The sequence below is a fragment of the Lithobates pipiens genome, unplaced genomic scaffold, assembly GCF_037356315.1.
Source record: "Lithobates pipiens isolate NorthernLeopardFrog02 unplaced genomic scaffold, aLitPip1_a1.2 Scaffold_16, whole genome shotgun sequence".
NCBI classification, from domain to species: Eukaryota; Metazoa; Chordata; class Amphibia; order Anura; family Ranidae; genus Lithobates; species Lithobates pipiens.
In genome coordinates this window covers 240879263-241001158 of record NW_027507748.1, presented here as the reverse complement: position 1 = coordinate 241001158, position 121896 = coordinate 240879263, and the positions used below count along the sequence as shown (strand labels likewise).

General features: G+C 44.5%; 1 protein-coding gene across 2 annotated transcripts; it reads right to left on the bottom strand.

Moving 5' to 3' along the window:
* Positions 1 to 2123: 2123 nt before the first annotated feature.
* On the bottom strand, positions 2124 to 104069 carry ELK4 (ETS transcription factor ELK4). 2 transcript variants are annotated; one of them, XM_077481216.1, is made up of 6 exons: positions 103945 to 104069; positions 68203 to 68281; positions 54552 to 54767; positions 46486 to 47376; positions 4591 to 4707; positions 2124 to 2518 (listed from the first exon to the last, which is right to left on the bottom strand). In XM_077481216.1, the coding sequence occupies exons 3-6, from the start codon at positions 54756 to 54758 to the stop codon at positions 2420 to 2422; spliced, it is 1314 nt and encodes a 437-aa protein (XP_077337342.1). In that variant the 5' UTR covers positions 54759 to 54767; positions 68203 to 68281; positions 103945 to 104069; the 3' UTR covers positions 2124 to 2419. The 2 variants fall into 2 exon arrangements, with proteins under 2 accessions (XP_077337342.1, XP_077337343.1); XM_077481217.1 differs by lacking the exon at positions 68203 to 68281.
* Positions 104070 to 121896: the final 17827 nt, after the last annotated feature.

Below are 121896 nucleotides of genomic sequence, written 5' to 3'. Positions count from 1 at the left end.
CACATCGACTCTCGGATGATGCTGCCGCCATTGCCTGTAAGGGAAATCGGCAGTGAGGCCCTTGCGGTTTCACAACCTCACAGCCAGTTCCATACTGTGTATGTGAAAAATATGCTGCACTTTCTGAATGGCCTGGCGGGAGGGGAAGGATGAGGGGTTCAAACTTCCAGGGGACCACACCAGGTCTCCCAGAAGTGGGGACAGGTACCTGTCAAAACCAAGTACCTGTTCCCCCCCCCCTCCCCCGGAAAGGTGCCAAATGTGGCACCGGAGGGTGGGGAGGGGAGAGAAGCAGATAAGCGGAGCTTCACCTTTTGGGTGGAGCTTCGCTTGCAGCTCAGAATATCTCTACTATGACTTTATCAGGTTTATTTAGACTGCAAGGTTCATCATACATAGGACATAAAATACCCAGATATTATTTGACCTGGGGGAACAAAAAAAGGAACCGAACGATGGGCAACTTGTGCACATCTTAAAAAGCAGCTCGTATATAAAGTCCACTTTGTAGGAACAGCCAACCAAAATTAGACAGATCTTATGGTCAAGACAGCCATTTTTGTAAAAACTGAAAAGCAATGCATGAGGGTGGGGTAAATAAAAAAAATAAAAAAATTATTTTCTGCTGGGCACAAAAAATATTTTCTTAAGAAATTTTAATTTGTTTTTACTCATGTAAAAATATAAGTGCTGATTGATATGTAAACAGTTCTTACATTAGCATAAAAATTATAGATATTTTCTTTTATGAGTGGTCGACTAATGCATTGTAAACCACCACACAATTAGGTTCTAGTGCATATAAAAATGATCCTGAGAATAAATTATCTGTAATCTGAGGGACAATCGATTCGTATTTCAATCATGACTGTTTTCACCTTTTATGGTAGATGGCTGGGGTTTATAGGTATAAATTGGTTTCATCGTTTTAAACAGAGCCTTCAAAAGAGCTCGCCAGCATGTGCCAGTCAAGTTCCCTTAAACATGTCCACAGATTAATCACTAAGGAGGTGCAGAGCACAAAGCCAGAAGTAATACATTTTCTGATCATGAGGCAGTGTCAGTCAACAATGGCCAATATAAAGTTAGACACACTCAAACCCATTTACTTGTTGATAAATATACAAGAAATTGCACAGTCCTATAGTTTACTGTAATTTACTTTCATTGGAAATAAATCGAACAGATTGTTTAGCATAGCTGTTCTACAATCTCCTTTAGATTCATCAAAAGATGGTAGCATGTGTCACCTTGTCACCTGCTTAAAATTGTAAAAAAAATTAAAATAAATACAAAACAAAACAAACCTCTTAGGGACACAGTATGTTTTGTCTCTGTAAAACAAAAGATTGCACATTCATGCTGAAGCAGAGATAAACAGCCTACACATATGATTCTTAAAATCTATAAAAGAAAAAAAAAAAAGAAAGAAAATTACGAGCAAAAAAAAAAAAAAAAAAAAAAAATGCATCTCAAAACACTAATAATTTTGCATAGATCTTACAGTAGAAAACAACGAGGGTAAAATCTTGCAGCAGACTATAAAAAACAGGCACACTTTCTTGCAGTTATGACATATCAGGGTCCATGTTGACAAAATAAAAACATTTTTTCTGATGTCAATGCATCATATAATAAAGTTCATTCCATTTACATATTTAACCAAATATGCATGAGAAGTTTCTTGAAAGTTGACGGTGATTATGTCTGAAAGTGTATATTTTGGAATAAATGAATTTCACTCAGTTTCACACTGATTATTTCCTAAAAACTTAGAAGATACTCTTTTTTTTCCCATTTGTTCAGTGCTAAACTGTGAATGTCATTCTCAGAGGTCTGCTTCTTCCCTTTGGGTTCCATTCAACTTAAGTGCATTGAGTTTCTGAACTGTCACTTATTTCAAATTTAAAAAAGGTGCCATTTCTGTACAATGCACAACTTAATTTTGCCACACACGTGGAACTGGTTTTAAAAACGTCATATAAAAATGCATCCAATACCTCCTCTTTCATAAAAGCAATTTATAAAACTAAGGCATTTGCTAGTTGGAATTATACTAAAAAAAATTAAAAAAAAAAAAAAAAATCCCACTTGTAATCATTAAAGCAAATTTCTCGAAAAAAAAAAAAAAACACAAAAAAAAAAAAAAAAAAAAAAAAAAAAAAAAAGTGCTCTTCCTGGGGTTTGTTCATTGCTCCATTATATTCACCGTAACAAACCAAGTGCAAGGAGAATGGGGTAAATGGATCCGGGCAAATTAGAATGTTGTGAATCTGCAATAACATTGGTTAATTGATAAAATATTTGCATGCTTAATTCCCAGGTTAAAAAGGTATTCCAAAATAACAGATAAAATAAAAACTTGGACAGAAAAATATAAAGCAATGCAGATTTTTCCCTTTTTGTCCTGGGCATTATGCTAGGACTTCTGCAAATCCGGAGTAAAGGGTCCTGGTGTAGATGGACTGTCGAAGCTTGACAATGTGAGTGGAACATGACTATTGTAGGCAGAAGGAAACTAAAAATAACCAAGAAAAAGAATTCAGATAAATGCAATAGGAAAATGTTGGTTATAAACGTTCACATATATACATATAATAAAGGGGTTGTAAAGTCAGAAGTTTTTTTTTATCTTGATGCCTTCTATTCATCAAGATAAAAAGCCTTGTGCTTGCAGAAGCCCACCTTGCCCCCCCCCCCCCCCCAATATTTACCTAAGCTTTATCTCTGTCCAACAATGTCCACAACTGTCTCGGACATCCAAGACTCTCCCTCCTGATTGACTGAGACACACAGCAGCAGCGCCATTGGCTCCTGATGCTGTCAAAGTTAGCCAGCCAATCAGTAGAGTAAGGGGGCAGGGGTAGGCCGCGGCCTTGTGTCTGAATGGATACAGGGAGCTGTGACTCAACTCAAGTGCTCCCATAGCAAGCTACTTGTTGTGGGGGAACTCGACAGGAGGGAAAGGCCAGGAGTGCCAAAGAGGAGTGCCAAGAAGAGAAGGATCTGGGCTTCTCTGCGCAAATCCACTGCACAGGGCAGGTACGTTTTTATATATATATTTTAACAAACAAGACTTTAATTATGGTACACACTGCTGAAAGAGCCTAATGCCAGAACACTGGTCATCTGATCTCTGTGATTCTTTTGCCTGGAAGGATCAAATCTGGACATAGTTTAGAGCAGGGGGTTGAAGGCAAGGTTTATAATCCTTGCCTTCAACCCCTGCTCTAAATTATGTCCAGCAATTCGCCCAGTGTACTGGTGATCCAGGTTACAAATTTGAAGCATAGTGTCAAAGTATTTTCTTATTAAATGCATTAATCAAGTCAGCTATTCGTGGCTATCTCGCTTTATCAGAATTCATTCCACAGAGTCTACTCATCCTTGGTTATGTATGCCTTGTGTGGATCACAAGACAGTAAATTGTAAGTACAGAAGTTTCCCTATTTCCTTTATTTTTTTTCTTGTTTCTGTGGAATTTTCCTTTAACCACTTAAGCCCCATTTTCCAGCAAAAGGACCAGGCCCCTTTTTGCGATTCGGCACTGCGTCGCTTTAACTGGCAATTGCGACGTGGCTCCCAAACAAAATTGGCATCTTTTTTTCCCACAAATAGAGCTTTCTTTTGGTTGTATTTGATCACCTTTGCGGTTTTTATTTTTTGTGCTATAAACAAAAATAGAGCAACAATTTTAATTGTTGACTAAAAATGCACTGATTACTGTAAAAATGTCACTGGCAGTGAAGGGGGTTAACCACTAGGGGGCAGTGTAGGGGTTAAGTGTGAGAGTGTGTTTTGTTTGACGGTAGGGGGGCGTGGCTTGGCGTGTGACGTCACTGATCGTCTTTCCCTATGACAGGGAACAGACAATCAGTGACAGGCTCACTAGGAAGCACGGGGAGAGGTTTGTTTACACTTGCCTCTCCCCGTTCTTCAGCTCTGTGCCCCAATCGCGGGACACTGGCGGCGATCGGGTCCGCGGCCACGGAGCTCATGACCGGGTCGCAAGTGCGCCGGCGGCGGTGTCCCTGCGACCCATGGCTGGGGTCTTAAAGGGCAACGTACCAGTATGTGCCTGTGCCCAGCCGTGCCATTCTGCCGACGTATATCGGCGTGAGGTGGTCCTTAAGTGGTTAAGATTATATAAAGGACATAGAATGCCCCATTATTCCGGTTACCCATAAGGATGTTTAAAAAAAAAAATAAAAAATGCAGAGCTGTTCATCCTGTAAATGAGTAAAAGTATTTATTTCCCATGATCATAAGCTCCATCTAGTGGCCATGAGGTGGTATTTTCCCAAATCACATTATTCGTATGAATAAAGAACATCTAACCTGGAGAGAAAACAGCTCCGTAACATTCAATTTTGCCAGCAACTGCACAGAATTAATTTCGTTTTGGAGGATGAACAGCTCTAAGATTTTTCTTTTATAAATGCACCCCATAAAGTAACGTTTTGACATGAAGCAAAAGAAAGCAGCCAACTAGTGTGAAATGAGTAAATATTTTGTAATGAAACACAAGACTTGAAGCACATTTTAGCAGAACACAGAAAATTATGGGCACTGCAAAACTGTCTCACTCACCTGGAACAAGGTATTAGCACCGTGTAATCTTGCTGGGCTGAGAGGAGCAACAGGACTTAATGTGCTCCAGAAGTGTATGCTGGAAAGCATGGCATTTGGAGTTAGCAATATGGGGGTCTATATGAAAAGAAAAAAGGAAGAAGAAGAAAATAACAATATTTTAAAACTTGTTTTTTTGATATATACATACAGTATATTGGTGCACTAGACAGAAAATTTGCTTAAACACAGAATTTGTTTTCCAATTATAATAAATTGACCTTGTGGATGCGAGAGAGAGAGCTATGTAGGCTGCCACCGTGACCTTTACAAATGTAAATTTAAACCAGAATACCTGATTGCCACTATTGGGTAGCAAGTAGCAACATTACAGAACCCTTTGGATCATTAGGAAGGACAAGCAACTAGAATTTTCCAAAACAGAGCACAAAGATTGCATCCTTTGTTTCTTTAACCACCTTTTAACTTGAGGTCAGTTGAGGCAACCTATTTTAGGTTGAATTTCCAATGGAAACACTGACAAACATGTAACGGGAGGATAAGTTATCTTAGGTTAAATTTACACTGGAAACACTGGCAAGCATGCAACGCGTTTCTAGCACAATGTATAAAGTATTGTGTATAATTTTATTGTAGATGTTTGGAGTCATACGCTGACAATGCAGCAGAGGTCTTACAGCTATAAATGTGATGGGAGCAAAAAAATTTTAAGGTAGGAAAAATAGTAAAATTACTTTATACATTTGCATCCATGATTTAAAAAAAAAAAAAAAAACACTTTAGTGCGTGCACAGCCAGAAGAAAAGGACTTACATTTTCCCCTTTTTAAGCTTAACATATTCTGTAATTAGTAGGACTAAACAGTCCTGCGCAAAATACTAATGAGAAATGTGTACTGATACCATAAGATAGATCAGTGGTGATGTGAAAATATCGATAGTGATAAAGAAAAAACAGAAATATCACACTGGCGTATATTCAGACCCTTTGTAACAACTCTAAGGCTGGCCATACATTATACAATTTTCTTCTATAGATTTCCTTTAGATTTACCAAAACCATATAATATGAGGTCAAATCTAAACACTTTCAATTTGTGTGCAATCAGGCAGGCCCTTCTACTACGCAGTTGAAGATAAATGTAAATGAAATTGAATAAGAAAGTTGTATGGTATATGGCCAGCTTTAATTGTTGCCAAGATGTTTCTACACCTTGAACGTCATTCACCTGAGGTAAATTAAATTGATTGGACATGATTTGGAAAGGAAAAAAAAAAAAAAACACCTTTCAATAAAGGCTGACACAATGCATACACACATTTTTTACAGTTGCTCCAGCACTAAATACCATCTGGCGTGGACTTTGTAGCCTGATTCAATCAAGGCAACATTAAGGATACCTTTATGAATATGCGTACTGCATTTACGCCAGTCCTCCACCTCAGGGGCTATGGACAGATCCCTTTCCCACACCACCTGGTAAGATAATCAAGCAGTAGAGTTGGCAAACAGTTTGTATAGCATGAAGACGCCCCCTCACAGGAGCAGCATCATGCATGCACCAGTTTTTTCGAACACGGTTCAGACCGCTTTGCAGAGCTTTCCTTCTTGAAAGATTTAAGAAAGTGATACATTTGTTGCAAATGGAAGCTCTCGGAGGGGCATCTCCAGACTTCACATGAAATATGAGAAGGGGCATATGCCCCTGTGGTCGAGATAGTCACCTATACAGTCCAATCCCTTATTCATTCACCAGCCAAACAGGAGCTACCGGTATATGTGTAGAATGCAGAGGCCATCTCCTACAGCACGTGTCCCACACATGTAAGGAGTGGGAGAGTATTGCTTTACGATGAATCCAGGAGGACAAGCTATTGTGAGTGGAGAGCACGTCTGGGCCTCTATTGAAACCCAAACTGGTCGATAGTGTCGGATATGAAGTTGGCATAATTGGGCGAGCTGCGCTGTCACATATTTCCTAAAATCAGACACGTTCAATCCGCCTGAAACCTTAGTAGCAAACATTGTGGCCCAAGCTGTTCTGGGACCTTTGGTTTCTTAAATATAATGGAAGATTTTTGATTATAACTGTCACGTGGCATTAACATGGACCTGGATAGGCAAAGTTCAAATTAAATTTAGTAGCCTAGGTAGGACGGTAAACTTCACTATAATTAAACTTAAAAAGATGGTGGGGGTCAGTCGGATTCTTAAATGGGAAAGGGATGTCTGCTGCCACTGAAAAGTTTATGGAGTCTGGATACTCTGTAAAGTCGGGGGTGACAAATTTATATTCAGCACCTCTGATTTATCTTGGTTGATCAAGAGCCCTGAAAGTTTCCCAAAACGGTTCAGAAGAGGCAATAGGTTTTGGCAGAGTGGTGCGAGGAGAGGTGATGAACACCGTCAGGTCATCTGTGAATAAAGTGTACTTATGGCTCCCTCCCCAATCCCTAAAATGTCTGGGTTTTGATCTTCCGACACAGCCAATCACAGATTGGGATATGGGCGCTGTGATTGGCCTTACTGTCCAATCACAGCCTTCACAGTGTAAACAGAAACACGCGTCTCTGCGACAGTTCTCCGCGCTGAGCTCAGTGTGGGGGATCGGGGAATGCTGCAGCCTGTGCCCTCTCTGTAAGGGGTCATTTTACACAGAGAGCCGTCACAGATCACACAGACCCCACACATAGTACACCAAGCACCACTGTCCCTGTCCCATGAACAACTTTTCAAGTGTCCCCATGAACATCTGTACCAGTGCTCAAAATATCTGCAATAGTGTTCCATTGTGACATCAACATCTGTCAGTGTCCGCCAGTGGATGATCAACATCTGTCACAGTGTACAAAAACATGTTAGTCCATTATGCATGCGTAAATGGCCATCACACCACACAAGTGAGGCAACGCTGTGAACGTCAGAGCGAGAGCAATCATTTTAGTACCATCTTCTGTACAACATTAAGCTGGTAACCAATAAAGGCTTATAAAACGGAGATGTTTAAATACCAAATTTTGGCACCATTTCAGAAGCGTGCGCAATTTTAAAGCGTGACATATTTGGTATCTATTTACCCAACGCAACATCATAGCTAATATTTTACCAAAAATGTGTGCATTATTGTCTCTGTGTGCACTGAAATTCATTAAAATGTATTTATGCTTTAGTATGTAAAATTGCATTAGAAAAGCTGCTCCACAAATATCGTGTGACAAAAAAATAACCAGTTTCCAAAATTTTCCAGTCTTTATATGTTTATTTAGCAAAAAATTTAAAACCCAAAAGTGATTAAATACATAAAAAATACAAATTTCGTTTGGGTACAGTGCTGCATGACTGCACAACTGTCATTCAAAGTGCGACAGCGCTGAAATCTTAAAATTGGCCTGGTCAGGAAGAGAGGTAAAAGTGCCCAGTAGGCAAGTGGTTAAAGAAGCCTGCTTTTAACTGTGTTTTTTTACTTTCTCCATTGGCTCATCCCCTACAGTTTTTACCTTTTGTAACACTTTGCCCCGCTCTCTTAGATTGTAAGCTCTAACAAGCAGGGCTTTCAGATTCCTCTTGTACCAAATTGTATTGTAACTAGAATGTCTGACTTTATTTTGTAAAGCACTGCGCAAACTGCTGGCGTTATATATAAATCCTGAATAATAATGATAATTTTATGTCCATGAGTCAGTGGACTGACAAAGCAATGCACTTCCTGTATGATCAATATCTCAAAATTGTGAAAGAAAACTCTAACCGCTAACCTTAACCTAACGCATAAACCCAGCATTCAATGACAAGCTGGGCTGCGTTGTGCTCAAATACTTATTTTTTTTAAACTTTGCAAAGCTTGACCGTTTTGCCCCTTGTGTTTATGCGAGTTACAGTGCACATGCATTTAGCTGAGCTGAAAAAAAAAAAAAAAAAAAAAAAAAAAAAGTAGGGACTGTTGTATTTTTCATTCAGTGCACAGCAGTACACATCAGCGCAATGCATTGGTGTATACTGTTTTGTTAAAAAAAAGTGTATATGTTCTGGCACGCATTGATCAACACATGGATAAATGTGAAAATGGATGAGAAGCCAACACTCCACTAGAAACAAAGTGAAACACAAATAGAAAACAATAGTGTAGCGCTCAAAATGACAGTGGAGAAAAAAAAAAAAAAAAAAAGTAAAGAAAAATTGATATATGAAACATAATTGAAAAAAGGTAAAAAACTGAAAAAGGTAGTATAACATGCTAGTCCATCATGATTGGTTGAACCATAATGGTGTGATAAAAATAGTGAATAAATGCAGTAATAAACCTTGAAAAGTGCTTGGTCGTGAAGTGCAGTCAGAAGAAATAATGTTAGCACGCACCAGATAAGGTGGACACATATAAACACATGCAAACTAGGCAATGGGGGTGTAGGGTCTAGTAGATCTAGTCAGCACGGAACATATTCTACAGGGGAGTATTAGTGGTAGGTTGACTAATGAACCTAAACCCGAGGTAAGTAGAGCAATTCCTATTTGCAACCTCAGAACACCCAATAAGGAGACAGTATGCGACCGGTTTAAACTACGTGGTATGTTCACCAATGTCAGGAGTCTGGCGGACAAGATGGGAGAACTAGAGCTACTGTTATTTGAGGAAGATTTAGATTTTTGTAGACATTTCAGAGACTTGGTTCAACAGCTCTCATGAATGGCTGGCAACCATTCAAAGGTATCCCCTATATCGTAGGGCAAGAGAGGGTAAAAAAGGGGGAGGGGTATGCCTATATATCAAGAATAATGTACAAGTGAATGTGAGAGATGACATCACTAAGGGAGCAGGGGAGGAGGTAGAATCCTTATGGGTAGAGCTGAAAAGGGATTAAACTAGGGCTGCAACGAACGATTATTTTCATAATAATCGATTCGTTGGCCGATTATTGTTTCGATTAATCGGTTAATAACCTTTAAAAAAAAATAAAAAAAAGTGGGTCAAATTGACGTTCATTTTCAACCATAGTGACGGGAAAATTTGGAAATAGAAAACTTCTTAGTCAAAGGAATATTCAGACAATGTATGTGGTTTTCGGTCAGAAATTACATTCATTTTAAAAACAATGTTAAAAACAAGTGAAAATTTCAAACAAAATACTTTAATTCAGCGAATGTACAACGATTTTTCGTCTGAATATTCTCATCTGAAAATTGATCTGTGTGGCCAGCATAAGGCTCGGTACACACCTATGCAGTTTGCTTTTGATCTGTTTCTGCAGTGCTTTTTGCTGTACGTTTTTATTTTTGCGCACGTGATTTTACTGCCATTTGCATTTTTTTTTTTTTTTTTTTTGGGCAGATTAAAAAACACAAATTGCTGCAAAAACACATTACATGCTTTTCTGCAGCTTCTCCATTGAAGTATATTGAACCAATAAAGCACCATTTTGCATTAAAAGTCCCTGACCCTTTCAGATGTGAACGTGTCCCATAGGAAACCATGTAAATGAACTGTAACTGCAGGTCTAAGCCCTTGTACACACGGTCGGAGATTCCGACGGAATGTGTCCGATCGGACCATTTTGTTGGATATTCCGACTGTGTGTGGTCTACATCGGACTGTTTCCGACAGACCAAGTTTTCCATTGTTGGTAAAATTTTCCGACAAAATGCTCCGATCGGACATACTCCGATCATGTGTAGAGAATTCCGATCGTACAAAGTGCCACGCATGCTCAGATCAAATTCCTACACCAAAGCTATTGGCTACTAGCGTGAACGTAGTCCCGTCGTAACGAAATAAGTCATCACGTCGGATTTTCTAACAACTTTGTCCGACCGTGTGTATGCAACAGTTTCAGACAAAATCCGTCGGACAAAATCCGAGGGACAAAATCCGACGGATTTGGTTCTTTCGGAATCTCCGACCATGTGTACAAGGGCTAAGACGTTTAGTAACATAATGGGGTTAAAAAAAAAACTAAAATTAGCCCATTATAGAAGAGAAAAAAGAAGATAATCACTACTGTAAGGGGTTCATTTTTACACTGTAGAACAGTGAAATATTTACAGTAGCGATTATTTGCTCTTTTTGTACTATAAAGGGCTAATTTTAGTTTTTTTTAAACCCCAATATGTTACTGGCGATTAATCGATTATGAGAATAGTAACCGATTAATTTCATAATCGATTAGTTGTTTCAGCCCTAGGTTAAACTAAGAGTAAAGTAATACTGGGAGCATGCTATAGGGCCCCTAACCAAGGGGAGGATGTGGTTCTCCTATCACAATTTGGATTAGCGGCAAGTATGTGAAGTGTCATCATAATGGGGGATTTTAATTATCCAGACAGACTGGGTGGAAGTAACCAGGCATTCATCTAAGGTTCGCCAGTTCCAAAATGTCTTATAGGTCAATTTCAGTCAGAGTCAGATGGTAAAATGCACAAACTAGAAACAAAGCGTTAATAGAGCTACTGATTACCAATACAGACTTGAACACTGATGCGGAAATACAGGGCAATTTAGGCGATCACATGTCAATTAGTTTCAGTATAAGATCACACTAATAGGAAACATAAGGTGAATACAAAGACACTGAATTTCAAAAGAGCCAACTTCCCTAAACTACAAGCCTTGCTAATAAAATACAAATTGGGAAAATCTTCGTAACAAAAAACATGGAGGAGAAATGGGTATGCTTTAAAGCAGAGGTTCACACAAAAATTGAGCATCCGCTTTTTGGAACCCTCACCCCCTCTGGTGTCACATTTGGCACCTTTCAGGGGGGAGGGGGGGTGCAGATACCTGTTTAAGATAGGTATTTGCACCCACTTCCGGGCATAGACTCCCACGGGATTCTAAGCCTCTTCCTGTCTTGCCGCACTGTCTGCTGGGACACGCATGGATCCCAGAGACAGCACGGACCATTTAGATTGAGCTGTGCGGCTCTCGCATGCGCAGTAGGGAACAGGGAAGTGAAGTCGCTAGGCTTCATTTCCTGATTTCCATAGCGAAGATGGCAGCGGCAGCATCTGAGGACCGAGAGATGGTTCGGTCTCAGATGCCGACATCGCTGGACCCTGTGAAAGGTGATTGTCCTCCTTTTAAAAGTCAGCAGCTGCAGTTGCTGACTTAAAAAAAAAAAAAAAAAAAAAAAAAAAAAAATGTAAAAATTGTGGGTCTCCCGCCTTAAGAACATATTAAATAAGGGCATTAGCCAGTGCATCCCAATGGGAAATAAATTTAAAAGAGCAAAAAGTCCTGGGTGGCTTAACTCCAATGTAAAAATGCATATAAAAGCAAAAGAATGCCTTCAAAAAATACAAGGCTGAGGGATCATCATCAGCATTCCAACTTTACAAAGAAATGTAAGGGTGCAATCTGGGCGGCTAAGATAGAACACGAAAGGCACATAGTGGAGGAGGATAAGAAAAATCTAAAAATTCTTTAACCACTTAAGGACCGAGCCTCTTCCTGAGATTTGTTGTTTACAAGTTAAAAAAAAGTTTTTTTTTTGCTAGAAAATTACTTAATTTAAAAAAAAAAGTAAAAATCCTAAAGAATAAAATGGCAATCACTGCAATACTTTGTCACACCATATTTGCGCACTTTATTTGGAAAAATACACAAAGACAACAGTAAAGTTAGCCCATTTTCTTTTTATATTGTGAAAGATAATGTTACGCCGAGTAAATTGATACCCAACATGTCACGCTTCAAAATTGTGCCTGCTCGTGGAATGGCGACAAACTTTTTTTCCTTCTTTATTTTACCTTTTATTTTTAAACGGTTTAAACAAAAAAATAAAAAAAATCATCACTTTTATTCCTATTACAAGGAATGTAACCATCCCTTGTAACAGAAAAAAGCATGACAGAACCTCTTAATTATGAGATCTGGGATCAAAAAGACCTTAGATCTCATATTTACACTAAAATGCAATAAAAAAAAAAAAAATAAAAAAAAAAATGGCCATTTAAATAATTAAAAAAAAATGGCCCTTTAAGAGCTGTGGGCGGAAGGGACGTTTTGACGTTGCTTCCGCCCAGCAATTGTATACAGACGGGTGGGGGCCATCTTCCCCTCACTCGTCTCCATTCCAAGCAGGAGACAAGATGCGATGGCCTCCGCCGACGGCTCCGGTAAACGTCAGAGGATGATGGGCAGAAGCAAGAACGACTTTGCCCCGCTCCCAGTTTCCACCATGTGGGAGGCGGACAGCATGGCGCAGCAGCGCGCCACACACTGACCTCCTCTTCTTCACCCAGAGGCTCAGGGAGTGCACTGGACGGCTGCAGAGGCTCCCATGGATGTCTCACTAAGCGGAATGTCCACCCGCTACTCTGATCTCAGCTCCGCCGGCACTGTGCGGCCCTCCTCCACCACATCGAGAGATGCCGCCGCCATCTTGCGGCCTACACTCCGGGACTTTACCAATGGCTCCACGGGTGAGTCCCTCCCTGATCCCCTTCTCCCTCTAATGGCGGTCCTGGACTCACTCTACCTGTGGGAACCACACCGGTCTTCCAGCACTGGGGGACTTTCCCCTGACTCCCAACTGGGCCGCTCACAATCCCTACCGCAGCTGCAGTATGCCTCTCAAGCCACACTGACCCCATCTTCTGTCCAAGGTTCACCAAAGGCAGAGACCCCCTCCGCTCCAATGAACCCAGCACCACTGGTTTAACTGGGGCTCACACGGAGATCCTGCCTTCCCCACGCACCTCATCTGGCCCTTAACAGGTCAATGACCAGAGAGATTGGTATGAACCGTGGGCCCCCCCTCGCAACCTCTGGCCCATCACCAACCCCTGCCCAGGATACCTTCCATCCTCACAGCAGATTAACTGATCTCCAGGTGGGAACAATTATATTTACTGCCCACAAAAGGCTGACTTTAAGCTGCTGATATCTGAGGTCAAAGAAGCCTGTTGTAGTGAAATTAAGAACCTGTAAGTGGACTTTCACCAACTGGCCACACAGGTGTTAGACCTAGACGAAGACCTGCAAACCACTAAACTCACAGTCCACCAAATCCAATCCCACCAGACAGAAGACCGATATATGCTCCGTGACAAGCAACGCACCTGGAAAATTTGGACAATCGCTGCAATATCAGGATGCGGGGGCTCCCAGAGTCTTCCAGTCCAGAGGACTTACGATCGATTCTCCAAACAACCTTTAACAACTTGCTCCACGCACATTGAAATGGACAGAGCCCACAGAGCCTTGAAGCCTAAAGATGAAGCGTCCAAACCTAGGGACGTAATTTCTAGAGTACACTCATTCCCGTTAAAGGAGGACATCATGCGCAAAGCCCGGGTGATTAAACCTATCCTTGTGGATAACACTCAGATCCAACTCTTCCATGATCTATCCTGGATTACTCTACAGAAGCGTAGACTGCTCCACCCATCACCTACCATTGGGGATTTCCTTTTAGCCTGACAGCTACACATCCCGGGACGGCAACGCTTCGAGTACCTGAGGACATTTGTTTCTTCTGTGAGACTCTTAATGTCCCCATACCAGACCTTCCAAGTTGGGATATCACCCCCCCCCCCCCCCCAATCGACCGGCTGGCAAAAGGTCTCTGCGAAAGGGAGGAGACAGCCCCCAGACATCCCCCATATGAGCCCTAAACATAAGCCTACCTGAACACTACCAAGGCCATTTTTCGCCCTTTTTGATACTTTTTTTTTTTTTTACACAGGTGACGGGCCCGATCCTGGAGGGACAATTTGTCTATGCACAGTTTGCCAAAGTTGGAGTTCGTATTTGTGATGACTGCATTAATTATGTTTCCCTCCCTAGGTGGTCGATCCCCATAAGCGGGAGACGACCGCTGTCCTTACTGGACGTCCCCCGGCGTCTTGACCGCCTAGTCGGGATCTTGGCCTTCCTGACATCTAGCCCTGGCGTGGATGACCCTATGATTGTGGCTCATATTCTGCTTGTTTCTGCCCACAGGTTTAAACTATTCCTTAAAATGACTAGCATTGTCCCCCAGCATTTGTTTAGTATTTAACCGCTTTGTTTTTTTAGCAGGTCGTAGATAATGGGCACTGATTGGACTTTGGTTTCGGGCACTAGCCCCTCACTTGTTTAGGGATTCAAAAGTTCCTTTATGATCATTACTAACCCCCCCCCCCCCGCCCACCCCTGTAGGATGATGGGGGTAACATGGAACTCTTGGTCTAATGATAGACCTTTAATTCTGTCTCCTCCCTCTCGTGGCTCTTCTCTCCTGGGCTCCTGCATCATCCAACATGTGGGGGAATGCCATCTCTGATCTCAAGGCTAGTCTCCCTGGATTTCTAGGCTGGATAAGTATGCCACACCTCAACACTTTTTAACCATCTCCCGCTCACATACCAATCACAGAGGTTTATTCACATAATGTCAATGGTCTTCACTCAAATTTCAGACAGCAATTGGCACCGAGGAGCTTCAGGGACTCTCAGGAGGTCATATTTATACAAGAAATAAACAAAACAGGCACTCTGGCATTTGCGTCGTAACCATGGGGTACCTAGCCTCCAGCACTAAAAAGAGAGCAGGGGTGGCCATCCCGATTAAAAAAGGGATATCCATTCACTCCAACTTCCTCCTATTCCAATTCCCATGACCGATTTCTGATTCATTTTGCAAATGGCAATACTCCGACATAACTTTCTGCAACATTTATGCACCAAATGTAAACCAGATGCCCTTTGTGACTAAGGTGTATAACCGTCTTTTCAGAACCAAAACATTCCTTTTTAGGGAGGCCGATTTCAACCTTCCGTTCTCCTCCACCAAAATAATTTCCTCTCCGCTCCTCTCCAGACAATCCCAACAATTCCGTCAGTTCACTCGCAAATTTGCTCTGTTTGATGAATGGCGCATAGAACACCCAACGGAACGTCAGTACTCCCATCCCTGTCGTGCGCACACGCGCGACTAGACTACTTTTTTTGTTAATGCCCCCTCCCTGCGAGCAATCACTGGCGTGGATATCCTGCCTATATCATGGTCAGACCATGCGCCAATCCTCTGGAAACTTAAACGGAACCCTTCTAAGGTCAAACACTGCCACTGGCGGCTGAATGACTTACTCCTGAAGGGTCTTGTCCATAGGTCTGAATTGGAGAACACCTTAAAACTGTACTTTGTAGAAAACAATACCCCGGAGATCTCTGTGGGAACCCTCTGGGAAGCGCACAAAACGGTCATATGGGGACAATGCATATCGATCTACAAGACCTGGAAGAAAAGTACCAGGCTACTGAGACAGACAGCACAGCGATTACGGGACTAAGAATCCAGACTCCCGACCTCGTCCTCAATTCGTCTTCTGAGAGAAAATTATATGCCTATGGGCAGTTCTTAAAAGTATAGACATAGGCAAGGTAGAAAAAGCCCTTCAGAGGCTGCGTCAGTTACACTATGATAAAGGCAACAAAGCCCACACCTTACTAGCACGTAAACTCCAGGAAAACACTCATACATCAGCCCAGGTTCTACGAGACCCAACTGATACCCTTCACTCCCACCCCGACCACATTGCCCAATTACTCCAAGACTACTACTTGGACCTCTACAACAACTTCTCCATACTGAACTTACCAATCTAAGAAATTTTCAAGGACCGTGAACGAGCCTACCTTGCAACCAGCGGGGTGGCCACTTTACCAGCAGAGGCCTTACACTCCATTAATTCTCCGATCACCAGCAAGGAAATTTCCGATAATTTTAAACACCTTCCAAATAATAAGGCCCTGGGACCTGACGGCCTCCCGTATGAATATTACAAATCTTTTCTACCCATCCTGCTCCCACATACGGTTCGTTTATTTAACAGATTCATGAGGAAAGAAGAAATCTCAAGAGATATGCAGGCACCACATCTCACACTCATACCTAAACCTGATAAAGATCACACACTGTGCAGAAATTATAGGCCCATAGCCTTATTAAATTCAGACCTGGGCGCCTGGGGGGCGTGACCGGATGTCAGGGTGAGAGGTCGCGGCGGGCTCAGACCTACCGCTCGCTCCAGAGACTAATGCTGCCGAGGTAGTGTGGAGAAGGAGGAGGGAAGGAGAAGCCGAGCGTTGAGGTGCCGAAACGAGGGGACGCTGTGAAGCTGTGACACCACCAAAGCGAGAGTAACGGTACATTCGGTTGACCGAACGGCGCAACAGTGGAGATATGTGGAGGTCGCCACAGGAAGCTCTCCCATAGAGGAACACCGATCCCCACGTAAGAAACCCTGTGAGAGAGGGAATAAAGCGAAGGGAGGGATTGAGCGATACCCCCCCCCCCCCCCGGTGGAAGAGACGCAAGACCTGAAGGTATGACTAGGAAAAGGGGGGTGGAGGAGGCGACCACACATAATGGATCACAAACATTACGTAGTTCCAAAGATAAGGCTGGTCACTCGACCGGGCTGACAGGCGTTGCTGCTGCTGCCGCCGCTTCTAAACTGGAGCGATATGCCCATACGCCTAATCAGACTCCAAACCAAACACCCAAAAAGAACGTGCAAGTCGGAGAGGGGCGGCCGCAGAGTACTGCAGCCGTGCAAACGGTCGGAAGGAAAAGCCAGGGCTTGACGACCGAAATAGAGCCGACAAGTTTAAATAAAGCAATATGTGTGGCAGTCCGGTCGGATACTACGGGTGTAATGGGTGGAATATCGGAAGCACAAGCGTCCGTGAGTAATCTCTCCTTGGAGAGGGGGACTGGACGGGACACTGAGATAAGTACAGAAGGAGAAATTTGGGTAAAAGGTAAAGAACCATCACTAAAAGAAATTCTTTCTGCGGTGAATACATGTAAATTATCATTGGATGATGTATCAGATCAATTAAAGCAGATAAGAGAAGATGGGATAAATCTTAAAAATGAAGTACAGAAAACTGCGGCCCGTATATCAGATATGGAGGAGAGAGTCAGCCAGGTGGAGGATGATGTACTCCCGCTGAAACAGGAGATGCAAATGATGAAGGGCCAGTTAAATTTGTGTATGGCTAAAATGGACAATATGGAAAATATTATACGCAGGAAAAATATCAGAGTTTTAGGTGTTCCGGAGAAAAGTGAAGGCAATAATCTTGCTGAATTTATGGAAATATGGATAAAGGATAAAGTAGGGAGTGAGAAGCTATCAAAATTTTTTGCAATTGAAAGGGCGTATAGAATTCCGTTTAGGATGGTGGAAGGAAGAAGTCATCCTAGACCCATAATCATTCAATTGCTGTCCTATAGAGATAAAGTTGTTATCCTTCAAAGAGCAAGAGAACTGCGTAACCTTGAATATAATGGGATAAAGATTTCATTGTATCCGGATTTTTCCCCAGAGCTGCAAGGACAGAGAGCCAAGTTTATAGAGTGCAAAAAGAAATTGCAGAGTCTTAAAGTGAACTATGCATTGCTTTATCCGGCAAAGTTGAGGGTATCTGCATTTGGGGAAAACACATTTTTTAATAGTCCAGAAGAAGTTAAGTCGTGGTTGGAGGAAAATAAATGTCTGCTGCAACAGAGGGGAATGCTGTAATATGAAAACAGAAAGAAAATGGACATTTTTTTCCTTTTTTTTCCTGGACTAAGAGGGAATGCCCCCATATTGCTCTGTCTCCCTCCCTCTCTTCTTCCCCCCTTCCCCTCTTTTTTTTTTTTTTCCTCGGCAGTAATGTGGACTATTTTTTGTTATAGAAATAAGAGTAATGGGAGTGGGTGGGTAGGGCGAGTAGGTGGGGAGGATATATCACCCTGGGAGGTAAAAACGGTCATGTTGGAAGCCCCTTAGAAGGGCCCCAAGCGGGGCATGGGAGGGTTGGGGAGGGGAAAGAAAAAAGGGATGGGGAGTATGAATGGATGAATGATAGCGAGAGAAAGGAGGTTGAAAGGATAGGAAAGGATATAGGCAGGCATGGTAAAGGATTATTAATTGCACAAAAAAAATATTTAAGTATAAAGTTGATGGGTGAAATTGCATTGAATACGGTGGTCAGGGAAAAAGGGTACGAGAAAATGAAATTAAGGGAGGCACAAGGAAATAATATTGTTCAATTTATATAAAATGTGTGTAAAATGTGCATAAGAAATATGGTAAATTTGAGATACAAAATATGTGTGGGACTAAAATTTTGGAGCACAGGGAAAAAAGAAAAAAGTAAGGGGGAGATCACGTGTGAAAACACAGAGAAAGCACGTAGAATGGAGAATAAAAGTATGATATTGTGTTTTAGGCTTTAAATATGGGAGTAAGCAGTAAGGTAGGGAACTTCACTAAAAAGGTTAAAATTTGTTCTTGGAATATACGGGGGGTGAAGGAACAGCTGAAGAGACGTGCGTTATTTTCCATGGGGAATATGGGTAATTATGGGATGCTCTGTTTGCAGGAGACCCACCTGGACCGTGATACAATCAGTGTGCTAAGACACAGAAAATATAGGATACAATATCATTCTACATACACCTCCTACTCAAGGGGAGTGAGTGTCTTAATAGATCCTGGGTCGGGCCTAACCTGCAGGCAGAGCATCATAGATGTTAAAGGGAGATATGTGTTCCTTTTTTGTGGTATAGAAGATAGAGTATGTGTGATTGCAACTGTGTATATCCCACCACCATTTAATGCAGAAATATTATATGAACTGCTGAAGTTTATAAAGGATAAGCCTGGAATCCCAGTCATAATAGCAGGGGACTTTAATATGATAATGGATCAAAAAATAGATAGGTTCCCACAGAAGGTTGGTAGTAGGGAGGGACCTAATGGGTTGTTATTTCAATTCTGTGAAGAAACAGGTTTTGTGGATATATGGAGAAGGTGGAACCCCTTAAAAAAACAGTATTCTTGTCACTCTAAGACGTACTCCACCTTGTCCAGGATCGATATGGTGCTGTGTAATGAAGAGGCGCTGGGGATGGTGGAGAAAGTGGAGTACGAGCCAAGGGGAATTTCGGACCATTCACCGGTAATGTTTTTGATGACAATAGGGAGAGGATGTAGTAGAAGGGAATGGAAGATAAACCCATTTTGGTTAGAACTAATGGATAACATGGAGGGGGTAAAAGAAAATCTAAAAGAATTTTTGAGCATAAATGCGGGATCTACGTCCCTGGGAATAATGTGGGATACCTTGAAAGCCTTCTTAAGGGGGGAACTAATAAAAAAGATATCGCAGATTAAGAAGAATGGGTTAGCAAAGGAAATAGAAGCAAAAGAAAGGGTAAGGAGGTCAGAAGAGAGGTATATAAGGGCCCCCTCAGAAGAAAGTTCCAAGGAATGGGAGAAAAATCAGGTAGAATATAAAAGACTTATATGGGAGAAAGAAGAGAAGAAAAGGCAGTTCCAGAGGCAGTCCTTCTTTGGCGAAGGGGAACAAGTGGGGAGGGTATTGTCATTGATTGCTAAATCAAATAGTTCGTCCCCAATAATACCGGCGATATTGGACAGGGAGGGAGGTATGAGGAAGTCAACACCTGAAATAGTGGAAGAGTTTAGAAAATATTATGAGGAACTATATAAAGTTTCAAACTCTGAAGTAGAGGGGGAGATGCAGGAATTTTTTGGGAAAACAACATTACCCAGGCTGTCGGAGGAAGATAGGGAGGGCTTGGAAGCACCATTGACCCTGGAGGAGCTGCAAAAAGTAACAGCAGAAATGACAAATCAGAAAGCACCAGGTCCGGATGGACTGCCGATAGAGATTTATAAAAAATTTGGGGAACTACTTTTACCACCTCTCCTACAGGTGTTCAATGGCGCTTTTGAAGCGGGACAGTTGCCGCAATCAATGATGGAGGCCACGGTGGTGGTCCTAGCAAAAGAAGGGAAAAACCAATTGGAGACCGCATCATATAGACCTATATCGTTACTGTGTTCAGATGTTAAAATCTTGGCAAAAGTACTTGCAACAAGGGTAAAAAATATAATATCAAAACTAATACATCAGGACCAAACTGGGTTTATCCCAGGGCGGTCCACAAATATGAATGTGAGACGCACCTATTTAAACATTCAGATTCCTTCAGAAAACAAAGGGAATAGAGCAGTTATGTCCTTAGATGCAAAAAAAGCCTTCGATAGTGTGGAGTGGCATTATTTGAGGAGGGTGTTGGCGGAATTTCAATTTGGTCCGAGATTTATGCAATGGATAAGAGTACTGTATACAGGTCCTAGGGCGAAAGTGAGAATAAATGGGGAATGTTCAGAGGGGTTCCATTTGGAGAGGGGGACAAGACAGGGGTGCCCTTTGTCGCCCCTGCTTTTCGCCCTCTCGATGGAGCCTCTGGCTATAGCCTTGAGAGAGGCGCAGGATATCCGGGGGTTTAAAAGAGGGAACGAAGAGGAAAAGGTTGCTTTGTATGCAGACGATGTATTGTTGTTATTAGGGGACACGGGGCCCTCATTGGTGGCGGCAATGACCCTGATAAAAGAATTCGGGTATTTCTCTGGACTTGAAATTAACTGGGAAAAATCTGCCCTCCTACCAGTGGATCCCCTCGATACCCCACTGCCAGTACAGGTATCCCAAATAGAAATAGTTAAACAAATGAAGTACTTGGGAGTGAATATGACGGCAGACCCAAGGCAGTATATAGCAGGGAATTTAGTTCCACTTATGTCAAAATTAAAGCGTAAAATTAGAATATGGAAGAACCTCCCCCTTGTCAGTAGCCGGTAGGTGCAACTTAATTAAGATGGTGTGGATGCCTCAAATATTATATGTTATACAAAACTCACCGGTTTGGATTCCAAAATATTGGTTTAAAAAAATGGAAAGTTTGTTTAGAGAGGTGATATGGAAGAACAGTGTGGCAAGAATTAGCTTACAAGTACTACAGAGACCAAGGGAAATGGGTGGGATGGCACTACCTAATATGAGATACTACTTTCTGGCTGCCCAATTACAGTATATGAGGGGAGGTAACCTGGTAGCAGTGACAGGAAGGGGGGGTGGTCCCCTGTGGAGGGATACTCCACATAATACGGTCGCGGAAGCCGTGGAAGCCGACTCATTTAGGACCAGCTGCCCCACAGTCCAACTGATGGTAAAGTGTTGGGAGGAGGTAAAAGTAATATTGGGGTATAGAGCAGGGCTCGACAAACCCCAGGCGCCAGGTCGCCAATGCGACCAGAAATCGCAACCTGGCGCCTAAGCTGCCCCCAGCCCACTCACTATCGATGCCCCAGACATGCAGCGCATGAACACTGACTGCCGTCCTCCTCCCTCCTCCACACTCTGCGGCGCCGCGCTAAGTCTGTGAAACTGACAAGCAATGGAGAGAGGAGGATCTGTCAGATTTCAGCCTGATGTCGGGGTGGGCGGGACCCGGCCGGGGTGGGCGGGACCCAGCAGCTATCAAACACCAACCAGTGGGATCTGGGTGGGCCGCTACGTGTATGTGGTCCGCCCCTTTTCTTAAGCAGCCCAATCGTTGGCTGGTGTTTGATAGCTGCTGAGTCCCGCCCACTCGGCCAGGCCCCACCCACCCAGACCGGGTCCCGCCCACCCCGACATCAGGCTGAAATCTGACATATCCGCCTCTCTACTTGTCAGTTTCACACCCCGGCTGGGTCCCGCCCATTCCGACATTAAGCTCAACTCTGACAGCTCCTCTGTTACATTTCAGTAACAGAGTGCTCCGTGTGAAACCTGCCAGTGCCACCTGCCACTGCCAATCAGTGCCACCTGCCAGTGTCAGTGCCACATGCCACCACCAATCAGTGCCACCTCCAATCAATACCACCTGCAACCACCAACCAGTGCCATCTGCCACCACCAATCAGTGCCACTGCCAACCAGTGCCACCGCCAATCAGTGCCACCTGCCACCACCAATCAGTGCCACCTGCTAGTGCCAACCGGTGCCACTGCCAATCAATACCACCTGCAACCAACCAGTGCCACCTGCCACCACCAACCAGTGCCACCGCCAATCAGTGCCACCTACCAGTGCCACCTACCAGTGCCACCTGTCAGTGACAATCAGTGCCACCTGCCACTACTAATCAGTGCCACCTATCAGTGCCACCTGCCAGTGCCATCTGCCACCGCCAATCAGTGCCACCACCAATCAGTACCATCTGCCAGTGCCAACCATTGCCACCTGCCAATGCCAACCAGTGCCACCACCTACCAGTGCCACCTGCCACCACCAATCAGTGCCACCTGCCACCACCAATCAGTGCCACCTGCCACCACCAATCAGTGCCATCTGCCAGTGCCAACCATTGCCACCGCCAATCAGTGCCACTGCCAATCAGTGCCACCTGCCACCACAAATCAGTGCCACCTGCTAGTGCCAACCAGTGCCACCGCCAATCAATACCACCTTCAACCACCAACCAGTGCGACCTGCCACCACCCAGTGCCACCGCCAATCAGTGGCACCTACCAGTGCCACCTGCCAGTGCCAATCAGTGCCACCTGCCAATGCCACCATCAGTCAGTGCCACCTGCCAGTGCTGAGTGTCGCCGTCAATCAATGCCACCTGCCACTGACATCTGCCACCACCAATCAGTGCCACCTGCCAGTGCCATCTGCCACCGCCAATCAGTGCCACCTGCCACCGCCAATCAGTGCCACCTGCCACCACCTACCAGTGCCACCACCAACCAGTGCCACCTGCCAGTGCCAACCAGTGCCACTGCCAATCAGTGCCACCTGCCACTTGCCAGTGCCACCGCCAATCAGTGCCAACTAGTGCCACCGCTAACCAGTGCCACCTGCCAACACCAACCAGTGCCACTGCCAATCAGTGCCATCTGCCAGTGACAACTAGTGCCACCGCCAACCAGGGCTACCTGCCATCACCAACCAGGGCCACCTGCCACTTCCAAACCAGTGCCACCGCCAGTGTCACCTGCCAGTTCCAACCAGTGTCACCTGCCAATGCTATCCAGTGTCACCTGCCGGTGCCATCTGGCAGTTCCACGTGCCTGCCAGTGGCAACCAGTGCCGACTGCCAGTGCCAGCCAGTTCCATCTGTTGCCAGCCTTACTCTTTCTGGTCAGCCCATAACCCTGATCTAACAGCGTTTCAATGGAGTTATTGACTGAGTGCTCCATTGTGAGTTCGGGATGGGGGTGAAAATGAGTGGCCTTACCCCGGGAGCTGAAAAAAAAACTGGCTCCTAACTTTTTTAACTGGCTCCTAAATTCAAAGCAAATTTGTCAACCCCTGGTATAGAGGATATACAGAATTCTCACCAATATGGGAAAATAAAAAAACTTAGAGGAAATTAAGAAAATGGGGAGATTAGTAGAATGGGATCGGAGGGGCGTACACTTCTTAGTACAACTATATAAGGACGGGAGACTGAAAACATTTCAGGAACTAAGGGATGAATATGGGTTACCGGCTTATTACCTCCTTAAATTATATACAAATTAAACATGCGTTAGAGGCACAATTTAGAGACAGGAAGTTGGAATGGAGTAAGATGCCTGCACTCAGGAGAATCATAAGCTATAATATATCGAAAGGAGGTATTTCTGAGATCTATAGGTATCTAAAGGGAACAGAACAAGAAGGGGTAATAGAGGAGAAAAAAAAGGCAAAATGGGAAAGAGGTGGGCCCAATATCGGTAGAACAGTGGGAAAAGGTTCTGGCATTAGGGGCGAAAGTTTCCTTATCTCCATCACATAGTATATCTCAAATGTATTTAATCCATAGGGTATATTACACTCCTCTTAAATTGTTTAGATTTGGGAGTAGACAGGATGCAGAATGCCAAAGGTGTGGGGACCGAAGAGGAGATTTAATACATATGATTTGGCGATGCCCAAGATTATATAGATATTGGGTAGGAATAATAGGGAAAATTAATAAAGTGTTTGGGTTATCATTGGAAGTAGAAGCTAAAATCTGTATAATGGGATTGATAGAAGAAGAGGAGGTACGAGGGGATATTCACACAGCGGTTACTAGATGCCTTTTTCAGGGGAGGAAATTAATTGCGTTTAAATGGCAGAGGAGGGAAGCGCCTACAGTAAAGGAATGGATGGAAAGGGTGAAAGATTACATAAAAAAGGAGGAATACATATATAGGAAAAGAGGTAATTATGGGAAGTTTGTTAAAATATGGGGAAAGTGGGGTGAGCAATGAGAAAGGGTGAGTAAGTTGTAAGAGTGATGGATGAAGGAGGGAATGAATGAGAGGTGGGGAGGGGGATGGGAGAAGGGAATGAGTAATTTGTTTAAGTTTGATGTTATTTAAAATTTTTCTTTTGTATAAATTGGGAATTGAATATTATCGGTGGAGGGAATGGGAGGGGGAGAGGGTTGATAGGGGGAGGGAGGATGGGAGGGGGGGGATAAGGGAAATTTGTTTGTAAGGGGAATTATTGTATGTGATTATTTTGTGGCAATATTTGTAAATTTGAATATAAAGCAAATAAAATAAAAAAATTTAAAGATTAAAAAAAAAAAAAATAATTCAGACCTGAACTTTTTTACAAAATTATTGTCCCTTCGAGTAAATGAGGTCCTCCCCTCCCTGATCCATAAAGACCAGGTGGGCTTTGTTCCAGGATGTCAAGCAGGGGACAACACCAGAAGAGACAAAAAAAAACAAAAACGAAGAGCTGCTGCTCAGCTTAGACGCTGAGAAAGCCTCCGATAGGCTTAGCTGACCTTTTATGTTTTCCACCCTTGAACATCTGGGTTTTCGGGGTCCGTTTCAAAGGGCGATTATGCACCTATACGCAACTCCATCCGCCTCCATCAAAACACCTTTTGCGGCATCCAGTTCCTTTCCTATTTCGAACGTAACAAGGTAAGGATACCCACTCGCCCCGCTGCTCTTCACCCTGTGCTTCGAACCCCTGGCAGCCTAGATCCCAAACATCAGAAGCGTAATGGTTAGGGGCCGCAAATTAAAAATTTCATTGTTTGCGGATGATGTCCTCCTGACCCTGATACGACCGCATATTACTCTCCCTAACCTCTATAAACTCTTGGAGTATGGATCCCTGTCAGGTTACAAGGTTAAACCCAGCTAAATCAGAAGTGCGCACGCTCAACAACCTCCCTCGGAAGTACACTGCCTGTCGGAAAACTTTTCATATGCGTGGAAATCCCATGGCATTAAATATTTGGGGGGCACACCTTACTTCTCAATATGAATCCCTATACAATGCAAAACTTTGGACCTCTATTTGCGTCCATCCGACCCCTCTTGACCAAATGGAGATATTACCCGATGTCTTGGTTTAGATGCATCATCTCGGTTAAGATGAACATACTAGCTAAACTTTTATTCTGCTTTATGGCCCTCCCAGTGCCCATCCCGCCGGCCCAGCTCACAAAACTCCAGAATGATCTCCTAAATTTTACACGGAACTACAAACAGCATCGAATAGCACGCTTGCTCCATAATGTTTGACTACAAAAATGATTGGAGGTTTGGAAAGGCCAAACCCCCAACGCCATTACTATACCGCACAACAAAGCTATAGCTTTCTGGGTCACCCTTCTGGCATATAACCACTGGATTCAAATAGATAAAATATGGCTGGCTCCCATCCATCTGAACAATCTACTGTGGAACACCAACACCGATATCCCCTCCGCTTCCTACGCTTCTGGAGACAGCTAAACCACAGCATACTCCTGCAGTCCGAGGCTTCTCTGGTAACAGCCTTCCTTTAAAACCCTACACTACCCGACAGCTTGGCCTCCCAGATGATCTCCCCATGGCTGCAGAGGAAACTTTTTCATTATGGACAACTGGTGGATCCAATGTCTAGGATTTTGCTATCCTTTGACAAAAAATATATAAACTTATAAACTCATACGATATGATCACTAGGGGGAAACATAGATACATGCGTAGATGGGAGGAACACCTTGGAAAGGAACTACCGGGGCACGCTATACCACATCTACTGGAGCTGTCCATCCCTCCAGCCCTAATGGTGAATGGTCCGGGACCTCCTTCTCCGGCTATTTGAGGTAGACATCCCCCCCCACCCCCAAGTTCTTTTTAGTGGGCCTTCCTCTCCAGACTAGCCAAAAAGCTGGCCACATACTTTTTAACGGCATACAGCAACATGGAAGCCGTGGCACCAGCGAATGGACCCCCCCCATGATTCCATGAGGCCCCCCTCCACCCTGCACAACGCTAACACCCGGAGCATAGGAGAGACGCGCCCTAATGACTCTGCTACACCTCTCTCTTCCCCCCTTCTTTCTCTTCCCAAGCAATTCTAATTCATGATATCTGCTGTTGGTCTGGTTGACAGAAGGGCTAGTATTGTGACCGCCCCAGTGCTCGGCCTTCTCGTTTTATAGAATGGTACTTTAATTGCCCCTGTGGACTTTAAGTTAATCCAGTTATATCTAGACCACTATGCCCTTTACAAAGCCGTTTGTTACTATTACTGCATTTTCATTACTTTTTTCTCCCACAATGTTGTTTTAAACAATTGTATTGTTCATACTGAAATTTTATAAAAATTGTCAATTATAAAAAAAAAAAGTGATCTTACGGCAAGTCCACCACAGAGACCACTTTCAACTTGTAGTGGACCACCCGCTGAAGAAGAGGATTCTGGGGTTATGGCAGGTAGCTGCTGCCATAACAACGATATCATCCTTCAAACAGCTGACGTAAAACTGTAGCGGGTGGTCCGTAAGTGGTTAAGTACATAAATAGTAAGAAAGAGGTCAGATTATATTGGTCCCATAAAGAATGAGGAAGCAACTCTGGTTACAAATGTTGGTGAGATGGCAACGGTTTTGAATGTATTCGTCTCTTCAGTCTTCACAAGGGAATCAGGGGGCTTCTGTAACCAAAATTGCAATGTTTATCCTAATGACAGGTCACAGGAAGCACCCTCATGGCTAAGAGAGGACAGAATTATATATAGATTTGGAAAACGTAACATTAATAAATCATCGGGACCAGATGGCTTGCACCGGAGGGTCCTTACCGAACTCAGTCAAGTAATTGCCAGGTGACTGTTCCTAATTTTTTATGAACAGTCTGACTGGAATGGTACCAGCTGATTGGAGAAAATCCAAATGTAGCACCAATATTTAAAAAAGGACCAAGATACATCCCTGGGAATTACAGACCAGTTAGCCTAACATCAATTGTATGCAAGCTCTTGGAGGGGAGGATAAGGGACTATATACAAGATTTTAGCAATGACAACTGCATCATTAGCAGTAACCAGCATGGATTCATGGAGAATCGTTCTTGCCAAACCAATTTATTAACCTTCGATGAGGAGGTGAGTTAGCATCTAGATAAAGGGAAGGCCTGTAGGTGTGGTGTATCTGGATTTTGCAAAAGCATTCAATACAGTTCCCCGTTTACTGTACAAAGTAAGGTTAATTGGCATGGACCATAGGGCGAGTACATGGATTAAAAATTGGCTACAGGGGTGCGTTCAGAGGGTAGTGATAAATGAGGAGTACTTGGAATGGGCAGGGGAGGAAAGCGGGGTCTCCCAGCGTTCTGTCCTGGGATCAATCCTATTTAATTTATTCATAAGCGACCAGGAGGATGGGATAAACATTTTAATCTCTGTATTTGCAGACAATACTAAGCTAAGCAGGGCAAGAACTTCTCCACAGAATGTGAAAACCTTGCAAGAAGATCTGAACAAATTAATGGGGTGGGCAACTACATGGCAAACGAGGTTCAATGTGGAAAAATGATTCCAAACATGTCCTGAAACTATGAAACATCACTGTAAGTCAATATGTATTCTGCTACTCTTTTTTTTTTTTTTTTTAATCCCAATAAGCATATGATTAGTTTTCGCAAAAGTTAGTGTCTACAAACTAGGGAGGGGATATGCAATTAGCGGACCTCCAGCGGTTGCAAAACTACAAGTCCCATGAGGCATAGCAAGACTCTTGACAGCCACAGGCATGACACCCAGAGGCAGAGGCATGATGGGACTTGTAGTTTTGCAACAGCTGGAGGTCCGCTAATTACACATCTCTGAACTAGGTGTTTTTTTATGGATTTATTCATAAATTACTAGTAATGGCTGCGATCAGCAATTTTTAGAGCCCTTTCAGACTGGGGCTGCCCGTGCGTTAGCGTTAAAACGCAGTTTGATTTAGCAGTGCTTTTCAGCTGTTTAAGCGGCTCTTTACGGCCGCTAGCAGAGTGTTTTTAACCGCAAAGAAGGGGTTAACGCTCATGTTGCTTCGGAAGCGCTGCCCATTCATTTCAATGGGCAAGGCGAGATACAGCTCTCTCAAACCACCCCAGAGTTGCTGCTTGCAGGACTTTTTCTAACTTCCCCAGCACTTGAGCTTTCACACTAGGGCAGCATAGGAGGCAGTTTTCAGGCGCCATTTCTAGCGCTAAAATGCATGAAAACTGCCCAAGTGTGAAAGGGGTTTTAGCGGGACTGTCACATCGCAGCAGAAAAATCAGACACCTGACACATTTTGGGGACCAGTGACACGAATACAGTGCTCAGTGCTAAATAATATGTACTGCAACTGTACTAATGACACTGGCAGGGAAGGGCTTAACATCAGGGACAATCAAAGGTTTAAGTATGCTCTTAGGGAGTGTGCTCTAACCTTGGGGGTGGGGGGGGGGGAGGGGTGCTGTGAATGGAAGAAGACACAGATCAGAGTTTCAGCCTAGCAGAAACAAAAGATCTCCATCTTCCTCCCTCACAGAATGGCGGTCTGCCTTGGTTACATAGGCAAACCGCCGTTCTGCCTCTCCTGTAAAGGTCAAGCGGGTCCTGGCGGCCATCGCAGCCGCAAAATCCTGCTGCTTGGCTCCGCTGCATGCACCCAAGACCACTGCATGAAATCACGTAGCTGTATGCAACTTCATGCAGGAGGGCGGCCCTGGCACAGTATATCTGCATGCGGAAGTCCTTGTGGTTAAATTGATCAGTTTTAACAATAATCCTAAACCCCAACTAAAGTTCCACTTATTATTTTTCTTTACAGTCTTGTAAAATTTTAAGATTGTATGTTTTTAGCCAATTGTTGCTTGAAAATGCCTTAAAGCTGAAATTTAGCTATAACATTTTTTTTTTCTCTTTACAGCTTTAATTGCATTACTTATATGCAATAAAGCAACCCTCAAAATTACCACTCGCTTGTTCACATTTGGCGAGTGGAAATTAGTTGAGGGCCGAGTGAGGAGCTGAATCAGAGGGGGCGGGCGCTACCGGCAGGCAGGGTTAAATGGGAGCAGATTCTGCGATCAGCCAGGAAACTGGGGGGAAGGGAGGGGAGAGGAGGAGAGGTGCTGCTCGCTGTCAAGTAAGGTCCCGTCTCCTGGACCAGCTCCTGTGATAGACATCACACTGGTGCCAATGCTGGGAAATTGAAGTAGTCTATCATAGGAGCCCATCCAGGATGCAGGACTTTGACAGCTGTGTGATCTGGCAGCACTCCTCATTCCAAACCTGGAGTTTTGCCCAAGCCAGAATCACAGCTGCAAAACTTCTGGTTCCTACCTGATGGTTGATGTAAGCCACAGCAGAAGGGATAACTTTTTCAAATTCCAAAAAATCAAATTAAGACAGTGGTCTCCAAACTGCATCCTGGGGGCTGGACGCAGCCCTTTGCTTTCATCTGTCCTTGGGACATAATTCCCCTCACCATCAGGCACAGTTCCTGCCACTGACACCCACAGTGGTACTATTCTTCGAACGGATACCAACAATGGGGCAGTATTACTCCCCCGAATACCAATGATAGGGCATTGTTTACTCCCAATGACACCAGGACATTTTGTTCTCTGTCACTTGGGAATGTCTGACAGCGAAGAGAGAATGGGGGGGGGGGGGGGGGGCTTTGTGAAAACCCAAATAGACTAAACACAATTATAGGTAATCTTATACATCGAGATCAAGTTGGTTCCATCCCTATTCGACAAACTAGCTATAACATTAGACGTGCAATCCTTTTGTCACATGCTGCTAAATTACATTGTATTCCCACTTGCTTTCTCTCTTGACATTAATAAAGCATTTGATACTATATCATGATCCTATATGCACTTTAACTCACGTTTTTTTTACAATAGATCTCTGCATTATACCATGAACCTAGAGCTTACATTAAATATGCAGGTTATAAAAATGGAGGAGTTTGGTACAGAGAAGGGTATGAGACAGGGATGCCCACTCTTCACCACACGTTTGCATTGCTTATTGAACCTGTGCCACAAAGAATATAGGTTATAGGTTATATTACATGAATATTCACTCATTTCGGGTCTCAAAGTCAATGTTCAAAAATCATTGGACATCTCATTAATTGAAAAGGAGAAACTAGCTAGCTATACAGGATTCGTTACCCTTTAAAAGGGTTGAATGCAGCCTTCCGTATTTGGGTATCCAGCTCACTGTCAGTTTCTCGACTCTATTTGCTGCCAACTATCCAGCCTTATTTAAAATAACCACTAGTTTGCTAACAAAATGGTCATCCTTACCAATCTCCTGGTTCGGAAAAATTGATATAATAAAAATGGCCATAATCCCTGAATTTTTATATCCCAATACATGTCCCTGCCTACTTTTTAAGAATTATACAACAAAAAGTAATACAATTCACTTGGTGGAAAAGCAAACCATGGTTGCCTTAAAAAAAAAAAAAAAAAAAAAAAAATTTGTACCGCCCTAAGATGCTGGGTGGCTTGGGATTTCCAGACTTCCCACTATATTACAGGGATGCTCAATTGGCACAATTAACAAAATATCACTCTACTATAGAGATCCCATCTGTGGGTAAGAATTGAGGCAATGGATTGTGATACTCTTTCCATAAATAATATCCTATGGTTACGGCCTATAGATTGTAAGGCTTTATATAAAAAAAAAAAAACACAACAATTACTAAACATTCTCTATCTGGGATAGACAAAAAAAATCTCAGTCTACAATCGCCATATAACCCGCTCCTTTCTTTTCACAAAAATCCAGCCTTTTCATAGATATCTCACAGAACATTTCCAGCCTGGTCTAAGGTTGGCATTTCATGTTTATATGATATAATTTCAGCAATATTAATCTGTCCTTTCCCGGAATTAGTGAATCCTTTGGGCTCCCCAATCCAAAATATTTCATTACCGGCCAAAATCAAAAAAAAGGTTATGCTCCTCTCCTCAACACTAAACTAAATGGCAGGGGAAGTTAAACTGGTATGACCAAAACAATCCTGGTGTCATGTTCCCTAGTGAGTTGCAGAGTTGCCCAGGAAAACCTCCCAGAAGCCAGCAGTGATGGAGCAGAAAGTTTCCCAGGTCAGCTATGGAGTTGTCCAAGTAGGAAAATGTTCCCCTTTAAAGAGAGGGTATTGTAAGGTGCAGCTGTGGTGGGTAATAGACAGAGACAGCCCACAAAAGGAGCAGTTATGTCCACATGTAAGGAGAATGCTGCTGGTCATGCCGTCGAAAGTGTTACTGTTGGTAAATGTGATGTTGTTGAGGGCAATGACATTGAAAAATGTATTGCTTGTAATGTCATGTCTGAGAATGATGTTGGTAATGTGTTCACTACCACTGATAAGAGTAGGATATCTCCCGTGACAACCAGAGGCACAGGATTGTCCATGGAATTCTCATGGGGTCTCCATGTCTTGGGCAGCTCCCCATCCCTAATGCCGCATACACGACCAGTTTTCCCATCGGAATAAACTCTGAAGGTTTTTCCGACGGAGTCTTGCATACACAGGATCGCACCAAAGTCCAATAATCAAGAACGCAGTGACGTACAACACGTACGACAGGACTAGAAAAAGCAAGTTCACTAGCCAGTAGCCAATAGCCTCCGTCTCATACTTGCTTCAGAGCATGTGTCGTTTTTGGTCCATCGGAACAGCATACAGACGAGCGGTTTTCCCAATAGGAATTGGTTCCATTGGAAATATTTAAACATGTTCTATTTCTAGGTCCATCAGAATTTTCAGGAAAAAAAAAAAAAAAAAAGTCAGATGAGGCATACACACGATCGGAATATACAAAGAAAAGCTTCTGTCTGAGTTTTTCTGGACATTCCGCTCGTGTGGATGCGGCATAAGTGTATCCTAGTTGGCAATGGGTTAATTCAGCCTGCAAAAGCTGAGTGTGCAAAGCTGCATGTGTCAGTAGCACCACCAGAGCAAGGTGGTCAAAATAGTGTATTGCACCCTGCCTGGGGTGATGAAGCGTCATCCCAATGTGATACGAATAAAAACCATGTTGTCACATTGTGACGTATATAGAAGTGACAATGTGTCGTTTTGGCTAAAGAATCCCAGGTTCCTGTGAGGTCTTCTAGAGCATGTGATGCAGCACTGTGGAGCAACCATGAGGGATCTACAGTGGTCTGGGATAGTTGGTGTGAGAATGCACCATGTGTTAAAAGGCTATTGTGTGTAATGATGTGGCGGACATAACACCTGCTATGCCCATTGGAGGGATCACAGAACAGCCGTACTCAAGGGCGTGTTAGCCCCTGCGAGGGTTGATCCCCTTCAGTCTGAAGGAACAGTTCAGGGCGCTGGCATGGCAGATGTGTTGTCCACAGCTCAACAGCTAAATTATGTCGTCAAGTCTAAAGGTGACAATGTGACCAAGGCTGACTTGCAGAGGCTCATTGTCGAGTTAGAGGGGAAGAGTAGGAGACAGGTGTCTGGCAGCTCTCCAGTGGAGCACCAGGCTGTGATGATGGGTACCTTTAAGAAGGTGGAGGTCTCTTAAAATGTTCCAACCTTTCAAATGGCAGGGTATTAGACCCCTCATGTCTCGGACAAGGGAAAGGTCCCTAAAATCTTACTTGAAATGCTGGAGTTGGTAAAAACACAATCACTGTACACTTGTGTGTCTCCACCACAGTCAGACCAGGTGGTACAAGCCATGCTGGGTAACATTGATCAAGAATGTAATTGGTGGGACCAATGCTTACTAACAGTTCAGAACAGGATCTCCCAATTCCCTGTGAGAGTGCTTCCAGTCACTGATTGGTGTGGAAGGCGCTCAAGAGAAATGTTGGCGACATCAGGGATCTCTCTGCCTGATGCAGTAACTAGGAACATTTCTGCTGGTTCAGCTAAGCAGTGGTCAGTAGAGGGTGCAGATACCGTTCACCTGCAAGGCCTAATAAAAAGGAAGGGCCGAGAATAGATGCAGCAGATGCGAAGATGCTTTTTGCAAAGTGGGACAAGTTACGGTACCCAGAGACACTGTGGAAAAAGTGCTAAAGGTATTGGTTGCTGTAACGATGTAATGTGTGTACATCAGTCTGCACAACAGTAGCAAGAAATGGTTTGTGCTTGGATCAGTGCCATTTGTTAGAACAGCCCCGCTAATGGAGTGTTGACAACGGGTGAGGCGAGGCTGTGCGATGGTCCCTTTTGGCTATAGTTGCTCACCTGTGTGTGGTCCCTCCTAACAAACACTGGAAAAGAAAGCACTGATGGCATCAGAAGTTGTGACCTCAGAATTTGTGATCGGTTAATGATTGGTGCTGTTAACAATGATTTGGTTGCTGGGTGTAACAGGAAAAAGGTTGTTAAACCAAAAAAGACCTATGTTGAAGGTTAAAACAGATCAGTGAGTTGAAAGGAAGGATCAAGGAAAGCAGGAGTTCCAAGAAAAGAGAATAAGCACAGGCACCCCAAGAGAAAAGAGGGAGAAGGCCGAGTATAAGGAACAGTAGAACCCTGTTCGGGTTTAGGGTGGGATGTACCTGGAAGCACACCTGGAAATAGGGTTGGGCCTATGTGACTGACAGCCAGCATAGGTGTCCCAACTGCAATGGCAGGTGCAGATGTTCCTCCCTCCGCATCGAAACAAGGGGGCAGTGGGACGTGGCAAGGCTCTGTAACTATGGAAATGACCAGGAAATCGACAGAGTTTGTCTGCTGACTGCAAGGCTACAGGTGTATGTATTTTAAATGGAGATAACTGCTCTGGCAGCTTTCTCCCGATTTTGCCATCTCTGCATGGGGCTCCATAGTTTGGAGATTTCTAAGAGTCTTGGGTGGGATGGGATCTCCAACCCTGTGTCTGAGTTTTGTGAACAGCCAGCAGGGTCTGTGTCCAGGTTCACACAGCCTATATAATGAGGGGCTGGTGAGAGCAGTAGGAGGTGGAAGGTGGAGTGTGAGCAGCTTGCTGCCGTTTGAAGACAGACCCCTGCCAAGAAAACTGTTTGCCCTGCGGGAGACTGCAGCCCATGTAAGGGTGATTTTATGCACAGGGACGGGCAAAGGCTGGCCAGCTTTGAGAGTCTGGGAGACTAAGGAAGCCAGTGAGTTCAGGGGGCTGGAAGGAATTGAGAAGTCTGTTGGGAGCAAGCAGAGGTACTGCTGAAAAGTAAGCCGGGTGCCTCAGTGTTTTTCATTTATGTGCTAAATGAAGTTCAAACCCCTGTGTGGGAATCCTGGATGGACTTTGACTTCTGTTTCAATTTTTCTTTTTATAAAAGTGGGCTAGCAGGCCCTTAACAATAATGCCTGTGTGACATGGACTCACTGCACAGAAAATAGCATCTACCACAGAACACCCCTCAATATCACAAGCAGTAAGGAATTGTGGATGGGGGCAGAGGGAGAGAAGGAGGGGGGAGGGGGTGGTCGTGGAGCGAGGAGAGAGCACAGCCTACATTTGTGCTAGGAGGGGGGATTTAAGCGAATTGTGCTGGGAGCATGTGGTTGTGTGCCTGGGGGGGTATGTGTTTGAAGGAATTGGGGGTGGGGGGAGAATAGAAGGGGAGGGTTGTGCTAGGGGTGTGGGAATTGGGAGCATGGGGGTTTGTGCTAGAAGGAACTTGGAGGGGGAAGAGTTACCATATAAGATCACTGAGCTGTGCCACACAGACTACATTTTAGGGCTTCTTCACACCAGGTGCAGTGGAGGTAGCATGTGCATAAATTGAAAGTTTTGCAGTTGCACGTGGGTGCCATTATTACCTAATGACACCTCCATGTATCTAGCAAATGTGTGTACATTTGTGCTCGTTAAAAAAATGCGACATACGTGAACACACAAGAAAGCGCGTTCTCAGACACACCTCCTGGCGTAAATGAGCCCTCAGACTGGTGTGCCACCAGACTGTGCACAGTTCTTAAAGGGTGCCTGGAGTGAAAAAAAAAGGTTCAAACACAGCCTTAACCTTGACAACTTGGCACTTAAACCCCCTAACCAGACCAATTTTCAATGCTCTCACACTTTGAACGACAATTACTCCTTCATAAAACATATGAAATTGTCCTTTTTTCACACAAATTGAGCTTTCTTTTGGTGGCATTTATAAACCGCAGTTTTTTGCGCTATAAAAAAAAATAAAAAAATAAAAAAATCCTGTTTTATAAAATTTTATACTGCTACATATCTTTGGTGAAAAAAATCCAAATCAGTGTATATTTGGTCTATTTGTATTTGGTATATTTGGTATATTTGTGAAAATTAGAGTCCACAAGCTATAGTGCTAATCTCGGAAAATCGATCACACCTGAAGTACTGACAGCCTAGCTCATTTCTCGAGACCCTAACAAGCCAGGGGGGCTGGAAAATCAACGGCCAGGGTTGACGGGAAGAGGCCGACATGGGGACAAGGTGCTTGGGGGGGGGGGGGGGGGGGCGCTTGTTCGTCCCCACCCCCTTTCCTGACCGGCCAGGCTACATGCTCAGATAAGCGTTTGATATGGACTTTGGGGGGACCCCACACCGTTTTTTTGGCTTAGGGCTTCCCTTTTAAGTCCATACCAGGTGACAGGGCTAGAGATGTGTCAATCTCGCCGATGAAGGCGGTGACATTGACTTCTTTTGCTAGTCCCGGCTACCTGGAGTCACGTTCAAAATGAACTGACTTTTCTCAGTGTGAGGGCAAGTCCGTTCATTTCAAAAGTCCGGCAGACTCCCGTCATAGTCCGGCAGATTGTGCGTTGAAAAAGTCTGGTCGTTTGTGGGCAGGTCCGCTCGTTCTGAAAATCCGGCGGACCTCCGCTACAAAGTCCGGCGGTTTGTCTGCCAGATTACCCCAAGTTTTTGTAAAATGTTGAAAGGAAATGAAAAACGCATATTTTTTTTTTACACTTACACACACACACACACACACACATCAAAAATACACCCCAAAATAGATTCTCCTACTACTGAGTATGGAAATACCACACGTGTGAGAAAATACAGACATACAGAGGCCGAACACGCAGGGAGCACCATCAGGTGTTCTAGGGGCATACACGTCAAATCTAATTTGACTACCTATTACACTTTGAAGCACTGTAGTGACATGGATAAGCTGTGGATGGGGATGGCCAAGCATGGTTGAGCCATGAATGCGGATGACTTGGTATGGCTGAGTATGGATGGGTAGAGATCTCTCTATCACCAAATAACATGCCCAAGCTCATTTCTTCACAACACACAGCCACAAAGGCAAGAGAATTCTTGTTGGGCAGTTTATTAGTGCTTGGACGAACAAACTTAGACCAAATTGTAACGGTTCAAAGAATGTCAGGCAAAATGGTAGGCCCTTGCGCATGTTCACTTCATCAAATCTGGTCCTCTTTGAAAAAAGTTTGGACCCCCCTGCTGTAAGAGGTGGCAAGCCATTTATTGGAAAATTCACTATATACACATGAAAAGACTGAAATGGCAAGAGGTTCTTGTCATGTTCACAACTCTAAACTATAAGAAGCTAGAGGAGGGCTAACCTTAACAGGCTCCACTTGTAATAATAGGATTTTTAAAACAGTTTACCTGTAAAATCCTTTTCTTTGAAGTACATCACTGGACACAGAGCCATAGTAGTTACTATGTGTGTTATTAGCACTCACCTAGCAGTAAAAAAAGGGTCGGTGGTTTGAAACCCAACCATGACACTACCTGGAGTTTGCATGTTCTCCCTGTGCCTGTGTGGGTTAACTCCGGGTACTCCGGTTTCCTCCCACACTCCAAAGACATGCTGAAAGATTAATTGGCTTCTGTCCAAAATTGACCCTAGTATATGAATGGGGACCTTGGATTGAGGGTAGGGACTGATGTGAGTGTGCGATGTACAGGGTTAGGGACAATTGTAGACACACACCCACACTCTGGACCTGGATGGACTAGTGTCCATCAACCTTACTAACTATGTAACTATGACACTGGCATGCCCTCAGATAAAAAGTGCACTCCCTATATAACCCCTCCCACTACTGGGAGTATCTCAGTTTTGTAGCAAAGCAATACACGTGTATACCAAAGAAGGGAGGGACCTCTGTGTCCCGTGATGTACTTCAAAGAAAAGGATTTTACAGGTAAGCAGTTTTAAAAATCCTATTTTCTTATCATACATCACAGGACACAGAGCCATAGTAGTTACTATGTGGGATGTCCCATAGCAATGCCAACTGAAGGGAGACGCAACAAAAAGTACGGCAATAAAAGACTAGAGGAAAAAGCCTGTAGTACACTGGGCCCAAAGGCAATATCCTCATGACCTTTTACATCTAGTTGATAGAATCTGGTAAACGTATAGACTGAAGACCAAGCTGCGGCCTTACAGATTTGAGCCATGGAGGCTTGGTGATGCACTTCCCAGGAAGCACTAACAGCCCTAGATGAGAGCGTTTTGATTTCAGAGAGTGGAATCCACCTCTTTAAAAATGAGCTTGAACGATTAATCTATTTAGAATAGTAGATTTCGATGCTGCATGTCCTCCTTTAGGACTTTCAGGGAACACGAATAAAAACATAAATTTTCTGAATCAGAGCAATCACCTTTAAGAAGACAGTGACTGCCCTCACCACATCAAAAAAAAAAAAAGTAGTGATTTTTCTTTCAAAGAACAGGGTAGATAAAAACCCGATACTACCTTTGGTAAAAAGTTAGGATGAGGATGCAATACTACCTCATCCTTGTGAACAACAAAAATACAAGAAAGAGCAGCCAATACTGACATCCATCTTGCAGCAGATATGGTTACCAGAAAAAACTGTGAATGGGAAAAATTCCCCCGCAGTGGGGTTTTCAGGCAGCAATAAATAAATAAATGTAAAGGAGTATTGTATAAACAATTCAATGTTTATTGATGTAAGAAGATATAGCACACTAGTTAAGACATGTGCTCCACTGGGCAAGTAATATACAATAAAACAAAAATGGAAAAATGGGTGTACATATGCAGACAACAATTTCATACAGACACCATACAGAATTGACAGTGGAGATATGACCCTGAAGCGTTTCAACCCAACATAGAGGTCTTCTTCAGAGGGGTGGTCTGCTAGAGGAAAAGGATATTGTGAATACATGTATCAATTGATAATAATTCTATACAGTGTAGATACCCAATACCGTAGTATAGTTACTCAGTAAATGTACATCCAAAGAAATAGAGAAAAAACATTCCCAGTGGAGATCCCTCTTAAAAACAGACCACTTGTCTCTCCCCACATGGGGTTCCAAAGCCCTCAGTCGCCGCCGTATACCAGGGGAAAAAGTAAAACGGGGTCCAATGGTGTGGCTTAAGAGAGGTCACACTTATAGCTCCCCTCCCATAAACAATAAGGGAGGGAATGCAAACATCAGCAGCCAGACGGTGGACGAGTCCTACCTGCAGAAAAATTCCATGCAAATATGCAATCAGCAGCATAGCGTGCTCAAAATTAAGTGGGCAGGCAACTACAGTGCGAATCTATAGAGAGAGATATATAGATATATATATTCTCTATCTCATCTCTCATTGGGCACGCTGTGAATGGCCGTTTACAGCGATCTGTGACTGGCTGTGTCCGGGGGACACGGCCAGCACAGAATTTCCCCGATGCATGCCCGCGGCGGCGCGCAGAGTCCAGGGACGCCCTCCCGGCAGTTAGCGTCCGCGCTTCAGCCGTCTTTTGGCTATAGCGTGGGCGCGAAGTGGTTAAAAGAAAAATAAATAAAACAAAAACAAAAAAACAACTAAATTCAAGTCCCAAGGGTCCAGGGGTTACTTAACCAAAGATTAAGCCGAGTTACCCCCTGAACAAAGTTATGGACTGCAAAGCAAGTGTTCATTGAAATAATACCGGTAAGGCCAAGACCTGTCCTTAGAAAGCACTCAAGGCCAGCTTTATTTCTCACCCCATCTGCAGAAAAAAAAAAAAAAAAATCAAGAACTCTACCTAGATTTATTGTCTGGGGTGCAACTCCAGGTTTCACACCAGGAGACGTATGTTTCTCAGACTCCATAATATATAACCATGGAGGCTGGCTCTGCGTAAACCAAGGTAGAAAACTACCAAACCTGACAGTGCACGCTTCTTCAGAGTGTGGGTCTCAATAGCCAAACTGTTAAATTTATCGTTTGTAAAGTAGGATGGAACTTCGGACATTGCGAGAGAAGATCTGGCCATGAAGGTAGGGTCCATGGGTTCCCTACTGCCATCTCTACGATCTCTGCATACCAAAACTTCCTGGATCTCGCCGGGGGTGACCAGTATCAATGACTCCCCCCCCCCCCCCCCCCACTTGATCCTGTCAAGAAGAAGTTGTGGCTGCAGGCAGAATAAGAGGGAATGCACAAATCAGTGAGAACCGATTCCGCAGGAATAGCAAGGCATCCGTTATGCATGCTAGCGGATCCTTTGTTTTGACACAAATTTGTCAATCTTTTTTGTTGAGCCTGGACACAAACAGATCTATGTCTGGGATCCCCCATCCTTGACATATTGACAGGAAGATTTCGGGGTGAAGGAACCATTCTCCTGGGAAAAACTGCTGGTGACTCAAGTAATCCACCTGCCAATTTTCTATTCCTAGAATGAAAACTGCCGATAGGCAATGTACATTGCCTTCTTCCCAAGATAGGATTAGACTCACCTTTCTCTGGGCTGCACAACTTCTTGTGCCCCCTTGGTGATTAATATAGGCCATTGCTGTGGCATAAACGGATTGACTCCTAGCAGGACAATACCTTAAACTGAACGTTCAGGCCCTCAGAACCAAGTGTTCTGCCTGAATTTGTAAAATGTTAAGGTGCAAGGCCATTTCTGATCTAAGCCACTTCTCCTGGACAGCTGCCTCTTTCAGGACTGTCCCCCAACCTAAACAAAAAAAGGTTGGCATATGTTGATACCATTTCCCAGGTAACTGAAATAAGGATTTTCCCCTTCGCAGATTTTTGGATGTTAACCATAAACTGAGGCTCCAGCGCACTCCGCCTACATCACCTGGTATTTCTAAGTGGTCTTTCCTCCGGGTACTAACCAGGCCCGTCCCCGCTTAGCCTCCAAGATCGGACGAAATCAAGTGCCATCAGGGTGATGTGGCCTACAGTATCTTGTAGGCGTCCTCCCTCAAGACCTCTTTTGTCCCTGGGGTTAACCCTGAGGATTACCCTTTGAACCTGGCAGCAGAGGCCGTCGTGACTGCCTGGAGACTGATGCCCCTGGCACAGAAGTAACCTTGAAATAAAAAAAACACAATTAGTCCTTCACTTAAAAGGCGAAAGGGGATCTTTCTTTTGCTAGAAATTTTTTGGATATATCCAAAACATCCCCAGATAGCGGTCTTACCGCAAAAGGGAAGATTAGCCAGGAGCTTCTTGCTTGGCGCTTAACCACTTGCCGACTGCCGCATGCCCCTACTTTGGGGACAGATATCTTTATGGCAGCAGCTAGCTGCCATAACCCCGATATCCCCACGTTCAGCCGGCTACAAGATAAAAGTGGTCTCTGCAGCGGATTCGGCACAAGATCACTTTTAAATCGGTGGCGGGAGAGGGCCCCCCTCCAGCCACGATCTGGTGCCCTCGGCCGCTTACCGGAGCCATCAGCAGCAGCAGAGGCGATCGCGTCTGTTTCCTTTGTAAGTTCTGTATATAATTGTATTCTTTTTTTATATGTATTGCACAATGCCCTCACTGTGCACACGGCACTAATAATGTTTTCAGTACATGTTTTGCATTCTTTCGAGTCCCGATTAGAATTGGCCTGCCTATGTAACGCCCCTTGTTACCATAAACAGACAACTGTAATATTAATGGGATACATACGTAACCATGTGTATAAAAACCTTCAAATGCATCATAATAAAAAGGAGAACAGTTATTTGGAAAGATGCTGAGCGTATCTTTTGTCTGTTCCCTACTGCAGTAGTTATTCATTTGGAACCACTAATCAATATGAGAATAGGAATTGCCCATCTATAAAATATCCATTTCAGGTGGCTAGCTTTGCCGAGGAGGGGTTCTCAGGTGACCCTGAGTATCCGAAACGAGGAGCTTGAGATGATCCGGGAATTTCTGATAATCAGCCGGCTGAGGTAAGCCTTTTGCTTACATTTGAGTTATCAGACTTCCTTGATCGGTAAGGCATTTTCAGGACAAAGGGTACCTTTTTTACTCCCCTTAATCGAACTGTATTGATTGATGGTTATATGTTATGTTGTCACTGTCTACTGTGTTAGAGATATGAAAGGGAAGACTAGTGCAGGTATATGTAGTACATCTGCTAGATAAAGTAGTTTAGAGGCAAGAGGGTATTAGGCACACGTAGAGAAGACTGGCCAGTCATTATGGGAATTAAATTAAGTAAGGGAATGAAGGCTAAGAGACCCTCAAAAATGCCCAGTGCAAGAGGAGCGCTATATATGAATCGAAGGTGCGGTTCCGCCTATACTGAGCCCCTATATTAACGGTTAAAGTGGACAGGGATCCACAATGGGAAACTGGGTTATCAAAAGTCCACAGGGACTAAGAATCATGCATAGTAAACGGCTATCTATGTGATTAGGATGGATCAAGGGTGACAATTAACACAAGACAGAAAGGGACATGTTGATGTTAAGTTGTGGGATGAATTTGGGGTCAGGCACTACAACTAGTAAAGTCAAGAAACAGTGATGAGAGTTAAAACAGAATACATTATATGTTGTCAGAGAGGGAAGATGGGATGAGCACTCTGGCTACCCATCTGATCATAGAAGGTATAGTATGTGAAGTATGATAACAATACGTTGGATGCAAAGGATATCAAAACACAATAAGGAAAGCAAAAGTTTAAGCAAGGAAGTACTAAAAAAGCGTTAAAAGAAAGTGAGAATGATATGCATGTGTTGTGTACAAATGGGAAAAATTTTAGCGATTTTAGAGAGATATTCGTGTATGTTTGTGAATGCTGGAACCTTTAGTTCTATCGCTTGTATGTGTCATGTACGCAGATGTGACCCCCTTCTTTGTGCTCTCCTGAAAGAATGTAGCTGGGATGAGAGGTTGGTGATAAGCTGGAAGGACACCATGCCAATTTCAGTTTTTTAGACAAAACATTTATAACAAAAATGTGCTGGGTTAACGAATCTAATGTTAAACAATGTGAACACAATTATTTTTGAATCTGTTTTCCAAACATGGTAAAATGAAGGTTACATTTAACTGGGTCTTACACAAATTGAGTATCCTTTGACCTTTGATAGTGAAAACCGTGCATTTAAAAAAAATGAAGTATAATGTCCCCCTTTAAGGACATTTACCTGTGCATATATATTAGCGTGTGATATTGAAGTTATCATATGAGTATTAATTGCTAATATGAGTTTAACAATTGTATTAATAAATATAGATATATTGAAACTAGTTTAGACAACCTTTGGTTGGAAATGAAATCCAGGTTAATGGGGAAATTGGTAAAAATGGGATTTGTTTAGATTAAGATAATAAATGTAAAATGACAAAATTGTTGAGTGGAAAGAAAAAAAAAAAAAAAAAAAAAAAAAGGATTAAAATGAGGTTGTTAATGAATACAGCTGCAATAATATTTAACAAAGCCAAGATGGGTGGGAGACAAAACGTTTTTCTACAGAGATGAAATCTTAAAGTCTAATAACCTGATGTGCGGTCTATGATGTGAGAGTAATAATAAATAACATTTAAATATAACAGACCTATCACATCAATTCCACACACCCAGTTAGGATAGATGCCACCTGCAGCCAGTTGTTTTATAGTTTTTGATGGCCGAGTGCTTTCTGGTCCATCATATAGATTGTTGGTCCTTTTGTTTTTATGTATTTTTATTTTTGAAATCCAAAGCAGAATATGTGGATTGTGAAATGATGTGCCCCTTTTCCTTGTAAGTGCAGTGGGTATAAGTAGAAGAATATTTTGGATTTATGGACATCTCTGCATGACTGCAGGGTATTCTTATCATTTATTACAATATTGCCAGGAAAAAGTTGTCTGTTTGAAACATGAAACTGGAGTTCTTACACAAACAGCATGATAGAAAACAAGCCATTGTTATATTTATGGAAGCTGGACCCAGTAATGAAGGGTTCATCGTGATATATCAGAGCTATAGCTTTTATGTAAAAGGTGCTATTAGACAAAGTTACAGACATTATTTTAGTCAAATATTTAATTTTTAAGGGTCCGACATTCTGCACAGCAAATATATAGCTAACTAAAGGTTTGTCTAATGAAGGGTTCAAAATATGAATTTGTTTGGTTTATGTACAAATCTAACAATTTATGTTTTGTTTATGTACAAATTTACATTTGAAACAAGCCACCTTATTGCCTCTATTGGAGGAGGCTGGAGACAAAGAAAAACCACATGTTCAATTGATGACGCAGGAATCAGCTGCTGTGAGCCTAGCGCAGGACACACTCCCAGAACACCCGAGTATTTACTTTTTTGTAGGGTTATTCCCGGTTTTATACTGGAGGATGCCGTTTACTGAGGATGCAGTTTATCACCCAGAAGGATACTTTGTATTCAGAGTCATTGGATCCTTTTCCCCCAGCTCAAGAAGCAGAGCTCCATGTTTTAGCAAAGCCTGTGAGCTAAAAAAACGAGTATATATATTTATATAGATAGTTGGGATATAGAGAGCTTTTGGTTCCATTTGGAGGGCCAGAAGTTTGCTTTTATTTCGGCAGGTAAACCAATCAAGCATGCCAAGTTAATTTGATCGGCTGTTTTCAGCCTTCCAGGTTTTGGCTGAGGTAGTCATACTAAAAGTAAAACTCACACATAGAAGCAGACCAGGCGACTCTAAGGATGCTGCATTTACAGACCCGGACACTTTCTGGGCTGTGCAATTCACAGATTCCACCCTAGTTCTGGCCCAGTATAGCTGGGATTAATAATTCAACTTTAAGGACCACAGAACAAGAAGAACAAGTGGTCCACAGAGGGCAACCTCTTACGAAACAAGACTTTGGAAAAGGTGATCATTTATGTCTGCCAGCAACTCTTTTCCCTTCAGCTTGACACATGGACCGTGTTATCAGTCACAAGTAGTTATGGCTGCCTTAGTAAATCAGTGTGGGATGGAGCCAGAGTTCTTCACAGTTGTTTTTATAACATACCATTTCTTGTTTTACCTGTTACCAAAAGGTGTTACCAAAAGCTGAACATACCTTACAGAGATAACAAAAAGATATATCCAGATGCCCAAGTCAGGATCTTATGAGTATGCATTTTGTCCGCATGGACATGTTTTCTGGATGTCCAGTGGCAAATACTACTGCAAAGGCCACAGTAAAAAGTGTTATCAGAAGTAGTTTGTAAGTACAGAGTGCAGAATCTACAGATGCTGAGCCTATCTTGTGTCTGTTCCCTACTGCAGTAGTTATTAATTTGGAACCACTAATCAATATGAGGATAGGAGTTGCCCATCTATAAAATATCCATTTCACCTTGCTAGGTACGGAGGGGAAGATGGGGAAGCCTTCTTAAAAAAGGCACATTTTTTTTTATGACATTTTTTTCAAAATGCCAACATTTTTTATTGTATTTTATTAATTTTTTTTGCATTTAAACCCAAATATGAGATCTGAGGTCTTTATGACCTCAGATGTCATATTTAAGAGGTCTTGTCATTCTTTTTTTCTATTACAAGGGATGTTTACATTCCTTGTAATAGGAATAAAAATGACACAATTTTTTTTAAACAGTGTAAAAATAAAATGGTGTTTAAACCACTCTGTGGGGAGATTTTTGACCTGTGAGGCCCAAATATGAGAGGGTGCAGTTGTCACCCGGAAGGGAAGGAGGAGTAATAAAAACCATGCATGAAAAGCCTGTTCTAGCTAATGAACATAACCTAAAAATGATGATATACTGTACACAGAAAACTGACAAGTTACACCCCATTCACACTTGTGCAACTTGTCATGCAACTTTGAACATCAAAGTCATATGACAAGTCGTACCCCATGTTTTCCAATGATGATCGGTCATATGTGAGACTTAAAGTCACAGCATCTTTAAAGTAGTTCATGAACTACTTTGGTCAGACTTTCATGCAACTTCATAGACTTCAATGTCAACCCTCAAAAGTTGCATGAAAGTCGTACCTGATTGTTTTACTTGAAGTAGTAAAGTCACATCCAAGTCGCACCCATCCAAAGTTGCATAAAATTTGCATCAAAGTTGCGCTAAAGTTGCACTTAAAAGACACGCGACTTTGGAGTCGAGTCATACCAGTGTGAATAGAGTATTAAACTAGATTTTTAGTTTGGGTGCGGACAAAACAGATTGTGGAGGACAGACATCTCCTAAGCTGCCCATATATGGATTCAAAATTTCAATTCATCCACGGCTCTTCTCGACTTCTGTCAAACAGGACTGCTGACATTTTTATTTTATTTTATTTTTTTTAATCAATGGCTTGCAACCAATGAGCTGCTGATCAGTGTATTCTGATAGCAGAGTCGTCCCACTGTCATAATACAATGGTGCAGTGGGGGAAGAATCCTCCATCCACATTGACTGTGTTGATGGGGAAAGCCATTCAAGTTTTTCGGATCTGCCCGTTAGCCGATTGTGTGTGTGAAAAAACAAAACGCACACGCGCACCTATGGCCAACCTTAAGAGCCAATGGAAAAACCTAAAAAAACAAAACAAATGTAAAACAAAAACAGACTACTCTTTTCAAAAAGTTATGGAATGCAATGCAACACAGTGTAACAAGGACTAGCCAGAGTTTTAGTTCAACTCAAAGCCTAGACAGATTAAGATAATCATTACCTGGGAGAAGAATGCTGGTGTAAGAGATGCTGTGGGTAGTGAAGGGCTGAGAATACCCAAGGGGTTAGAATCACTTGTGGTGATTACCAATGTGGGAGTCAACTCTAGCTCCTTAGGCTTTTTAGATTTTCCAGTCTTCATATCCAGCACATAGCGTTCAGGTTCATGCTCAGTTTCGAGGTCAGGATCAAGTTCTGGTTCGGGATCATATTCAGACTCTGGACCAGGCTCAGGTTCTCCCTCCTGCACCTGCAATTTTGGTTCCTGAACATTCGTATTTACTTCGCTTGGAAAATCAAGGGACTGCGAAGTTACCGATTCCAAATCTGTGTCAATGGTCATATCTTGATTAGACGTTAAAGCAGGTGATAATGTTCCAGAAGGCACCAGAATGGGCGAGATACAAGTGGTTGGAGGAAGACAAGAGTTAATGGTTATATCTGTAGAAGGCTCTGCAAGTTTGTTTCGAGGTTCCGGGGGTTGGGGAGAGTCTGATGGAACAGATGCAGGATCTGGATTTCTGGCTGGTGTTGTCACAAACTTAATGACTGACGGGGGTGGCTCTAAGGCCACTTTCTTCTCTGTTGGATTTTCTACAACAGCAGGTCTGAACAGCTTTACACCAGCTGTATTCAGCGAGTTAAGAGTAAACGATGTGTACAGACCAGAGTGAATGTAATCATTACGTCCTGACGACTTAGCAGAAGGACATGGCAGTCGCTCCTTGTTACAGTTTTCTTTGTCTCGCAAAATACAGGTGTTCACAGCATCAACTGAGTTCCCATCCATTTCTTCTCCTCTACCCAAAGCCAGTGGATCCATAGTAAGGATGTCCGGGTATGAGACAAACTTGTAAACAAACTTTTGCCCATTTACTTTTTTGATAATATTCTGAAGAAAAGAAATATGGTTAACACATTCCTTCAATAATTTAAATAACACAAACAAAAATTGTAAGTTTCAGCAATTGACAGTGAAGTAACCAAATACGTCAAAAGGGCGTTAAACCTTGGAAAAGTTAAAGTTGATATTCACCCATAACTAAAGGGGTATGTCTAGTTTTCAATGGGGTTTTATTTGTTTCTTTTTCTTTTTTCCCCAGTAATGGTAGTTACTAAGAATGAAAACAAAAAGGGAAGTTTCTTCAAAAAAGAACACGACAGCAATATTTTTAGTAGTATGGGGAAGAGTTAAGACAGGAGGAGTAGTCAGAGAGGGAATTTGTTTGCAAAAGCATAAAAACAGCTAAACCCATCTTTTATCTGCTTCTCTCTCTCTCTATCTTCACTGCTCCTTCACAGGTAAATGCTGCTTGAAAATCCCTTTAGACTTGTCCTTGGTGATGGACTCTCATCTCCTTTTGCGATCAATTACCTTTTATGACTTTGGCCTGTGTCTATCTACCCTTCTCATGTGCCCTCTGGAATGCCCTCTCTAACAACTCACTTCTGTGCCAATCCCTCCTACATCTCTCTCTCTCTATCCCTCTCATTTGAGACTCACTGTATTTGTCCGTTTTTCACAAATATTCAGAAGATGGCAGCGTTTTATTGGCCTCCTGCCCCAGTATCACGCTTCCTTGTGGCCTTCTCTGCTTGATTGCCCTACTTTCTCTCCTCTGAAATACCCACCATCGCATACACACTATTAGATTCTCTGCAGATTTTTATCTTCAGATTTACCAAAATAACATAATACGAAGGAGGTCAAACCTCAAGAGTTTAAATTTGTATGTAATCAGGCAGGCCCTTGAACTACAAGGTTTTGGTAAATCTGAAGACAAAAATCTGCAGAAAATCTAATAGTGTGTGTGGGCTCTAACAGCCCAGCAACATCTCAACTTCACCTCATCTTTCTACCCAACACGATGGACACACTCTTCTGCCGCGTACACACGTAGCCGACTATCCGGCGGACTTAGTCTGGCGGACTTCCCGCCAGACTGTCCGTCCGGCTTTCCGAACGGGCTACTTGCCCACACACGGCACTTTTTCAGCGAACTAATACGGCGTACTAAGGCCGCTGTACTATCCGCCGTACTTTTGAAATGAACGGACTCGCCCACACGCGGAGGAAAGTCCGCTCATTTCGAGCGCGTCTCCAGGTAGGCGGGGCCCGCGAAGGAGACGTCGCTGGCCCCGTCACCTGGTATGGATTTAAAGGGGAACCCCAACGCAAAAAAAAAAAATTGGCGTGGGGGTCCCCCCAGGTCCACATCAGACCCTTGTCCGAGCGCGCTACCCGGCCGGCCAGGAAAGGGGGGGGGGGATGAGCGAGCGTCCCCCCCTCCTGAGCCTTACCAGGCCGCGTGCCCTCAACATGGGGTTGTCTTGGTGAAGGGGGGGCCGCGCGGCCCCACCACCCCAAAGCACCTTGTCCCCATGTTGATGAGGACAAGGGCCTCTTCCCGACAACCCTGGCCGTTGGTTGTCGGGGTCTGCGGGCGGGGGGCTTATCGGAATCCGGGAGCTCCCTTTAATAAGGGGGCCTCCGGATACCGGCCCCCCACCCTATGTGAATGAGTATGGGGTACAATGTACCCCTACCCATTCACCTGTGAAAAAAAAAAAAAAAAAAAAAGTAAAAAAAAACACAACACAGGGTAAAAAGTTTATTGCACAGCTCCGGGGATCTTCTCGCTGGACTCCTCCGCTATCTTCTGCTAGCTCTTTTGCTAGCGGAGGAGCCCGGCTTTCTTCCTCGCCGCCGCCCTCTTCTTCTGACTTCGGGGGTCTTGTCCCCCTCTTCGGTTCTTCTGCCGCCGATGTCGTCGCCGCCGCCTTCTGTTCTTCTCTTCAGATGTTGACTCGTCGCTCCCTCCGCTCACAATGACGGGGACCGGACGCGCGGCGACATATATAGGGACATCCCTGGATGATGTCCCCGCCTATTATGATGTTACAGTCCCAGCATCCTCTGGGACTGTGACACCATAATGGGCGGGGACATCATCCGGTGATGTCCCTATATAAGTCGCCGCGCGTCCGGTCCCCGTCATTGTGAGCGGAGGGAGCGACGAGGCAACATCTGAAGAGAAGAACAGAAGACGGCGACGACAACGACGACAACGACAGCGGTGACAGAAGACCGGGCCACCGCCTGTAAAAGAGCTATAAGAAGGCGCGGTGGCCCGGCAGAGGAACCGAAGAGGGGGGACAAGACCCCCGAAGTCGGAAGAAGAGGGCAGCGGTGAGAAAGAAAGCCGGGTTCCTCCGCTAGCAAAAGAGCTAGCAGAAAATAGCAGAGGAGTCCAGCGAGAAGATCCCCGGAGCTGTGCAACAAACTATTTTTACCCTGTGTTGTGTTTTTTTGTACTTTTTTTCACAGGTGAATGGGTAGGGGTACATTGTACCCCATACTCATTCACATAGGGTGGGGGGCCGGTATCCGGGGGCCCCCTTATTAAAGGGGGCTCCCAGATTCCGATAAGCCCCCTGCCCGCAGACCCCGACAACCAACGGCCAGGGTTGTCGGGAAGAGGCCCTTGTCCTCATCAACATGGGGACAAGGTGCCTTGGGGTGGGGGGGGCCGTGCGACCCCCCGTCCCCAAGGCACCCCCATGTTGAGGGCACGCGGCCTGGTACGGCTCAGGAGGGGGGGGGGGCGCTCGCTCGTCCCCCCTTTCCTGGCTGGCCGGTTAGCGTGCTCGGACAAGGGTCTGATGTGGACCTGGGGGGACCCCCACGCTGATTTTTTCGGCGTTGGGGTTCCCCTTTAAGTCCATACCAGGTGGCGGGGCCAGCGACGCATCCTTCGCGGGCCCCGCCTACCTGGAGACGTGCTCAAAATGAGCAGACTTTTCTCCGGGTGGGAAAAGTCCGTTCATTTCAAAAGTCCGGCGGACTGGCATACGCACGGCTGGATTGTCCGCCGAAATGCAAGTCCGGCGGGAAGATTGGAGTGCAAAACTACTTTCTAAGTCCGCCGTACTTTCGGGTAAAAAAAAGTATGCCGGAGGCTACACACGGGGGGATTGTACGGCGGACTTGAGTTTGCCGGACTTTTCCACCTGATTGTTTGATCGTGTGTACGCGGCATTCCTCTTTCCGCAATGGAAACACCCTTGACCATGTATTCTCCCATCTCTGCACTCCTGGCAACCTCAACACCCCCTTTCCTCTCTCCGATTACAACTTCATAAGTTTCACAGCTTCAACAACCTGTCTCTGCAAGCAGCAAACGTTTACCCATAGAAATGTTCATCACTTTAACCCTTTGCATCTCTATTCTGCTCGACAAAATCTCACCCCTGTCCTCCACACTTCTGTCTACAAAAGTTCACTCTCATCCTCCCTGGATGCATTTTTCTCCTCTAACTACACTAAATCAGGCCCCGACTGTTACAACCTTGGCAAAATCAAGGACACCACAAATCTCAAGAGACGTAGCCGGGCTCTTAAGCGACTGTGGCGTAAAGAAAAAAAATCCTTGCAGCACTGCACTCTATACAAAATGTGCCCTCCTAAAATACAAGTCTTGCCTTCATGATGCCAAGTAAACATACTTATAAATACTCTCATCGTGTCCTCGTTGGCTCTTCTCTACCTTTCACCATCTTCATTCTCTCCCCTGCCACCTCCACCTACTAACTCACTCATTGCCCAAGAGATGGCCAATCACTTCATAAAACAAGAGATTAATGCAATTTGTGAAGACATCTCCACTGTACAGATATAGTTCCAGAATTAACATACCCTTTTACTGAACATTAGATACTTTCCTTTTTGACATATCTATTACTGAAGAGGTTACAAAACTTCTCTCAGGTGCCCTCATAAGCACCTATCTGCTGGACCCTGTTCACACAACTACTACTATTTTATTCTATGTCACTCACTCACATCTTCAATCTCTACCCCTTTACTGGCACCTTTCTCTCCCCTGTAAAGCATACACGGATCATCTCCATACTCAAAAACCCTCACTGGTCCCCCAACAGTGTGAACAACGTTAAGACCTATCATCTTGCTCCCTTTTACCTCTAAACTTTTATAATTCTTAGTCTACAGCCGTTTGAGCGCCTACTTCACTGACAACAACTTTCTTGACCATTTACAATCTAGCTTTTGCTTGCAGCACTCCACAGAAACTGCCCTACTAAAGCGCATGAACAATTTACCGATTGCTAAAACAAATGACTACTACTCCATACTCTTACTACTAAACCTTTATGCAGCCTTTGATATGGTTGACCACCTGCTCCCCTACAAAAATAAAAAACGACACTGCCTTGGCCTTCAAAGCTCTGTTTTTCCTGGTTCTCCTATCACAGTGTTCCTTCAGTACTACTTCCAACTCTGTGTTCTCCTCTGTTTCTTCTTTATGTAGGGGTCCCCCAAGGCTTTGGCCTTGGACCCCTTCTCTTTTCGAACTACACCTTCTCTTAGTCACCTAATAACCTCCTATGGCTTTCAATACCCTGTCAGAACAAGGATCTGTCTTTTTTACAAAAGGCAGATCCCCGTTCTGCCTCTTTCCCATGATCGCGAGTGCAAGTGGACAGAGTCCACTGGGCCTGCGGGCCGGCTCCCGTGGCACGCAAAAGGCTAGTGCACAGACCGACCTACTGGTATGTCGATTCGCGCAGGGGAGCCAACCTGCCGCAGTCTATCTGCAGCAGCTGGTAGGGAACTGGTTAAACTGACCTCATTTACAGAGCAAAGTTCATTCCTTTGATCTAAGGATGAAATGTTACTTCGTTTATAGTCCTCTCCGAAGTCGAGATAAACTTGGCAGGCTGCCTGGATTTTTTTTTTTTCTTAGCTGTCAGAAGCGAGCAGAGAACTGTGCACTTGTTACATAGAATTCGGGAAATGCTGTTTTAAGATCGGGAGGGAGTAGCATCGATTCTTTTCGATTAATCGTGTAGCTCTATATGGATGTCACACCAATTCCTCAAAATCAAACTTTATTCAACCGACCTCATATTACCCCTCCCCACTGATTTTTCCATCAAGATTACTACTACAACTATAATTTTCTTCCCTCATCAGGGTGCTTTGTGTAATCCTAGACTCTGACCTGTCCTTTCAACCCCAAATCCAATCACTGTCAAAAGCTTGTAGATTTCACCTCCGTAACGTCTCTAAAATACGCCTATTTTTAACCAATGAAACCACAAAGCTACTCATTCACTCTCCTGTTATTGCCTCCAGGACTTCTCCAGAGCATCTTCCATCCTCTACCTCATTCTGTCTGGCTGTCTCCTACCCTGTCCACCTTTAGGCAATCCCCAAATTTCTTCAGGGAAGCCTATTGCCACCATACCCAACAATTGAACTTTTAATTCTTCCATCAGCTCATTCCTCCCAGTTAGTTAATAACTTTTGCATCACGTGCTTCAAGCTATAAGATTCTAAGCTCTTATCAGCAGGGCCCTCCAGACTTTCTTGTATGGTTATTTAACTGTTCTACTTTATATTGTAAAGTGCTGCACAAACTGTTGGCATCATAAATACTGTATATTAACCAATTCCCATCCCTTTGCATAGTAATATGACAGTCGCAAGGTGGCTCTGCCATCCCGGGCGGCCTTAATATGACATCCTTGGCTTTCGGGACGTCTAGGGGGCACACGCCGCGTCACTTGGGAGCCAATGCACGTGGCTGGCGGCCACGATGTCCGCCGGGAACCGGCGATATCTTGTCACAGAGAAGGGATGTGTCAGGGGAGAGGAGACAGATGCGTTCCTGTATATAGGAACACGATCGGTCAACTCTCCCCCACAGTTAGAATGACTCCTTAGGTAACATATTTAACCCCTTGATCTCCCCCTAGTGTTAACCCCTTCCCTGCCAGTGACATTTATACAGTAATCAGTGCACATTTATAGCACCGATCGCTGTATAATTGTCAATGGTCCCACAATAGTGTCAAGTGTGATCTGTCCACTGCAATATCACACTCTTGACAAAAATCACAGATCGCCATTACTAGTAAAAAATAAATTAATAAAAATGCCATAATGCCATCTCCTGTTTTGTAGGCGCTATGACTTTTGTACAAACCAATCAATATATGCTTATTGCGATTTTTTTTACCAAAAATATGTAGAAGAATATTTATTGGCCTAAATTTTGTTTTTGTTTTTTTAAAACTGGGATACTTGTTATAGCAAAAAGTAAAAAAAAATTGTGTTTTTTCATTTAGTCTTTGTTTATAGCGCAAAAAATACCACCAAAAGAGAGCTCTATTTGTGGGGAAAAAAAGATCAAAATTCCATATGGGTACAGTGTTGCATGATAACGCAATTGTCATTCAAAACATTACAGCGCTGAAAGCTGAAAATTGGCCTGGGCAGGAAGGGAGGTAAAAATGCCTTGTATTGAAGTGGTTAATAACCAAGTGTTTTGTTTTGTTCTCATTTCTGTATCTCTGTTGAAGAATGGATTTGGGTGTCACTTTTTTGCCTCTCAGTGATCACATGACAAAAGGTTTGAGAAATTTTACCCAAAAAACTCAAAACATCAAGAAGGTTGAATTTGCAGTGAAAAAGTCAATATTATCTAACTGTTTGGGGTAGGCTTGTGCAAATGCATGGATCAAAGAATGCAAAAAGGTCAACGTCAAGCATGCATTGCATTAACTAATTCTACATAGCATAGGTAACACAAGAGTTAACTTAGATACTTTGAAAAGTTAAAGGCTAAGATCCTAATGTATTAGACAATTGATCTGGTAGGATGTGGGAAGATTTCTCATGTCTTGGTAAATATATGCAATGCTAAGAACATTTTTTTACCCTGGGTTTTTCTTGATGGCCATTTTTTAGCAATTAGCTTACTCATAGAGACCATATCTGCTTAGATTTATTTTCAACATATTCAATGAACAGGGGGGCCCACACAGAGACAGATACCATAGTCTTTGCAGGACACAAGCAGCTACACCACTGACCAATGTCCACTATAGAGACAAATGCCCATGGTTTAAAGACCTGCACCTAACAGTTTTCTAAATATAAACTAAAGTTTGACAGGCAGCACAACCTATAAGGTCTGGCAGATATAGTAGTCATAAAATTTTAAAGCTTAACCCATTAGGATTACAAGACATGCTTTTTACCTTTACATAGTAGTAGCGGAGTGCCCTGCTCAGTTTGTCATAATTCATACTTGGCTTGTTCTTGCGCACACCCCACAGCCGGGCCACTTCCTCGGCTTGCAGAAGTTTAAACTCCCCATCATTTGACGTCCAACAAATAAGCTTGTTGTGGTGAGGTTCCTGAAGAAGCTGAAGTAGAAACTGCCAGAGAGTAATCGCGCTATCCATTATTAAGCTCTAGAGGGGGGAGAAAAAATTTAATTGAATGTTTGCATCTACACAAAGCAGACATAATTCAATAACTGAACCAGTTTTTGTCACCTACCTACTAAAAGCTATTTCAAAATGGTAAAAATGATAATTATAAAACATGTAAATTAAGCAGTACAATCGTTTTGTTTTTTTTATCATGCAAATCATTCATTTTCAAAAAATAAATAAATAAAAAAAAGGATCAAAATGCAGTAATTTAACCAACCACAAAACATTCTTCTCTTAATGGATTCTGTAAGCTTCTGAAATCCGACCAACTATGAGTAACTGCTTCTTTCACATTGCGGCTCTTTTCAATTACTTTCTGAATAAATTTGCCACATATAATTAAAATATAATGGTAAAAGATGAAGAGCTTCTATCTTGCCATTTTTAGAAAATAATATGCTAGTTGCCCAACTATCTTTCTGAACAAATAGCTTAATTTTGAGTCGCAAAAAAAAAAAAAAAAAAAAAAAAAAAAAAAAACGCAAGTATATTAGAAGTTCTAGCTTTTTCTGCATGCTTGGTCAGAGTCAAAGTTGCTTATTCAGAGATAGCCAAGCAACTAGCATTTCAATAAGAGATCAGCAATGGCAGTTTCCATGTTTTTCTGCAGAGGTTTCCTTTAAATAAACCACCATATCTGGCAAACCAGCTGAAACAGCAAATTCTGATGACAATAAAGCTGGCCATACACCTATAGATTATCTGCAGATTTTCTATGGTTAGATGGAAAAGTGCAACAGATTTCTCCATGTTAGCTAAACTGTGTGGATGGAGGAATCTCCCACTTTTTCCATCTAACCATAGAAAATCTGCAGATAATCAGCTTTGGTGTGTCTGGACCTTCTACTGAAATAGAAGACAGCAGACAGTACAAGGATGATTGAGACATCAAATCTGCAGTCTCCCATAGCAGTTCACATGATCTCACATTAAAGCTGAATACCAGGTTAACAAAGTAATAACACAATTTAATCTCTCCCAGTGCTGTCAAGTTTTTTTTTACTGGCTATGTGCCTCCTTCCTTGTACCATCATATCCCTCTCCGAGGGATGTCAAATTACTTTGCTGACCCAGCTCCTCTAGCCTTCTCTTGCTCTCCTTACATAACTTATTTAGCTGCTGGGGGATGAGTGAAAAGGAATACTATAAAAATGTCACTTGACTGGCCATTCCAAATCTGCTGAGGCTTCTGACATCATATCCAAGATGGGGGCCCCAGCAGTGGTCATGGGTCTTTTGGATATCTACACAAAGTAAGCATTTAAAATAGTACATAACCTGCAGAAAATGCACATTTAATCTTATAGGAAGATATGTGTCAAAATAAAAAGCGAGCAGCTTAAATAGTAAGAATCATTTAACAAGATGGAAGGTTGCATATTAATATAATGAGGAAGCTATAATGCAGAACGCAAAAGCGTATATTGATTGATTGGTTTGCGCAAAAGTTATACAGTCTACAAAATAGGGGATAGATTTATCGCATTTATCTCTGTGTTAATACCTATAAATGTTAGAATGTATTTATATTTTGTGCCTTAAGAAATGCATTCAGCTTTTTTTTTTTTTTTTTTTTCCTTGTATTCTTTTTTTTGGGATATTTGAACACAGGCACAATTTTAGTATTTGTTTCTGGTATTTACCAAAACATGTTGAATCTATAGTTATATAAAATGGATATGATCAGCAAGTGCACACTCTCAGGTTTAATGTGAGGATATGTACATCCAAAATGGAGAAAGGATTTAGGAATTACAGCTCTTAAGAATAGCCTTCCAGCCTTTCAAGGGACCAAAAGCAAATTGGACAATTGAATTTCATGGCCAGGTGTGGGCTATTACCTTACAATTAAGCAGCTAAAAAGGTCTGGAGTTGACTCTTAAAGTGGTTCTGCACCTAAAAGAAAAATATTAAAAGCCAGCAGCTACTATTATTTCAGCTGCTGACTTTTAATAAAATCACACTTACCTGTCCCAGGGTCCAGCGATGTCGGCGGCAGATGACGAGCAATCGCTCGTCTCACTGCTGCCACCACCGCCATCCTCTGTCAGGGAATCGGGAAGTGAAGCATGACGGCTTCACTGCCCGGTTCCCTACTGCGCGAGTCGCGCTGCGCGTCTCTTCAGATCCCCCGCTGTGTCCTGGGAACTGTGTGCTTCCCAGAACACAACGGGGGGGGGGGGGCGTCTGCGGGGGTCTGCCCGGAAGTGGGTGCAGATACCTGGATTATCCAGGTAACTGCACCCCCCACCCCCCTCCCCCCTGAAAGGTGCCGATTGTGGCACCGGAGGGGGGGGGGGGATCAGATTAGCGGAACTTCCCCTTTAGGGTGAAGAACCGCTTTAAGCTTTGTACACACGTTCTGATTGTTGGCAGGGGATTGTCTGTTGACAAACTGTTGTCAAAAGGAGCGTACTAACAGTAAGATTTTAGGACAATTGTTGTCAAACTTTCGGCCAACAAATGTTGGACAACAGGCTAGTAAATTTTCAACGGACAACGGTTTGACATCAGATTTTCGTATGGTCAGTACACAAATCTGTCACACAAAAGTCAAAAGTACAAACACGCATTCTCGGAATCAATGCTCACTAAACACAAAATTAGCAGAAAGTGCGGCGCTCAAGAGCTGAAATTCCTCGTAGTAAGTCACTACGTTCGCGTTTGTGGCACGACAATTGTGCAACGTATGCAAAACAAGATCCTGGCACACACCCTTTTGCAAAAATCAGACGCTCGGTTGGCCAACAATCGTACGGTGTGTACGAGGCTTTAGACCCCATACACACTATAGATTTTCTGCAGATTTTTGTCTGCAGATTTACCAAAACCATGTAGTGCAAGGGCCTGTCTAATTGCATACAAATTAAAACTCTTAAGGTTTAACCTCACATTATATGGTTTTGGTAAATCTGAAGACAAAAATCTGCAAGAAAATGTAATAGTGTGTATGGGGCTTAAGTGAGGTATTTGCATTTGGAATCTACTGTGAACCTATATATCATGCGCTCAAAGGAGCTGTCCATGAAAGTGAAACAGGTCACTGTAAGGCTTCAGAAACAAAAACCATCAGAGAGATAGCAGCAACATTAGGAGTGGCCAAATCAACAGTTTGGTACATTCTGAGGAAAGAATGCACTGGTGAGCTCAGCAACATAAAAAAGCCTGGATGTCCATGGAAGAGAACAGTGGTGGATGATCAAAGGATCCTCTCTATGGTAAAGAAAAACAGTCACAACATCCAGACAAATAAACGTATCATTGTCACTTGTTATAGGTATTCCGTTTATAATTGTTGGTTTATATTTGCCACCTTCAGCTGACTTGGCCTTGCTTTTCTCTGTTATGCATATGATCACCTCATATGGTCTCTCTAATGTGTTGCTTGCAGGTAACTTTAATTTGGTTCCATCCCCGGACCTGGTTAGGCTTCACTCCCCCTCTGTGGGGACTTCTGGCCTCTCAATGGATGAGCAAGTTTGCACTGTCGGATGTATGGCAACATTGTCACCCTTCTGTCAGAGAATATACATGTCACAAGCCACCTACAAAAAGTTCTCGTGCATTGATTTGGCATATGCATCATCGGAGGTCCTGACGTAGGTGGTGTCCACAGATAACCTCTCCAGGGGAATCTCAGATCATGCTCTGCTCCTTATTACTCTCCAACTGTCTGCGCCTGTTGGTGCAGGGATGTGGAAGCTGTCCAGGTCTTGGATTATGGACCCCAAGATACATTAAGAACTTCCAGAGGTGCTGTGCAACTACTGGCTTTTTAATGATTCAGCTAATACCTTGGTGGTCTGGGATGCTTTCATAGCATGGCTTAAGGGGAGAATAGATCACACGTATTGCTGCTATTAAAAAAATATTCTGTACATTCTCTGGAGCAAACTTAAAAAAGGGAGGCTGCCTATACAGCGGACCCTAGTGGTGCCACTTATGGGGCCTGGCAGCATGCCTTTATAGAATTCTCAATTTTTCAAACTGAGCAGACCCAGAAATCATTGCTTTGCACAGCCCAATGGGTATTTGAATATGGTGACAAAAATGGGAGGTTGTTGGCATGGTTAGCGAGGGGGCAGTCTGCAGCTACTCACATAGGAAGGATTAGGAACGTTGAGGGAGAGTTAATAATGACACCTGACTAATCTTAGTTTTCTCCAATCTTAGAAGACCGTTTATTCCTCTAAAGTGGCCTACGAGATCCCTGCCATGGATGACTTTTTAAACCACATTGACTTTCCTGTTCTGGAGGATAAAGATAGGGACAGGTTGGACAAAGATATTATGCAGGAGGAAGTTCAGACTGCTCTTAGCCACATCCAATCAGGTAAGGCCCCCCAAGCCGGATGGTATCCCCATCAAATTTTATTCCTGTCACCAAGAACTCTTAGCGCCCAGACTAACGCCTCTACTCAAATTCTCCTCCTTTAGATACCCTACCAGAATCCATATCAGAAGCCCATATTGTGTTGGTGCCCAAGCATGGTAAGGATCCTGAAGATAGGCCTGTAAGAGGCACAATCTCTCTGATCAATGCGGATGCTAAGTTGCTAGCGAAGATTTTGGCCCTCCGCCTCACTATGGTGATTGAGAAACTTATACAGGTAGATCAGACTGGTTTCATGCCAGGGAAGGGCACTAACAAATATCTCTCGCCTTTTTCTCAATCTCTCTGCTACTCATGACAATGCTGGTACAAGGGTGGTGGCTTCGTAAGAGGCGGAAAAGGCCTTCGATTTAGTTGAGCGACCCTTTCTCTGGAGCGTACTCCTTAGGTTACGGCTTTGGTCCTAGGTGTCTCCAGTGGTTTGGATCGTTGCATAAAACCCCTAGGGCCCAAGTCCGCACTAGTGACTGGATTGCAGCGCTATCACTCCTGACCAGAGGCACTCGGCAGGGATAACCTCTGTCACGAGCTTATTTGCTCTGGCACTGGAGCCATTGACCATTCTTTTGTGGAGCTCCCAGCTTGTTGAGGTTGGCAGATCAGGCCTTTGGAGGAGAAGATTTTGCTTTATGCGGATGATACCCTGCTCTACCTCAGAGATGCAAACTCCTTCTTGCAGGTCACTCTGGCTATCTTTGATGAGTTTGGGCGTTTTTCCGGCGTCAAAATCAAATTGGAGTAAATCAGTTTTATTTCCATTGGATTTAGCTACCAGGCTCAGCTTCGCCTACTCCTCTGGTATGGGCTGAGGAATTTAAGTATCTGAGCATAATGGTGCCCATGGATTTGAATAGGTTTTACGACCTGAATATTTGTTAGTACTATTACAACTGAAAGACAGATGTACCTCCTGGAGTAATTTATCCCTAAATGTCTTATATCGCATTATTATACTAAAAATTATTTTCCTCCCTAAATTACTATATGTTTGATAATAGGTACATATGGTTTAAAAAATAAATAAATAAATAAATAAATAATCCTTCTTTAGGGAAGGTGGAGTTGTGAGAGTTCCTCCTTATGGGCATGGCTGCTCCACGCCAGGTGAGGTCCACCAGTTAATTTTTGTGGGTTGGCCCTTCCCGATTATCAAGTTTACTTCTGGTCAGCTGTACTCATTACAGTCAGCTGGTGGTTTGTGGGTTCTAAATGAATGCAGAGTTCTGCCTTGAGGAGGCCTTACTGGGATCACTTACAGAATTAGGTAATCTGGTGTACAGAGGGTCAAAGGCCTACTGTCCCTTCCACTTCCTAGTAGAGTGACACAATCTCAGTGTGCAGTCACCCAAGGCTATGGATAGACTTTGGCAGCAATATTATGCAGATATTCAGTCACTAGATAGGGAAATCTGGGAGGAATGCTTAGAGGATAGCTCAAGGCCGATGATAGCCTCTAGGGACAAACAAATTCAAACTAAATTTCTCCATAGAGTGTACTTCACGCCAGAGACTGCACAGAAGCTATCCGCAGAGTTCCTCTGCCTGTACTAGATGCCATACAGATCAGGGCAATTATGTTCATATGTGTCTGACATGCCCACGGGTAGCACAGTTTTGGACAGCGGTTCTTGATTCTATCAACTCCCATCTACAGCCATCTCTCCCCTGTACACCTGAATTAGCACTGCTGGGTATTCACAATGAGCAGCAAAGACCTAGATATACTAAGCTGTTGATTTCCTATTTACTATATTATGCAAAAAAGGAAATGCTCTTTAAGTGGGCACCCCCCTCCCTTCCTACGCTATCCTCCTGGGAAACAGTAGTCAATGGGGTTTTACCAATGTACAAATTGACTTATATCAGTATGAACTGTCCCCAGAAATATGATCAAAATATGGTAGCCATGGGTGAATAGTATGTGACCTTGTCCCCAAGGGTCAATTTTACTCTTAATTCCGGTTTGGGATGGTGATGGCTAATTAGGAGTTCCTTTTAGTTTTTGGGAAATGAACTGACATGTTTTGATTGTTGGGATGACGCCTTTACCTTGATAACTGTAATCTTGTATAACTGCGGTTTATGTTTTTATTCACCTTTTTAAATTTAGAGCAATTCTGTTTGTAAAAAAGAAAAAAAGAAAAAAAAAGAAAAATAAGGGGGGGGGAGAAGAGCTGAAATTACACTCTGCAGTGCTCAGTGAGGAAAGCTCATGCCGATAGAGGAATCAACCAGCAGACAGAAATGACACTTAGCAACCTTAATTGAGAGAAGTAGACACTATAGAGGGATATGCTTTATTAACCGCATAAGCCCCGGACCATTTTCCTGGCTTAAGACCAGAGCACTTTTTGCGATTCGGTACGCTTTAACTGACAATTGTGCGGTCGTGCGACATGGCTCCCAAACAAAATTGACGTCCTTTTTTCCCACAAATAGAGCTTTCTTTTGGTGGCATTTGATCACCTCTGCGGTTTTTAATTTTATGCGCTATAAACAAAAAAATGGCGACAATTTTTTTTTTTTAAAAATGCATTATTTTTTTACTTTTTGCTATAATATATATCCCCCAAAAATATATATAAATTTTTTTTTCCCCTCAGTTTAGGCCGCTACGTATTCTTCTACATATTTTTGTTATTAAAAAAAAATATATAATCACAATTATCGATTGATTGGTTTGCACAAAAGTTATAGCGTTTACAAAATAGGGGATAGTTTTTTGGCATTTTTATTAATATATTTTTTTTTAATAGTAATGGCGGTGATCAGCGATTTTTATTGTGACTGCGACATTATGCTGGACGCATCAGACATTTTTGACACATTTTTGGGACCAGTCATTTATACAGCAATCAGTGCTATACAAATGCACAGATTCCTGTGTAAATGACACTGGCAGTGAAGGGGTTGTGTCCTAGGGGCGTGTTGCTAACTGTGGCGGTGTCTTACAGATCACTGATCTCTGCTCCAATCACAGGGAGCAGAGATCAGTGTCACTTGCTGCCAAGCAGAATGGGTAGATGCTGTTTACATCGGCATCTCCCCCCGTGAGACGATCACGGGTATCGCCGCTGCGATCCAGTCCGCGGGACCCGCAATCGGACTAACGGAGGTCCCGAGCGGTGCGCACGTGATGGCACGGCGGCAAATTCAAAGGGACGTACCTGTATGCCCATTTGCCTCTCCGTGCCATTCTGGCGACGTACATCATCGTGCGCCAGTTGGGAAGCGGTTAATATTTAATGTCTGAGGTTTACAACCACTAAGTGGTCAGTTACCCTGATTGGCAAGTCACGCCCAAAAAGGAGGCCATGCCTTTGAAGTGCGCCATTATGGCAACGGTTTAAGGTCACATCTTCTCCCCCATCTCCCGTTTGTGTGGGTTCTTGCATGACTGAGCGTAGCGGTGGCTGGAGCAGATGCATGCGCACTAGACACTGACCGCCGGGTCAGGGCTACGGCTTCGGATTTGCTGTCAGGATCCATGCTGCCAACCAGAGTGCATGGTCTTCTGTCCCCGTCAAGGCTTTACAGTGGCGATTCAGGAGAGTGGCTACAGAACATCTTTGTGTCTATCTGAACAGGTGAAATATGTGAGTGCAACAGTTGGGAGTGCTTTTTTTTTTTTTTTATTATTTTTACAATAAAAGCCATATTACACTAAGGCGAACTTGTACTCGCTTTTTGTTTAGAAATTTTTCTGCCACCCAGTGGAATAGTAGAGAGCTGCATCACCCTGCTGGCTTTTGATATACTTGTCCTGTAGAACTACTACTACCAGCCAGTGGATGTCATCTCTTGATCAGCACGCCTGCTAGTTTGTTTTTGATTAGTTTGTTTTTGATTAGTCATGTCGACTGACGGTGCACCTGTTCATATACTCTCGGATTTCTGCCACCAAACACTATTGGAGGCGCCTAATGGTCCATGTCACCTATGTGACATGGACCTCTCCTACAAAGGGTAACACTACTTTTCACCTATGTGACATGGGCCACTCCTAATCCATAGGGTTAACACGACTTTTCGCCTGAATTCTCCCTCTCAACCGATCTATCGCAGGTCCTACAATGCAATGACCATCTTGCCTTAGAGATGGCTTGGAGTTCTAGACGATCAACTCCCAGCACCCCATCAGCCACCTAGGTCCCAACATCAGAGATGGTCCTGTTCCAGAGCATCATGCCAAAAAGATTCCTCTTCAACTCCAGTAGCCAATGAACAGTGACGCAGTGAGCGCTACTTCACCAGGCTCTTATTTGCTCTGTTCTTGCTGTTTCTTCTACATTCAGTGACTACCTGCTAGCTGGAACAAAATGCAGGAACTCATGACTTGACCATAGATGAGAGGCAAGTAATTTCTTTTTTCCTAACAGCAGATGAGCCACGCGTATCCTAGGCTCTCTTCCTAGGGCCCTATCTAATGACTTGCCTTTGTTTTCTAATGATATTGCCCATCTGTAACATGATTGGCAATACTGTCTCCGGGCCAGTGAAAAAATATAGTAGAAAGGACAGCTAGTTAAGATCAGTTCCATATTCCCAACACATAAAAGTGACAGCATCTTACAGAATGGCTTCAATGCTTGATACTTGGCCAAGACCCTAGAACGACAGTTATTCCATGCTCTTGACTCCCAGTCTGATGCCCAACTACTGCTTGCTCCTTAAGTCAAGTTACCTCAGAGTACGACTTACCCAGTGTTCAGCTGGCTCTACGCAAATTTATGGTCACCAAGTTTAAACGTTTGGGTTAGTTAGGTTAATCATTATGTTGGCACATGTCCACCCCCTCCAGCAGGCAGAGGCCTTGCCAGTCCCTAGCAAAGTTGAGGTTGGGCACTGCTATTGTCATTATAATGTTTCTGAACTACTTGGCAAATATTGCCAAATGAAGATGTGCCATTCTGACTCAACCACCAAATCTGAGATTGCGAGGGCATCTCTTGTGCACAGCCCTCTTCCGATCACCCCACAGATTTTCAATCGGATTCAGGTCTGGGCCATTCCAAAACGTTAATCTTCTTCTGGTGAAGCCATTCCTTTGCTGATTTGATTTGTTCATGTTCAGCTTTCTAGCAGAAGCCTGAAGTTTTTGTGCCAATATTGACTAGTATTTGGAACGGTTCATAATTCCCTCTACCTTGTCTAAGGCCCCTGTTCCAGCTGAAGAAAAAACATCCCCAAAAGCATGACTATCACCCCCATGATTCACGGTGGGCATGGTGTTCTTTTGGTGATATGCAGCGTTTTTGCACCAAACATATCTTCTGAAATTATGGCCAAAAAGTTCAACCTTGGTTTCATCAGACCAGAACAAAATCTTCCCACATGCTTTTGGGAGACTTCAAAAGGTGTTTTTGCAAAAATTTAGCCGGGCTTAGATGTTCTCCTTCATAAGAAAAGCTTCCTTCTTGCCACCCTACCCCATAGCCCAGACAGATGAAGAATATGGGAGATTGTTGTCACATGTACCACACAGTCAGAACTTGCCAGATATTCCTGAAGCTCCTTTAATGTTGCTGTAGGCCTCTTGGCAGCCTACCTGACCAGTTTTCTTCTTGTCTTTTCATCAATTTTGGAGGGACGTCCCGCTCTTGGCAATGTCACTGCTGTGTCATATTTTCTCCACTTGATGATGACTTTCACCACTGTGTTCCATGGTCTATCTAATGCCTTGGAAATTCTTTTGTACCCTTCTCTTGACTGATACCTTTTAAAAACTAGATCCCTCTGATGCTTTGGAAGCTTTCTGCAGACCATGGCTTTTGCTATAGGATGAGACTAAGAAAATGTCAGGAAAGACCTACTAGAACAGCTGAACGTTATTTAGAGGCACTTTAAATGATGGCAGGTGTGTACTGATTCCATTTACCATGAGTTTGAATGTGATCGCTTAATTCTGAACACAGCTACATGCTCAGTTATAAGATGGTGTGCACACCTACGCAAACACATTATTTTAGTTTTAACCCCCCCCAAAAGATTTGTTTATTTTTCAATTGAGATGGACAGTTTATAGGTCACATTAGAAAGGTGGAAAAAGTTCTGAAATGTTTACAACACAGAAATCTGACATTTTAACAGGGGTGTGCAGACTTTTTCTAGCCACTGATATATACAGTATCTCCCAAAGCGAGTATACCTCTCACATTATGGTGTAAATATTTTATTACAACTTTTAATGTGACTATACTGAAGAAATTACACATTTCTACAATGTAATGTAGTGAGTGTACAGCTTGTATAACAGTGTAAATTTGCTGTCCCCCCAAAAACAACAACACACAGCCAATAATGTCTAAACCACTGGAAACAACAGTGAGTACAACCCTAAGTGAAAATGTCCAAATTGGGCCCATTAGCCATTTTCCCTCCCAGGTGTCATGTAACTTATTAGTGTCCTCAGTTGTAAATGGGGAGCAGGTGTGTTAAATTTGGTGTTATCACTCTCTCATACTGGTCACTGGAAGTTCAACATGACACCTCCTGGCAAAGAACTCTGAGGATCTGAAAAAAAAAGAATTGTTGCTCCACATAAAGATGGCCTGGGCTATAAGAAGGCAGCTAAAACCCTGAAACTGAGCTGCAGCATGGTTGCCAAGACCATACAGCTGCTAAACAGGACAGGTTCCACTCAGAACAGGCCTCGCCGTGGTCGACCAAAGAAATTTAGTGCATGTGCTCAGCGTCATATCCAGAGGTAGCCTTTGGGAAATAGACGTATGAGTGCTGCCAGCATTTATGCAAAGGTCAGTACTCAGACCATACGCTGCACACTGCATCAAATTGGTCTGCATGGCTGTCGTCCCAGAAGAAAGTCTCTAAAGCTGATGCACAAAAAAGCCTGCAAACAGTTTGCTGAAGACAAAGACTAAGGACATGGATTACTGGAACCATGTCCTGTGGTCTGATGAGACCAAGATAAACTTATTTGGTTCAGATGGTGTCAGGCGTGTGTGATGACAACTAAGTAAGGAGTACAAAGAAAAGGGAGTCTTGCCTACTGTAAAGCATGGTGGTGGGAGTCTAATGGTCTGGGGCTGCACGAGTGCTGCCAGCACTGGGGAGCTATAGTTCATTGAGGGAACCATGAATGCCAACATGTACTGTGACATACTGAAGCAGAGCATGATCCCCTCCCTTCGAAGAGTCAGCCGCAAAGGAAGTATTCCAACATGATAATGACCCCAAACACACCTCCTAGACAACCACTGCCTTGCTAAAGAAGCCGAGGGTAAAGGTAATCAACTGGCCAAGCATGTCCCAAGACTTAAATCCTATTGAGCATCTGTGGGGCATCCTCAAACGGAAGGTGGAGGAGCGCAAGGTCTCCAACATCCACCAGCTCTGTGATGTCACCATGGAGGAGTGAAAGAGGACTCCAGTGGCAGACTGTGAAGCTCTGGTGAACTCCATGCCCAAGAGGGTTAAGGCAGTGCTGGAAAATAATGGTGGTCACACAAAATATTGACACTTTGGGCCTAATTTAGACGTTTTCACTTAGGGGTGTACTCACTTTTGTTGCCAGTGGTTTAGACGTTAAATGGCTGTGTTTAGTCATTTTGAGGGGACAGCAAATTGACACCATTATACAAGCTGTACACTCACTACTTTACATTGTAGCAAAGTGTAATTTTTTCAGTGTTGTCACATGAAAAGATATAATTAAATATCTACAAAAATGTGAGGGGTTAGTAAGGTTGAATAAAGACACCAGTCCATCCAGTTCAACTGGAGTGAGTGTCTACTCCCACATATACACTAGGGCTAATTTTGGACAGAAGCCAATTAACCTACCTGCATGTCTTTGGAGTGTGGGAGGAAACCGGAGTACCCGGAGGAAACCCACGCAGGCACAGGGAGAACATGCAAACTCCAGGAAGGTAGTGTCGTGGTTGGGATCCGAACCAGCGACCCTTCTTGCTGCTAGGTGAGAGTGCTACCCACTACACCACTGTGCCGCCCAGATATACATATACATACATACATACATACATACACACACTTGTTCCTTTAAAGAATATTAAACAGCACAGTGCTTGTGCTGTTATTTGTCCCTCTCGATCAACTAAAATACTTGGCTGGTGCTGTCCTCCCCTCCCCTCTGTAAATGACGTTTATCCGGGCTGCTGAACCTTGACCCTGTGGTCGATTTACGTGCTTCTGTCATCACGCTGTCTGCTCCCTGGTCTGTCTCTCCATCTTCTGTCTCCTAAAATACATTCTAATAGTAACTTGCATTCCTTCTGTTTTATCAAGATCTAGGGTGTCTGTTCTTTTAAGACTCTAATCCTAAATACCTTCTCTCACAGCGGTCACAGGACACTCCTCAGCCCTCTGACATCAGCCAGCAATCTCAGCCCCTCCCTCTGTATTCCTTACATCGGGGAAGACAGCCGAGGAATGTTATGTGCCCGCAAGTTATTTCTGTGAGATAAAGTATTCATGATTAGACTTTGAGTGGCTTTCCCCCACCAGCTCTGTAGTGAGAACTGAACAAGACACCACTGATCGCTCAATTCCCCTCGCCCCTCTCTGAACAGAGAGCCATGACTGTCAGTCAGCAGCTCCCTGCTCTCCTTTCCAGTGCTCAGTGGAGCACTGGGCTGTGGAGGGGCGGGAGGGACTGTCTCAGGCTCTCGGTGGATCACAAAGGAGGCTGAGCCAATTGCTGAACTAGGCTTTTGGGTGGATCACGGCCATAGGGTCGAGATCTTTCCAGAGCCTAGAACGGCTCTGTGACTTCAGCCTGCTGTTTGTTGAAAACAGGCCACAGGCGTGTAGAACTAACTGCATTACTGTGATGCAATCTTAACTAAAACAAACTGTCCCTGGTATAGATCAAGCCCTGATCTAGCCATTTTATCTTTAATTTCATAATCATCACCATCAGCTTCCTTGGTTAAGCTTTGAAAATGAAAAGCTAGAAGCAGACTGGTTTTGCCCCTGCGCACATACACGTCACAACAGACCCCCACCTATGTTCATGAAATGTGTTTTTTTTCTCCTCACCTTCTTGCTAGAACACTTCTGTTCTTCTCACTTCTCTGCACATCATGGCCTTTCACCACAAACTGTATAACATTCTCTTCTGCAATGGACAAGAGAAGTACCAATATTAAAAACCTGCTTCCCCCCCCCCCCCCCCCCGAGATGTTCATGCACAGTAAAATAGCCACAATGTGATAAGGAGCAATAGATTGAACCATTAAAAAAACCAAAAACAAAGGGGGGGGGGGGGGGGGTTGGGAGCAATCACCAGAAGGAACTAAAGCTGTTTAAAAACATCCCAGGGGATCCTGTGCACACGGCACTTGTCCCCTTCCCAATCCTTGCAGGGCTACGAAGTTGTGCTGACGGATAACTAGTCCCACCCGTTTAGCTACACAGAACCTGCACACCCCTTCCAGGCCTTACCCCTTGGGCTGCCAGAAAGTGTGCAGTGCTTTCTCCTAATCACTCCTGTTTACGTACGGAGTCTTGAGCTGAAGCCTGCTTTTCAGGGGAAATGAACAGCGGAAATTGTCAGCTGAAGAAGAGTGCTTATATGCATAAGTACACAAGCTAACAACAGCACAAGCCAAGTACTACACTAGGATGTCTCAGTCTAGTGTGTGCTTTTGTCAGCTTGTGTTTTTGTGAATGAAAATTAAAGTTAGACTTACCGGTAACTTGTTTTCCAGTAGACTTTCAGGACAGCCACCCGAGAGATCATGGCTCCACCTCCCAAAGGAAATACCTCCTCCATCAGAGCTTTTAGGGAAGTCTCCACGCAGCCTTCCTCAGTTGTTTGTAGAGACTCCCCAACCCCAGCTGCAACACATAGTCAACAGTTAATTCATAGTATTACAGCAAATCACATACACCACAGGGTGGGTTATTGCTGTCCTGAAAGTCTACTGGAAAACAAGTTACCGGTAAGTCTAACTTGAATTTTCCAAAACGACTTTCAGGACAGCCACCCGAGAGGATTACCCAGACTTACTCCATTCAGGACGGGACAACAGCCTGTAAGACTTTCCTTCCAAAAGCCTGATCCCCAGCCGATAACAGATCTAGTCTATAATGGCGGGCAAATGTCGTTAGACTTGACCAGGTAGCAGCCTTACATATCTGTTTGGGGGTGGCACCAGCTTTCTCTGCCCAACTCACCGCTGTAACCTTTGTGGAATGAGCCCGGACGTTCACTAGACTCCTCTGACCAGCACAGGAATATGCTTCCGAAATGGTAATTTTCAGCCATCTGGCCATGGTTCCTTTGGATGCCTGCTTTGCCTTTTTAGTGCCAAAAAAATGAAACAAAAAGAGCAGAGTGTCTAAAGTCTCTAGCGGCTTCTAAATAACTTAGAACTGCCCTCTTAACATCCAAGGTGTGGAAATCTTCATCTTTCCTACCTGATGGATTAGAGCAGAATGTAGGGAGAACTATCTTCTGGGAGCAATTTTGAAGTGATGCCACTTCGGGAAAAAAATTTGGGTCTGTTTTAAGGACTAAACTGTCCGGAAAAACTAAAAAGAACGGCTCCCTGATCGATAATGCCTGCAGCCCATGGACTCTGCGAGCTGAAGTAATGGCTACTAAAAAAAAAAAAAAAAAAAAAAAAAAAAAAAAACCCCCACACGGTCTTCAAAGTAATCCAGTTCAGGGAGACCGAACCAATAGGTTCAAATGGGCCCTTAGTCAGGGCCTGCAAGACAGATAGGTCCCAGCCCGGGTAGCTTCTAGATACTACAGGTCTAGAGCGAGAGAGAGAGAGAGAGAGAGAGCTCTAAAAAACCTGATTACTAAGGGGTCTGATGCCAACGGCTTCTCCAAAAAGACCCCCAACGCGGCCACCTGCACCTTTAGGGTGCTGATTGCTAACTTACTATCAGCACCTTCCTGTAGGAATTTCAGAACTGAGGCAATTCAAATTGGTGACCTAGCTGAAGTCTTGCACCAGGAGTTAAACACCTTCCAGTATTTAAAATATATTGCCCTAGTAACTTTTTTCCTACTGGACAATAAGGTAGCAACCAGCCTGTCCGAGAAACCCTTCTTCAAGAGCTGTTCTTCAGAAACCAGGCCGTGAGCCTTAGTTTCTCTAAGTCTTGATGGACTAGAGGGCCCTGCTGTAGAAGATCTTGTCTCAGGGGGGGGGGGTGCCAGAACGGTCTTTGTTGCATCTGAAGAAGGGCCAAGAACCATGGTCGTTTGGGCCAAAAGGGGGTGATCAGAATAAACCCTGCATCTTCTTCCCTAACACCCGGGGAATCAATTGAAACGGGGGAAAGGCATAGACTAGACGAAAATTCCAGCTGTGTGCTAAGGCATCTACTCCCAAAGACCTCTTGTGCCTGTTCAGAGAGAAAAACAGAGGGACCTGGGCATTTTCCTGAGTGGCAAAGAGATCTACCTCTGGCTGACTCCATCTCTCTCCAGTCAGTCTGAAGACTTCTGGATTCAAACGCCACTCTGCCTCTAGAACGTGGTTCCTGCTGAGAAAGTCTGCCTTTTTGTTCAGGGACCCTTTTAGGTGGACTGCTGATAAGGACTGAGTAAACCTCTCTGCCCAGCCCAGGATACCTTTTGCTAAAACCTGCAGAGCCCTGCTTCTGGTTCCTCCCTGTCTGTTCACATATGCCACCACCATGGCATTGTCCGACAGGATCTGGACGTGTTGCTTTCGAACCACGTCTGCGAAGGCCCATAATCGCCTACTCCACTGCCTTCAGTTCCCTCCAATTTGAGGACCTCTGTGCTTCTTCTATGGACCATGAGCCCTGGACCCACTGGGTATCCACATGGGCCCCCCAACCCCAGGCGCTGGTGTCTGTTGTCAGCCGCATCTGGACCGGGAAGGAACATAACAGGCCTTCTGAAAGTAACTCTTGGTTTCTCCACCACCACAGACCCCTTCTTACTGAGGTGGGGATCCTCACCAGATCGTCCAGAGAACTCCGACGATGATCCCAAGCCTCCAGCAGGAAAGCCTGAAGAGGCCTGAGTTAATGTCCCAAGAACCGACATCACCTTCCTGATTGGTTGGGGCTGGTTGCACTGTAACTGCGCTACCCCCTGAACCAGTTTCTCCCTTTTTTCTTCTGGCAGGAAGATATTTTGGTCTATGGAGCCGATTCGAAACCCCAGGAATGTCACTTCCTGAGCGGGCACCAGGTTTGACTTTTGAAAATTTATGACCCAACCTAGCTTCCTTAAGTGTCCGCAGGCTCTGTCAAGGTCTTTTTGCAACCCCTCTCTGGTCTGGGCAAAAAACAATAAGTTGTCCAGATACGGGATCACTGAGATTCCCTCCAGGCGAAGGGGAGCTAATGCTTCCGCCATAATTTTGGTGAATACCCTCGGGGATGACGACAGACCAAAAGGGAGGGCCCTGAATTGTAGATGAACAACCCTGCTCCCTTCTTTTAAATGCCCACCTCAGAAATTTCTGAGACCCGCTCCAAATCGGGACATGAAGGTACGCCCGAAGTCTCCCCCCTACTCTGACTAAGAGTCATTGTGGCTTGGAGGTGGACGCAGGAGGATTGAGAAGGACTCCCCCTTTAGCCTTGTGCTTCTGTGCCCAAGATTTCCTCCTGTTTTGCGTCCCAACCTCTGCTTGACCCCTAGGTCCCTGGAAAAAACGCTTACACGCCTGCACCGGCTTTTTCTTTACGGGAAAGGACTTCTTCCTGTGCGCCGTTCGGTCCAAAATAGAATCTAACTCTGCACCCAACAAAAAATCCCCCGAAAAAGGTAAGGCACATAGCCTATTTTTCAAGGCCGCGTCCCCTGGCCAGGTCTTCAGCCACAAAGCCCGTCTAACCGAATTGGTCAGGACGGCTGACCTGGCTGACATACAGACAGATTCTGCCGAGGCATCAGCAATATAGGCAATAGCCACGGACAGAGTAGCAATGGAATCCAGGATCTCTTGCTTAGGGGAATCAGCCATAATGTGAAATTTTAATTGGTTAACCCAATGGTCCAGATTCCTTGCCACACAGGTCGTTGCCATGGCTGGTTTCAAATTTATCATCACTGACTGCCAGGTCCTTTTCTGAAGCAGATCCATCTTCTTATCCATAGGTTCCTTTAAAGTGCCCGTATCTTCAAAGGATAGATCCGTTAAATTTGATACTTGGGAAAATGCTGAATCCAGCTTCAGAACCTTGTTCCACACGAAGTCTGGGCTATCTTCAAAGGGAAATCTCTTCCTGTGAGATCTGGAAAAAACGTTTTTTTTCCTCTGGCTCCAACCATTCCCTTTTAATCATGTCAGACACCAGGGAGTGCACCGGGAAGGTGCGAGATCTGGAATCTCCTAGGCCCGCATACATTCGATCATGCAAGGATAGCTCCTTCTTTTCCTCTTCAATATCCAAAGTGGCATAAATCACTTTAAAGCGGGAGTTCCGCCGTTTTTTTTTTGTTTTGTTTTTTAAAAGCCAGCAGCTACAAATACTGCAGCTGCTGACTTTTAAAATAAGGACACTTACCCGCCCAGTGCGCCCGCGATGTCGGCACCCGAAGCCGATCTCTTGATCGTCTCTCAGGTGCTGCCGCCGCCATCTTGGGGCTTCATTTCCCGGTTCCCTACTGCACATGCACGAGTCGCGCTGCGCAATAAGGATGGCAGACAGCGGGGGACCCCCGGGAAGTGGCGTAAATATCCGCAGATTCTGCGGATATCTGTGCCGGAAATGGGTGCAGATACCTGTACCATACAGGTATCTGCACCCCCCTGAAAGCTGCCAATTGTGGCGCCGGAGGGGGGGGGGGGTCCAATGAGCGGAAGCTCCACTTTAGGGTGGAGCTCCGCTTTAAGGAGGCCCCCCACTTCTTCCAATGACAACCAGTACTTGGAAGCTGTGTCCTCATCCTCTTCTTCCTCAGAGTCTGATTCCTCTAGGGCCAATGAAAAGGAATCCTGTGAGGTGTCCTGGGACAAACCTCCCCCCAACAGCAACTGCGAACCTCCCGGTTCTAAAAAGGAAACTGCTGAACTTTAGACTCCCGACGTTCCAGGTTCTTGTAACAGCTTAGACCTGAAAGCCTGAAAGGTTGCTTTAAGCTCATGCTTAATGGACGATACCAAGTCACCACATAATGACGGGGGCTCCTCCATGACTAGGCTTGCGCTACAAGTCGCACAGAGCATCTTGGCCCAGGTTTCGCTGAGTTTTTCCTTGCAAACAGGACATCTCCTTTTGACAGGTTGGGCAGAGCTCTTCGCGTAACAAAACAGAAAGAGACAAGAAAAAACCCCAAGCTGTTTTTGTTTTGCAAACAAAATGCAAAAAAACACCCAGGTGCAACTAAGGGAGCAAACCACCATTCCCCAGTGCCCTTGCAAGCCGACAACCCCAGAACCTTCCACCATTACACACCTTGCAAGGGAGGGAAAGGGAGGAGGAGGGAGGGTACGGGGAGTGAGGGGGAAAGAAAGGGTGAACACCTCCCCCCCCCTCACACAGGAGCATAGGATCCAGTACATCAGAGCCCCACTCCTACCTTCACCTTGCTGGCGTCTTGGCTTGCCCCCTTGTCCGTATCGCTATCCATCGCTTGGACATACACTGCCGCTGGTCCCGGATTCAAAAACGCTGCTGCGCCCCAAACGAAATTAAGGTGCCAGTTGGTCCTCCTCTCTCTTCCTGCGTTCCAACGCCAGGAAATGGTGTGGAAAGCCGCCGGAAGTCCCGCCCCCATACCTGAAGGACACGGCCGAGCCCTCTCGGCTGCCCGAGATGAGCGATTGCGCTCCCGCGATGCAGTGCGTGCTGCACGTGGGAGATTTAAAAAAAAAAAAAAAATGGAGTCGCCACTCTGACCAGGGGATTGAGGAACCCCTGGCGTGCTGGCTCTCCCCGAGCACGGAAGGAGGAGAGAGAGAGCCCATGCTGTCATCCACATCAGGAGGAAAAATGGGGAGGACCAGCACCTGGAAAAAGAAAGTAATCTAGGTGAGAGCCACACGACCTCCAGGACCAGCCCAGAGATCATGGCTCCCACCGAAGGTGTTCCTCCAGGTTGGAGGAAACACAAGAAACTGAGGAAGGCTGCGTGGAGACTTCCCTAAAAGCTCTGATGGAGGAGGTGTGTCCTTTGGAAGGTGGAGCCATGGTCTCTCGGGTGGCTGTCCTGAAAGTCGTTTTGGAAAGCACTCTTCTCCAGCTGCCACCTTTCACAACACAATCTAAGAGTTTCTACTCTGTTCCCCTGAATAGCAGGCTGCAGGTCTATGAGGGTAATTTATTAAAACTGGAGCATACAGAATCTAGAACAGCTGTGCATATCAGTATATCAACTTCTGTCTTCAGTTTGTTCAGTTAAACTTTGAAAATGAAAGACAGAAGCCAAATTGGTTGCCATGTACAGCTGCTCCAAATTCTCACTGCTCCAGTTTTGATACATTTCCATCTATGTCCACTGAACAGAACAGAGGAGAGGACAGGTGCTCCAGAATGGATGGAGGGTAGGGCTCAGTGTGAATTTTCTACTTCTACTGCTTGGATTTAGATGGAGACAAGTGCTATGTGCACAGAAACTCCTGAGAGATTTAAAAAGTTATATATTTTTTTTCCCTTCTGGCGATAGATCTGCTTTAACCCTTTCATGACTAAGCCTATTTTTGACATTTGGAGTTTACAAGCTAAAATCCATATGTTTTGCTAGAAAATCAAGTATGAACCCACAAACATCATATATTATATTTTTAGCAGAGACTTTAGAGAATAAAACGGCGATTGTTGCAATATTTTATGTCAAACGGTATTTGTGGTGTTTTAAACGCAATTTTTTGGGAAAAGTGACACTTTCATGAATTTTTAAAAAACTAAACAATAAACTTAGCCCAATTTTTTGCATAATGTGAAAGATAATGTTACGCCGAGTAGATACCAAACATGTCACACTTTATAATTGCACGCACTCATGGAATGACGACAAACTACGGTACCTAAAAACCTCAATAGGCGATGCTTTAAAAAAAAAAAATCCGGTTACCAGGTTAGAGTTACAGAGGAGGTCTAGTGCTAGAATTATTGCTCTCGCTCTGATGATCGCGGCGATACCTCACATGTGTGATTTAAACACCGTTTACATACGTGGGCGCGACTTCCGTATGCGTTTTCTTTGCTGTGCAAGCTCGCGGCGACGGGGGGCGCCTTAAAAAAAAAAAAAAAAAAATCGTATTTTATTATTAATTTAAAAATTAATAAAATTGTTTTAAAAAAAAAAAATTATCACTTTTATTGCTGTCACAAGGAATGTAAACATCCCTTTTGACAGTAATAGGTGGTGACAGGTACTCTTTATGGAGGGATTGGGGGGTCTAAAAGACCCTCGATCCCTCCTTTACACTTCAAAGTATTCAGATCGCCGAAAACTGCGATTCTGAATACTGTATATTTTTTTTAAATCCGGTGCCATTGGCAGCCGAGTAAACGGGAAGTGACGTCATGACGTCGCTTCCGTGTTTACAATTAGGAGACTGGAATAACGCCGCTTACGGCGTCATTCCAGTTCCTCCCTAGCCGCTGGAAGCGGCAGATGTGAGATCGGTGCTCCTGATTGAACGGAAGCACCGGTAAGAGCGGCAGGAGGGGACGTCCCCTCCCGCTCCTCCTGCATAACAGCCGAGCGGCTTTTAGCCGCATCGGTTGTTATGGCTGGAAAACCAGTCGCCCGCTCAGAAAAACGGTACTGGGATGATGCCATCCCGGTATAACCCCCGGAAGCAGAGTACGCACATCTGCGTACGCTCGGCGGCAAGGGGTTAATAAACATAAACCTAAATGTTTCCTTTAGGCCAAATTCACAATGTATCATTTTAGTAGACGTGTAATTCGTTTAGTTCCAAATTCGTTTAACGAATTTAGACAAATTAGTTAATTCCGTATTTTCAAAATTTTCAATTTCCGAATTTTAAAATTTGCAAAATTTTGAATTTCAGATTTTCGGAAATTCAAAAATCTGAAAAAAAAAAAAAAAAGAAAGAAAATCTGTTTAATTCTAAATAACCAACTATTAAATTATAGGTATTGGAATTCCCTTTCAAATTTGTCTGTTAGTGAATGTAACGAGTACGAATTTATCCAAAGTTATGAATTATCTGAAATAACGAATGCCATATCTAAACAAATGGAACGTAACAATCTAATAATAATAAAACCTTTTTATTATTATTAATTTGTTCCCTTCCATTTGTTTAGATGCAGGATTTGTTATTTCAGATAATTCGTAACTTCGGATAAATTCTTACTCGTTAATTTAATAGTTATTAAACTGATTTTCTCTCTCTTTTTTCAGATTTTCTAATTTTTTTTTAGACTTTCAAATCTTTGAATTCCCGAATTCCGAAAATTCTGAGTTCTGAAAATCCGAAAAGTCCCTAAATTTCCAAATTTAAAAAAAAAAAAAAAAAAAATCAAAAAATAAAATCAAAACTATCTAATGGAACGAAAATGAACGAATTTTTTGGTAGTGCACATGTCTACATTTTAGGTGCCATTTCCCCTATGGCAGAAAAAAAAAAAGTGTCAAAAGCTGCATTTATGCATGTTCAAGCATTTGGCGTTAACCACTTGACCTCCAGAACATTTTACCCCTTCCTGACTAGAGCATTTTTCGCTATTTAGCACTGCACTAATTTACCCGCGCAGTCATGCAATACTGTACACAAACAAAATGTGTATCCTTTCTCTCTCCCCCCCACAAATAGAGCTTTCTTTTGATGGTATTTTTTGCAATATAAATGAAAAAAAACAATATTTCCTATTTTTTGTTATAAAAAAAAAAAAAATATATTATCCAATAAAATCAAAATGTCATGAATTTAGACCAAAATCTATTCAGCTACATATCTTTGGTAAAAAAAATCCCAATAAGCCTATATTGATTGGTTTGCACAAAAGTTTTAGACCCCTTTCACACTGGGGCGTTTTTCAGGCGTTTTTCAAGCGCTTTAGCGTTAAAAAAAGCGCCTGTAAAGTGCTTGAAAGAAGCCTCATCTGCAGTCCCAATGTGAAATGTCAGCGCCCGAAAAACGCTCGTAAAGCGCCGCTTAAACTAGCAGCGCTTTTTGAGCGTTAATGGGGCGCTTTTAACCTCTGCTAGTGGCCAAATAAAGGGTTAAAAGCGCCCACAAAACGCTGCTGCCAATAGCGTTTTTCAGGCGTTTTACAAGCGCTTCCCATTGATTTCAATGGGAAGGGGCGTTTTAGGAGCGTTGTATTCACCGCTCCAAAAGCGCTGCAAAGAAGCTGCTTGCAGGACTTTTTTTGACGCTCTGCCAGCGCAGCGCCTCAGTGTGAAAGCACTCGGGCTTTTACATTGCGATTGCAGTTGCAGCTTCTTTCAGGCGCTTTTTTTAACGCTAAAGCGCCTGAAAAACGCCCCAGTGTGAAAGGGATCTCGGTGTGAAAGCACTCGGGCTTTTACATTGGGATTGCAGTTGCAGCTTCTTTCAGGCGCTTTTTTTTTAACGCTAAAGCGCTTGAAAAACACCTGAAAAACGCCCCAGTGTGAAAGGGGTCTAAGTGTCTCCAAATGTTGGTATATATGCTGGAATTTACGCAGCTTTACTTTGACTGCCTATCACATTTCTTGAGATGCTGATGTGCTAGGGCAGTACAACCCTACCATCCAAATTAACCCTTTTTGGAAAGTAGACACCCCAAGGAATTTGCTGAGAGGCATGCTGAGCCCATGGAATATTTTATTTTTGTCACAAGTTTTAGGGGGGGGGGGGGGGGGGAAGACAACATTTTTATTTATTGATTTTTTAAGTTGTCAATTAAATGATTTATTGCTCACATGTTGCATGGGTATATGTGAAATTACAACCCAAAATAAATTCTGCTGCTTGAGAGTATGGGGATACCACACGTGTGAAACTTTGAGAGCCAAGCCACGTACAGAACGCCGGAAACCAATCATCGCCTACATTAAATTGCTAATTTCACTTACTCACTACACTACAAGTGTCAGATTGCAAGGGCATTTGAGCAGGAGCTGAACAGCCATAAGCAATAAAAAAATAAATAAATAACCTGACTGTCTAGCGGGGGCATGAGTATTGTGGAGTACCTGAGTGTTGTGAGTACTTGAAGGGTGTGTGTATCTGAGTAGCGTGTGTGGAGTGTATTGCAAGTGCACATGTATTATCTTGTTGAGTACCTGTGTATTGTCTTGTTGAGCATTAGTGTTAGGAAGCTAGTTTTTAGATAAATTAGTAGGTACGGTGCCCGGCCAGTGTGGAGATGCGACTCAATGTACATCTTGCGGCATGTATGCAGGGCAGTAACTTCTCCGCAGGATGTGGAAACCCTGCAAGAAGATCTGAACAAATGGGATGGGCAACTACATGGCAATTGAGGTTTAAATGTAGAGAAATGTAAAATAATGCATTTGGGTGGCAAAAATATGAATGCAATCTATACACTGGGCGGAGAACCTCTGGGGGAATCTAGATTGGAAAAGGACCTGGGGGTGCTGGTAGATGATAGGCTCAGCAATGGCAAGCTGCTGCTAACAAAGCAAGCAGAATATTAGCCTGCATTAAAAAGGGGATTAATGCCAGAAATAAAACGATAATTCTCCCGCTCTACAAGACTCTGATCCGGCCGCACCTGGAGTATGCTGTCCAGTTCTGGGCACCAAGCAAGTGTACAAGCCAGCACACCATGGATCTTCACTTCCGTCCAAAAGGTTTCTTTTATTGAGAAAGACCACAGCACAGAGATAAGTGCAACTTTTCTCAATAAAATAAATCTTTGGATGGATTGTTGATCCATGGTGTGCTAGCGAATATGTACACTTGCTTGGTGTTTCTAGGATCCAAATGGTAATCGCTACAGCACCCACCATTTTATGAGCCATACTTTCCAGGAACGTGTGTGATAGGAAAATTGACAAGACAGTTCTGGGCAGGGTCCTCAGGAAGGATGAACTGGAAATGGAGCGAGTACAAAAAAGGGCAACAAAGCTAATAAAGGGTTTGGAGGATGTTAGTTAACCACTTTCAGACCGGACCATTTTGCTGGTAAATGACCAGAGGTCTTTTTACACTTTGGCACTGCGCTGCTTTAACTGGTAATTGCGCGGTCATGCAATGTTGTACCCAAACAAAATTTGCGTGCTTTTCTTCCCACAAATAGAGCTTTCTTTTGATGGTATTTGATTGCCTCTGCGATTTTTATTTTTTGCGATATAAACGTAAAAAGACCGCAAATTTTGAAAAAAAATGATATTTTCTACTTTTTGTTATTAGAAAAATCCAATAAACTCAATTTTAGTCATACATTTAGGCCAAAATGTATTCAGCCACATGTCTTTGGTAAAAAAAAAGTCAATAATTGTATATTTATTGGTTTGCGCAAAAGTTGTCACATCTACAAACTAAGGTACGTTTTCTGGAATTTACGCAGCTTTTAGTTTACGACTGCCTATCTCATTTCTTGAGGTGCTAAAATGGCAGGGCAGTACAAAACCCCCCCAAATGACCCCATTTTGGAAAGTAGACCCCCTAAGGAAATTGATAAGAGGCATGTTGAGCCCATTGAATATTTTATTTTTTTGCCTCAAGCGATTGAATAATGACAAAAAAAAAAATTTTTTTTTTTTTTTACACAAAGTTGTCACTAAATGATATATTGCTCACACATGCTATGGGCGTATGTGAAATGACACCCCAAAATAAATTCTGCTGCTTCTCCTGAGTATGGGGATACCACATATGTGGGACTTTTTGGGAGCCTAGCCGCGTACGGGGCCCCGAAAACCAAGCACCGCCTTCAGGCTTTCTAAGGGCGTAAATTTTTGAGTTCACTTCTCACTACCTATTACAGTTTTGAAGGCCATAAAATGCCAAGATGGCACAAAACCCCCACAAATGACCCCATTTTAGAAAGTAGACACCCCAAGCTATTTGCTGAGAGGCATGTTGAGTTCATGGAATATTTTATATTTTGCCACAAGTTGCGGGAAAATTACAAACTTTTTTTTTTTTTTTTTTTTTTTAACAAAGTTGTCACTAAATGATATATTGCTCATGCATGCCATGGGCATATGTGAAATGACACCCCAAAATAAATTCTGCTGCTTCTCCTGAGTACGGGGATACCACATATGTGGGACTTTTTGGGAGCCTAGCCGCGTACGGGGCCCCGAAAACCAAGCACCGCCTTCAGGCTTTCTAAGGGCGCAATTTTTTGATTTCACTCCTCACTACCTATTACAGTTTTGAAGGCCATAAAATGCCAAGATGGCACAAAACCCCCACAAATGACCCCATTTTAGAAAGTAGACACCCCAAGCTATTTGCTGAGAGGCATGTTGAGTCCATGGAATATTTTATATTTTGCCACAAGTTGCGGGAAAATTACAAACTTTTTTTTTTTTTTTTTTTTTTTTCACAAAGTTGTCACTAAATGATATATTGCTCACGCATGCCATGGGCATATGTGAAATGACACCCCAAAATAAATTCTGCTGCTTCTCCTGAGTATGGGGATACCACATATGTGGGACTTTTTGGGAGCCTAGCCGCGTACGGGGCCCCGAAAACCAAGCACCGCCTTCAGGCTTTCTAAGGGCGTTACAGTTTTGAAGGCCATAAAATGCCAAGATGGCACAAACCCCCCCCAAATGACCCCATTTTGGAAAGTAGACACCCCTAAATTTAGGGGTACACTAGTGAGACTAGGTAATAAATGGCGGGTGCCCTGAAACTATAAAAAAATAACTAACCAACCAGCGTCACCTGTAACAGTTATATGGTGATCACTGGTGAAAGGGTTAACTAGGGGGCAATCAGGGGGCTTTATGCGGTAGTATATGGGGGTCCCTGGCGCTATAAAAAGCTGCAGCGAACCTAAATACCTACCTGCCTAACTAGCGTCACCTGTGACACTAATACAGCGATCAGAAAAACGATCGCTTATTAGGCTGGGTTCACACTGGAGCGATGCGGGAACGCCACGAATGCGCGGCGGGTTCCCGCATCGCATGCCTCCCGGCGGCAGTTCACACTGCCCTATGCGAACTGCTGGGAGTGTCAGTGAAATGTTACTGACACCCCCAGATCAGTTCGCATATCGCAGTGCGATCTGCAAACTCGGATCGCATGGTGTGAACACCCATGCGATCCGATTCTGCTGCGGGCCAAAAAAAGGGTCCCGTGCGAATTTGCGGCGGGTGCGGCGGGTGCGGCGAATGGCTGAACTCGAATCGCACAGAGATCGGATGTGATTTGCACTGCAGTGCGGTGCGAATCACATCCGTTCTCATAAACCGCTGCAATGTGAACCCAGCCTTAGTGACACTGGCGACGGGGGGTGATCACGGGGTTAAACCTTTATTGGGGGGGTTAGGGGGGTACCTTATAACTAAAGGGGGCTAACCCTAACTGCCCTAACAGTTATTAGTCACAAATGACACCCGCCGGGTGATCAGGGGGTTAAACCTTTATTAGGTAATAAATGGCGGGTGCCCTGAAACTATAAAAAAATAACTAACCAACCAGCGTCACCTGTAACAGTTATATGGTGATCACTGGTGAAAGGGTTAACTAGGGGGCAATCAGGGGGCTTTATGCGGTAGTATATGGGGGTCCCTGGCGCTATAAAAAGCTGCGGCGAACCTAAATACCTACCTGCCTAACTAGCGTCACCTGTGACACTAATACGGCGATCAGAAAAATGATCGCTTATTAGGCTGGGTTCACACTGGAGCGATGCGGAAACGCCGCGAATCCGCGGCGGGTTCCCGCATCGCATGCCTCCCGGCGGCAGTTCACACTGCCCTATGCGAACTGCTGGGAGTGTCAGTGAAATGTTACTGACACCCCCAGATCAGTTCGCATATCGCAGTGCGATCTGCAAACTCGGATCGCATGGTGTGAACACCCATGCGATCCGATTCTGCTGCGGGCCAAAAAAAGGGTCCCGTGCGAATTTGCGGCGGGTGCGGCGGGTGTGGCGGGTGCGGCGGGTGCGGCGAATGGCTGAACTCGAATCGCACAGAGATCGGATGTGATTTGCACTGCAGTGCGGTGCGAATCACATTCGTTCTCATAAACCGCTGCAATGTGAACCCAGCCTTAGTGACACTGGCGACGGGGGGTGATCACGGGGTTAAACCTTTATTGGGGGGGTTAGGGGGGTACATTAGAACTAAAGGGGGCTAACTCTAACTGCCCTAACAGTTATTACAGTCACAAATGACACCAATGCAAAAAAAAAAAAAAAAAAAAAAAAAAAAAAAATGACATTGGTGTCACTGTGACTGGGGGGCAGGGGTAATTGGGGGGGTGATCGGGGGGTAAAGGGGGGGTGTGAGTGTGCCTGGCATGTTCTACTGTGTGTGTGAGTGTTGGTGCAACTTACTGATCCGTTCTCCTCCGTGTCGGAACGAAAAATACCGACACGGAGGAGAGAATACATCACTTCCTCTCCTGTGTTTACATTACAGGAGAGGAAGTGATGTCACCGGGGATTTCTATTCGTCGGGAGCGATCGCGAGGGGGTGGCCATGAATGAATGGCCGTCCCCTCGTCCGGGATCGCTCCCGTACGAATTCCGACCGCCGCAGGCACCGGGCGGGGGCCCGATCGGGCCCCCGACCCGCGGGAGGCAAGGGACGTACATGTATGTCCTTATGCCTGCCCGTGCCATTGTACCGACGTACATCGGCGTGCGGCGGTCGGCAACTGGTTAAGAAAGATTGCGAGCACTGATCCAATTCTCTCTGGAGAAGAGACGCTTGAGGGGGAATTGGATTTCAATTTACTAAATACCGTACTAGTGACCCCACAATAGGCATACAACTTTTTCACGGAAGGGAGTTTAATAAGGCACTTGGGCCTTTGTCTTACGGGGGGGTAATTTTTTTTTGCAAAGAGAAATGGGCAAAAATCCTATTGGTAAAAGATGTGGAAAGCTCATAGAGACTTATCCAAAGTGACTTGGAGCTGTGATGGCCGCAAAAGTTAGAAGAAAAGAGGCTTAACCTTAAACTGATTAGAGGGTTCTTTACTGCAAGGATGGGGAATTCCCTTCAAATTCCACAGGCGGCAGTCTCAGCGGGCAGAATCAATCGTTTAAGAAAACTATTAGATAAGCACCTGAACGACCGCAACATACAGGGATAGACAATGTAATACTGACATATAATCACACACATAGGTTGGACTTATTTCTGTCTTTTTTCAACCTTGCCTACTATGTAACTACCCATCACAGTTTTTGCCAAGATAGCACCACTCTCCTCCAAATTACCCCTTTCGGAAAGTAGACAAAATCACTGTCCTGGATCAAATCATGGCACCACCGTGCCCCTTGCTTGGGATCGTTATATGATGCTCCGAAATTGTGGACGAAAAATGGCCTTTTCGGCAATTTGCCGAACGAAAACAAATGTCCGATAATGGAGCCGAAAATGGGGCCACCCGCCCATGGTGCTGCCTGTCAGGGGGCTTCCTATAGCGTAGAAGAGAGGAGAGCTGCCACTGCCTGTTTGATCAGAGCGCCGGGAACATTACAGCTTTCATTTCAATAGCTGTGTGTGCCCCGCTGCTCCCCGTCACATACAGCCCCTCCCACCTTGTCTGGGGAACTAGACAGATCACCTGTCCCAGGATTGGATAGGTGATCTGTCTATCAAAGTGCCCGGACAAGGAGGAGGGGCTGTATGTGACAGTGCGTGGTTGGGAACACACAGCTATTGAAATGAAAGCTGTGATGTTCCCGGCGCTCTAAACAGGCGGCGGCTCTCCTCTCCCTTCACAGGCTGCAATGGGGACACAGGCTGGCTGCATTGATCTCTTGCATCATGTCCGCAGTCTCTGACCATCTCCTGTACCATGTCCCCAGTCTCTGACCATCTCTGTAGTCTTATCTCCTGTACCATGTCCTCAGTCGCTGACGATCTCCTGTATAAAATTATTTTTTTTTTATAATTTTCGGTATCAGTTATTTTCAGCCTAGTGTATTTTTCATTTTCAGTATTGGCACCAAAAAACAAAAAACATATTAAATATATATACCTTTTCCAATTGAAGACTCTGACTGACTACAAGTATATTTATATTTCCTAGATTTTAATTAAGACGGTACTGTATAGTAAGCACATTAAACAAAAATTAAGCTTCTTGTAATTTTTCCCCATGCAACATACAATGTATATTGGGCAGCCTTAGATATTTACCTGGGAATTTAAACAAAATCTTTTGGTTAAAAGGATATCTCATGTGATTTTCATTTTTTGCTAATCTTTTTCTCTCTGTTTCTCTTTTTTTTTTCTCTCTCTAGATATATATATATGCAGTATATTGCCAATATACAGGGGAGAGAGGGAGAGAGGGAGAGACGGATGTGACAAACCTGACTATTGCAGGACAAGTTTCCACTTGCATATACATTTGGAGATATAATCTTTGTTCCTAATTATTCTAACATGCAGATTCCAGCAATACCTGATTATGCAACTTTTTATTCAATGTTTAATTTGAATTGCATAAGTGTGTAACGCATTTAGTATGCATGTCCCATGAAAACCAACATTCTTAAGCGTTTCAGCCCCGGAAGATTTCACCCCCTTCCTGGCCAGAGCACTTTTTGCGATTCGGCACGGTATCGCATTAACTGACAATTGCACAGTCGTGCAACGTTGCAACCAAACAAAATTAACATAATTTTTTTCCCACAAATAGAGCCTTCTTTTGATGGTATTTGATCGCCTCTGCGGTTTTAATTTTTTTGCGCTATAAACAAAAAAAAAAAAAAAAAAAAAGGAGCGACAAATTTGAAAAAAAAAAAAAAAAAAAAAAAAAATTTACTTTTTGCTATAATAAATAATATCCCCAAAATATATAAAAAACACATTTTTCCCTCAGTTTAGGCCGATATGTATTCTACATATTTTTGGTAAAAATAAATAAATCGCAATAAGCGTATATTGATTTGTTTGGGCAAAAGTTATAGCATCTACAAAATAGGGGATAGTTTTACAGCATTTTTATTAATAATTTTATTTTTATAAGTGACGGTGGTGATCTGCAATTTTTAATCGGGACTGCGACATTATGGCGGACGCGTCAGACAATTGATACATTTTTTGGGACCATTGGCATTTTTACAGCGATTAGTGCTATAAAAATACATTGATTACTGTAAAAATGTCGCTGGCAGTGAAGTGTTTAACCACAAGGGGTGATGAAGGGGTTAATGTGTTCCCTAATGAGTGTTCTAACTGAAGGGGGGAGTGGATTGTGTAAGGGAAGAGATAGATTGCTGTTCATACTCTGTATGAACAGACAATATGTCACTTCTCCCCTCAGAGCACCAGACACTGTGTTTACACAAAGAGATCCCGGTTCTCCGTGTGCCCCAATCGATCGCGGGAGCCTAGGGGTGATCACAACTACCAGACTCTCGCATCTGCTCTGTGGGCAAGCAAGTGCACCCCTAGTGGCCACAGGGCGAAGTGACGTGACATTACATAACGTTGTTTCGCCCAGCCGTGCCATTCTGTCGCAGTACAACTGCGGTAGCTGGTCGGCAAGTGGTTAAGCTTCATTCACACGCTATTTTCGGACGAACATACGTTTTTTGTGGCATGCAGTCTCATGTTGAAAGTGAAGAGGATTCTTACAATACGAAAATTTTCGTACGACAGAACACACCAGAAGTGACGTAATGTGTTCAATAGTTTATGTATTTTTTCCTTTCTGAGCGTGCGTAGTCTTACTCGATCTCCAGCGGTGGAAGTTCTGATCCCACGCTGACCTGTCAGCCATGGCTTCGCTGTGGAGGCAGCAGCAGAGGACAATGGAAGCTGACACAGTAACCCATAGTATAGGTGACGTCACTCCCCATTCATTTCACAGCCAGTGTCGGCCATTTCCTGGGCAGAGCTTCCGCTGCTGGAGATCGGGTCGGATCATCTGCAGAAAAGGTATGTAAACCGATTTTTTATTTTTTTCCCCTTTACATGGCTAGATAGGTTAATGTTAGAATGTTGGTGGCTATAGATGCAGTAATTTTAGTTTTAGCACAGACTTGCGCTTGATTTCAGACAGGAAACTACCCTGTTTCCCCTAAAATAAGACCTAGCGTGATTGTCGGTGTTGGCTGCAATATAAGCCCTACCACCCAAATAAGCCCTACTCTGTTTCCTCAAAAATAAGCCCTACCCTGAAAAGAAGACCTACAAGGACTAACTAGGGCTTATTTGGGGGGTAGGCCTTTTATTGCAGCTATCACCGACAATCACACTAGGTCTTATTTTAGGGGAAACAGGGTATCACTAGCGATTAGTTGAAATCGCCCATGGTAAGGTGGCAAAGATGCTCCCTGCTTGTCCCTATAGCATTGCTCTAGGGCCAAAACAATTAATCAATTAATCGACAACTAATTGGTTATGAAAGTAGTTGCCAACTATTTTCATAATCAATCGGCCAGCTGATTAGTTGACCTGCATACAGAAGGCATCATTTGTTTACATATCAGGAAATACAGTGCAGCACACATACAGCTCAGTACACCATCCATACATGTAAGTGCCTGAGAACTTGTGAATGTGAGAGGAGCAATGCATCATGGGACATGTAGTCCTGGGCAGGAAGTGAGTGGTTCTACAGTGCCTTGTAAAAGTATTCACCCCCTTGGCATTTTTTGTGTTTTGTTGCCTCACAATCTGGAATTAACATGGATTGTTTGAGAATTTGCATCATTTAATTTACAGAACATGCCCACAACTTTGATTTTTTTTTTTTTTACTTGTGAAGCAAACAACAAATAGGCCGAAATAACAGAAAAAGTCAATGTGCATAACTATTCACCCCTCTAAACTCAATACTTTGTAGAGCAGGGGTCTCCAAAGTATGGCCCTCCAGTTGTTAAGGAACTACAATTCCCATCATGCTTAGTAATGTCTGTGAATGTCAGAGTTTTACAATGCTTCATGGGATGTGTAGTTCCGCAACAGCTGGAGGGCCATAGTTTGGAAATCCCTGTTGTAGAGCCACCTTTTGCGGCCATCACAGCTCCAAGTCACTTTGGCTAAGTCTCTATGAGCCACATCTAACCACTGGCATTTTTGCCCATTTCTCTTTGCAAAACTGCTCCAGCTTCTTAAAGTTGGATGATTTGCACTTGTGAACAGCAATCTTTAAGTCTGATCACAGATTTTCTATTGGATTGAGGTCTGGGCTTTGACTAGGTCATTCCAACACATTTACATGTTCCCACTAAACCACTCAAGTGTTGCTTTAGCAGTGTGTTTGGGGTCATTGTCCTGCTGGAAGATGAAGCTCCATCCTAGCCTCAAATCACACACAGAGTGGCTTTGCTCAAGAATATCCCTGTATTTAGCACCAGCCATCTTTCCCTGAACTCCGACCAGTTTCCAAGTCCCGACTGCTGAAAAACATCCTCACAGCATGATGCTGCCACCACGTTTCACTGTGAGGATGTCGTTCTTTGGGTGATGTGATGTAAAAACTTAAAACGTGCCATTTTGTTTTTTGCTGAAAGTAATGGCTTTCTTCTGGCCACTCTGCCATAAAGCTCAACTCTATGGAGCGTATGGCTAATGCCCTGTACACACGGTTGGAAATTCTGCCAGAAAGGGTCCGGTCGGATTATATTGTCGGAAAATCCGATTGTGTGTGGGCTCTATCGGACTTTTTCCATCGGAAAAAATTTGAGAGCAGGATCTCAAATTTTCCGACAAAAAAAAAAAATCAGAGCAGACTTTTTCCGATTGTTTGTAGAGAATTCAGACGGACAAAGTGCCACGCATGCTCAGATCAAATTATGAGACCAAAGCTATTGGCTACTAGCCTCTACATAGTCCCGTCATATACAACGAATGTCACCACATTCCGAACGATCGGATTTTCCGACAACTTTGTCTGACCGTGTGTATGCAACACCAGTTTCGGACTGTTTAACTGTACCCAAACAAAATTGACATCCTTTGTTTCCCCACAAATAGAGTTTTCTTTTGGTGATATTTGATCATGTCTGCGTTTTTTATTTTTTGCGCTATAAAAAAAAAAAAAAAAAAAGTTTTGAAAGAAAATAAATAAACCACACACAATTTTGTACTTGTTGCTATAAAAAAAAGCTAATTTTTTCCCCTCAGTTTAGGCCGATTTGTATTGTTCTACACATATTTGGAAAGCCTGCAGGGGAGCTGTTTTTTAGGTGCTATTTTTAGACAAAAAGCGCCTCGGTGTGAAAGGAGTCTTAGGCTGCATTCACGCCTGAGCGTAGCGTTTTCAAGCAGAAAAATTGCGTAAATTTACCGCGATTTGCTGTGATTTTGTGCAGGACAAAAGGTCACCAAAGTTAAAAGAAGAAAAACGCCCAAATCTGCTCAATTTGAGCGACAAAAAGGGTCCGGAACTTGTTTGAGCTTCAGGCGTTCGGCTTCAGGCGACATGGAGTGGAGATGTGAACCATCTCCATTGAGAATAATAGATTTTTTCCCCCTCTAGCGTTTTGTAGCTTCAGGCTTCAAGCTACAAAACTCTCAGGTGTGAATGGGGTCTATAAGCAAACTTTTACCAGTATTGTGCATTCTATTTAAAATGATAATATCCATGGGGGGGAAAAAATAAAAATAAAAAAAAAGGGGGCTCAGCTTTTAGTACTACTTTAATATAAAAATATTTATATCTCCCTTCATATAGCTGGATGTCTGTCTCCTAGTTATAATGCTCATATCCTACTTCTGGATAGAGAGATAGAGAGATTTTTTTTATTACTTTCACAGTATAAATTAACCCCTTAGGCTGCTTTCACACTGGGGCAGGGTTGATGGTAGATTTAGCGGCGCTATTTGGCCACTAGCGGGGCGCTTTTAACCCCGCTAGCAGCCAAATAAAGGGTTAAATGCGCCCGTGTATCGGTGCTTCCATTCATTTTAATGGGCAGGAGCGGTGTATACCGCCTCACAGATGCCCCTTGCAGGACTTTTTTTAACATCATGCCAGCTCAGTGCCCCAGTGTGAAAGCGCTGCGCTGGCATGATGCATGAAAGGGGGAGGTGTTTTTCAGGCACTATTTTTAGCCCAAAAGTGCCTAAAAAAAAAAACGCCTCACTGTGAAAGGGGTCTTATCGTAGTGATTATCTGCTTTTTTTGTACTATAAAAAGGGTTTCTTATTTTTTAACCCCATTATTACACAATCATAAGAAAAAGCATGCTGTTGCTACTAAACTTCTTAGGCCTGGTTAACACCTATGCGTTTTTTGGTAATTTTTGCAGAAACGCACTAAAGTTCTTTTAACATGGTTTCCTATGAGAACACGTTCACATCTATGAGTTTTCAGCCTCTCCGTATTTGGAAAGGGTCAAGTTATATATTTTTTTTACCACAAAAACAGTGCTTTTTTTGGTTCAATAGACTTCAAAGGAGAAGCTGCAGAAAAGCAAGTGGTGCAGCAATTTGGTTTTGCTTTTCTGCAGCAATTTGGTTTTTTAATCTGCCCAACAAAAATTGGCAAAAAAAATAAAAATAAGGCATTAACCACTTTCAGACCGGACCATTTTGCTGGTAAATGACCAGAGGTCTTTTTACACTTTGGCACTGCGCTGCTTTAACTGGTAATTGCGCGGTCATGCAATGTTGTACCCAAACAAAATTTGCGTCCTTTTCTTCCCACAAATAGAGCTTTCTTTTGATGGTATTTGATTGCCTCTGCGATTTTTATTTTTTGCGATATAAACGTAAAAAGACCGCAAATTTTGAAAAAAAATGATATTTTCTACTTTTTGTTATTAGAAAAATCCAATAAACTCAATTTTAGTCATACATTTAGGCCAAAATGTATTCAGCCACATGTCTTTGGTAAAAAAAAAGTCAATAATTGTATATTTATTGGTTTGCGCAAAAGTTGTCACATCTACAAACTAAGGTACGTTTTCTGGAATTTACGCAGCTTTTAGTTTACGACTGCCTATCTCATTTCTTGAGGTGCTAAAATGACAGGGCAGTACAAAACCCCCCCAAATGACCCCATTTTGGAAAGTAGACCCCCTAAGGAAATTGATAAGAGGCATGTTGAGCCCATTGAATATTTTATTTTTTTGCCTCAAGCGATTGAATAATGACAAAAAAAAAAATTTTTTTTTTTTTTTTTACACAAAGTTGTCACTAAATGATATATTGCTCACACATGCTATGGGCGTATGTGAAATGACAACCCAAAATAAATTCTGCTGCTTCTCCTGAGTACGGGGATACCACATATGTGGGACTTTTTGGGAGCCTAGCCGCGTACAGGGCCCCGAAAACCAAGCACCGCCTTCAGGCTTTCTAAGGGCGTAAATTTTTGATTTCACGCCTCACTACCTATTACAGTTTTGAAGGCCATAAAATGCCAAGATGGCACAAAACCCCCACAAATGACCCCATTTTAGAAAGTAGACACCCCAAGCTATTTGCTGAGAGGCATGTTGAGTCCATGGAATATTTTATATTTTGCCACAAGTTGCGGGAAAATTACAAACTTTTTTTTTTTTTTTTTTTTTTTCACAAAGTTGTCACTAAATGATATATTGCTCATGCATGCCATGGGCATATGTGAAATGACACCCCAAAATAAATTCTGCTGCTTCTCCTGAGTACGGGGATACCACATATGTGGGACTTTTTGGGAGCCTAGCCGCGTACGGGGCCCCGAAAACCAAGCACCGCCTTCAGGCTTTCTAAGGGCGTAATTTTTTGAGTTCACTTCTCACTACCTATTACAGTTTTGAAGGCCATAAAATGCCAAGATGGCACAAAACCCCCACAAATGACCCCATTTTAGAAAGTAGACACCCCAAGCTATTTGCTGAGAGGCATGTTGAGTCCATGGAATATTTTATATTTTGCCACAAGTTGCGGGAAAATTACAAACTTTTTTTTTTTTCACAAAGTTGTCACTAAATGATATATTGCTCACGCATGCCATGGGCATATGTGAAATGACACCCCAAAATAAATTCTGCTGCTTCTCCTGAGTACGGGGATACCACATATGTGGGACTTTTTGGGAGCCTAGCCGCGTACGGGGCCCCAAAAACCAAGCACCGCCTTCAGGCTTTCTAAGGGCGTTACAGTTTTGAAGGCCATAAAATGCCAAGATGGCACAAACCCCCCCCCCCCAAATGACCCCATTTTAGAAAGTAGACACCCCTAAATTTAGGGGTACACTAGTGAGACTAGGTAATAAATGGCGGGTGCCCTGAAACTATAAAAAAATAACTAACCAACCAGCGTCACCTGTAACAGTTATATGGTGATCACTGGTGAAAGGGTTAACTAGGGGGCAATCAGGGGGCTTTATGCGGTAGTATATGGGGGTCCCTGGCGCTATAAAAAGCTGCGGCGAACCTAAATACCTACCTGCCTAACTAGCGTCACCTGTGACACTAATACAGCGATCAGAAAAACGATCGCTTATTAGGCTGGGTTCACACTGGAGCGATGCGGGAACGCCACGAATGCGCGGCGGGTTCCCGCATCGCATGCCTCCCGGCGGCAGTTCACACTGCCCTATGCGAACTGCTGGGAGTGTCAGTGAAATGTTAATGACACCCCCAGATCAGTTCGCATATCGCAGTGCGATCTGCAAACTTGGATCGCATGGTGTGAACACCCATGCGATCCGATTCTGCTGCGGACCAAAAAAAGGGTCCCGTGCGAGTTTGCGGCGGGTGCGGCGGGTGCGACACGAATTCAGCCATACTATCTGTATAGCTGAACTCGAATCGCACAGAGATCGGATGTGATTTGCACTGCAGTGCGGTGCGAATCACATCCGTTCTCATAAACCGCTGCAATGTGAACCCAGCCTTAGTGACACTGGCGACGGGGGGTGATCACGGGGTTAAACCTTTATTGGGGGGGTTAGGGGGGTACCTTAGAACTAAAGGGGGCTAACCCTAACTGCCCTAACAGTTATTAGTCACAAATGACACCTGCCGGGTGATCAGGGGGTTAAACCTTTATTAGGTAATAAATGGCGGGTGCCCTGAAACTATAAAAAAATAACTAACCAACCAGCGTCACCTGTAACAGTTATATGGTGATCACTGGTGAAAGGGTTAACTAGGGGGCAATCAGGGGGCTTTATGCGGTAGTATATGGGGGTCCCTAGCGCTATAAAAAGCTGCGGCGAACCTAAATACCTACCTGCCTAACTAGCGTCACCTGTGACACTAATACGGCGATCAGAAAAATGATCGCTTATTAGGCTGGGTTCACACTGGAGCGATGCGGAAACGCCGCGAATCCGCGGCGGGTTCCCGCATCGCATGCCTCCCGGCGGCAGTTCACACTGCCCTATGCGAACTGCTGGGAGTGTCAGTGAAATGTTACTGACACCCCCAGATCAGTTCGCATATCGCAGTGCGATCTGCAAACTCGGATCGCATGGTGTGAACACCCATGCGATCCGATTCTGCTGCGGGCCAAAAAAAGGGTCCCGTGCGAATTTGCGGCGGGTGCGGCGGGTGTGGCGGGTGCGGCGGGTGCGGCGAATGGCTGAACTCGAATCGCACAGAGATCGGATGTGATTTGCACTGCAGTGCGGTGCGAATCACATTCGTTCTCATAAACCGCTGCAATGTGAACCCAGCCTTAGTGACACTGGCGACGGGGGGTGATCACGGGGTTAAACCTTTATTGGGGGGGTTAGGGGGGTACATTAGAACTAAAGGGGGCTAACCCTAACTGCCCTAACAGTTATTACAGTCACAAATGACACCAATGCAAAAAAAAAAAAAAAAAAAAATGACATTGGTGTCACTGTGACTGGGGGGGCAGGGGTAATTGGGGGGGTGATCGGGGGATAAAGGGGGGGTGTGAGTGTGCCTGGCATGTTCTACTGTGTGTGGGATGTGTTGGTGCAACTCACTGATCCGCTCTCCTCCGTGTCGGAACGAAAAATACCGACACGGAGGAGAGAATACATCACTTCCTCTCCTGTGTTTACATTACAGGAGAGGAAGTGATGTCACCGGGGATTTCCATTCGTCGGGAGCGATCGCGAGGGGGTGGCCATGAATGAATGGCCGTCCCCTCGTCCGGGATCGCTCCCGAACGAAAACCGACCGCCGCAGGCACCCGCGGGAGGCAAATCACGTACATGTACGTGCTTATGCCTGCCCGTGCCATTCTGCCGACGTACATCGGCGTGAGGCGGTCGGCAAGTGGTTAAACACTTCCCTACCACACATAGTCAAATGACGTCCTTAACTTTGTGCGGGGATATCTGAATGATGCCTGCATCTAGAGGCATCATTCAGATATCATTCTTTCCAGCCGGCGATTCTGTGCACCATAAGAATGATCATAGTGGCAGTTCCATCGCTTGATCATTCTTATAGGCGACGGGAGGGGACTCCATGCCATCAGGGGCCCGGAGAAAGAACCGGTGGGTGCCGGATGACTACAATAGAGATTTCCAGTGAACAGATGGTCACCAGTCATCTCTATGACCGTCTGAGGCCCGGGCGCGACATTATTACGTTATGCCAGGGTTCCCAGATGTAAACAAAGCCGCGATTGTGGCGGATAGCATGAGATCGGTGATTTTTTTTTCACAATCTCATGCTTTCCAGCCTGGAGGAGAGATGCGGGGTCTTATTGACCCCACATCTCTCCATAAAGAGGACCTGTCACATAGATTCCTATAACAAGGGATGTTTACATAAAAGTGATCAAACTGAATACATAAAAAAAAAAAAAAAAAATAATAATATTAAACCCCCCCCCCCCCCCGGTAGCTTGTACTCAGAAGCAAGCGGAAGTCCCACCCACATATGTAAACGCTGTTCAAACCACACATGTGAGATATCGCTGTATGCATCAGAGCACTAGAGCCTCTGTAACGCTAAACTGGTAACCTGTAGAAGTTTTCAAAGTACTGAAGTTTGGCGCCATTCCATGAGGGTGTGCAATTTTAAAGCGTGACATGTTAGGCATCTACCTTTCTCAGCGTAACATCATCTTTCACATTATACAAAAAAAAAAAGTTTTAATTTATGAAACCGCCCCCCCCCCCCCCCCCAAAAAAAGACGTTTGAAAAATTATTGCGCAAATACCGTGCGAGATAAAAAGTTGCAGTGACCACCATTTTATTCCTCAGGGTGTCTGCTAACAAAAAACATATATAATGTTTGGGGGTTCTGAATAATTTTCTAGCAAAAAAATTAATTTTTATATGTAGGAGAGGAGTGCCAGAAAAGGCCCGGTATTGAAGTGGTTAAAAAATCCAAATGGCAGCAAAATTTTGTGCACAAAAACGTACAGATAAAAGCACTGCAGAATGGATCAAAAGCAAACTGCATAGGTGTGAACCGAGCCTTATGCTGGCCAATGTACACATACTGATTTTCAGACGAGGATATTCATACGAAAAGGATTTGTACATTCACTGAATGAATAAATGTCTTTTGAAAATTTGCTTTTAACATTCAGTTTTAAAATAAATAGAGCTCAGGTAAGTATGGGGGGGGGGGGTGCCACACACAGAAGGTTTTTTTATCTTAATGCAATGAAAACCCTCTGACTTTACAACCCCTTTAAAGCCCACAAGCCTGAGCAAAGGAGAGCACTGGAGTGAGAAGTATGGCAGGTATTACACAATGATTTTTCATACCCCTATAGTTAAAGCAGAACTAAAGAACAAACTTTGTGTTCCATTTTTCTAAATGTACTGACAGTTTTTTGTTTTTTTTGCCATTGGGCCCACTGAGGAGATTTTACTTTACTCCCTATACAATATCCAAAATAGGAAATGGGAGGAAATCCCTCTAAAATGAGGGAATCCCTGGTTGTCATCCAAGTCACCAGAACGAACATATCCATTGGAAGATTTTCCACCTATTACTGTTCTGGGGTCAACACAAAATGTGGAAATTTAATTTACTTTCACTATCGGTGATAACAAACAAGATAAATGGGAGGGGGAATGAAGACATTTTAAAAAGACTCATTAGGTCTTTTCAAAAATACATACTTTGGGGTGTTTTCTTTCCAAAATGCGGTAGTTTTGTGGGCGTTTCCACTACTTTGGTGCTCCAGGAAGTTATATGCATAATTGATGGCTGTAGAAAGCCTAAAAAAAAGGTGGTCATTGGGTTTTGGGCCCCTCTTCGCAGTTGGGCTGTGAAAAAGTCTCATATGTGCGATATCCCCATACTAGGGAAGAGCAGCAGAATGTTTTTTGGAGGGGTAATTGTAAGTATGCCTATGCTGTGTACGAAATATATATCATTTTTATTTACTGCATTTTCCAAAATACTGTGAACAAAAATATAATATAATAAAAAAATACTCAGTATGGCTTTTATTGTACCTTGGACTGTCCATTTTCCAAAAAGGGGTAATTTGGGGGCAATTACACTATTCTGGCATTTTAGAGGTTCAAGAAATGAGATAGGCAGTCTGAGTGCATCTCATAAAATTAGAATATCATCAAAATGGTAATTTCCGTAATTGGATTCAAAAAGTAGAACTCATATTATATAAATGTGTTACACACAGAGTGATATATTTCAAGCATTTCTTGCTTTTATTTTGACGATTTCAGCTTATAGCTAGTGAAAACCCAAAATTCAGTATCTCAGAAAATTAGAATATTACATAAGATCAAAAAAAAAATAATAAATAAAAAGGATTTTTAATATAGAACAGTTGGTTTACTGAGAAGTTTGTCTATGTACTGTATAGTATTTACTCAATACATGGTCTGGGCTCCTTTTGTAGGAATTACTGCAGCAATGCAGCGCAGCATGGAGACGATCAGCCTGTGGCCCTGCAGAGATGTTATGGATGCACAGGTTGCTTTGATAGTGGCTTTCAGCTCATCTTAATTGTTGGGTCTGGTGTATCATCTTCCTCTTGACAATACCCCACAGATTCTCTATGGGTTTAGGTCAGGAGAGTTTGCTGGCCAATCAGGCATAGTGATAAAATGATCATTAAACTGGGTATTGGCGTTTTTGGCAGTGTGGGCAGGTGTCAAGTCCTGCTGGAAAATGAAATGAAGCATGATGTGCTCTAGAATTTCCTGGTAGAGAAGTGTGTTGACTTTGGATTAATAAAACACAGTGGACGAACACCAGCAGATGACATGACTCCCCAAATCATCATGTGGAAAATTTTGCATTTCATTTGGAAATCAAGGTCCTAGAGTCTGGAGGAAGAGTGGTGAGGCACAGAGGCACACTACAATTTGTATGAGGTCTAGTGTGACGTTTCCAGTCAGTGATGATTTGGGGAGCCATGTCATCTGCTGGTGTTGGTCCACTGTGTGTTATCAAGTCCAAAGTCAGCGCAGCCTCGACCATGAAATTCTAGAGCTTCCCTCTGCCGACCAGCTTTATGGAGATGTGGATTTTCATGTTCCAGCAGGACTTGGCACCCTGTGCACACTGCCAATATTACCAATACCTGGCTTAATGATCATGGTATCACTGTACTTGATTGGTCAGAAAACTCGCCTGACCTAATCCCCAGAAAATTTGTGTGGCATTGTCAAGAGGGAGATGAGAGACACCAGGCCCAACAATGCAGCCACCGTCAAAGAAACCTGGGCATCCATAACACCTCAGCAGTGCCGCAGGCTGATCGTCTCCATGCCACGCAGCATTGATGCAGTAATATATGTAAAAGGAGCCCAGACCAAGGGCATACTATAGATTGGGCATCACTAAATGGTGGCATGCGTCCAGCCCGAGCTGCTGCTCTTTCAGGACCGCCGCGATCGCACCATTTAGTCGTCACTTTTGTCCCCAGCCTCCTCCGCTGTCATTAGAGTAATGAGGGGAGAGGACGGCGGGCTAATATGAAAAGTTAACCTGGCAGCTGCCACGCCCCGCCCAGTGCTGCTGTGCCTTCAGTTTAGGATTGTCCCGTCTCCTGCTCTCCGCTCTGTGAAAGGTAGGAGAGTGAAGGGAGGAAAATACATGGAACTGTGAAGGATGGGGAGTGGGGGAAGGGGGGCACTGCTGTGTGGGGGGGGATATGTGAAGGAAGCAAAGTAGAGCTGCCACGACGAGTCGACGTAAATAGATTACATCGACTACGAAAATACGTCGACGTGCGTGCAGGGCGTCGATGCGTCACACAGTGAGAGTTGCAGGACCACACCTCCACCGCGGCTTTCAGCACGGTGCTTCTCTCATCCTGCTCCGTGTCTCCCGCTCTCCTCCGTGCTGCCTTCCCCCTCCGTGCATCTGTCCCCCTCTACGTGCCACTGCCCCCCCCTCTCTCTCTCTCTCTCTCTCTCTCTTCTCTTTGTCCCCCTCTATGCATCTGTCCCCCCTCTCTCTTTTCTGTGTCCCCCTCCGTGCATCTGTCCCCCCCTCTCTCTTCTCTGTGTCCCCCTCCGTGCATCTGTCCCCCCCTCTCTCTTCTCTGTGTCCCCCTCCGTGCATCTGTCCCCCCTCTCTCTTCTCCCCCTCTGTGCTACTGCCCCCCCCTAGGTATGTCAGGATGGAGAGCGGAGGTAGGAGCCTCGTTTTCTGAATGGACAGAGTCTGTGGCCACTGACTGTCCATTCATATAACTGAAACATTGTAACCTCATGTGATTACGATGTCTCAGTTAATGAATGGAGAAGCCGCTGCCTTCTCTCCATTCATTATAAGTGCAGCAGAGGCTAAAGAGAAAGGGACTAGGGAATATCTGTCCCCAGTCCCTTTCCCTGTCGCAAAAAAAAAAACAAAAAAAAAAAAAAAAAACACACACACACACCCCCTTAAAAAAAGAAAGCATTGTAAAAAATAAATTATAAACATTCATAAACTTCTGAACAGAAAATAAAAAAAAGCTAAGATAAAAGAATCGAATATATATATATATATATATATATATATATATATATATATATATATATATATATATATATATATATATATATATATATATATATTTTTTTTTTTTTATATTCTTCGTATAGTCGTTGACTAATCGATAGATTGGTCGACAGACAAATTGTTAGTTGCAGCTTTAGAACAAAGCTTGCTGCATTTTTAAAAAGGTGCCAGGACTTTAAATGAATGGACTGTCATGCCTGCACACCTAGGCTCTGAAGTAAAGAATCGGAGTCAATGCACAAAACTGCAATTCGGACCTCAGCTGGAATAAAATTTTACTAAATTAGCTGTACATGGACATACTTTTCAGCAAGCCAACCTTTCGATATTAAATTTTTTAAATTTTTTTTGGTCTTATGTAGTATTCTAATTTTCTGAGATACTGAATTTTGGGTTTTTTGTATGCCATAATGATAAAAATTAGAAGAAATGCTTTAATACTCTATGTGTGATGTATCTTTATAAAAATATGAGTTTCACTTTTTTAATTGAATTACTGAAAAAGTAACTTTTAGATGATATTCTAATTTTATGAGATGCACTGAGAACCGAGTGGTCTTTGATCCCTCCATTATCAGTCTTGGAGCCAGCAGGGGGCCAATGCTGCCTCCACTAGGCAAGTACTATTTTATTTTTATTTCATTTTTTAAAACACCTCTTTTAACCACTTCAATACCGGGCAGCATCTTTGGAGCGGTGTATACACCACTCCTGCCCATTGAAATCAATGGGGCAGAGTAGCTATACCGCCGGTAAAGCGCTGCAGCAGTGCTTTACGGTGGTTTTAACCCTTTCTCGATGGTAAAGCGGTGCTAAAAATAACGCTGTTTTACTGCTGACGCCGCTCCCGCCCCAGTGTGAAAGGGGCCTTACACAGAAGTTTATCCCTTTGATCTAAGAATGAAAAGTTAGTTACAGTGTTTCATTTTAAAAACTTGGCAGACTGCCCAGATGTTTTCTTTTGACAGCTGAGTGAGCAGATAAGTCTCTCCACTTGTTATATGAAAGAATCTGCAAACTATGCAATAAAGATTGTCAGGGGGGTTGAATCGAGATCACGATTTTTTAATGATTAATTGTGCAACTCTACCTCTAATACTGACCTGCTGATAAGTTTGCAGTCTGTTGCCGCTCCTAACCTGTGTTGGGTGATTAACATGATTTATTTTATAATACTTTATTCTTAGATTTCACATCATTTAATGTTTTTTCGTTGGAGATACTTAAAGTTCCAATAAACAACTCCATCATTGACTCAAACATTATTACCATCAAGGTTATATGGTTTTGTCTTATTATACTCCATTTCCTGTGAATGTAAGGCAGAAGGGTTTTTAACCATTTGCAATGCTGACCATACCATGTTTGTTTGTTTTTTGAAAATATTTTGACAAAATAGCCAGACTAAATGATATTGTGAACTGATCGCTGACTTGTATCCCAGTGTGTTTACTTTGGGGGTTTCTTTGCCCAGTAAGCGTGATATTATTATGGCTATGGTTGGAAGTCAGCACCTTGTGTATTTTTTGGTGGCTTATTTTTCTCTTGTCCTTTTTAGAATGGGGCTTTTTGGTCTATTTTCTGATTGATCTAGGGCAGGGATATGCAATTAGCGGACCTCCAGCTGTTGCAGAACTACAAGTCCCATGAGGCATAGCAAGACTGAAAGCCACAAGCATGACACCCAGAGGCATGATGGGACTTGTAGTTTTGCAACAGCTGGAGGTCCGCTAATTGCATATCCCTGATCTAGGGATTATACGGCTGACCTAACTGCTTTTAGATAGCACCTGCATGTTACACATATGAGGGCTCTCTTTGATTTGTGAGTAGCACTCTCAGTACATTGACCTCCATAATATATGGGGATTATACTACTTAACCTCTTCCCGCCCACTCTATAGCCGAATGACGGCCGTAGAGCGGGCGCTTTCGTCCGGAAGGCTGTCCCTGGACGTCCTGTTTACTTCCGCAATGCGCACCGCCGCGGGCGCGCATCGGGGAAGTTCTGTGTTTGCCGTGTCCCCCGGAGACAGGCAAACACAGATCGCTGTAAACGGGCAATCACAGCAGCCGTTTACAGCACGATCGGCGTGTCCAATGTGAGATGATCTCATATGTAAACATATGAGATCATCTCTCAGCGCCGCTCTCCCTCCTCACACAGACAGCGTGTGAGAGGGGAGAGATGAACGGCTGCAGCGGCCGTAAGTGTAAAAAAAAAAAAAAAGTGCCATCCTGCCCCAGTGCCACCTGTTGTCAGTGCCATTTGTCGCCAGTGCCACGTATAAGTGCCATCTGTCATCAGTGCCACGTGTCATCAGTGCCACGTGTCATCAGTGCCACGTGTCATCAGTGCCACGTGTCATCAGTGCCACGTGTCATCAGTGCCACGTGTCATATGTTGTCAGTGTCACGTGTCATCAATGCCACTTATCAGTGCCACGTATTAGTGTCACGTGTCATCAGTGCCATGTGTCATCAGTGTCACGTGTCATTGTCCTGGCGCTCCAGGGCCTTCAAAAGTGTAATATGTAGTCAACAAGTTAGATGTGTAATTTATGCTCCTAGAACACGTGACGGCACTCCCTGCATGTTGGGCCTCTCTATGTGGCCAGGCTGTGAAAAAGTCCCACACATGTGGTATTGTAATACTCAGGAGGAGTAGCAGAATTTTTTTGGGGGTGTCATTTGTTGTATACACATGCCATGTGAGAGAAATAACCTATTACAATGACAATTTTGTGGAAAAAAAAAAATGAAAAATCTTAAATTTTGCAAAGAATTGTGGGAAAAAAAATGACAACATCAAAAAGCTCACCATGCCTCTTACTAAATACCTTGGAATGTCTACTTTCCAAAAAGGGGTCATTTGGGGGGTATTTGTACTTTCCTGGCTTGTTCGGGTCACAAGAAGCGAGATAGGCCACCAGTACATCAGATGTGATCAATTTTGTGCGATTCGCATGACAGCTTGTAGACTCTCTAACTTCCACAAAGACCAAATAATATCCACTAATTTGGGTTATTTTTACCAAAGATATGTAGCAGTATAAATTGTGGCCAAAATGTATGAAGAAAATTTTTTAATTTGCATAATTCTGTCACAGAAACAAAGAAAAATGCGTTTTTTTTCAAAATTTTCTGTCTTTTTTCATTTATAGCGCAAAAAATAAAAACCCCAGAGGTGATCAAATACCACCAAAAGAAAGCTCCATTTGTGGGAAAAAAAGGACAAAAAATTCATTTGGGTACAGTGTTGCATGACTGAGTAATTGTCATTCAAAGTGTGAGAGCAACGAAAGCTGAAAATTGGTCTGGGCAGGAAGGGTGTTTAAGTGCCCAGTAAGCAAGTGGTTAAAGAGGGATTCCACCTAAAAAAAAATATTAAAAGCCAGCAGCTATAAATACTACAGCTGCTGACTTAATAAATGGACACTCACCTGTCCCGGGTTCCAGCGATGCCAGCAGCCGAGGCCGATCGATCGCACGGTTCTCGGCTGCTGCCGTCACCATTCTAGGTGAGGGAATCAGGAAGTGAAGCGAAACGGCTTCACTTCCCGGTTCCCTACTGCGCATGCGCGAGTCGCGCAGCGCAATAGAAGTTCTCCGCGCTGTCACTGGGACCCGTGTGTGTCCCAGCAGACAGCGCGGCAGGACAGGATATGACATAGACTCCCACAGGAGTCTATGCCTGGAAGTGGGTGTAAATACCTGTCTTTGACAGGTATCTTCACCCCCCTCCCCCCTGTAAGGTGCCAATTGTGACACCGGAGGGGGGGGAGGGTTCCGATTAGCGGAGGTTCCACTTTAGGGTGGAACCCCGCTTTAAGTGCCATGCTGCATTTCTCATTCAATTTAAATATGATGTTTCCCTCCTCTCTTTTCTTATACAGGATCTTTTTTTTTTTTTTTTTTTACAGTCAAGGAAATAAAGGTCCTGAGGAAGCATAAAGCGAAACTTGGACCTCTGACTCAGGAACAGGGAACCAATATGATAAATACTATGTGGTTGTATTAATGAGAGCTTCGGTTTTCTTGTTTTCATCATTTTCTAATAAATTTTAGAATACATTTTTTGTATCGTATGTGTAATAAAAGGATTTTGTAATATTTCGTAATACTGTTCCTTTTCTGGTACCGGTAGAGTCCGCTAAAAGTGTCCTAATCTTTTAATGCATGTACAAGCTATTGAGATTTGAGCGTAGGTATATCTTATTTCTACCACATCACAAAGATCAACTAACTGTATCAAACCCAATGTATTGTAATGTTCGCCTCTGTATGAGTAGTCAGAGAATATAGCTTAGTGTAGTAGCTCCTATTCCTATAAGCCAAACAAGCCTAGCCTACTGGTACGTGGCTGTTCCCAGGAATACCTTGTTTACTGGCCAGTAGGTTTAGGAGGCTGCACAAACGGTGAACAAAAAAGGATCCTCTGGTTACAGGAGTGCAGTTGTCTGCAGGGGATGGCTGGGACTGGGGGTCACAGGAACGTACTCAGCGGGATGTGCAAATGGGTCAGTACAGGCAGAGGCAACCCTGCACTGGTGGAGCAGTGTCCAGGAATGCTGTTGCTGGCTGCACTGGCTCTGCCGACACTGTACTGATATGGTAGAGATCAAGGACACTGTTGGTGGCTGCACTGCCTCTGGTAACAGTGACACTGGTGTGGCGACAATCAGGAACATTGTTGCTGGCGACACCGTGATGGTAATTGGGGACATCGTGACTGGCTGGTCACACTGTCTTTGTTTGGGGCCTTGTACCTGCACCCTCATGAATCTCACATTGGGAGCAGCTGCTGCATCCCAATAGATATCGCTGGGACTGTCAGCGGAGGGAAGTATGGAACCAGGGAAGGTAAACATGGATTTTGTACAGGGTATGCAATAATATGGGTGAATGAGATCTTCTGGTGACACTGGGATTGGTGTGGAGGTGATTGGGGCCACTGTGACTGGCTGTACTATTACCTCTCATTCACATGAACGCTCACAATCAATGTATACCCCAAGCAAAGGCTGCGTTTGCTCAGGGATGCATCCCCATGCTGATAAGCAGTCCCACTGATATTGTTTTGGGACACAGCTGTTGCTCCTAATCTGACATCCATCCAGGTGCGTTTATGAACTCGCACCGTCTGTGTCCGGGCCTTGCACCCACACAGATGTCAGATTGGTAGCAGTGGCTGTGTCCCAATTGACATCAATGGGACTGTCTAAATGGGGAAGCACTAACATTGTGTATCCCCGTTTGGGTGAATATGGCCCCCACACGCATTGACGTGCCCTGTGTGAATGATATCTTATGGTGAAACTGGGACTGGTGTGGTAGTGGTGTGACTGTAGTGGAGGAGGCAGTACTATGTTTCCTCTCTGCCTGTCAAATGCCCCCTGAAGAGTAATACAATCATAATACACTGGAATTTGACTGGCATGGACAAAATCTAGAACAGCTAAGCATGGCAACCTACCAGCAGGAAGCTGATTGGTTACTATGCACAGCTGCTCCAGTTTCAGTAAATGCCTCCTCCCACCTTCCACTGCTAACAGGTGTCACCAAAACAGGAAGTAATAAGAAAGTTTTAGAGCAGACACAAAGACCGCAATAAACCTGTGAAAGAAGTTGTCAGCCTGAGGTCAATCTGACTGCAGCTGTCACCAGCACATGAGACGTTCTCTCCCTGTAAGCGCAGGCATTTATTGTACAGGAAATGAGGTGAAAGCACAGCATATAATGAGGACAAGCAGTAATGAAGCCAAGAACCTCAGTAAACGAAACTTCCAATACAGCAAGATACTGGGTGGACTGCCAGCGAAACTTGTGGAGAGATCCCCGTTATTTTCAGAAGTCGCCTCCATTACGAGCACAGAACCACTTACCTGCCGCACTTCAATCTGCCACTCCGGCCATCCGATCGTCTACCAGATGGCCCTTTCTGACAGCTCACTCTGGACCCCTCATACACTGCTCCTGGGCAAAAACATTAACGCTTCTGACCCCGGAAGTGCCATGACCTGACAGAACACTTCCGCTTCCGGAGTAAAAAGTGATTTTTTTTTTTTTTTTCGCTTATAGCGTAATACGTGTAGGGTTGGAAGGGCTCCGTGGGTTGTGTAGTTCTTAGGAGATCCTCGCCAGATTCAAGAAAAGCTCCAATCTTCCTTTATGTACGAGAGAGCATAGGAAGGGCAGAGTATAAACCTGGACAGAGTGATAGCTCTGCCAATCAATGAGAGACTGTACCGAGAATGACCTCTTTTCCCTGACCTTAGGTGGGCAGAGACAGATGGGTGTTGTGTGAGGGAAAAGAGGGGGAATAATAAATTTGAAGAAATTTGACCTTACTTGCAGAAATAGGTTGCAATTTGGGTTTGGTTCCAGCAGGGTTATGTGAACCTGAACCACTTAGGAGACCAGGCATTTTCTACCACTTTTTGTATACACCTGTTTTCTTTTTCTTTTTTTTTGCTTAGAACCCCCAAACATTATATATTTTTTTTTAAAAAGGGCCTAGAGAATAAAATGGTGGTTTTTGCAATATTTTTATGTCACACAATGTTTGCGATGCGTTTTTTCAAACAATTATTGGGAAAACAATACACTTTTTAAAATCTGATGGAAAAAATAAAATACATAACCCAGTTTTTTTTTTGTAAAATATAAAAGATAATGTCACTCTGAGTAAATAGATGCCAAGCATGTCACGCTTTGAAATTGCACATGCCCGAATAGCAACAACAAACAAAATAGTAAATTTTACTACCCGTAGGCGACGCTTTAAGAGCCTTTACAGGTTCCCACTTTATACAGTGCCTTGCAAAAGTATTCGGCCCCCTTGAACTTTTCAACCTTTTGCCACATTTCAGGCTTCAAACAAAGATATAAAATGTTTATTTTTTGTGAAGAATCACCAACAAGTGGGACACAATTGTGAAGTGGAATGAAATCTATTGGATTTTTGAAACTTTTTTAACTAATAAAAAAATGAAAAGTGGGGCGTGCAAAATAATTCGGCCCCCTTGCGTTAATACTTTGTAGAGCCACCTTTTGCTGCGATTACAGCTGCATGTCGCTTGGGGTATGTCTCTATCAGTTTTGCACATCGAGAGACTGAAATTCTTGCCCATTCTTCCTTGCAAAACAGCTTGAGCTCAGTGAGGTTGGATGGAGAGCGTTTGTGAACAGCAGTTTTCAGCTCTTTCCACGGATTCTCGATTGGATTCAGGTCTGGACTTTGACTTGGCCATTCTAACACCTGTATACGTTTATTTGTGAACCATTCCTTTGTAGATTTTGCTGTATGTTTGGGATCATTGTCTTGTTGGAAGATAAATCTCCGTACCAGTTTCAGGTCTTTTCCAGACTCCAACAGGTTTTCATCCAGAATGGTCCTGTATTTGGCTGCATCCATCTTCCCCTCAATTTTAACCATCTTCCCTGTCCCTGCTGAAGAAAAGCAGGCCCAAACCATGATGCTGCCACCACCATGTTTGACAGTGGGGATGGTGTATTGAGGGCGATAAGCTGTGTTGCTTTTACACCAAACATATCGTTTTGCATTGTGGGCAAAAAGTTTGATTTTGGTTTCATCTGACCAGAGCACCTTCTTCCACATGTTTGGTGTGTCTCCCAGGTGGCTTGCGGCAAACTTTAGACAAGACTTTTTATGGATATCTTTGAGAAATGGCTTTCTTCTTGCCACTCTTCCATAAAGGCCAGATTTGTGCAGTGTGCGACTGATTGTTGTCCTATGGACAGACTCTCCCACCTCAGCTGTAGTTCTCTGCAGTTCATCCAGAGTGATCATGGGCCTCTTGGCTGCATCTCTGATCAGTCTTCTCCTTGTCTGAGCTGAAAGTTTAGAGGGACGGCCAGGTCTTGGTAGATTTGCAGTGGTCTGATACTCCTTCCATTTCAAAATGATCGCTTGCACAGTGCTCCTTGGGATGTTTAAAGCTTGGGAAATCTTTTTGTATCCAAATCCGGCTTTAAACTTCTCCACAACAGTATTACGGACCTGCCTGGTGTGTTCCTTGGTCTTCATGATGCTCTCTGCACTTTCAACAGAACCCTAAGACTATCACAGAGCAGGTGCATTTATACAGAGACTTGATTACACACAGGTGGATTCTATTTATCACCATCAGTCATTTAGGACAACATTGGATCATTCAGAGATCCTCACTGAACTTCTGGAGTGAGTTTGCTGCACTGAAAGTAAAGGGGCTGAGTAATTTTGCACGCACCACTTTTCAGTTTTTTATTTGCTAAAAAAGTTTAAAATATCCAATAGATTTCGTTCCACTTCACAATTGTGTCCCACTTGTTGGTGATTCTTCACAAAAAATAAAAATTTTATATCTTTATGTTTGAAGCCTGAAATGTGGCAAAAGTTTGAAAAGTTCAAGGGGGCCAAATACTTTTGCAAGGCACTGTATCTACAAAGGCGGTCTAGTGCTAGAATTATTGTCCATGATCTGACAATACCTCACGTGTGGGGTAATCGCTGTTTGCATACATGCGGGACCAACACACGGGTTTGCGCGCTAGGATGGGGCACTTTAAATTTTATTTTTAATTATCATTTTATTTTTTTTCATTTTTACACTTGCTTTAATATATATATATGTGTGCGTGTGTTTTTTTTTACTGTTATTGCTGTCACAGAGAATGTAAACTCCCTTGGGACGTGATATATATATATATATATATATATAATATGTTGTTAGATAGATAGAGAGATATATATATATATATATATATATATATATATATATATATATATTAGAGCTGCCACGACGAGTCACCGTAATTGACTACGTCGACTCCAAAAATACGTTGACGTGCGTGAAAGGCGTCGATGTGTCACACATTGCGAGTTGCAGGTCAATACACCCACACCACGGCTTTCAGCACAGTGCTTTTCTCCCACACATGATCATCTCTGACTGTCCCCTATCCTCCTCCAGTCCCCATCCGTCCTTCTCCACGCTGCACTGTGTCTCCCGCTCTCCTCCGTGCATCTGTCCCCCTCCATGCTGCTCCCTGTCTCCCTTTCTTCTCCGTATCTCCCGGTCTCCTCCGTGCATCTGTCCCCCTCTCTTCTCTGTGTCCCCCTCCATGCTGCTCCGTGTCTCCCGCTCTCCTCTGTGCTTCTGTCCCCCTCTATGTTGCTCCGTGTCTCCCGCTCTCCCCTGTGCTTCTGTCCCCCTCCATGCTGCTCCATGTCTCCCGCTGTCCTCTGTGCTTCTGTCCCCCTCCATGCTGCTCTGTGTCTCCCGCTCTCCTCCGTGCATCTCTCTTCTCCATGTCCCCCTCCATGCTGCTGTCCCCCTCCATGCTGCTCCCAGTCTCCCTCTCTTTTCCGTGGGTGTCCCCCTCTCTTCTCCCCCTCTGTGCTGCCGTCCCCCTCAGGATGGTGAGTGGAGGTAGGAGCCGATAAACCCGGCTCCTTAGTTTTCTAAATGGACATTCACATAACTCTAAGGCCGCGTACACACGGGCGGACTGTTCGCCCAACTTTGTTCGTCAAACAGTTTGACAAACAGTCCGCTCAAAATTAGCATGAGCGGACTTGACCACACACGACGAACGAACAGTCCGCTGAAAACTTGCGCGATGACGTGAACGGCACGTACGACGGGACGAGAGATTCGAAGTTCTATACTGCAATGCAACCTTCGGCGTGTAAATCCTTTCTGAGCATGCGCGGAACTTAGTTTGACGAACAAGCCTACACATGAGCGGACTGTCCGCTCAAACCAAGTTTCAGCGGACAGTCTTACGGAAATTCCGAAAAACTTTGTTCGTCAGACTGTCCGCTGAAACTGTCCGCTGAAGCCCACACACGAGCGGACTGTCCGCTGAAACACTGTTCAGCGGAAAAAGTTGGACGAACAGACCGCCCGTGTGTATGCGGCCTAAGGCCGCGTACACACGGGCGGATTGTCTGCCCAACTAAGTTCGTCAGACAATCCGACAGACAGTCCGTTCAACTTTTGAATGAACGGACTTGCCCACACATGGCACTTTTTGAGCGGACTAATACGGCGGACTAAGTCCGCCATACAATCCGCCCTACTTTTGAAATGAACGGACTCGCCCACACACACGGAGGAAAGTCCGCTCATTTCGAGCGCGTCTCCAGGTAGGCGGGGCCCGCGAAGCAGACGTCGCTGACCCCGCCGCCTGAAATGGACTTAAAGGGGAACCCAACGCCGAAAAAAATCGGCGTGGGGGTCCCCCCAAGTCCACAACAGACACTTGTCCGAGCACGCTACCCGGCCGGCCAGGAAAGGGGGGCGAGCGAGCGCCCCCCCTCCTGAGCCGTACCAGGCCGCGTGCCCTCAACATGGGGGGTGCCTTGGGGAAGGGGGGGCCGCGCGGCCCCCCTACCCCAAAGCACCTTGTCCCCATGTTGATGAGGACAAGGGCCTCTTCCCGACAACCCTGGCCGTTGGTTGTCGGGGTCTGCGGGCGGGGGGCTTATCGGAATCCGGGAGCCCCCTTTAATAAGGGGGCCCCCGGATACCGGCCCCCCACCCTATGTGAATGAGTATGGGGTACAATGTACCCCTACCCATTCACCTGTGAAAAAAAGTACAAAAAAAACACAACACAGGGTTAAAATATTTTATTGCACAGCTCCGGGGGTCTTCCGTCTTCGGGGGTCTTCTCGCCGGACTCCTCCGCTATCTTCTTGTAGCTCTTTTGCTAGCGGAGGAGTCCGGCTTTCTTCCGCGCCGCCGGCCTCTTCTCCCGACTTCGGGGGTCTTGTCCTCCTCTTCGGTTCTTCTGCCGGGCCACCGCACCTTCTTATAGCTCTTTTACAGGCGGAGGCCCGGGTCTCCTCCTCCTCCTCCTCCTCCTCCTCGTATCACATGGTATATGTCACATGGGCTCGTCACATGGGGACTATGACATCGTAAGGGGGCGGGGTCACCATGTGACATAAAGCCATGTGACACTGCCCATTGTCACTATATAAGTGGCCGCGCAGCGTGGCTCTGGCATTCCGGCCGGAGAGATCGTCGAGGCAACATCTCCTGGAGAAGAAGAAGAAGAACGGAAGGCGGCGGCGGCGACAGAAGACCGGGCCACCGCCTGTAAAAGAGCTAGAAGGCGCGGTGGCCCGGCAGAAGAACCGAAGAGGGGGACAAGACCCCCAAAGTTGGGAGAAGAGGCCGGCGGCGGGGAAGAAAGCCGGACTCCTCCGCTAGCAAAAGAGCTACAAGAAGATAGCGGAGGAGTCCGGTGAGAAGACCCCCGAAGACGGAAGACCCCCGGAGCTGTGCAATAAATTATTTTATCTTGTGTGTTGTGTTTTTTTTTGTACTTTTATTTTACAGGTGAATGGGTAGGGGTACATTGTACCTCATACTCATTCACATAGGGTGGGGGGCCGGTATCCGGGGGCCCCCTTATTAAAGGGGGCTCCCGGATTCCGATAAGCCCCCCGCCCGCAGACCCCGACAACCAACGGCCAGGGTTGTCGGGAAGAGGCCCTTGTCCTCATCAACATGGGGACAAGGTGCTTTGGGGTGGGGGGGCCGCGCGGCCCCCCCTTCCCCAAGGCACCCCCCATGTTGAGGGCACGCGGCCTGGTACGGCTCAGGAGGGGGGGGCGCTCGCCCCCCTTTCCTGGCCGGCCGGGTAGCGTGCTCGGACAAGGGTCTGTTGTGGACTTTGGGGGACCCCCACGCCGATTTTTTTTCGGCGTTGGGGTTCCCCTTTAAGTCCATACCAGGCGGCGGGGCCAGCGACGTCTCCGTCGCGGGCCCCGCCTACCTGGATACCCGCTCGAAATGAACGGACTTTTCTCCGGGCGGGAAAAGTCCGCTCATTTCAAAAGTAGGGCGGACTGGCACACACACGGGCGGACTGTCCGCTGAAATGCGAGTCCGACGGAAAGTCTTTCCAAAATTCCAAAAGACTTAGTCCGCCAGACTGTCCGCTGAAGCCCACACACGAGCGGACTGTCCGCTGAAATGTGTTTCGGCGGACTAAGTTGGGCAGACAGTCCGCCCGTGTGTACGCGGCCTAACATTGTAACCGCCTGTGATTACGATGTCTCAGTTAATGAATCAAGAGAAGCCGCTGTCTTCTCTCCATTAATTATCAGTGCAGCGGAGGCTACAGAGAAAGGGACTGGGGAAGTCCCTAGTCCCTTTCCCTGTCTCAAATGGGAGATGTCAGAGGTCTGTTAAGACCCCTGATATCTCACCATAGCCCCCCCCCCCCCCCCCCAACAGGGCTGATAAAAAAAACATTACAATAAATAATAATAAAAAAATTGTAAAAAATAATAATAATAAAAAAAACACACTGACACTGTCCCCACACACCCTCCCCCTTAAAAAAAGAAAGCATTGTAAAAAATAAATTATAAACATTCATGAACTTCTGAACAGAAAATAAAAACAGAACATAAAAAAAGTAAGATAAAAGAATATAACTAGTACATACATATATATATATTATATGTATGTAGTTATATTCTTTTATCTTAACTTTACAAAAAATGATAAGTACGGTACATAAAAAAAAGGTAAGATAAAAGAATATAACTACATATATATATATAATAAATATATGTTTGCACTAGTTATATTCTTTTACCTTTTTTATTTATGTACTTGCTCATTTTTTGTAAAGTTATCCAAAGCATTAATTGGCTAATCAAAAAAAAGAACACTCGATTAAGTAAAAAAATAAAATAAAAATAATTGTTATAGTCGATGACTAATCGAAAAAATAAGATTAGTCGGCAGACAAAATAATCGTTAGTTGCAGCTCTAATATATATATAGTGTGTGTATATATAGTATACAGATAATATATTGTGATCTCTCTCTCTCTCTCTCTCTCTCTATATATATATATATATATATATATATATTGTAGAGGGTCAGCCTGGGGCAGGGTTAAGAGGGGGTTAATTGAAGAAGGCAAGTACTTCCCCTTCAGGCCTGCTTATTATCAGGTGTGCTAAAAGTGTCAGGTGTGGAGTTGTTGAGTAGGAGAGAGGGACACAGCAGTACGCTGTGTGGAAACGTCCATTGCTGGAAGGTGTACCTGCTGGGTGAGCTTAACCACAAAAAAACTTTAGTTGTGTTTGGAGCCATGATCTGTTACCTCTAAGCCTGTGGGCTGATGAACTGTGAGCTGTATCTGGGTGCACATCAGTGTGATAAGACAAGTCGGCCTGGTCTTATGTTTTGTTTTGCTGAATAAAAGACAATTTTATTTTACTGGACTGCCTCTGAGCCAGCTCTTTACCCCTCTGATCCCCTACAATATATATATATATATATATATATATATATATTTATATATATGTGTAATAAGACCCTAAATCCCTCCTTTGGACTTGAAAGCGTTCAAAACGCCAAGATCAGCATTTTTTTAATACTTTAGATTTTCAAAAAATGGCGCCCTCGACGGGCAAGTAAACTGTAAGAAATGTCATGTCATTTTTTTTTAATACGTTGTCACAGGGATTATAAAACTCCCCTTTGATAGAAATAGGCAATGACAAGTACCCTTTATGGAGAGATCTGGGGTCTATTAGACCCTAGATAAATCATCTGCCCTAAAAAGCATTTGATCAGTGTGATTAAATGCTTTTCATGTTTTAAAAGTGGCGCCATTTACATCCTGGGAAACCAAAAGTGATGTATGCTCACATATGCCATTCCAGTCCCTGTATGCCTCTATGATCAGTTGGTGGAAGCACCAGCTGACCAACTGGGTGTCCCGAGGGGACATGACAATGTGAGAAAGCCATGGGGGGACGGACGGACGTCAGCTCCCACTGTAAAAGCAATCCAGTGCCTAAGTAGCCGCTAGGATTGCTTTTACAACTGAGCCCACCATCGTCTCTAAAAAACAATACTGCAGGCATCATCTCAGTAAAACCAGTACATTGCTGGTCATCAAGTGGTTAAAAATACCAATTTACTGGACTACTAGGCAAGAGGGTGTAAAAACAAATAGCATGGGGGTGCCCTGGGGAACATATACCAGGATCCTAGCAACCAATGATGCTTTAGCCTCTGTGCACACAAGGAATGTAAATATCCATTGTGACCGTAATAGGCAGTGACAGGTATTCTTTATGGAGGGATCAGGGGTGAAAAAGACCCCTGATCCCTCCTTTGCACGTCAAAGAATTCAGATTGCCAAAAACTGAGATTCTGAATACTCTTTTTTTTTATTTTATTTTATTGACTGCCACTGGCAGCCGAGTAAATCGGAAGCGACGCTGTGATGCCGCTTCTGTGTTTACACATAGGAGACTGGCCGCTGGCAGTCCCCTCTCGCTCCTTCAGGATAACAGCTGAGCGGCTTTTAGTCGCATCGGTCATTATTCCTGAAGAGCTGACCGCCCGCTCTTAAAATTGGTACAGGCGGTGAAGCCTGTAGCTGCAGGCACCATCCCAGTACAGCCCCTTAAAACCGAGACTGCATTGACTGCGCTAAGGGGTTAAAGTTGTGGACAGGCACAAGTCAGGAGATAGAAAAATAAATTCAAAGGCTTTATCAATGCCTAGAAGCACAGTGAAGTCTATTATTAACAAGTATAAGGTATTTGGTACAGCACAGACCCTCTGTCACGTACCTGGCGGTCGAGCCTGGAGTGCAGGGAGCGGCCCCTCGTATCCCCTGGCTATTGAACCCCTGAAGGTGGAGACAGGTATTCAACAGTCCAGAGGGCACAAGTGCCTGGTAGACGGTATTAGTCCGGGAGGTCAGCTGGGCACAGGTAACAGGCTGGTATAGCGGATGGTGCTTGACTGTCGCTGGCAGGCACAAGTGCGGGAACTGGCTGGTGAGCAGATGTTCCGTAATGCAGGGACTCAGGTAGGTAGCAGGAACAGCGGAATCAGATACAGGCCGGGTCAGCAGGAGACGATCAGCAAGGTACAAAGGGATGAGGCAGAAGACGTGGTCAAACAGGCAGAGGTCGTGGGCAGGCAGCAATCGATCAGAGTCAAGGAACAAGCCGGATGTCAGGAATCAGATAACAGGTTCGGATACAAACAGCACGGATCACGGACACGCTGTAGACTGGACAGCACAGATGGAAGGGAGCCAATGACTAAAGAAGGCTTCAGGGCGCCAAGCGAACGTACGACGGGTCAGCGCGCCCTCGCACGTAGACGTGCACCCGTTCGTGACCTACGTGTGCGCGTGTGCGCGTTCGTGTCGACGCGAGTGCGTTCGTTAGCTTTGACGCGCGTTGACGGGAAACGACGGACTCTCCGCGACAGGTTCCGACGGGTAAGGTTTCTATGTCTAGTCGAGACGTTAGGGCGATCGTGACATTGCCCCCCCCCAAGGGGCAGCCCCCGGATGCCCAACCGAGCCCACTTGTTCGGGTGAGAATTCTTGAAGGCGCGGATAAGTCTCTTGGCATGAATATTAGCCTCTGGCTCCCAGGAATTCTCCTCGGGTCCGTAGCCCTTCCACTTAACTAAGAATTGGACCTGGTTTCCTCTTTTCCTACAGTCCATGATGGCCTCAACTTCGAACTCGATCTCTCCATCGACCAACACGGGTTCCGGAGGGCAGGAAGTCCTGTCGGAGAAAGGATCCTCAACTGCAGGCTTGAGGAGCGATACGTGGAACACCGGGTGAATTCGGAAAGACTCAGGGAGTTCCAACTCAAATGCCACGTCATTTAGCTTCCTTTTGATCGGGAAGGGACCCAGGAATTTTGGACCCAATTTCTTGGAGGGACAGGATAACTTGAGATTTAAGGTGGACAGCCAGACCCTATCCCCGGTCTTGAGATCCAGCTCCCCTCTTCTTCTTCTGTCGAAGACTTTCTTATTATGTTCCTGCGACTTAGTCAAGGTTTCCTGTAAGAGTTTATTATTCTCTTCAAAGAAAGCAAGTCTCTTCTGAAGCGCTGGTACCGGACATTCAGGAAGATCGCCAGACAAGAACAACGGATGGTACCCGAAATTTGCATAAAAAGGGGACTGTTTGGTGGCTGAATGGACTGAATTATTGTAGGCGAACTCGGCCATAGGTAGCAGGGAGACCCAATCGTCTTGTGAGAAGGACGAGAAGCAACGCAGGTACTGCTCTAAGGTCTGATTCGTCCTCTCGGTCTGACCGTTGGTCTGCGGATGGTAGGCTGAGGACATGCAGAGGTCGATCTTCAGAGTTGCACAGAGTGCCTTCCAAAATCTAGATGTGAACTGCACCCCCCTGTCAGACGTGATATTGGCGGGGATGCCATGAAGTCTTATAACTTCCTTTATGAAGACGTTAGCTGTCTCCGCGGCAGAGGGAGTGCCCTTCATGGGCAAGAAATGGGCCATCTTCGTGAACCTGTCGACTACGACGAAGATCGCTGTATGGTTCTCCGAAGGGGGGAGTTCGACGATAAAATCCATGGAGATCATTCTCCATAGTCTATCAGGGACAGGTAGAGGTCTTAGTAAGCCCCAGGCTCTGGACTTGTTGCCCTTACTCCGAATGCAGGTCGTGCAGGCCTGTACGTAACTCTTGCAGTCGTTCTTCATCTGCGGCCACCAGAAGTTACGCCTGAGTAATTCTAATGTTTTGAACGTTCCAAAGTGGCCAGCCATGGGATGGTCATGACAGGAAGCCAGAACCAAGGTCCGAACTGTCTGGGGGACGAAGATCCTGTTCCCATGCCACATAAGATCATCGCTGGAGGACAGCGGGATACCGGGTGGAGGTGAGGCGCCTCTGGAAGCCTGTTTAACTTGAGAGACCACATCTCCTTGGAGTAAGAGGAAGTTTCCAGCAGAAAGGATGGTGTCACTGAGAGGTGGATCTTCCGGCTGGCTAAACATACGAGATAAAGCATCTGGCTTCGTGTTCTTGGATCCGGGGCGGAAGGTTATGTGGAATACGAACCGTGAGAAAAAGAGTGCCCACCTGGCTTGACGAGGCTTCAACCTTTTAGCTGTCTTCAGATATTCGAGGTTTTTGTGATCTGTATAAATCAGGATTGGGTGGATAGCCCCTTCTAACAGATAGCGCCACTCCTCCAGTGCCGACTTAATTGCCAGCAGCTCACGGTCGCCCACGTCGTAGTTTCTCTCGGCTTCGGATAGTTTGCGGGAGAAGAACGCAACTGGGTGGAGTACGGACTTAGGTCGCTGCCTCTGGGACAGCACAGCTCCGACTGCCACCTCCGAAGCGTCAACCTCAAGGGTGTATGGCAGGGTAGGATCAGGATGTTTCAGAATCGAAGCTGAAACGAATAGCTTTTTCAGGGCTTCGAAGGCCTCTTGTGCCTCAGGTGTCCAGCGGAACTTGGTGCCCAGCTTGGTTAGCCCGGTAATGGGGGCGATGATGGAGGAGAATCCCTTTATAAATTTGCGATAGAAATTCGCGAAGCCCACAAACCGCTGAACTCCTTTTCTATCGGATGGGGCAGGCCAGTCCTGGATTGCAGTTATCTTCTGGGGATCCATCTCGACCCCTCGAATCGAGATAATCAGACCAAGGAACTGGATACTCTCCTTCTCGAAAACGCATTTTTCAGGCTTGGCATACAGGCCGTGGGAGCGGAGGCGAGTCAGGACCTTCTTGACATGTTCTCTGTGGGTGACTAAAGTGGAGGAAAAGATTAGTATATCATCCAAATAAATGATAACAAACAAATCTAAATAGTCTCTGAAGATGTCGTTCACAAAATGCTGGAACGTAGCCGGGGCGTTACATAACCCGAAAGGCATCACTAAATATTCATAGTGTCCGAAGCGGGTACGAAAAGCTGTTTTCCACTCATCGCCTTTTCTGATACGGACGAGGTTGTAAGCCCCCCGAAGATCCAGCTTTGTAAATAGTTTAGCGGAACCCAGTCTCTGGAAAAGTTCAGGTACTAATGGCAGAGGGTAGCGATTTTTAACTGTGATTTTATTTAGTGCCCGATAGTCCACACACGGACGTAAGGATTGGTCCTTCTTCTCTACAAAGAAGATCCCAGCGCCAGCTGGGGAGGTGGAAGGTCGGATGAACCCTTTTCTAAGATTATCGTCCAGGTAGGTCTTTAGAGTACTCAATTCGGATTCGGACAGTGGGAAGATCCTTCCGAACGGAATTTCTGCCCCCGGGAGCAGTTCAATAGGGCAATCATAAGGCCTATGAGGGGGGAGAGTCTCTGCGCCCTTCTTGCTGAAAACATCGAGAAACGCATGGTATTGCTCAGGTACAGCTTGTCGGGTTTCTTCATCCGCATCCAGACAGAGAAGGACTGACGAGTCCCCATTGGGAGTCGGACAACAATGCTGGTGGCAGTAGTCAGAGGGGAACTTGATTACTCCGGTGGCCCAGTTGATGTGTGGATTGTGTGCCCTCAGCCAAGGCATGCCTAGGATGATGGGGAACAGGGGAGACTGGATGACATCCAGGCAAAGGAGTTCTTGGTGAGACCCGGCGATGATGGCGGGTAGAGGACTGGTCTCCTGAATTACTGGTCCTGATTCCAAGGTAGACCCATCAGCCAGGTATACCGAGAGCCCCTTCTCTCGTGGTCTAAGAGGGATCCTGTTCATTCGGGCGAAAGACGAGTCAATAAAGCCACTGCATGCCCCGGAATCAATTACCGCGTGGGTTGAGATAGTCCTTCCTGGGAGCTGCAAGAGAACAGGAACAGCTAGATGGGAGATGTTATCTGGCAACATAGGAGACGAGACAGGTGGAACACGGAGGCACTTACGCATCTTCGCCGGGCAGGAACGAACAAAGTGCCCTGGTTCCCCGCAGTATAGGCATAGGTTATTGACCCGACGACGCTGGCGTTCTTCCGGGGTCAGGGACGGGCGTAGTAGCCCCAGCTGCATAGGCTCCGGAGCGTCCGATGTGGATGCAACTGGAACAGGCGGAGGTGGGTGACTAGGCACCCGTGGTAACATCCAAACCGGACGGGGAGTCGTGGTGGATCGTTCTTGGCGGCGCTCCCTCAAACGCCTGTCAATCTGGATAGCAATGTCAATCAGGGCCTCCAGGGTCTCAGGAACACCCACTCGTGCCAGCTCGTCTTTCAGGGCCTCGGAAAGCCCCATGCGGAACTGGTACCGCAGGGCCGCATTGTTCCAGTCCGTGTCTGCACTCCAACGTCGGAATTCAGAGACGTAGTCTTCTACGGGTCTGCGACCTTGTTGTAGGGCATGTAGGGCTGCTTCGGCAGTGGCGGCTAGCTGGGGATCCTCATAAAGCCTGGACATTGCCCGGAAGAAAGTGTCCATGGAGTCTAGGGACGGATCCTTCTGTTCCAACAGTCAGTGTGCCCAGGCCTGGGGTTCATTGCTTAACAGGGAGATGACGAACCCCACCTTCGTTGCCTCAAGGGAGAAAGTTCTGGGCTGTAGGGCGAAGTAGAGTTCGCAGGAGTTGCGGAATGCCCTGAACTTGCTCCGGTCCCCTGTGAACCGTTCCGGGGTTGGGACCCTGGGTTCCGGTGGCAGCATCACGACTGACGGCGGGGCATGGGCCCCAGGAGCCGCTGGTGCAGAGGCGGATAGCGCCTGGATTTGTTCCTCCAGTCTGCCGTAGCCCTCTTGTAGGTTCTTAACTGCCTGTGTAAGGCCGGCCAGATGGTGGCAGAGTTCGTCCATGGGGGAGGCTCCCTGCGCAGGCTCGGGCATGGCTGTCCAGTACTGTCACGTACCTGGCGGTCGAGCCTGGAGTGCAGGGAGCGGCCCCTCGTATCCCCTGGCTATTGAACCCCTGAAGGTGGAGACAGGTATTCAACAGTCCAGAGGGCACAAGTGCCTGGTAGACGGTATTAGTCCGGGAGGTCAGCTGGGCACAGGTAACAGGCTGGTATAGCGGATGGTGCTTGACTGTCGCTGGCAGGCACAAGTGCGGGAACTGGCTGGTGAGCAGATGTTCCGTAATGCAGGGACTCAGGTAGGTAGCAGGAACAGCGGAATCAGATACAGGCCGGGTCAGCAGGAGACGATCAGCAAGGTACAAAGGGATGAGGCAAAAGACGTGGTCAAACAGGCAGAGGTCGTGGGCAGGCAGCAATCGATCAGAGTCAAGGAACAAGCCGGATGTCAGGAATCAGATAACAGGTTCGGATACAAACAGCACGGATCACGGACACGCTGTAGACTGGACAGCACAGATGGAAGGGAGCCAATGACTAAAGAAGGCTTCAGGGCGCCAAGCGAACGTACGACGGGTCAGCGCGCCCTCGCACGTAGACGTGCACCCGTTCGTGACCTACGTGTGCGCGTGTGCGCGTTCGTGTCGACGCGAGTGCGTTCGTTAGCTTTGACGCGCGTTGACGGGAAACGACGGACTCTCCACGACAGGTTCCGACGGGTAAGGTTTCTATGTCTAGTCGAGACGTTAGGGCGATCGTGACACCCTCCTTAGATCAGGGCTAGGGATGGGCTCGATATTCACGTCGAGCATCAGTTGTTTGTTCGTAGAACAAAGGAGCATATGGGGCGCTCGCAGTAAGTTCGCCCGCCGCAGAGTGCCTCATAATGCACTGCAAGATCAGTGGTTGTTGGGGTCTGTGGGCGGGGGCTTATCGGAAACCTGGAAGCCCCCAGATGCCGGCCCCACCATGTGCATGGGTATCAGGTATATTGTACTCCTACCCATTCACCTAAAAAGGTGTCAAAAAGTAAAAACGACAAAAGACAGTTTTTGACAATTCCTTTATTAACCACTTTCCGACCAGGTCACATACATTTACTGTGGCATTTGCAGCCCTGCGTTAATTTGCCGTCCCTGTACGGCACCCGCAGGCGGGGGTGCGTGGGCCCCTGCCGTGCCAGAGGCGATCCAATTTGTTACACAACTGATCAGTCTACAGGTCCAGGCCAATGATTTCTGGCCTGGACCTGCTGATCAGTTCTGGCGAATGAAGAGTCTCCTCTGCCTGTGAAATGTAAACACAGGCAGAGGAGGTGATCTCACCTCACCTTGTGGAGCCCTTTTTGGTTCCAGTGAGAGGAGAGAGGGCATATAACTGTAAGACACTACACTACACTAACACCAGTACACATAGGTCACCCCCTGATCGCCCCCTCCCCCAATTAACCCCTTCAATCCCTATCACTGTGTCACCAAATGCAGTTTTCAGATTTTTCACTGATTACCGTACTGGTGACACTAAATAGTGTTAGGGCAATTAGTAGTAGGTCTAGGGTACCCCCAATAACCCCCTAATAAAGGTTTAACCCCTTGATTGCCCCCCCAGTTAACCCTTTCACACTGTCACCAGTGTGGCTAGTATAGTGTACAGATCTATTTTATGATTGCTGTATTAGTGTCACGGGTGATGCTATTTAGTTTGTTAGTTTCACCGTCAGTCTTTTATAGCGTCAGGGTGCCCACCGTATATTACCTAATAAAGGTTTAACCCCCTGATTGCCTGGCGGTTGACATCAGTTAAGTTTTAGCATCAGTTAGGGTCAGTGTCAATCCCGGGCAGCGTCAGATTAGTATAAGTAGCACTAACACCCACGCACACACCATACACTTCCCTTACTATATACAAGTATTATGGCGCTCATAAAAACACCCACCCGCCTATCATTATTTTTCAAGACATGAAAAACAATAAACACAATATTTAAAAAAACATTTAAAAAGGCGTAATGCTGTAGGTGCAATCAGCACAAGAGGGGGAATGGAAAGGGACGGAGGGAATGGGAGTGAAAGGGGCGGCAGTAAGGAGAGGGCCCCTTCTTTAACTAAGTCTAAAATCTGACAGGGAAGGGGTTAATCACTCTCAGGGGGGTAAAAGTACAGTCCAAACACGGCAGCCATCCAGTGGAAACTGAAACAGGTTCCCAATTAGTACTGTAAAGATAAGGGAGAGAGAGGCGCCTCTGAGTGTAGACTGTAAAATTCTTATTTAATGCACAGGTGGTTAAAAACACTCACATTAAGTAGTACATTAACAGGCAATGTAAAGATTCCAAACCGGAGGGAGACCCTCGATGTGTCATCCCTATCCCTTGCACTGGGGGAGTCCTGTTGGCGTGTGTCCGCTCCTGGGGGCTGTGTTGGATGTGCAGAGCCGGCTGATGTAGAGCAGTGAGCGTTAGTCCGAGGCGTGGAACGCAAAATTGGCTTCCATAGCCGTGCCCTGTTGTAGATAGAAGTCACCGTTGAAAGAAAAATAGTTGTGGGTCAAACAGAATTTAGTGGCCTCTGTTTGACCCACAACTATTTTACTTTCAATGGTGACTTCTATCTACAACAACAGGGCATGGCTATGGGAGCCAATTTTGCTCCCTCTTACGCCAACCTCGCTATGGGCTACTGGGAACACCACTATATTCAACACAACAATCCTTTTGCCCCAAACATTATCTTCTTCGGGAGATACATAGATGATTTGATAATCATCTGGGATGGTACTCCAGATAGCATCAGGTCATTCATCGAGTACTGCAATAAAAATACATATGGCCTCTCTTTCACCCATGAGAGTAACCAAGTATCACTAGCCTTTCTGGATCTCGAACTCGGCCATGACGGCCCCCTAATATATGCAAAAAACTATACAAAGCCTACTGCGGGGAACTCATACCTGCACTTCAAAAGTTGTCACTTTCCAAAATGGATTAAAAATATACCTAAGGGACAGTTCTGTCGTTTGAGACAGAACTGCACACGGGACATTGATTATATCCAATCCAGCTCGTCCCTAAAAACAAAATTCAAAGAAAAACAATACCCCGAGAGTCTCGTGGAGGATGCAAACCAGTTATACCTACACGGCAAACCCAAAAAAATCAATCCAAGCCATAGAGACCATTCCAGTACCGGTGTCATAAGAAACTGTGCAAAATGTGCATCTTTGTGGAACATGGTCAAAAGTTTTTTAACACCAAAGGCACTATAGTCTGAGGGACTTCTATAATTGTTCCTCGGATTATGTGGTATATGGCCTTACTTGCCCCTGCGGTCTTATCTATGTTGGCCGAACTATCCGGACGGCTAGACAAAGGTTTGGGGAACACAGGTGGTCGATCGAAGGCAAAACTGACCCACACAGTGTCCCCAGACATTTTGTCACTGCACACCATGGGTCCACCTCTGGCCTTAGGGTTTGGGTCATAGAACAAATTCCCAGCTCTCTTCCCCCAGCAGAACGCTTCAAAAAACTTTGCGCCAGGGAAACCTACTGGATCTACTGCTTCTTTATAGGAAAAGTTAACTCATGCAGCTCCCGCCTCGCCCCCTGCCCTTCATCCAGTGCTGCTGTGCCTCTCGGCTGCTCTCCACTTTGTGTAAGCAATCTGCTGATCTGAACAGAAACCAGCTCTTGATGGAGAATTATGGAAATTGTGGCAAGATTACTAGGATTTCCATGGATATTTAAACCGGACCAGCTTTAAGCAGCGACACAGGGGCTCACACTGTGGAGGCGCATTAATCCCATAAGGGGATGGGGAGCTGGTGAGTGAGAATTTTTTACTATAAACGCACCGGTCGTCCTCCAGGAAACTCTGAAGCACTGAAGCACTTTGTCACTTTCGTCTTAAAAGACATTTTGATTGTTTTTTCTGATATTTACTGGTTTAACGAAATTTTCGAAATTTGCTTATAACATCCTGCTGTTGGACTTGCAATATACCGTATATACTCGAGTATAAGCCGAGATTTTCAGCCTCTTTTTTGAGGCTGAAAGTGCCCCCCTCGGCTTATACTCGAGTCATCGCTGTCTGCCCGCTCGATCAGCGTGTCGAGCAGACAGACAGCGGCCATTCTATAGTTCAAAAGCCGCGCCTCCGGCTCCGCCTTCGCCTGTGATAGGCGGAACACTGAATTTCCCAGCAGCCTGTGTTCCGCCTATCACGGACATCGTA

Coding starts and splice junctions, on each gene's coding strand:
- ELK4 (XM_077481216.1), bottom strand. CDS start 54,758: ATGGATAGCGCGATTACTCTCTGGCAGTTTCTACTTCAGCTTCTTCAG. Junction 47,377..54,551: donor TCCGCTACTACTATGTAAAG/GTAAAAAGCATG, acceptor TCTTTTCTTCAG/AATATTATCAAAAAAGTAAA. Junction 4,708..46,485: donor CACCAGCATTCTTCTCCCAG/GTAATGATTATC, acceptor CTTTTCATATAG/ACCCCCATATTGCTAACTCC.